We start from the raw sequence: 144179 nt of genomic DNA on the forward strand, positions 1-144179 counted from the left end.
ATTTTATCGGAAGACGGTCAGGATCAATGGCCGATATCGGGCGGTACTTTTATCCACGCCAGAAAACAAAAGAGAGCATTCGGTTTGGGGAACAATTGAGTACGTTCTGAATTTTGACGGATCCTCAACGCCTCCGTGGATCGCAATCACTCAATTGCCATTCCCCTAGTTTTCAACGAAAATCTAGGGAACACGCTAGTTAAAAACCCTAGATGCGACTGCTGTACTATAAATTGTCACTAATGATTCCCTGACTTACCTACGGTGCTGCGGCTAGCGGCAGATAATCGAACTATGGTCTTTACCAAACTAATTGTTACGATCACGACGCCGGTCTCTGTACAACTCCCGATTCTCGTTTTTCACGCTTTCCACTCCGGCAGTTCCTATTTTCGTTTCTTCTTCTTCTACTTCGTCGTTAATCGTCTTCCTCTTTTTGCCCGGCAAACATGCATGTACACCATTAATAATATTGGCCAAGAACGCTAGGAAGCTGGCCTCTTCTCTCGAGGCACTGAAACACACGTGCGAAGCACATGTGTCCGCCATCGGTCCGGAGCTTCGGAGAGAGAAGAAGCTTCTTGCGCTTCGCGACGACGACGAGCTCGTTTTCCACAGGCCATCCGTGCCTTCTTCGCAGCATCCAACGATCCTATCTACGCGTTTCTCGATCCTCACAAACGCTCTCGCAACGTAGGTGGGTGAGTGTATATCAAAGGGCAGTCGGCCTCGGAAATGTCATCGTGTACGTCTGCGTCGACAGAGTGGCGCTTGAAACGAAACGAAACGAAACGAAACGAAACAAAACAAGAAGGCAAAAACTACGCGGGTGGAAAAATGTATGAGATGAAAAACGTCGAGGAGCGTAAAGCAATAACGAGCAGAACGCTCCCTGGTTAATCAACTCGATTCGCCTCATTCCCTCGACAACGTTGCGGCTTAATACACGAATTGTAAAACGAGTTGCTGCGAATTTTAGATCAAGTTTCCACCACGTTTCCAATTTAACAAGTCGCGTGGTTATTCGCAGTCTTAAACGATTTGCGGTTCTCCCGACGTCGTCAAAGTCAAACGCGACCCGAAGTTCGACATAGAATCGCAAATCAATGCGGGCACGATGGCAACCCTTGTCAAACGAAATTATTTTGAATCTCCTCGAGAGATTCGAAATCAAAAATAGTGATCAGCCACAGGCAGAAGAACGCTCTAAATTGTACAAATAATACGACAGGACGATGAGGAGAAAAATATGTCGAAACACCCGAAGGTGAAGAAATATCTGTGACTCGTCTCACATTGCGTGTAATGTACAATGAATAAGGACTCGTTAAATCCACACGAGATAATGAATTTGGTCTGACACGAAAAAAGAAAAGAAAAAAAAGAAACATCATTTGCCTCAAATATTTTTCAGTCAAATCAAACAATTAGCGCCTCGTTTCGTGGAAAACGAAAATTGTTGTTCAGACCCCTGTTTTTACTTTCAAGTGTATGTTTGTTTTATTTCTTTCTTTTCCCTTTCTTTTGGTAAACCGTGTTTTTTCCCAAGCAAGGAAACACCCGTTTCGTCATGTTTGATCAGTAACCGGGTAAACATCGGTTGTCTCAAAAAAAACTTCTTCGCTCTCCGTGCGCTTAGGCGTGGTTGCGCAGTATAGTATTGACGAAAAAAACAGTGCAGCGGACGGCCGATTGCATAAACCACCGATGAAAATGGAGACAATTGGCAATGGAAATACGTAGACCGAGATGTAGTGAAAAATAAAAAATATGAAAAAGATAGGAAAAAAGAAACTTCCGAAATGTGTTTTATAATTAATTTTCGGTTCGTTGAAACTGCGAAGCTCGCAATTATCCGTAAAACCTGCGTCCACGAATCGTGCAAACTCGCATAATCCTTAATCACCCTAAAACTATAAGATGCGTTATACAACAAGTGATCACCGACCAGCGATGAGCGCATACCGAGTAGAATTCCGACAGAGTCAGCATCGCTGGGCGCGTTGCATGTGTCGCAATATATATTAATAAATTATACACTCTACGTATGTTTTCCAAGCGTAATTCTCTAAGCTCTCTTCCAAGCGGATCGTGCGAGGTTTTAAAAAGCATGGTTCAGCGGCGCGATGACAGACGGACAGACAGGCGGGCGACAGCGGCAACGACTCTCGAGGTCACCAGGAAGCTGCTATCTAATGTAACTACAACTCGGATAGCGTATTCGCTCGCATTCGCTCGCTTTCGCGCATGTACGCGCAGAGAGACACGCGCACCTCGCGGCGAACAGCTGTTCTCCGGTCCCAAAGAGGGACGCGGGCCTTCGGCCCATCGGGCAGAGGGGAGGGGGAGGGTGGGAGGGGGGGGGGGGCGGAGTCGGGCCCAGAACGCGGCCTTGGTGGAGCCGTGCGCGAAGATTGACTAGAGTTTTGCATCGTGCCGTGTAATTTATATTATACGTGCATATGTATATATGTATATATGTGTGTGTGTGTGTGTGTATACGTATACCGTGTTAATATACATTTAACATTATACACGGAGATTGCAGCAAGTGTGCGGTGTATGCGTATTAAATATATGTGTATTATGGCTGCCTTATATGTGTATGTGCAATGTATCATTACCAATCCTCAAGACTGGTTGGAGATAAAATTTATCCCGCAAAGTGAATCGCTCTGCACGTGCAGCGCAGCCGACCCATGTGAAATTTAAAAGGCTGTAACTTATACGTTGTATTATGAATGCCCAAGTTTTTTAGATTTTTAACTATTACTTTCGATCGTTCTAGGATAATTTTTCGTCAAAATGATAATCAAATCAATACGTATAGCATAACGGCTACCATTGTGGTTTTTGTTGCTCTTTTGTGATTGTTATAAAGTATAGCTGAGATGTTGTTTTTTTTTTTTTTTTTTCAATGGGATATTTGTTGATTCGTTCTATTTAATGCTCCATGCAATGGTTTATTTTGTTGAGAAGATTGTGCGATTTGTACTTTTTTTTCTTTTACAATTTCAAAGAAACCGATTTTTATCAAATGGTCAAACCGATACTACTGTTTCTTGATCAAAGTTGTTATTGATCAGTGCAATCTTGAACAATTTCATATTTGACAATGATTTAGGGTTCTTTCCCTGGATTCCTATGGAAATTATCATACCTTACGAAGTACCAATTTTATCGATAAAACAGAATTTCAAAAAAACTGTAATTTTTCAGCAAACTTTTATGTTTGTCGAAGTATGCGACTAATTGTCAGAAATGGCGAGAAATAGGCAGTGAGATTAGTTGATTAACGGTTTCAAAGAGAATGTTGAAATTTCCATTTAAAAATAGATTTCATGCAAAATCTGTATACAAACGACGTACCTGTAGTAATATCCTCGATAAAAAGGTCTTCCAAGATGAGCGACTTAACATAACTAAACTAAAATTCATCATCAATTCATCAATTTCACACCGATTTTCAATCGCAGATAATTAGAATTATTCTCCGCGAGTGAAATTCAACGTACAACTTGTCAACCGCGTTTTAATTTTTGCATAAAGGCGACTGCGACGCGTGCATTTCCAACCAGGCACTAAAAAGAGACGCACTTTTTATTACCGCAGGCACGGTTCAAGTACAAGGCCAAGCAAGCAGGCAGCGCTATGTGCATGGCGATTACATTTCGCAACTCGGCGGCAAAGTCAGTAGCAACCGTTTGCGATTTCTCAAGGTGTGTGGAAATCGCCGTGAATTTTATACGTTCGCAAGGTAACTCTTGCGGTTTTCACACTGATTATATGTATAACGCATTTACCACCTGGCGGTAATGATTCACGGATTGAAAAAAAGAAATAAATGAACAAACTCGATAAATACACGTGATACATTCCCTGGACCAGCGAACCGAGTGCTGCTGATACGTATATCCGTTTTGCGAGACGCAGAATTTTGCGGTCGCGGTTAAAAGCGATGGGATTCTTAGACGAATTGATTGGCAAATAGTTTTACCGGACTTGCAAAAATTTTTGCAATCAATTATGCCGAAGACTGCAAATATCGACGATGAATTGCATTAACTCCAACTTACGTGTACGAGGAAATTTTGTCAGCAAGACGGTTAAACGATCTTGAAAACATTCTTTACTGAAAAAAAAGTCACTATAACACGTGATACTAGTCTTACGAGCCTGCAACTCTGGCAGATCCTTGCGATACCGAGCATTTCCTCATTGCCTGAATTGTCCAAATCCACGCGGATTTTTTACGTAACGATATCATAACGCTGACAGTGACATAACACGTGGATTCGGATGAACCGTCGACAAGGTTATGCGGAAATTCACTGGCAAGCATAAAGTTTCGGTATCAAATTCTCGAGAGGTTTTAAAAAGACCCTGTCAAAACCGAATGTGTCGAATTGAATCTCGCCGAGAAAAGCTGAAACATTTAATTCGGGAATTTGATAGGTGTCAAAAACCGCGTGTCGCTGTATTGCGTACAGCCTGATGAAACGAGGGACCGTCAATCCATTGAAATGAAAATATCGAATGGAAAGAGTTCCTCCTTTTTTGATCTCTCTATCTCTCTCTTGTGGTATCGTTTAAGCGGTTACTCGTCCGTCTGGCTCAAATATGGTCCCGCAAAAGTTCATGTTACAAGGAATAATATTTATTAACGAATGTTAGACTTTTACATTTCTTTACGTTTTCCGTCTTGTTACGAACTGACACCGGTTAATGGCTTTGGCCGTAGAACGTTGATTATTTTGAGAGGACGTCTCGTACACATAATAACGTGTCCAACTACTGAAATTACAAAATTGCAAATTCTAAATGAATTCCATGCTGCTTGCTTTAATCATTTCCTCAATAACGAAATCTGATTGAATTTTTCTGGGTAACATTAAGAATGTATATGTATAATATCCAAATAGCTTGTCGTTGCGCAAACATCAGTTGAACATTTTTTGAAACGTCTGTATTTGATGGTCCTCAGGAAGCTACGGCTCTAGGATGAAATAAAATTTCTTATCTATCTATCTATCTACCTTGAAATGAGCGTCTCATTATGTCGGCTATAGAAGATTCGTTGTGCAGAGAGGATGGGTTGGTACACACAAGTGTCTAACTTGTCGTACCTTGCTCTAACTACTTTGTAAAATCTCTCTCTCTCTCTCTCTTTCTCTTTTTCTTCGAGGTGCAAAGTGATATCGAGGCACGGTGAGGATTTCGACGACACGCATAGTGCACAGCGAAATGGAGGATCGTATATTGACACGTTTCGATACGGTTTCGGACACGCGGCGGACACGTTTCGTGGACAATGAAGGTTTTGTGACGGGGCCAAACGGCGATGAGGCGTCGCGGGAGAAATCACATCGCGGCATATTCATCTCCCAGCATTATCGAGGGTATCGCGCATCGGCGGGACAACGCGAGCCTTGTTTCTTTCCGAGCTTTTGCTTCTGGCCTTGGCGCTTTGGCCTCTCCTCTTCCTCCTCGGTTTCGTCGTCGCCGTGCAGGGGGCAAAGTCTCCCGGTGTTCCGGGAATCGTGACACTGGAAACCCTTGATTCCCCCGGCTCTACTCGAAAATAACGCTCTTTCACCTCGCGGCTTTAATACGCACACGTGCGTCGATCGTAAATTATTTTCATCGTAAAGAATCGGGACGATTTTCAACTACGCTATAGAACGCCTCTCGCCTCACACTTGAGAGTTGTTGTAACTTTTACTTTTACACCCGTTTCTGCACGGGCGACGAAAACGCATCCTTGATTCGTCATCGTCCAACCTCTTCGATTTCATGCCTCCGTATTTTATTCAACGGATGGGATCAAATCTACTAGGTTGATCGTGAAATTGTGAAAACGAAAAAGTTTGCTTGGGAAACGGAAGCTTATGATCGGAATCGATGCAGACTGAATGTCAACTTTTGATAAATTTAACCGGAAATAATTAGACCTGTATTGTTATCGGAGTGAGAGAGAAATTTCGATTCCAATGCGTAGTCGCGTTGCCTCGTATATACACTGTCCATTTTAAATGACTGATATTTCGTTTTGTCGGTATTTGATACTTTTATAAATCCAACACCGTTTGATCAAGATTATTAAACAAATACCTCACAATTTTATTCAGCCAGGATCCGAATCGATGCATGATACGTTTCATACCCGACGTAGTCAAAAAGTATCGTCGTAGAAAGAGCCACTAACTCCCAAGTAAAACAGCTAACCATTAGTCCCTTTATAGTTCGCTGACCTCATTAATAAGTCGAGGAAGTATAATATATCGATCAAAGTTCGTATAATGTGTGTTTATAAGTTTCACATGCGCGTTATTATGAAATAATAATACAATCATAAGCCAGCGGGGAAGTTTTCTTCGAATATAGCTTATCATTGCGATACAATAAGCGATAATTGAAAAAATTCAATTTCCGGGAAACGAAGCTTATATATCAACTGAGACGATAAAAATTGGTAGAACAATACAAAATCACATGTAAAACGTATCTATAATATTATAATGTATACGCGTACAAATGATACAAATTATGTACATCGAATACATGCCTCTGTAACATGCATATTAATATCTACGTACATGCAATCGTGCCGAGTGATTAGCACGGCTAACTGCGTATTTAAACGAAAGTTCGTTACTTGCTCGTGTGCATGCGAATAATAGATACACGCCATATGAGACTAGCGAAAATTATTATTATACGCGATAACCACTCTCGGCGTTAATTTGCATTACTGCGTCTACGTTTGTGCACGTATATACATGCATGCACGTACATTCGATACCGGGACGTTATATTTTGTAATAACAATACGGCCAGTGATACGATAAGATTTATTAGCGCGGCGCATTAAACAACCGTTTCACACTGTGCAGATGTTCTCTGCGCTTAATTTTCTCGTTTATTATCAATCCCGCGTAACTACACGCGGAGCTTTAAATGAGATTAGAAATTACGTCGACTTCGTCCTCGTCTTCAGCCGCAAAGAATCGATCGACCGATGTGTAAAGTGGGTACGTATAAAATAGCAACAATAATTGAACATGCGTGCGTGTGTGTGTGCGTGTGTGTGTGTGTACGGGTTGCACAACCTGCGGATGATCGTCGTTTGATTTTTTACCGCAAATTGCATATCGTCTTATTGATGAGCGCACGTGTGGATATTACCGTATTATCAATTAATCGTTGGATTGCGCAAATAAACGAAAGAAACACACGTCGTAATATAATAACTAGAAAACTAAACGAGCGATATTGTGTTATGAGTTACGTCGATGAACGGCTTGTCGTGTGTAGAATTTATTATTTCCAGGCATAACTTTTACGCATTTAATCTCGATTCGGTTTAAATTCAATCAGCTAAATCGCCCGGCGTGGCGCAATTTGTATAATCTGCTGCATCGTGCGTCTGCTACAAATACACGCAGAAGTAGCGAGGCCGCGACGATGCTAATTAAGCGAATATATCGTATGACGCAGTATCTGAATATGCTGCGTGCGGTCGAGAAGTGTGCGACACACTCCTACGTTCCGTATATCGCTTATCACTTATCGCAATTTCTTACCGTTTTTCATTTCGCATTATTCTTTTCTTCCCTCCTTCGCACGCCCGTAACACGCACACGTACGAACGTACAGCAATACAATCCCACCGTATCGCTAATTTTTATTTCGATTCTAAACGTGCGCGACGCACGCATCGCACTTCCAGACAGCTTGGCAACGCTCCAGCAATATTGTAACGTAACCCTGTAACGTTCAACGTCCGGTTGTAATATCGGGACAGCTGCGCTGCCGTTCGATGCGTTGTTGGAAAATTAATCATTCAATTGCGGTGCGTACAAAGCGTGGATAAAGTTGTCCGATTTCGGGCAAACGTGACCGAATTCTACTTATACGAGAGAGCGGCTTATACGCACTGTTGGGTATTTTTTAAATCGTTTCAACGATTGCGAATTATTTTATCGGTTATGAGCCTATGAGATAAACCCGTTATTGTGGTGCTCTTTGTCAAATTTTAATGAACGAACATGTATGTAAGGAACCCCCTCTGATGGGTCAAAAACAGGATCAGCTTATCGGACCCAAAAACCCTGGACTGTCAAACTATGCGGACTTAGGTATCACCAAAGTGGTACAAACTCGTGGTAAACAGAGTCGCCTGCCGATTTTCAGTCGTGGGTTACTGACCCTAAACACCGCCGATCCTCCTGACCAGGAATTACCTTGGCTGTCTGTCGGTTCCCCCATCTCAAGGTGAAACTTGGAGTTCGCGGAGATTGTTGGACAACGAGACGGACGAGTGTATATTTTTGACAGTAAATAGGCTGTAATAGTAATAGTTGAAATACAATTGGTATCGTTCGCAACTGACAAGTTGAGTTCATGAACTTAACTATAGAGAACTAGCAATAAAAAATGAAATAAGGAAACAATAATATTTGCCAGAATTAATAGGTTCTGCTCCTAAAACGGTCCCTACAGCTCAAATTTCTTAAATAGACGGCTCTATCCTATCTTTACGAATTCTTTTCAGAGGTCCTCTAAATTTATAATATCTTTCTAATTTCGAACTAAGCGCTTTGCTTGAAGTTCTACTCTAACTTTGGGAAGGTTAATTCGAGAATGTTCTCTAGACGAGGTACACTTCGCCTAAATAGTGACGCAGCTCGGCGCTTTGCCGGACAACTGGTAACAGCTCTTCGTGGTCCTCCAATTTATACTATCCTGGAGCTCTCGTCAGATTGCCTTGTCGACGTCCTTCCCCTATTTGTGTGTCCTGTTATGGGTCATCGTCCCGGTATGCGTCGATCAACGTCCGACGTCTTTGTTTATTATTTTGGATGTTATGGGCACTGCTGATGCCGATGGTGGTCTCGATCAGCTGTCCGTTAACCTTGTGTCGTGATTTGTGTATGTCACGGGCATTGTTGATGTTGATGACGATCTTGATCAGCTGTCCGTTGCGATTCTGGAGACCACCATCGGCATCAGCAGTGCCCATAACATCCAAAATACATGCATGAACTCATATTTTTATAACTGTTGGTCGAATTATCTATGTTACCTCTAGTTTTCGACTTCTAAATAGCAAATTTGTGACGCGAGTTTTAACCGGCTGATATTAACCACTTTCAAATTAATTGTTTCCGTTGTTGAACCTTGAATACTTGTTTAAGCGGTAATAAAAATCAGCGATTAATTTCTCAATTATGCAAAAACATCGCATCTCTATGCGATGTATTGTAGCTAGTAATTTTACTCCGCATTTGCATTCGACATATTCTTCCATGAATAATCGGAAACGACTAGTTCGTTATACGCAAGTTTCGGTATGATTTATAAAAACCTTAAGGTAAAACAATTTCGACAACGTTATCGTAATCTGATAAGACGAGGCGTATAAATCAACCCCTCGAAGATAGGTCGATTAATAACGTTAATAATGATTCTTAATTTCTGTTTTTTTTTAGAATCTTTAATTTTGAAAATTGCATGAAAAGCGGTCAATTTTGGATATGTTCTCGTACGAAAGTTCTATATTACACTGACGAAGTAGCCGGATCATCAAACGAATACTTTTGTAAATACAGTTTTTCAAAAGTCTAAATAACATAAGCTATGAATCATAAGAAAATTCTTGAAAAATTCACATGTATTCAGAAAAATCAAGAAATTTGTCATATACGATCGAAAAAAAATTTTACCAGAAATTTCTGCACCAATTTTTTGTTTAAACAATTTTTTGAATAGTTTTTCGGCATTGTTGTTATTGAAAATAAATATTATTTTCTTGCGATCCTGGAATCGACCAATATTATCACTGCCCCCCGATTAAAGGCAAAGTTTATTTCATCTCTCAAATCTATGTACGGCATACTCGTATCGATCGTTAAGAAAAGATCGTTTCATACGATTTGGATCGAATGAATAATTGCTTGACCTCGATACCAATCGCTTGATCGAATTGATGTACAAGTGTTTTGGATTAGCAAAAAACGATTGAAAACCATACTATCACTTAACATGGATGATCCGAAAACACTATTCGTGGTTATTTTTACCTGCACGAAATTTGAGTATCATCGAAAAAGAATAAGACAAATTTAATCACAGATACGACGCAAAATTCTAAAAATTGCGAATGAAATCATCGGCGAACGCGCGTCATAATCTGATCAGACCCGGCTAAATATCCCGTCGATAAAACGAGGCGATAAGATTCCCGGCCTTTTGATAAATCAACGCCTCGAAGATAGGTCGGTTAGTAACGAGGCGTCAGTGCCACGGGTGTTTTACAGTCCTGCACCGAGAGCGATACGTCGATATAATAAAACTGTATATTAACCAATTAAGTACTAATTGGATTGATTATAAAAATACATACTGCGAACAAATTAATACTCGTACCAAGTCAAAGGAGACATTAATTGAACAACGAAAGGTACGTAGATCGGAAGAAGAAAACAACTCCGATCATGGATCTGCTCCGCGGCATCGCTCACTCCCTCATCATGCCCCCACCCCCGCCCCCGCCGCCTCCCCACCACCACCACTTATGGGCCCCACCGCCCCCACCCCCGCCCTACGCGATGGGCCCACACGGATGGCCCGGGCCGCCGCCCCACCACGTCCACCACCCAGGATGGGTCCACGCTCCTCCGCCACAGCCGCAGCCGCAGCCGCAGCCCTGCGAGCCGATTTCGCAGCCCTACGGTCACAGGCCCAACGACCCACCCTCGGAACCCGGAAACAGCTACGGGGCCCCCTCGGCACCCCCAGCAAACGCGGTCCCCGCCCACATCATCAGGTACTGAGGCGATGAGAGTTGATCGAGGGAAGCGAAAACGCAGCAGTGGAATTATAGAAGGTGGAAATTTTTATGGATGAACTATGTTTAGTTTTAAATCCTGTATAATTAGTCGAATGTGAATCGCGGTCTCGTAAATTATTGTGAGAGAAAAACAGTTGCTACGTTAAATTTTGTCGATGTGGAATAAGTTGTACCGCTTTACAAGTGGTTAGAAAATTTCAGTAAAATTTGTATCTTTGTAATTACAGTTTCGAGAACCGTTTGAATGTTGTTGAAATTTTTCTTAGTCCCATATGTTATCGTCGGTATTATTATAAAAATATGAAAATATTTTATATGCGTTTAGTGACTTTATATTATACCGTATAAATATTAACTCTAAATTTTTTCTCGGTGTACAGAAAAATGATATTGTATTTGTATTGTTATAAATTTAACAAACTGATGAATAAAATTCAACATCCAACAACGTAGGTGTCTATACGTATAATTCTTTGAGAACTTATCGACTACCGTTTCTACATGTACTTTCCACATATATGTATAGGTGTATACTCGATTAGTTATGTCTTTGTTTATATTATTGCAACGTAGGTATCGTCATCCGCGCAGTACTGTCAACGTTTGACAGATAAGGATGGTGTGGATTTTTATTATTGTTATTGTAAGATACGTATATATATATATGTATATACGCTGTACTATGGAGATAATACGATCATGCATACCCGGTTGGCCTTTGTTCTTTATATTAAGACACTGAATCATTACAGTCGACCACATCGCAGGTAGATATATATTAATTGCGTCTTATAATGAGGTATACGCGTTATAGGTTTGTTTCGAAACTTGCGTACAACGAACGTGACGTTTCCGATTATTCATGGAAGAATATGTCGAATGCAAATACGGAGTAAAATTACTTTCTACAATACATCGCATCTCTATGCGATGTTCTTGCATAGTTGAGAAATTAATCGCTGATTTTTATTACCGCTTAAACAAATATTCAAGGTTCAACAACGGAAACAATTAATTTGAAATTGTTTAATATCAGCCGGTTAAAACTCGCGGCACAAATTTGCTGTTTAGAACTCGAAAACTAGAGGTAACATAGATAATTCGACCAACAGTTATAAAAATATGAGTTCATGCTTGTGATTTAGGTTTATAATCACGTCCCTTTATACCGGTGACTTTCGTTGTGTAACTAATGGCGAGGCTGATGAAAACTCCTGAAACCGCCCGCCGGTCAGACATCCGCGTAATATAACTTATACTCGAAGTATTTTCACAATTATCCAGTTTACTTTGGCATAACGACAAAATTGAGACATCGTGCACGCATGGGACAGTTTCTAAAGGTATACGTAACTTCGAACTTCGTCAAATGTCAAAGTAAATACTTACCCGGTATTTGTTTGCACATGTATACTCGTGTATCTGTGTACGTAGGAAGCGTCATATACAGGTGGAAAAAAAAAAAGTTCCTAATGTAAAAATAATTATTGTTCTCTAAGGTATAACAGTAATAATGTTGTACTTGTGTTACAAACCGCGGTACAAGGACCGCAATTTCTATTGAAAATTGTCTCACGTAACAATCGCGATCGACAACCGAGTGACCATCTTTTTTTCTCAAGACTGGATACGTCGCTTGTTTTCGATTCTTTCGCTCGTCCGTATTTGCCTGCTCTAAACCAAGGATCTTGGGACAGGATTGAAAGTCTTTTCGAAATACCGTACAACCTAGTGTCCTCCTTAACATTGTCTGCCTATCCTGTTATGCAAACATAGTGCGCAAACCTATAACTCGAAATCCTTGAATATTGAATTCCTATTTTTTTTCTTGCAAACGACAGAAGAAACGAGCGATTGGACATTCCAAGATCAATATTTTATCAACCCTGATAATATAACCGCTTTGGCGATAAGATTACCGTATTTTGGCTAGGCGCACCTAACTGTCCAAGCTTTTGCGAATGTGTCGTGTCGGTGTGGTAATCGATTGGAACATCTTCAAAGCCTCTTGACTATAGCAGAGCTAACACTTACGCTACATCGAGTATGCAAGTACAAATATCAACAACGAAACTAAACAAAAAACGGCAGTATATTTTCTTGTCAGCCGTCAGATAAAACGGCGAGGAGTGCACGGAATGTGATATTCTAAACGTATGACAGGTATGTTCACGGGCAAAACTTTAGGTCACACTCGCAATTCGTCCGTTGTACTCCGAGCGGAAATCGGATGTGCAAAAGGCCCGTTTTCATCGCCATCCCGGGCCTTCAGGTCCCGAATTCGGTGGGCCTCCTGGGCCTCCCGGTCCTTCCGGTCCTCCGTGTCCATTAGGCCCTGGAGGAGGCGGGCCAGCCGATTCCCTGCGAGGCGTGACAGCCGGCTCAGGATCACTGCAGCAGCCCGAAGAGCACAAGCCTCCCATTTCTGAAGGGTATAAGTAGGTACAATTGCAAAATTGTAGGTTATCGAACGGATGATAATTACAGTTAATGCGGTGAATGGTACCGGAATAGGAGCGGAACGATAATTAGTCGGCGTCGAATACGTATAGGGGGTGAGAAACGATCACTTGCCTGGATTTTGAGGAGAGCTAATTTTCACAGGGTAAAACTTTTCGGTAACGAGGATGACCGCGTTCTATTCTGAAACTTAAATGATGGGCGAGCAGAGGTCGGTCTTATAACATCCCACTTTGGACGCATCGATGAAACATTGGGCGGGGTCTTGTACCGAAAAATCTAATTCTGGCTAAAGATATCAGGGAAAATTCCTTCTAATCTTAAATTACTCATATTTATTACTCGGTCCTGTTGAATCGAAGGATGATTGCATGCATCGATTTAGAATTCGGCTGGTGGTGGAAGGCCAATCTTATCAGCGAGTTCTCGCGGGCGGAGATATCGATTCGGTATAAAACTGTTGACCGCTGACAGTTCGAGTAAACCAAAAATCAACTCTGCGACATTTCTACCCATCAACGACCCAAAAACGAGTGAGTAAAATTTACCTAATCGCGGATAAATTGTTAGCTGGCTTTTCGATACGCACAAGACTCGCAAGCTTTACACTGAGTCTACCCTTTTTCTTAGATAATACGAAAATGGTGCAACCAACTGGACCCCCACATGGTGGACCTGGTGGACCGCATGATGGTCCCGGTGGGCACGGAGGCTCAGGAGGGCACGGGGGCCCTGGAGGGCATGGAGGACCTGGAGGAGAGCACGGAGGCCCAGGAGGACCCCATGGTGGCCCAGGAGGACCTCACGGTGGCCCCGGAGGGCACGGAGGTCCTGGCGGACCCCCCCATTAAAGAGTTTAGAATTGAGAACTGAGCTCTTTCTTCTCAATAACGATAATATATATTAAAATTGTTCATTTTGAACCTTATTGTATAAATCTTGATAAAATAGACAAATAAATGTACTGTGTTTTACAAGTAAAAATTATGATACTCTTATCTCGTAATTTTTTTGCTGAATCCAAAACTCAAGCGTCTTATACATATATATATATATATATATATATATTATATATAAATATATATATATATATAAATACGGTTACGACTTCTTGTGGGTGTAACAGCTCGTCGAAATTTGACGCCGTGTCCTTGACCGGTTTAATAGTAGAGCGCAAATTGCTCACTCGTTTCCAAATTCAATAACTAAAAATAAACCCGAGTCGGGAGCGCGCTTTACGAATTGCGAAAAAACTCGTCTCCATTATCCATGGTCTGTTGGGAATCATGAGAATCTGGCAACTCCGCACGTCTATGTTTTCCAAAAATTCTCCACGTCTTATCAACCAATCAATCAAACGGTTGAAATTCATTCAACCTTCTTCCCGATATCTGTTTCTCATAATCCACGAAAGTTGACCAAAAGAGTGACATAAGCCATTCCATATTTGGTGTCATGAGGTGAATATCATCCATCGCGCGATAAAATATCGATTACAAGAGCCTAATCTAGTTTGAAATGATCCGACAGTTTCCTTATCTATCCGTGCTGTCGACGGCCGGTGAAACGAGGGAGGAGAAGGAAATGAAATACTTGGACAGCGAAATTAGCGTCAAACACAATGTTTTATTAAAAATCTCTAACATATGAAGGCCACCAGAAGAATCTCAGAAAAAAACTTGGATGATGCTCCAAGGCAGTAGCATTGGCGGCGGTCATAAGCAGAGTGAACATAGTATGTAGCTCGAACAATTTTCTCGGCACTAGTATAAATAAGGATGACGAAAAATACGTCAAGATTTCATGAGGTTTTCATAATCCTCAACGCCCTCCCGGACCTCCTCCAGGCCCCCCGCCTCCGGGACCACCTCCTCCAGGGCCACCTCCTCTGGGACCCCCTGGTCCTCCGAAGCCACCCGGTCCACCTCGACCGGGCCCACCTGGTCCACCTCGAGGTGGGCCCCAACTACCCGCTCCTCTAGGACCCGGACAACAGGGTCCGAAACAACAGCCAGGACAGACAGCTCCCATCTCGAGGGGTTCTGAAAAAGAAACGAATGAACCAAGTAACGATTACGAGCTTTTTCGAATAATCGCACAAAGATTTGGACCAAATGGTCTATCCGTGAAGTGAATATCCAGATGATTTCTTACCTGGACCTTTGAGGTTGATTGTGAATTGCCAACAGCACGCCAACGGACTGTCCGACACTGAGGTTATCCGTTCTATTCTGAAATCCGCAAAGCCAGTACCTAAAGATAGAAATTTATTTTTTTTTTTTGCTGCGTGTAATCGCTCCCCCCACCCGTGACTCCGGTCAAATAGTGCGCATAGTCATAACCCGAGTTCGAATTCTAAGCAGAGATATTGACCGAAATTCATCAGAACCTTGAGTGACTAATCAGTCGCCGCCGAATCGTTTCGGGCAGGGCGTGAACGTCGAAAACACGTACGGTCGGTAAAAAGCGGTTTGTGGTGGGAGGGTAATCTTATCAGGAGTATTCTCCGGCAGAGATATCGAGCTGGCATAAAGCTGTGGTCCGAACACCTCACTGGAATAACCCAAAACCAACGCCTTAACATTTCGCATCGTGCAGGAACCAATCCGTCGGTCAGTGAAAAATTCTGATAATCACGTAATACGAGTTGCACTTTCATACAGTAGAAGACAGCTACAAGGATTCTCTAAATCGGAGACCCACTAAACTCACTCAACAATTTTTCCTCAGGTAAAAACAACAATAATGGGACAACCAGCCGGACCACCCCATGGCGGACATCACGGAGGTCCTGGGGGACCTCACGGCGGTCCTCACGGCGGTCCCGGAGGACATGGAGGACCTCATGGCGGCCCCGGCGGTCCCGGCGGACCTCATGGAGGCTTTGGAGGGCCTGGAGGACCCCACGGTGGCCCTGGAGGACCGGGAGGACACCACGGTGGTCCTGGAGGACCGGGAGGACCCCACGGTGGACCTGGAGGACCCGGATTTCACCACGGAGGTCCTCCACCCCGCCACTAATCACCTATTGTTACGAAATATTCTATGTCTATCACTCTATAATCTTATATATCCATATTGGAGTTCTAACATAACGTATAATTGAACAACACTCTCACGGGTCTTATGTTTTTACTTGCTTATAATAAAAAATGATGCCCTCAACCACGGTGCGATGTTTACTCTTTTTACATACGTATAATATGAGATCAGATATCAGAGTCAGAAAGAGAATGAGTCAGAACACCATGTCTGCTTATCTGAGTATGTAAATAGTCATTTGAAATCTCAAGTGTGGCTATGATTCAACAATTATGCTGTTAGTAATCAGATGTAACCTCTATAATAATTACCACTAGAAATTATATATGATTCAGAGTTCGAGGAATGTTGAACGTAAATTGTGATAACCGAGCAGCTGCCGTATCTAGTATTCCGACATATTGAATTGAAAAACATCCTGTCTAGTCGATAGGCAATACCAAATCCGAGGTCTCGTTTCCCGAATTTCGTTGTTATAATTTTCTCGATCGCCAAGGCATGCTCTTGTGTGTAATAATAATACTCGTAACAATAGTGGAAAACAAATAAGAGCAGCAAATTGCAAGTATGAATTAATAAAATATCGGGTACAAAAACAATGCCAGAAATGGTTCTCACGTGTGTATTTTTATTCAGCGAACAAAATTAGAAGAGTAATGAGGTTGTGATTGACATAAATACGTTGCCTATACTGCTGCCTGATCTATAAATTAATTCATATACATCCGAATTGAATATTCCTTGCAATTTATTCGGCACTACTCGAACGTAGGTTTAATCAAGCCTTCGGAAGGCTTTCCTGGTATCGTCTTCTTCAACGTCCCCAACCTCCGGGTCCCGGTCCTCCCCAGCCTGGACCTCCTGGACCTCCGGGACCTCCTGGTCCTGGAGGATGCGTTCCCCATCCTCCGTGATGAGGGGGACCAGGGTCACAACAGCAAAGGCATCCCGGACCACAGCAGCCAGGACAGGGCTCTGTTATTGCGGTAGAACGTGAGTTAAGTTTGCGGGTAATAAGAATTAGTTAATTGTTTGAAAAGCTAACTGTTGTTAGTATAGTGATCTTAGTGATAGAATCGGAGGAATATCCAAAGTACTGAATATTCCAAATTGGAAAATTTCTCAAATTTCACATGTGGAAATGGAAAACTGAATACAAAGATTATGGTTTCGTATGGCATCAAATATTGTTGTAAATTGTAGAAGAGGGAAGGTGATGTAATAAAAATTTGATAACGAAAAAAAAAAACTAGAACAAACGCATTATGTATGAAGTTCGAGTCCAATTTTAAAATAATGTGAAAAATCGGTTGATATAATATTGTCGATAAATCGACTAAATTTCTTACCAGGTCCAGGACAACAAATTATCGTTGGGCAACACTGTCCCATTTTTGACTGAGCCGATGTGTAACAAAATTTGACGTAGAATTAATCCTGCCCCCAATCAAAGCCAGCCTCTGTGAAAAACTTGCACTGCGCAACTAAGACACGCGTTCAAATAATGTGGGTTAATATTATTGAGACGTCAATCAAGATGGTTTGACGAAACATGTAATAAACTTGACTCATTCGGTTACAGCTCGATCAGTGTAGGGCGTGGAAGTGAACTAGATATATGAATTCGGCGAGTGGTGGAAAGCTAATCTTATCAGCGATTATTAGCGGACGACGGGCGTCCAGATAACGGTTTGGTATAAAATACCGGGCCGGCTAACTGATAGGCAAACCCAACTAGTCAAGTTTTTTCACTTTTCTCGAGAAATCCGCAGAGTAAGTATCGAGTTCAACTTTCATCGCCATTTCTCAATAGCCTTTTTACTGTGCTTAACCTTAATACTGCAGAATTTATCCTCAATCAAGCTTTATTCATACGTTGCAATGTAGAGTGTAATTGAATCTAACAATTTTGTCACCTCACGTTGTGAACGCACTGTCATAATGCCGCTTACTAAAAACCACGTACAAAATTATCTACGGATTTTAAATTTTCCCATACAAGCCACTGAAACATTCATCCAAGTATATCATAGTTATATGGTTAATTTTATTCATGAACTGCTCAACAATACAGTTTTCAATCCTTTTGGGTTTTTTCTCGTAACCACATAAAATTACCTTTTTTTACATGTAAGAATTTGATGGATCAGTACATCTAAGGCTACAGAATTGGAACCTGGCTTCACCCTTTCCAAAAACAAGTCACAATCCTTCATTCGCAATGCATTTCAGGTAATAGAAAGAGAAATGGGAGCACCAGGTGGACCACCCGATGGACCCGATGGAAAGGGAGGACAGCAGGGTGGACCAAATGACGGTCCCGGAGGCCACGGAGGCCAGGGAGGCCATGGAGGTCAGGGAGGTCACGGAGGACCTAACGATGGTCCCGGAGGACAGGGAGGACACGGTGGCCCACACTAACGAGTCCGCGAAAGAAGAGCATATCGTCTCAATGCTTGAATAATAGTTGGCCGCATTTCTCATTGTTGGTGGCCGATATGGACATTTTTGATGAATAAACATTTTTGTATTGTACAGAACATAGTACAATAGTGTCACAATGAATCCTTCAACTAACTTTACTGCGACGTACTGTTAAGCCTACTCCTAACAACTCTCCTCTCGTACGGAGGATATGCTTTATGAATATCGATGATTTACAAGGTAGCTGATATGTTTAACGACTCATTTTTACATGTGCATTAATGAGTCATGCTCCGAGTTTCAGTAACTGTAATTAATCACGCAATTTTTCGGTATCTGAATACTCGGTATCAGTTTATATGGCCTGTAAATTGTAATATGTGATCCATTCGTTCATCCTTTATCCAGGAATGAAATGACTATCAATTTTCAATCAACGAAATTCCGTTATGCGCTACATTATTTTTACGTCAGTCAATTCTATTTCGCGGATCGTCAGGTTCTGAATTTGACCCAGAAATTTAATACGTAAGAACACCTGCACGTGTACGTTTGAGTTGAATTTTTTCAACCGCTTTTGACGGCTTGGCAGAGAGTGAATAATCACTGACTAGCGTGGTTTGAATTGATTGTAGAATCTGCAGTTAGCAACGAGACGTCCGATTGACGTAATAATCAGTATGATATACATATACATATATGCAGACATATACATGCATAGAAAGATTTTTCAAAACAGTGCGACAAACACATGAAATCAATCATCGGTTGAAGGGTTATAAAAATCTGCACACTTGGACCGCTTATCTTTCAGCCTGCACGGTTTTCTCGCTCTGCGGGGTCGCGAGAGCAAATCGCACAAGTATACATATTCATGGCAAACAGTCGTTCATCTAGCTGCGCTAATTATTCTGTAATTCGCAGAGCTTCCGGTCGTTAATCTCGACGATCTTAAAATTAAAAGCACGAACAGCAACTCGGTTGTTGAGAGTTTGGCATGTTTTTATTCTCGGACCATTCACGGTGACGTGTAAACATACGCTTGATTGTTTACTATTTACCATAGATATACTGGTATCGTTATTAACGTTATCTATACCTCCTTACATCAATCCTCCAGAGTGATGTCGGAGCAAACATACCGCGTGACATATCTATAATAAAATGATATACAGCCTTGATATTTACCTATACTGAACCTTTATTGTTACATGTTATAAGTGTTCACTCTTGTCTTTTTTTGATTTATAGTGCTCCATCAATCTAATCATGAGTTGCACAACCTTAGATAAGAAATATTATAGCTGTTCAAGTATTTGATCTTGCACGGTCAGATTCACAAGCTGCTTCTTCTTTTTCTCCACCTGTAGTCATCTAAAATCCTCCTCCTCCCCCACCGCCTCCGCCACCGCCTCCAAACCCTCCACCTCCACCCCCGAATCCACCGCCTCCCATGTCTCCACCAAATCCTCCGCCAGGACCTCCGAATCCACCACCCGGACCCCCGAATCCTCCACCCGGACCCCCGAATCCTCCACCTGGACCACCGAATCCTCCTCCAGGACCACCAAATCCACTGTGTCCCCCAAATCCTGGTCCACCGAATCCACCCGGACCACCGAATCCTACGAGAATTAGAAGTCCCTTCAACATGATACAAGTGCACTCAACCCTCGTACGACTAAGCCATCTAGTTTACAATTACTTCAAAGATTTGTGATCTACTCTAAGCATCTGCATTTTTTTGTTTTAAGATACATTGAATTGCCAACACGTCCCAAAACTACACAAAAACATTGTTTGTGAAATCCAGGTCATTCGATTGGTACGATGGCGTCAAACATATTTGATGGATTACCGGATCAGACCTCGGACCATCTGTCATTTCAGGGTCGAGCAAATTCGACTGCAAAGGAGTTGATTTACAGGGGTACTGGAAACCGGAAATTGATAATGTCATCAGTATTTACCTGGATGGCCAAAGTGAGGGCCCATGAAACCTGGACCCATCATCGGCGGGGGTGGTGGTGGTCCTGGACCACCGAAGCACCAACCTATTCCCATGCTATCCAATCTCCACCGGAAGTGAGTCTTGAGATATAACTAATTGCTCGAGTCGCGGCTCTGCAAAATGAATTCGCGACTACTGGGGCCGCTCACCGTAGCCAATTCATCGAAGCGTTTCGAGCCACCGACAGCCGAAAACTGATGACTCAACACTCGGGTATGGAATTATGATCTGCTATCAGCGTGATAACGGTCCTTATTCAGACGCGGAAAATAGAACGTCAACGTTCCCATATCGATTACTTGACGAATTCGCGACTTCCGCGCTTCCAGTCAGCGTTTCGTCGTATTGTTGAACGCCTGTCCAAAGATTGGCACTTCCGAGACCCACCTGGTTTTTGACTGACTCAGACCGCGTGACGCTGATTTGTTTGCCTCTTTTCATTCCGCCGAATCGCAGGGCGTCAACACTGTGAAGTGATAAAAAAACGCCAACGCCGAATTAACCACTGGTGAAAACGCATTAAATCCGCGGAGAAATGTCTAAGGATAAATAGCGCAAAACAATGAAGCGTAAACTTGAAAATGTGTAAGTATTAAAAATATGACTGATTGTAAGCAAATAATAAACAGTTAGTATTCGTTGCTATCCAGACTTGTGTAGACGGGAATGGCAAAATTGCTTCAGCAAAATGTCGATGCATGCAAAGTTGTTTTCGCGAATATTTAACAAGCTTGGGATTAGCCTGGTAATTGTTGTTACTTAAACCCGTTCATCGGCGAAAAATTGCACCGTGTTACGAAACAGTACCAGAGCAATTGCGCATCACGGGAAATGACTCATCGGACGAGTCGAAACATGTCCAGGGGGCTTCGACGCGCTGACGCATGCCCAGAAATAGACCGATAACTCAGGGGAATTTTCAAACGATTCGCGGAACCAACGATGAGTTTAGCCAATGAGGAGCGAGGCATAAACCACACTCTGAAACCGTGATTAGATATGCCGGGAGTATAAGAGCCGAGTGCTTCTCGGTGATGAGCAGTGCTACGTGAACCGTCATTCAGTCAACTGGCGAAGGTAAGTACAAGCGCTGAATTACAACTGTGATATTGCATTGCTCTGCCTTTTGCGAGATATTGTATCCAACTGTACCTGAAACAACGCACATCAGGGGTTGAGCGATTCCGCTGCAGAAAAACAGCTTCCTCATTTTCATCCATTTACTAAATTCACGGCAAGGGTGGCTATTTTCCAGCATGTATCCCCACCACCCACCGCACGGCCCACCACCCCCGGGTCCACCTCACCATGGGCCCCCGCATCACCCACATGGACCACCGCCACCACCACACCATGGTCCACCACCGCCTCACTACGGCCCACCGCCGCCTCACCATGGCCCTCCTCCGCCGCATCATGGTCCCCCACCACCACCTCATGGACCACCCCATCATCATCACCCACCCCATTTCTAGTCATACTAACTGGTAATTCTAACTCAGCTAACTTAAAACTGTCCGCTAACCCCCCTAACGAATTTGATCGCTAGTTAAACTCTTTTTCTTACTCTTTCTGTTTTGAGAATCTTCTAAACTGTATTTGTATTTCTAGAGTGAAGGCAAAGGCTCGTGTCCGTCTCAGATGGCCTAAGGTGTCGGGATACGATCTACTACTTATATCGATTAGGGGATCCGAAGAACTAGATTAGTGGCTCGATTTTCATTTTACCGATCTCTTTGCATCACATCTCATTGTTAATATTGTTACATTGTTATTACTACTGTTGTCACTATTATTGTTGTTATGAATATTGATTATTCTGAACACTGTAATTGTATAATATGATATGTCACAAAGTTTATAAAAATAAACTATTTATACTGTACACCATTCTATCTTCGGTCGTTACTTTTATACGGAATGTAGTAATTATTGTTTTATTATATGAAAATAATGAAAGACTTCGATCGACAATAGTGTTGAAAGGCAACGAGACGGCGGGAATCTTGTGTGATTCGGTCCTCCGAGCCTACGAGTAGAACAAGAAGCGAGGCGTGTAAGAGATTTTTTGTCCGTCCATATTTAACTCTCTGATCCGTTACGAAGTCGTGTTTTCACGTGCCGGTGATTTTATACGTTGCTTTCAGACACTCGCAAAGAAGAGTCGAATATAAATGAGCTGAAGGATGACTTTAAGTGTAATGGAGAGAAAAAGAGAAAAAACGTTCCGAATTGTTTTCAAAATTAATGTATATGCGTAAAAAAATCAGGATTTATTCATTACCCGCTTATAACTACATGCTGACAGTTCATTCGTTGTACGTTATCGAGACTTGTAAAGATAAGATTAACGAATCGACTTGTGTTATCCACAGCAGTTTCAATTCGTCGCTCGATCATGATAGCATTGTGTCGTTCTTTAACCTAACCTCGAATATAATCCAAGTTCAATATCCCGCTACAAAAGGCAAGCAACTCAATAAGCACCTAAATTACGCGTACGTGATGCAGGTGAAGAAGTGTCTTACATTCGTCTCATTACAGGCTTTGCTCAGTACTTTTTGGCATTCTTCAAGTGATATCACACGCTTCCCTCTCGCACGTGAACCACTGCAGAGTGATTATCGAGACATCACACTCGTTCCACGTCCCGTTCGACATCGTCGAGATGGTGATGGTCGTTGCACCGCGCATTGAGCAGCCTGCGCCGGAGGGCGTACCAGCTGAGAACTGGGCAAAGAAGTCGTACCACCAAGCAGATGAAGCCCAACAGCGAGAAGGCAATCAATCCGACTCTTTCTCTGGCTTTAACGTGACCTGTGACCGGTCTTTTCACGCCTCGAGACTTCCGGACGGGAACATTCCAAGTCTGGAAACTTCACCACACCCCCCAGATCCCGTAGAGTCTGCAGAAAATTGCGACGAACCTCTTCGTCAGGAACAACACGGGCCACACTCGGCATGGCGGCAGGAAGCTGCAGATGACGATGACGCTAGCTCGTCCTCGTGCTCGTCGTCGTCGTCGTTCTGTTATGACGAGGAGTACGCCGAGTGCAGAGAACTTCCTAGAGCACCGAGTGGCCATCCACCTCCGGAACATTTCCCTCCACCGGGACATCCACCTCCTCCACCTCATCACGGACATCCGCCACCTCCGCCGCCGGTTCATCACGGATTCCATGGACCTCCTCCCCCTCCTCATCACTACGGTCACTATGGACCATCTCTATCGTCTCATTACGGACACTTTGGACCACCCGGTCCGCCACCTCCACCTCCCGGTCACCACGGATTCTACGGGCCGCCCGCTCCACCTCCCCCACCGCATCACTACCATCGTCATGAACCACCTCCATCACCTCATCACAGACATTTTGGACCACCGGGTCATCCGCCACCTCCACCCTCGGGTCACCATGGGTTCCACGGACCCCCACCCCCACCTCCACCTCCTCCACCGCATTTCTACCATCATCATGGACCACATCATCATCCTCCACCTCCACCACCTCCTTTTCCACACTATGGGTACCATGGTTCAGGCCATCCTCCACCCCCACCTCCTCCTGGTCACCGTGATCATCATGGACCAGCTCATCCTCCTCCTCCTCCTCCTCCTCCTCCTCCCGGACATCATGATCACCATGGTCATCATGGGAAAGGCCATCATCCATTCCCACCTCCACCTAGTCATCATGATCACCATGGAGCAGCTCATCCTCCGCCTCCTCCCAGTCATCATGATCACCATGGTCATCATGGGAAAGGCCATCCTCCACCTCCACCTCCACCCAGTATTCATGATCACCACGGACCGGCTCATCCTCCACCTCCTCCCAGTCATCATGATCACCATGGCCATCATGAGAAAGGCTGTTCCCCACCCCCACCCCCACCTCCACCTAGTCAACATGATCACCATGGATCAGCTGGTCCTCCACCTTCTCCCGGTCATCATGATCACCACGATCACCATGGGAAAGGCCATCCTCCTCTTCCACCTTCCCCTTCTCGGCATCATGATCGTCATATTCACAATGGGCCAGCTCATCCTTTTCCTCCGCCTTCTTCCCCTCATCGCCGTGATCACCATGGAGTACGGCATCATCCACCACCACCAGCTCGTCGTCATCGCCGTCACAGTCATCATGGCCATCATGAAAACAGTGGCCATCAAGGTCACCATGGCCATCACGGACCACCAAGGCCAAGACATCGTCTTTCCCCAGGGCAGCATCCGCCATACGGTCGTCACGAGGATTCGAACGAACCACCACGCGATCGCAAAGGCGATAAGAACGGAGGTCATCACGGGCATCGCCGTAACCACGGTCATCAGAAGAATACCGAAGACTTCGGGGAATCAAGATACCGTACGGAATAGGAATCGTTCGGTTGTACCAAAGGCTAAGGGCCTTTCCAGCAATGGCTGGATATATTGTTACGTGATCGGAACTGCGAGCTATTGCATATACTACTCTTATATTCATAGATGTACTCGGTTAATCTGATGCTCAAGGAAGGAGGCATGTTTCCGTTTGGAGAATACAGCTGCTGTTATTAATATCGCGTCGAAGGATACCTCGGTGAATGATCACGTTGAAGTTAGCAACGTTACCGTAACGATTCATACCGAGAAAAAATCGTTATTTCGGATATTTTGGAACTGTTTGAAATTCAGTAAACCGTGACAAAACAAAACATACTCAGATTTTGCAATATTAGTTCGTTAAAAATTATTGTAACAAATAAAAAAATAACGTTATTAACTTCAACCTCTCGGTGAATGCAACTTCAGCATTAATGTATTATTTACATATTCAACTTGGCATACGATGTATACTCAATGTTTATTAATCCTGCTACTCGTACATCGAGCAGAGATAGCATATTATATTACACATACGTACATATATAATATACGTATATTTCTAACAATTATTACTATATGGGATATGGATCAATAAAGGTTAAATACAATCAAACAAATTTGAACTGTCAGCAATATTTATTATTACCTACACAATCCACCAAACACCTCTCAGTCATCCTATCTCAATTTTACATCTATTTAATACGTTCAGAATATTAAACTAAACTATATTACCACACAATAATGTGATTCAAAAAATATTAATTATATTACGACTCCATCCTCGGCTCTTTGTTTCCTAATCTGCTTTGAGAATCATTCAATCCGAAAGGTTGAAAATCAAAATAAAGTAAAGAAGCCAGGTGAATACTCGTACGTACACATGTGTATGCATAAGTTCAATCTTGCGCCGGGTTACCGACCGACCGAGCTGATCCGGTTGTTGGCCAGCAATCGTATCGTCGATATCTGTGGCGGGACTTTTAATTCACACAAAAGTGGTCATTGCACCTACAAGACCTGCGAGGCAAGAATCACACCCATGATATAAACGGCATAGCGTAAAATCAACTCTCGCGACGCGAGAGCGAGAACAAGATAGAACTAAAAAAATAAATGTAAAGTTTTTCGCCTCGTTGCTAGCTGTCGTTGGTGCAGCTCTGGTAAAATGATCGAATAGAAAAAGTGAATTTACGAAGACGTTGTAAATGCGGGCCCCACTCGGGTCTCTCGGAGGCTGCAGCAACAACAGTTTACGATCGCTTTACGCGGCGAATCGTATATACGCTGTTGCGGCGGCGGAGCCGCAGCATCGGGAGAGAGCGGGAACGGGAGGGAGAAAAATAGAGTGGGAGAATAACAAGCAATGAGAGCGAACACCGGAGAGAGCGAGAGTGCAGCGCGGCCGGAGGAAGGACGGAGAGGGGATAGGCCGAGGGGCAAGGGGGAGGGAGAAAGAGCAAGGTAATTACTCTGGCGACATTGACCCGGCGTCGACCCGCCACCCGCCGCCTGGAACGACGACGCCGGGAACCAACACGCGTCCGTACGTGCGCTCAAGTTTACCAACACGCGTCGGCGCGCCGCGCTTGTGAGAGAACGTAGCCTGGTGCACACCAAAGCGCACCGAGCCGTACAGACGCGGTACAGTCGGGATGGTTCATCCGAGTTCACCGTTCGAGCGCCGAACCCGGGGCGACCCGAGGCCCCCGCACGCAGCCGTCGGCCGGATTGCTCGGAGTCCGTCACACTCGCACTCCCCGACTCCTCTCCTCGCCGCTCTTCTCCACTCCTATGGAGGTGAACCCAGACGAGCGAGTTCGGGGCGAATTAAATCCGGCTAATTAAAGTTATTGTTCTAACAACTTGAACTAACGGAAATCACTTTTTGACGATGACGATGAGAGGGCGTCGGTCCCGCAAGGTCAGAAACACCGCGTCTTCTACTCGGTACTCGGTTCACTTGGTTGAATCCAACGCTCCACTTTAACTTTAGTACCCTTCTCACCGAGCGATCAACGGAGCGCTTCGCGTTTATTCAACCCAGTCATGATCTGAGAGGGTTCTAATCCACCTTCCAAATACAAATCTGTGTAATAACTTATAAGAATGTGGTATGACAGTGGTTATACTAATTCTTCAAAATACGGTCATCTTCCCAATGGAGTCCAATGCTGATCCAATCATCTTGCCACACAGTGAAAGTCAACCGAAATCAGAAAAACTTTAGATGATATTTTAACCATTTCCTGCACCACGTTGATCAGATATTGAATCGTTTAGTCATGTTTCGAGTTGTTGACCACACTAAAATCGTTTCGTAAACGCTGTAAGTCTCATCGGGCTACGACGCATCTCTGGAAGGATAATCCTGATTCAATCAACTGTTATATTGATCATAATCGGTCGATATAATCCTCCATCCGCGTTGTTGGCGTCGAGTTTACGATGACCAGACTCCACAAGAGTGGAGACCATTTCTTTAAAGAAGCGCGGGCGCGTGTCCACAGCTCTACTGTCTCATATTCCCCGGGAAACGACGCACCGGGTGTCTCGGCTAAATTGCCTGAAAACGAATCGACGACCATGGTACCGGACCATAAACCACGTGGTCCATTTCCCCCGACCGCCGTTTGGGAGAACATCGATCCATGGACGCTTTCAGCCGCAGTGCACCACACCAGACCTGGTCCTTGGCAGTGTGGCATCGTCGGGACACCCGGTAGATCGTACAACTCGAGCGAGCTGAGATTAAAGGGCTCGGTGGGATCGGGAAGGACTGGTCTTGGGTTCACGAGGCAACCAGGTACGGCTGGTTGTCATTATGTGTGTGTCATGCGTGTTGGCACAGAGCCGATGTGGAAGAGCGGATGGCAGCCTCCCGCGGTGTAGCCAACCTGTTTTCTCTCCGGCCCCGACGGGACGGGTTTATTTTGATTTATTGTGTCGTCGCTAAAGAGATTGTATTGTTGTGACGTTGTCCGGCCGGCTGCCCCCCCAGAGAAGGTCTCGGTCCTCATCCCCGGCGAAGGTACGCCGTATTCTCCGAGTCCTACTCCTCGGCCCTCCGCGAGTGAATCGGGATTGGTCCGATCCAACTCTGGACGAATGTATCTCTTCATTTTTCCGGACCCCAGACAAGCGGCCCCCTTTTCGTATCTGCATGACGCTTCACCGGTTATTATCGTGGCAGATGATTCAGGGATCGTCCAAATGTGCCTGCCCGTCATCAAAAACGACACTCACTCTACACGCCCCGTTACCTATACTGGTACCAACAACCTGCTGACGGTCTCGTGGTAGCCCTTCGCACTCAGCAATCGACGAAGGATATCAAAAAAAGACAACACCATTGCTTGTTGTTCAACATAAATGGAAGATCTGGAAGACAAGTCCTGAACTGCGATGTCTTCCGTGGTTTCATTACCCGCTTCACACAGTGAATAACTAAAATCGCTATTAAGGGATACATAAGCTCGCAATCTTGAGGATGATTTTTCGTTAAAAAATGATGTATAGTTCTAGATAAAACGCGTGACGAATTCTGAAGGAATTTTCAATTTAGTATAACTGGCGGCCTTGGAATGATGATGATGTTCGTAGCATCATTATCGTTTTGAGTTATCTTTATTTTTACATCACTGTATAAATGAAACATCGAGTAACGCAGAACGTAAGTCAGAACTAAACGGTATGTGCGTTTCAGTATTCTTTCCTCGCAAGTCAACGTTCCAGCTCTCGTATATTATGCAGAGCATCGAGTCGGCCTCGAAGAGCGACTGCCTCTTCCGTCACGTATCACCCATTGGGGCTGAAGATAATTTCCGAGATACGACGAGGTACCCCTGGCTACAGAAGACCCGGGGCGCCGGGGCGACGAAGTGGAAACGTTTGAATATTGACTTGCCCGTTAGAACTACCGGCTGTGAAGCCTCGGAAAGGACCCCTAGCGAGAGGAAGACGAAAGGACACGATAACAGATGGTCAATAACTGAAAGGTAGCCTCTTGATTAGAATGCAACGCAGAAGGTGAGTCTACGACTGAATTGTTTTACAATTATCGTATATACTTATTTCATTTTACACAGTAGGATGAGGTACAGAAAACTTGTGCCATCAAGTTAAGAGATGCAAATTTGAATTGATTTCAAGACAAACAGTTTCTGGCTTAAGAATCGTAGGAACAGCAAGGCTAACCCCGTTGAATTTTTTCAGTCGAAAATTTGCCGATTTTAAGTAATGATATGATTAGTGTCTTGGTACAAAAAATCGACGTAATTTAGCGTCAGGAATCGATTACGCATAGTTTGGAGTCGCTTTGAACAGCGGGTCAAAGTTACAGCCCAAAAACGAAAAATTTTCTTCGTATCTCCTCAGCAATTAGTCTCAAATTGGCCATTTGGATCGATTCTAAGAGGAAAAGTCCACGATCCAAAAAAAGAAGGGTGATCCCTTCGGATTTTTTCGGCCCAATTTTCACGATCTGTCACGCTGAACTATATTTCTTTCTTAGTACTCCATTTGAATTGGGCAATATATTGAATATCATCTTAAACAATCCAAGCCTAGCTTGAAATCGTAATTAAATCACCAATTTGGGTCATGTAGTTACAAAATGAGGGCTCAGAGTAATCAAAGTTAATAGTTCAGTTCATCTGCTTCCTGTTATTAAACATCTTATTGTTTATTTTTCGTAATTGCATCACAAAGTCAGTCACGATATGAGTATAACCCAATGTTGAAATATCCTTCCATTTTATTAATGGTAACATATAAGGTACAAGTTTGACACACATCCAAGTTCTTAATTATGATACCAATAGCCCTAAACTCTACATAAGCAAAGTTCCCGATCCATTGCACGGTCAAGTAATGTTTGAAAATGTTTTCTCCTGAGCTTCTGGTCTTGCGTATGAAATCACGAAAGGCCGGCACGTACAATAATGTTTCAGTCATCATCACAGCGTCTCTGCGGGTTACATAATGGCAGGTAGGATAATGGTTTCATTAATTTTCCGCGATAACTGTGCATCATCAGCTGATGTGCGAGCGGGTTAGGCGGCTGGCGGGTGCGGCGTAGATGTAGAGTGGTAACTGCAGTTTCTCAGGGAAGTGACCGCGTTTAGCGGTTCGTTCTTTATCCAGCAATTAGCTTTAGGTACGTAGATATACGTGTGTCGAGGCGGCCTGCTCCGCTTCGAGCGTCTAGCAGATTGAAGTTTCCATCATTTCGAGACCAGGCCCGAAGTTAACGGTACTAAACGCGCCGATTATTACACGCAGACGCAGAGGTCGCACGCGGAAGGCTCGGGGTTCCTACCAGGCGAGGCTGGTACCTCCGTCAGCGTGGGAAATCGGTCCCACCGAGTCCCAAGAGGCCCAACTTTTGAAGCCGGAAACCTGCAAGCAGAAGGAAAAATTCGTTTCCGAAAAATCCTATCGAGCATCAGAAATAACGATATAAGGAAGCCGGAGGAGTCGCAAAAATTGACAGTACGGACACTTGGAATTTTGTATTTGATGTTTTTGTTTATAACAAATATTTTAAAAAATACATTGCAGACACTTTTTTGGTCACGTCTTAAGCGTATATCCGATTTACAGTCCACTAAAATCAATGTCCCACCAAAACAACGACGAAATAATAAATTAACAAGTGAAACTAAAAATCATCCAGTTGAATTAGGTCAAAGAAGTGTCGTCAGTACATGCAGAATGAGACAATTCTAACAGATTTTGCACGCAAAAAGTTCAGTTATCAGCTACTTTTGAGACGTACCTAACACTATTCTGTCTTTTTTGTAAATGAAAAAACTGTACCGTATATTCGATTGCTATCGATCAAATATCATTTTGAATCCATATGGAATATCTCCAAATCGGCTGACACCATGTTCTTATTCAGGACTTTAATTATGTGAAAAAAATAATTCAGGTGAGCTCAATACAAGCCAGACGTAATGAACTGACGCTTCACTCCAAAATAGGTTTGTATTACAAACCTTCTGCCCTTTTGTCACAATTCAAAAATGCTATCGCGAAGTCAAGATGCGATGATTCGAGTTTTACAAGTTTTCTGTTCCTTCTTTACCCTTCGTACCGGCTGCTTTCCCTCATCAACAAGAAGCTTATTATTACAGAAATCCGAATTACCCACAGGCACGGTACCGAGTAGGCAGTACCAGGGCTACAAATCAGATACTAGATCGAGTAGTATCTACTTTGGCGTCGTTGGCCGGTGAGCACGAGATGATCGTTAGAAAAATCGGCTGACGATCTCGATCGGTGATCTGAACGAGGAACGCCGCGCCAGATCGGGACGTGGTCCGAATACGAGGACTCCAGCATATCCGATGGAAATCGCGGACGCCCGGGATTCCGCCCACTGGGGCCGACCGCAAAACTCCAGAACCCGACCCGAGGCACCCGAAGCGGAGTCCAGGACCCGAGGAACCGATCCTTGACGATAATCCCCCCCTCTTCCATTCTCGCCCAGGTAAATCCTTGTCCCGTTTCCCCTCACCCTCTGAGCCCTTCGCATCCTCATCGACGAACTATACCAAGTTATACGACCGTGTGACATCCCTGCCGTGTCTCCCCTAGATGCTGCAAGGACCAACGGACCAGATCTAAACGCGTGTTCGCTGTCCTCCTCTGATGAAAAGGTCTCATGCATTCAGTTTTACTACTGTGGCCCCTTCAGAGACTAGCGACGACGTTTGACTGCGTTTGAAAAGAATTATCGTTCGTGGATGAAACTGCAGGGTCGTGCTTTCGTCAATTGTTACTGTAACTTGACGCTCACTCCGTAAGACTTGGGTTTCGGTTATTAAGTAGAACCGAATTATACTCAACTGATTGGCAAGACGTTCAAAAAAGTCACTGAGATGAGTTCGCTGGAATGAATACGTTTATGCTAGTTCGCATGTTTAGATTCAAGTTCAAGTTCGGTGAACAAGAAATTCAAGGAACTCGCGTCCAGCGGTGATTTCAATTTACCCTTTTGACTCGGGAGTTCTCTTTCATTTCCCATCTCTTCTGATAGATATGCAGAAGCAGCGGAGCGATCGTGAGATTAGAAATGGTAGGCGAATAAGAGGACAAACGCGAAAGGAAGCTCTGGCTGAACGAAACGTGATCAGTGGGTAAAATGTGTATAAGAACCGTTGCACGTTTCCACGATAAATCGTAACGAATGTCGGGACATTCAAACTCCAAAGTCTACCTTGTGCACCGATGATACCCAGGCTGCCCACGCCAGAAGATATACAATGTTTATGCATACATATTTATACGAGTAGCTATATAAATTGTACACATGCGGTGTGACACATAGCTGGAAGTATATGATATCGCACTACGCGGTCCGTTGGTTACGATCACGAAGAGCTGCAGATGACCGATCGGAGGAATCGAAAGTCGAAACGCATGACCAATAAATATTGGATAATTTATTAGCAAGGCCACGGATACCGGCGTGGTCGGTCGACCGGCGAGTGTCTCTTTTCCTTTGCTCTCTCTCTCTCTCTCTTTCTCCTTGTCGTGTTCAACCGAGTCGCGGTATCAAAGCGATTCGGGTGTTGTCAGGGACCGGCAGAAAACCTCAAAGAAAACCGACCTGCTGGTGATGCCGATGCCGCCGGGACCGTTGTACCAAACTGCGCAGCCGCGTGGCACCTCGCCTCGCATCCTATACCTGGAAACCAAAGGGACGAACGCTGAGTTCACCTCCTACTGGTCCCGTCTAGATTCCAATCAACGAGTTTTTGCCAGATTCCGTACCCCAAAACCAGAGGCATCGTCGCCGGAGAAAATTTCTCGTCTCTTCGTCTACGCCTGTCCGTCGATCCTTACTACGAAACATGAGATCGTCTCCCCCTTTTAATCGTCCCAACGCACTAATCTACTCCTCAAAGCTCCTAATCGTCAATTAGTCGGCGATTAATTAACATAACAGCTGCCATACCTTTCAATTCCACCCGTCGCTTCCTTATCGCCTTCTCTCTCAGGCGGGAGTAGAGACCATCGGACACTTCTCTTCGTACCTTCAATAAACCATCCAATCATGTAACGACGCTGTAATAAATACCTCTACATATACAGGATATTAGTCAACAACTACGGATTTTATTTCTTTTCGCAGTTCTGCGTACTGCAGATAAATCATCGGCGCAAGTTTTGCGCTCTGCGTATTATTTTCGTTCAAAAGACTCTCGTTGACATATGGCGATCGAACTTCATTTCATTCTTTTCTCCTCCTCTCGTTCCTCCCTCTCTTCGACAGGTCTCGATGAGGTTCGAGGACACTGGCACTTGACCCGTGCTAAAAGATCACTTTTTGCCAATGCTTTTTTCTAACCCTACGAAATTTTGAATGTCAGTTGGCAAGCGAAAATGAGTACATACGCATAGTGACGAGGTGCAGGTAGGTACATTGTGGCTGTCTACGCAAGTTCAGTGAACGGTTATTAAAAGTTTGCGAAAAACACTGCGGAGTACAGAAGAAGAAAAAACGCCTGATCACTTAGTCAGATAATATGAATGCAGAATTAGCCTAAGCGGTAGACAACGTAATGTTTCCACGGCGCGACCGGTCGATTCGAAAATAACATTCGAGGCTGAAAATAGAAAACACGGTATTAGCCACCCCATATCTAATCGTGAACGATACCTAACTGCAGCAGCAACGTGTGTTTACCTGGAGATAAGCCTGCGGTGGAGGGAATTTTTCCTTCAGCTGATTGCGAGGCTGGGAGCTCGGGAAATGGCCGAGGAACCAACGGGACGCCAGGTACGTGGCCTGAGCGTCGTGTATAGGACGAAAAAACGCGGTTTAAAATAATTATAAACGCATTACTCGGGCGGCTGATCGTGAGTCGAGCCGAGTCGGTATGCGGCAGGCGGTCGGTCAGCCCGCGAGGTCCAGGAGCTAGTCGCTCAGATGAAGATGCTAATCTCGATGATTTGTTACGCCATTGTTGACGCCTAATGAGCCGGTTATGCCGGTCCTGGGTTTTGTCCCAAATCGATAGATGCAAGAAACTCATCCTTCCTTTCTCGGGCTCGCGTTTTATTATGCCAGCATTAAAAAACACCCGGCATACATTGCGTATCATGTACCGGCTACCGCAATCCGTGCTCATCATCCCCCCTTTTTGCGCTTCGCCTATTTACCCGCGTCTATTCCCTTCTCCCCGAGGAATCTGCTTGTGCGGAAAAAGCTGATGCATTGTTGCTTCGGGCGTGCGGAAAAATTCTGTTCATTATACCGAGATGACCTAAAGCTTGACCTGGCGAGCCTGAATGAAATTACGACAGAGCTTGCGCAACCGCAATCGAACGCTCAATCTGCCAATTTTTTCGCAGTACGGAATATGTTGCTGTTGTGCGTGTAATGAACCATAGATTGTCAGATGGACCGTTTGGTGAAGAGAACAGTTTTTCCAAGCTTGACAATTCCAAAGAAGGAAAAAAGCATGCGAACAATACCGACCCGTTAGGTCCAAAATGCCTTTGTAATATTGCAGGAGCAGTTCTTAACGTATAACCAGAGGCCATTAAGATTGTTATTATACACACACTGAACAACGCGACTGATAACGGTTTGCCAGTAAAAGAATAAACGAGACGCGTGGCGTTGTAAAATTTTTTAATGGTTTTTATGATCGTCGAAGAAGCCTTGAGCTCGTTACCCGATCCCTGCTTTTGCAGCGTCAGCATCGCACGGTAGTCGTTTGTGTTCGGACACATAAGAAGCGCTCTATTATTTCCATCGTAACCGATATACGACGATAGTCGAGAATCGTTTGGGTATAACTGTTTATTGATAACTCCGGAAATCGATATGAATAGCAGTATAAATGGAAGTGTGAGATCATCATTAGTTTCATTTCTTTCTGGTTTTGATCGAGTCATCGGTCATGGCTAGAGTTTTCAATTTAAGAAACTGTCAACAAGGTAATAATTGAGGAACAAATGAAGTGATAATCTGATCTTTCAACGATTGCGAGAGTGCAGCTACCCACCTGGCTGACCCCTTCGCGCGGTAGGAATGAAAAGAGAAAAAGAGAGAAAGACAGAGCGAGAGAGAAAGAAAGAGAGAGAAAGAGAGAGAGAGAGCGAGATGCGCGAACGTGAGAGACGCCCACGAAACGGCGCGGAATTCTTCGTTTCACTTTCCATTTCAATTTGCATTTTAATTTCAATCCGCATATTCCACCGCGGGCGCGCATACACGCCGTGAGATTCGCTTCGTCGAGAGTGTGCTATTAATTCATAGACTAATTGCCGTTTCTTCGTAGCGAAGCTCTTACATATCCCATTTCCCTGTGAATGTACGTGTAGAATTTTAATGCGCGCGTTCAGATTCTTGTGCAAAGTGATACTGATTTTTACACCGTGCAAAATTCCTGCACGAGTTGGTAAACTCGTAATTAAAAATCTGCCCAATGCGCGTTTTTAAGGGGTAATACGTAGTCAGGATTTTTCGAAAATCGATTTTGTTTGATTTCATTTTCGGAATGTACATATATTCAAGTATATGCACAAAAAATTTCATGTCGATCCGACAAATATTCTCGAAGTTATTCGCACATTTGCAAAGACGTCCCCCAAGTGGTTGAAAGTGCTTCTGAAACTTTGAACGCGTTTTTCTCGAAACTGCGTTTTCAAAGTCGGTGAGCAAGATTTATCGGAAACGGCTGAACCGATCAGTTTCAAATTTTTACACAAGCTTTGTGAATATGTTTCCCAGTCCTTGATCGAAGGTTTTTTTTCGCGGATAAATATTATATTTTCCATTTTATATACAAACTAAGGGGTAGATTTTTATGAGATATCATCGAGAAGATTAATTTCTTAAATACACCAAGTTAACTAAGGCTGCTCACCAGTCGCAGGTGCGCCAATTTCACCGTCGGAAGCCAGTAGCCAAGCCTGGGAAGGTGACGGTCCTCGGAGTATCCCAAGAGCCGCCTAGATCGCAGCCCCGGAAGTGGCTGATCTCCCGGAGCCGCAGGCATTAATAGTAAGATGGAACAGGCGCTCCGTTATTGGAGGCCAGGTCGACGCTGTCGTACCACTGAGTTATTTATACGTAAGAGTGTCTCTCTTCCTCGATGCCTGATTAGTAATCGCAAGAGTATAACATGCGCAAGAGAGCGTCGAAGCTGGAATCAGCGCTACGGGTCATGCCGCCAAAGATCTACATACTTGTGCGAGATAGATGCGCTGCGCTCAGGCGGAGGAGAGCGCATTCGATCTTGAAAACGTTTTCCTACACCGAGCCGATCATTATGCGAAAAGTCTTCCACCGCTGTTGCATAATGCCTTCAAAATAGAAAATCCGCTGAACTAAACTTCCCGAAAACATCCCATGCTCCTTGCCATTTTTCAAATAGATACGGAATCGTGACGAAAATGACCTACAAAGGTTGGCCAATGCCTCGTGCATCAGTGCACGCACACCGACAAACATCATCGTCTATAAAGTGAGACCATTGATACGAGCTGTTATGAGCAAGGGCGAGAGGAGACGTGGATTGCAGTAGACTGCAGAGATGCACTCGAGCTGGGCCAACGGCGTTAGACTCGTTCGCGGCCACACGGGTCACGGTGATCAAATCGGCGCCATGAACTTGTCCGTTTTATACCGACTTGACCCCCGGCTTGCTAACGTGCCAAGAGGTCAATCCGCTCCAATTACTCTTCGATTTATTCACAGCGAAGCGTCCGCGCTCTTCGCAAACGTTTAAACACAAACCTGTCATGCATTGGGACGACTGTTTGATTTAAAGACGAAATTTAAATGCGTTGTAACTAAGAGATAAACAAGTAGGTGCGATTAGTTGGACACGATCAGGTGTCATTAACAGAAAGCACGAAGAGAACGGTTGGCATCATGGTTATCACTTGTGCCGGCTGACGAGGTCAGAAGCACTTACAGGTACCCGTACAATCTTTGGTCCGAGAAGAAGACACGGCACTCATCGAGTGATTAGGTTGAGCTTTCAAACTACACGGTTCTTTCACAACGGTAGTATTTTTGAAAAAGGTGCCGAACTGACGATGGGTATAACGTACACGTGTAAAATATCACGGTAAATAAATACGTAAGCGCTTATTTCTGTTAAGAGGAATCCGCGGCGAGAGACTAGTTCTCGGTATAAAGTGGGTCACGCCGTCGAAGTCCGGACTTGGGCTCGCTCATGCAGGACGCCTTCTTGCATACAGGAGGGTGTCGCAAGCTGCAGCAGCGGCAGCAGCAGTGACTAAGAGCCTCCATTTTTCCACGCGAAACTAGTTGGCCCGCCATGCAATGCAATGCAATGCAATGCCATGGCATAGGTGAGATAGGTAAGACACGTGGCTGAGTGTATGGGTAGCGGAGGTTGAATTGTCTTTCGATTCTCAGCCAGCCACACGACCGGCTTACCGGTATATTGCAACGAGACACCCACACCTTGATTAGATACCACTCTCGGCGCAACGCATGGATGTTGCCACTATCATCCAAGCTCGCAATCGCTGCGTAGGTACTCGATAAGTAGTCCTCATAGTTGTCGAACACTCAAAGTCCTGGATTCAGTCTTTACTTCTCATATACAAAAAGGGTACCTAAATATACATGTGGAGCTCGATATTACTTCCAGCTTCGGACCGAAGGGATCAACAACAGCATCAGTTATGGAAATGAGAAACGACAGCGAAATTCGAACTGTTGACACACAATCTTCTGGCAAACTGACTTTGGAAAGTTCATGCAGCCTTTGAGAATCATCGAAATTGGTGTTTGAGCATGTCGATTCTTGGATAGTCTTCTCTTTGCTTCTTCTTTTCCTGTTTCTATCGATTTTTAAAATTTCAGGCATTGGACTATCGCTATTACCGCGACGTTTGTGAATTTCTGACTTTACTCTGAGGTGGAGAAAGTACTATTACTCACACCATTTACACGGTCAAGTTTTTACTCCTGTCCTTTACTTAGCGCCATATGATTGTTGATATATTGGTTGAAGATTCTTCAGACTTGTAATATTATTTGATACAGTATTAGTAATATAATTTTGTCCAATTTCGATTTTGAAAATACTCGTTCGAGCCTACGTGACCGTTCTGAAATTAGTGCCACCATCACTGATGAGCATTAGTAAATACAAACACAGCTTACAAACGTGATAAATCAGTAACTGAAATCTTTAATTTTTACGTACCTAATTATTTATTTTTACCTCACTATGAATCTGTCAATGTATCTTACCTTCACCCATCCGCTACAAGATTGTTTTAACGCTTATTTGTTTCCTTCATTATGGCCAAATATATGATACGTGTGTATAGCATGGGGTAAGAACAGAAGAAGAGAAACTAGGCAGCAAAAATGAATAACAAGAACATTAAGCAGAAGTACGAGTGGTACGTACCCAACTGGTGGACGAGGCGCGAGGAAATCTTTTAATTGCCCAATTTGAATTTCAAACGGAGTCGAGAGTGGTGCGCCGCATCGCAACGCGTCGCATCGCGTCGCATCGCATCGCGTCGTGCAGCCGCCACCGCCGCCGCACCGTCTCAGGGTCAATCGAATTCTTCAGTTTTACCACTTCCGATGATTCACCGTCGTGTCTTTTCTAAGATCTTAATGTCGACGACCCGATGCCCATGCCTTTACGCGTTTACCTCGTGATTCTCGACCAACTTTGTCCTCGGCTGACTGCAGTCGCATGCCGTTCGGATCGGATGGCGCCACGTTAATGAAGAGGTCATTAACGAGGCTAGGATGAAAACTGACCAGTTTACCAAAATTCGTCACAGTTTCATCACGCGAGAACACCGATACCGGTCTTGTTTTCTCGTTGAGTATCAAATGAGAGCTGCACGAAGATCCGAGGTGGAAAGATGGCGCTGGAATCGCAAGCTGAGCTGCGCAATCAGCCCGTTTCGCGCCATCTGCACATACTCGTTCATTTTTATACACCATAACCGATAACGTACAAGCTCCTGCACTTTCGCAAGGCGCGGTGCGTTTTGCGTTGCACAATGCACTCGCCGAGCTGAGAAGTGACCCACGTGGGTCCGGGTCGCGGAGACTGCAGTATAAACCCATATGCGAACGGAGGTACTGATTGTGACTCGGCGACGACGAAGACTTATAATGCGACATAGCTTATACCCGCTGTACCAATCGTGCATTCATCCCTGTATTTTTAGGCGAACGTCAAGCGCGCCAGATTTCGAGAGTAAAGGGAAAAGAAATAAGCCCCGTGCGATTCGTCATATTTTTTTTCAACCCGTCTGAGCGAAATGGGAATATATGAAGCCGGCAGAGTGTTTATTTCTTGCGAACTTTCAATGAAGTCTGCACGCAGAGGGCAACAGAGCTTTTCCGAGAATTTTTTCTTGCGAAGCTCTAGCTTGAAATTTTATTATGTGATGTCTGGGACTTGAAACTATGTGCAATTATATATGTATATATATATATATATATATATATATATATATTTGCAGTACGATTCAGTCACAAGGTCCTGAGTGAAAAGACGAACGGGCGAGTCGCCAAGGTGTTGATAGCGGAAAATACCTAGACAGGTGTAAGACAGGTTGAAAAGCCCCGGTATGACATCTAGATTTTACGAATCTCGTGTCAAATTCGTTTCCCGGGTAAGAATTCATGCATCTCTGACCGAGGCAGCAGCCCGCAAATGAACAAAATTTTTCACCATTCGGTATCAGTAAAAAGTAAATGAATCATCAGTCCCTGACTTTATACTTGGAAACAAACATGGAGTCACGGCGTCACTTTCCTGGATCCTTTTTCTTATGTACCCAGGTTCCGGAACGTTCTATCAAGAGTCTAACCAGCTATTGCAGCAGTTTATACTGTTATTTCTTCTTATTAACCACTAGTAGTGTCACCTTTGAATGACGTGGAAAATCGCAAGCCTGCACGGGAACTGCTAACTATTCTGCGAATTGCTTACCGATTTCAAGAGCGATTTCACTTTCCATTTCATCGGCATCCAAGTCATGGAATAATTTTAATCAAGTTCAAACACGAGATTCTTCACAACGTCACTGATCGACAAACCGACGCAATGCCGAAACGGCTCTAGATTGGTGGGAGCTTTCCAAAAACTTTCTGTTATAATTACGATTTTTCCATCACGTGTAAATATTATCAACACGCGTCATTTTGCAAAATTTGAACAGGAAAATACATTAGCCTTGATTCGTTTTGCAGGACAGTCGTTAAAAATTGCCGGAAAATAAAATTAAAACGAACATACCGAATAAAGAAAACGTCTTCAGGATGGAAGGTAGAGAGAGAAATAAAGAGGCAAATAAGATTCAGCCGTTGCACCAGCATCAGCACATGATACGAAAACGAATATACACGCTGCCTGTAAGTACATACGTATATGGTGTATGGTATATACATATAGCGTGGTATGTATATACCGAAAGTGAGAAAAGCAATCGTTCCCGTTATTTTTAGGGATCTAAGGACGTTCACTTTCGGGTTTTTGGCGCAACGACAAATTTCTCGCGGAGTGCGCTGCAGCGGGCTGCATCGGTCGGTATACATAGGTATACATACACGTTACACACGTGCAGTCTGCACATAGGAGCATGTGTGCGTTTCTATATAATACATGGTATAAGCGATCCTTTTTAAAAATATACGCGTGCCTGAGAGACGGGACAAGGTGATGGGCGAGAGAGATGCGCTTTGATGAATTATCCCGTGCACCCCGCCTCGCCATCGCATCGCCTGCACGTCACCTTCGTCAGACGCAAGCGCGGTTAATTCAAACTGACGCGAAATCCAAGTGATTTACGCTGCCGGGCCGCGGGCTGCTTTTCAACAAACGAACCTCTTCTGACTTTCTCCCCGGTAATTATAATAGCGTTACACGGATGAAGGAAAAGAGAATCGAAAATGGCGACATTGACGACAATAATAACAATCACATTTGTCATACGACGATGATAGTGAATTACAAATTTTCAAACCCTCTGCGTTATCCGCTGATCAGGTTCTTGTCAATGCTACTTTTTCCATATAATTCTGTACCGACAGTCGTGAATTTTTTCACAACACTGAACTGGAACTTTACAGATGTTCTTGCGTCAAATTGTGCAACGCGACCACATGTATGTCATATACGTCGTACAGTGAAATGTTTTCTAGTCGAACTAAACGCTTTACAATGTTGCCCAAGAAACTCGATCATTCGAGTAAGGCGAATGCGAGTTTTATCGCGAATGAAATTTAGCCTGCAAGCAAACATGGTGACAAGAAACGTGGATGTGAAACATCTTTCAAATTGAAATAGTAGGAATCCCATCCAGTGTGGCCAATTCCAACGTGCACATTTCTATTTTTAAATCATTCAATCTCTCAATCTTCTAGCATGTGTGAAACTTATAATCAGAGCCCCGACTAAGTTTGGTATCACAAGTTTGCGATAGTAGTTTTATCGTGCTAGTTAATTAGGCAACATAGGTTCGTTACTTGTTTCCGTCTGCAAAAAGATCGCAATGCTTCGTTCTGCAAATTTCAGTACCATTCGAGAAGTTTTAAGCCCCGGCTTAGGTATATGACGAAAATACGAGGTTAACTTACGTATATTAACTTATGATCGATTTTTATATCGATCGGTAAAATAAAATTCTCGTTTGAAATAAATAAATAATATAAAATAAAACAGTTGGTCCTCGAAACGTGTAAAAAAATTTCTAAACGAAAAGAAAAACATCGCATAAGAAACTCAGCGTGGTATTACGCGTTGATATATTTTACACGATCGGACGAACCAGTTTTGCGATAAGTATTATCGATCGTTGAGTCAAATCTGTTGCTATATGCGTACTATTATAACCGGTGCACGCGTATTTAGAACGACAAGAAAACGTCCCAGAGTGAAAACCGGTTTGCATTATATAGACGCAAGTACATACATCTTGCATGTGTGCGCATACAGCTGCAGCCTGCAGTTATGCACAAGTCGTAGCAAGAGCTGCTCCCCCGCATGATAGGTATACCTGGACAATGCGCGTATTGTAATATCGGGAAATAATCCTGATTGTATAAATTTCATCGAGTATGTGTAACGATCGCTGACTACGATGTCATTGGATACCAGTCGTACAGATACTAGAAGAAAAAGCCTCGATTTCTCGTTGTCGAAAGTTATGTTTCTTCGAAGTGCTGTACGAATATAACGAGGGATGATAAAAATGGTAAGGGAATAGAGAAAATTCGGCGGAAAATATAAACGGAATTGAAAGATGGGGAAGACGAGGATTGCTGATCGCAAGCCGCAAAAAAACGCTGCATCCGATGATAACGAGGAATATGAAAATATCGATCCGAGAGGCGGATAGGTCGTGGCGTCGGAAAGCGAGCCGAAGGAGAGAACGAATTAATTAAGGTACGCAAAAAGAATGGCAAAATTTGTGAAAATATGAGGTTGCGAATAAAAAATCTGAAACAAAATTGACGCGTATAGAGGAGGAAAAAAGTATCGGTTACACCCGTTAATTGCCCCTTCGGTACGTAAGAATCAACTCTTCTCGTAGCGGCGAGGAGAGCAGCTCTGCCGAGACATTAATTAAGCGAACCGTGACTGCATGCTAATCGCGAGGCAAGAGAGCGAGCGATGAAAACACTACAGAGCCGAGAGGCTGACGCGGCAAACGGGGCGCGGAGGACGGCACACTTGTATTTCGGGTCAATATTCTTTAATCGGTGTTTCCAACGCGACCCTCGGGCGAGTCGGGATCGAGCTGCGGCAGCGCCGCTTCATCTCCGACTTCGGTGCGATTTCTGCGCCGGCGAACGGCTTCTCGATCGGCCTGCCTTACCATCCGTCGGTAATGCAGGGCGACGGACTCCCCCTAACTTTTCGCGCTACCTGCGTACGGGACTGCGGATGATTCTAGAGCACCGATGGCCGGAAGTTACGCAGGTTTTATTGAATACCGAGAGGTAATGTAACGCTTGGTGGGTTGTCAGTGGGGAACGCTTGAACCTCTAACTTCCCGGTGTTGCGTTTCATTGCGCAAATAATGAGAGAGATCGAAAGTGTCATTTTTGTAAATCACTTGGAGAAGCAATCAGCGTTTAATCAATCGACAATTATGTACCAGTATATAAACATGCAGATAAAATGGATCAGCTGGGGCATCGGTTGTTCCCTCTCTCTCTCTCTCTCGATGACAAATTTTTAATATGTACACAGATTATTCGGGTCATATTCGATGCAGCAATAAAACGTGTAATCTGCACGCGCACGGTGATAAAAATTAATAAATGTCAAATATCATATTAGTAACTGTAAGTTGTAGATTTCGGTTGAGATTAAAGTTGCTATTTTTTTTTTTTTCTTCTGATGCAGCGTGTTAAATAAATTCATCTAAAGTTACTGAAAACTGTTTCTTTTCATTTCCTGCACTTCATAGTGCCTTCCATTTTCCCTAGACTTGAGATAATGGCATTTCCCACGACTTTACTGACCTGAACCGTCACATTTCGATAACTTTTATTGCTCGACATATTTTTGACCAGACTGTCCACGACCTCTGCATCCTTGACCGTGCGATTTTTTTTTCTTTTTTTTCACTGCTATGAACGATAATGCAAGCGTTGATTGAGTGCAGTTAAAAAGATAAAAAGTAAAAAAATACAACTTCCATGAAGGCGATAATATTATAAGAGACGAGAGATTAGAGGACGTAGAAGGAAAAAGATAGGGAGAGACGAGGAGAGTGAGCGAATTATCAGATCCCGTAATGGGAGCTGATAAGGCGAATTTCCCTAATGAAAAATATGTTTTGACTGAAGATTGCAGCAGCTGGAGAAGGAGTGATTCAGGTCGAAATGGATAGACGTCTGCCCCACAGGAATCATTGAGGCATTATCGCGCAGCCGATCTAATCGTTCCTGATAGTGTCGGGCGGTGTAAGCGATTTTTATTTATAACGACCGGATCGGAATCCGACATTTATTTTTCTACTCTTCGTTTTATTTCCAGTCAATTAAACTTTATTTACGTGTATGCATACAAGTATTTGTTCCGCGGCTCAATTGCCGCTGCAGCTTCGCCAAGTCGAAACTTCCACTCTCTTCTCTCCGATAACATTCATCCAAATATCTACCCTGAACTAGATCCTGCTGTACGATCGCGGCGCATAGATCAATCGACTATATTCACGTCGCACTTGCACACGTCCTTTTAATCTCTGAACCATGCAGCGAGAGCCAGCGCCACTGCACTTCTTTATTTCCGATCTATTATTACCGCTTCAGCCTTGTTAGCCCCTATCTAGAGCCTCGACTCCGCACTGAATCCATTATCTTGTCGCTAGTAAATTAATAAATTTCATTTAAGGTGCTGCGCATCTTGAACTGCCTCTTTGAACCCACGCAGCTTGGGCGATTCGGTGCAATCTCTACGACACATCGTCGTTTGCGTTTAATGCGTAACGTAGACGACCATCGAATCTATTTTTTGTTCGATCTAAGGAAAAAGCAAAAAAAAAAAAAAATCTGGAAATTAGTTTCATAACAATAGTCTCTTAGCGTTTCCATTAAAGTATACTGAAACATTCAGTCCCAGTAAAATCACCAACTAAATGGAAAAATTATTGAACACATTGAACTCGATATTCTAATTGATAAAAAAAAAATGAGATGCCATGTTTAAATTCTAAGATTGTATGAATTTGTCCGGTGAAAGAGAATGCATCGGAATTATAATACCTAAATACATTTTCATTTTTTATTTCTATTTCGATTCCTGTTAGGCGGGTATCCAGGACATGGATCACGAGCGTAGGCGAGAAAAACGAAAAATTTATCACGTACGTGTGAGTCGCAAGACCAAACAGCGGATGGAAAAAACGTGCGTATGAGATTATTAGTTAGAGAAATTAGTCAGTCATCGGCACGACGATTGCGCGGTAGCGCGATTATTATATATGTGTATAATAATCGTACGGTATGTATGTACATAATACATGTAACAAGTAGGGAGTGCAGCGTACGCCGCTAGAATAATCTTACGCAATTTTCGGCGACGCTAAAGAAGCCGTAAAGTTATAGAACTAAAGTTTACAGCGCGTTACGGCCGAGCGACGATAAATTATTACCGGTTTCCGCAGCTCGCTGCGTCACCTAAACGCTGCATGCCCATTCCTATAAGGCACACACACACACACACACACGCACGCACGCACACAGAGGGAAAGACAGACGTTATTTCTAGGTCCCAGATACGTGCGAATGTATGTGTAAGATAACCGACCGCCGGTCAACTTCTGGAAATCGAAACGATCCGACAGATCAAGGAGGAACGAAATTCGATCCTTCTTGTAAACGGTTTTGGTTTATACACAGGCCTTGTCGAATTTTTTATTTTTTTTATTTTTTTATTTTTCAAACTTTTTCGTCGTCTCTTCCGTAGTTATAACCGATTGTTAATTCGCGAAACTCTAAACTGCTGTCGTAACGAAAATATTTTGCAGTCTACCTACTTTTATGCACATCCCGAATTTATTTCAATTCATTGCTGTATCTCGATTGAATAAGCAGAAATCGGGACGGTTAAAAATATCTCAGGGTAACAATCCGGTCAAAACAATGTTCAAACTGATGTATTACGAAATGAAGACTGAACAAGTGCAGCCGAGGTTGATGAAGTTGAATTTGGTCAAAACAACGACTCGTCGGCATACAGGAACAAAAAATAAACCAACCGATTTGCATTGAAAACGTGCAGTTATCGACTAATTTTGAGAAGTCGTAGAATTCTATCTAGTTTTAATAAAAAGAAAACTGTATGCGAATATTGTATGCGAATACATGATCTACAATTCAGCTGAACCTAAATTATGAACACGCTCCTTAACTATAATAACTGAAATAACCTAATTTATTATTTCAGAACATATTCACGTGTAAAAGATCCACGTCAGTACAATTCATATACGATCAATTAGATGAGCTTATTATTCACTAAAATTGACCGATTCATGCGACTTTGACTGTTAAAAAGTTCAGATTACTAATTGCTGAACTAATTTTACCAAGATTCATGATTATCGATTTTCCTCCGTACGAAAAGGATAGTTTTTTGATAAAACTTAGCTCAGTAACCGAGTCTGAACCTCTATTTGCCAACTGTTGGTTTTGACACTTTTTGATCGAACTGTACACACTACACCCGATAGATCCTTAACTCTACGTCACGGGTGTCGAACTTTTCCGACTATAGACGATAAGTTGGTAAATTTCTTTAGCATCAGCCGAACGAAATATATAAGAACGAGAAGTAGACAAAAAGAGACAAAAAAAAAAGCAACGAACATGCCTGCAGACGAAGGCCAAAGAACCTTTCAGGGTGTGTAAGGCGTTTGACCGATAAGCCGATAACGAGAGAGAATCCCAATCTGCAGCCGGTTGCTCGGCTGCCCGAAAATTCGAGGCGCAAAAAAAAAAAGAAAAAAAAGAAAAAAAAAAAAGAAATGGTTGCGGGGAGAGTTTGCTTCTTCCTCCACTCTGAGACAACGATAACGCGTTTTCTGCGGCGTTATATGCCGCCTGTTGTACACAACTGACTGTGAATGAAACGGCTTTCCGAACTGAACTGTAACACACAAAGTGCAAAGTATCTGCACCGCCGATATTCTCGGGGTTATACTTAAATTCTACAGGGACAATTTATTTTTTTCACGAGTAAAACGATGTAATAGGTGCACATTAGACAGCCACCTGGGAAATTTCAGCTCCCACAGCGAGGCTCTCTGCGGTTTATCTCTTCTACGCCATTGCAGTATTATTATTATTATTGTTATTATTATATCGCATTCATGAAAGTTCAACCAACGAACCGTTGAGCTTGTCTCAAGATTCAAGATATAATAATAACGCTTATTTATATCAGACGCGCATCAAGATTCGTCGAGTTTTCTGAAACTTCTATTCCAGCACGTTGATTTTTTCGCTCTTTTTTGATACTCGGTGAACAACACAAAAATTAATTTTATGTTCTATAATATAAATCACGTAATGATATGACATTTTTTTTACTTTTCTTTATCTTACCCCGTTTCATCGTCCTTCTCCTGTTCCACATTTCCGTCGTATTCGATCGTTCCCCTCGTGTTCCACATTCCCGTCCTATTCCGACGTTACTCTCCTGTTCCACGTTCCTCTGCTATTCCATCGTTCCTACCTGTCCGCGAAGACTTGAACTGCAATATAATTACAGATACACACATACAGTATAAAGTATACGACAAGTCAGAGCAAGCTTAAGACAAAATTCACCAACACATCTGCCCGCAACTTACCGACCTCACTCTACGACGCGGGACCAGCAAAGTGAGGAATCGGTTCTCCGTCTCACTCTCTATCTCTCTCTCTCTCTCTCTCTCTCTCATTCTTTTTTTTACCAAGAACCACGACTAATACGGGTTGCAGAGGAACCGAGGACCCGGGATCTTAGACTAATGCAAGCCGAGGCAGTGCAGGTATACGTCGGGGCGAGGAATAAAAATGGCCGAAGTCCGATTCTCCGTTCGCACGGATCTGCCGATCGAGAAGCCACGGTTGCGCATCGAAAGCCTGGAAATCCGTCATCGTTCAAGGCCCTCCCCCCCGAAATAGGGGGGGAATTGATTCGGTCCGTTATCGCTGATCGATTCCGACTGAATTCGAAGGGCGGAAAACGCACGGCGATAAACAGCCCGAAAGTGGAGTTGCGACCCCGTGACTCTACGGTCAGGTAATATAATACCGACAGCCCCTGAGGCGCGCTGCAGGGATCGGTTCGGAAGGGGCAAGAGCGGTGGTCTCTGGGTCTCGTCGACCGTCTGGTGGGCGGCCGCCGAGCTGGGGAGATCGCTGCCCCCCGCCAAGGACACCCGCAGTTCCAGGGAACGAAGACGCGACGATGCGATGCGATGCGATGCGATGCTCCAGAAGTTTCCCGGTGCCTGCGGATCGATCCCCGAATGTTGATCCTAGCTTCAACCTGTACTCTAACCCAGACGATGCTTAGACTCGTTCAGAATCTTTTCAGACTCCGTGGTTTTTATCTCCCATTTTACATGGCGGAGTCAATTTTTTATTAGCAACCCCCGAGATGTGTAAAGACTTTTTTTGTGTGGTGAAAAAGCGTGTTGAAGTTGGTAATGTTATTAGAACGGTGATTGTTGAGGAAATAACCATGTTGAAATTACAGTTCCTTCGAAGTAATTATAAAGTAGATAAAATGTAAATTTTGTATCCCAATCTTTCGTTAGGGTAACGTTACTAATTTCTCTTCTGGCAAACCGCGAATCGAACCCCTTGACTACCAGTCAAACCGGCGAAACGAATTACAGCAGACAGTTTGGGAAACGGGGATAATTCGTTCGGTATTCGAATTTACACAATCAAGTTGCGAACGAGCCAAATACGTAACACCGCGTACTGTTTGACGTAAATTGATTTACCAAGTTTTCTCAAACCGTACACTCGTCGTTTCGCACGGAGAGGGTTAAGCTATTTTTAACCGATCCGATGATGGATGCCGGGATACGTTTAAAGCGATCTCGCGGGGGCGTTGCGACGCCAATGAGAAATCGTACAAGTGACTACGTAGCTACCTATAATAATGATCGCAAAGCTTATTTTGAAATGAAAATATTTACCGATATCGAGACTATTTTTCCAACCTCTTTCCTACCGGCTGTTTACAGCTGTTCGATGCGTCGAAGAGTTTCGCAAACCTCCAACGTTTCTCCGTCTCTCTTGCCAAGCTTGCACTTCTTGTACGTTTCTGGATACCATTTTTTCCTGCCATTTTTAATTTAATTCTTTCGTTTTTTGCCCCGAAGAAGAAGAGGGACGCGCCGCAGCGCGCCTGGCAGTGATTGAGTCTCGGTACGTGCGGCAAGGGGAAAATATTCTCGCAGATTGGAGTGCATCGTCGCAACGAGCGAGGCCGCGCTCGTGCAGCCTGGCTGGAAAAGTTCTTATATCGCGTATACGAAAATAGAGAGAGCCGCGGTACTGCACTCGGGGAGAATTTTGGCAACGGGATCGGGCCACACGCGCGGCCTTCAAAGCGGATTTTTCCCTCCTCGGCGAGGCTCGCGTTATGGCGACGGTGGCAACGAAACGCGGGGATCTTGGTGCGAATAAACGGTTCGAAGGAGTCGCTGATGAATTGATGGGGCAACGCAAGCCGCCAACTTCGTGCCGAGCTTGCGCTCCGGGCCCGGGCCCCTTGGAATCAAAGAAGAAGGCTGACGGCCGGAAGTTGCGGTATCGCCGAGTCCTACTCGCCTCGATTTCGTACGCAGCGTATGAACCACCGGTCGGCACACATCCATTTCACTCCTGGAAGGACATCGCCGCGTGACGCTGACGCACGGCTACATCACGTTCGATGCGAATGACTTCGTTTCTCGTAATCTTTATTAGCGGCTACGTTTCTGCCATATTATGACGACACTGCGCGCGGATGAGGTATTCGACGGGAAATAAGACACAGATAATGAAGTCCTGTAGTATTATTCATGCTACCGTACGCGAAAAACTATACATAAGGAAAATTTTGCTAGTTCTTCGAAACCGTGTATAACGATGATGAATAGATCATTGTAGAGTCGTTTTATTTTTCAGAACTTGTCATTTTTCCGTTGATTCTGTTTCACGGAAACATCGTCAACTGCTCAGACAACCAGGATTGAAATCCGCGCAACCTGAAACGAAGGTAGGTAATTTCGGACTCTGTTTTACCTCCTGTTTTACCCGGGTACGGTAAAACAGGTACTCTATAGATCGATTTTGCAAAATTCCATGAGATCTTCTGAATTTTCTTTGAATTTTGCCTTGCCAAATGCCTTGACTCGGTTAATATCTTATACTCATAATCAACGGTTCCATTAATGTTGAGGAGAAATTCGCGTATCCTGGAATAGCTGAATTAAGGAATTAATCAATTGCTACCTAATCAGCAATTCTGCGCGATTTTTGGGAATCCGATGCTCATGCGAAATCGCACACATCCATACGATAACAACTCTTCGTTTACATCAGGTTCGATATTTGTGTATAACGAAGAACCGATTCGGGGAGCAATCGACGGAAAGGCAAGCCCGCCTATTTCCTGTAATTAATTTCGCGGCCGTTGACCGATTCATGCGTGAAGTCATGCCACCACTCCGTCCTGTAATGTACAAAGGTGAGAGTAACCGCTCTGTCTTTCCGTAACTTATTACACGTGATCCGAGTTTCCCCTTTTATCTTTTTCTCTACTTCTTTCTCTATGGGCAACCAACCCACAAAATTTCACCCACACACGCAGACACTTGCAACCGAACTGCACCTTGCATGATATTTAACGAACTTGACTTATAAAAATTAGGTGATTCGACTTTGGCGAGGACCCGAATCAAAGTATCTTAAGAGTCAAATACAATACTCGAGTTCACAATATTCGATGCGTGATATCTCATACTCCGAAGTACAGAAAGCTCACGCTTCACCTCGATATAAATCACTGCACCACCGCAGTGTGTGATGCGTATAACGTGAATATGCACTCGTATAACACAACGCAAGGACTGGGGGGGGGGGATTTTAATTGCTAAATTATTACGTTCTGGAGGCATGATTCACGCGATTACACGTCCATGCTAAACTGATGCGTCCGATACGAAAGACTCCTCTGTGATGACGCTCAAGCTTGCAGGCTGAGATCCTGGTGCCGTACACTACGGACGAGTTGTTTAATGGTTATACCCAGAAGAGACCGTTCAGAATATCAGCCGCTGCTCGACCGATCCGACATCCTGCGAATCTTTTAACCACGGCTAACAACCTCGGACTCCAGATGCGTTTCTGATCACCTCCACTGATGCGTCCTTGAGAAAATGAAACGGGGGTCCTTAACTTCGTCCTTATATTCCATAGTTTCCGTGTTCTTTCTAATTCCAATCGAACAATTGACGACTAGATGATAACTGCAGAACATGCGGGTGCCAAAAATACTAGACAGAAGAAAAATGATCATCCGACTGTTTTCGTATTTCGTTATTTGATCCTGCACCTTACATCCTTTTCCAAAACCATGATTTATGAAACGAAATGTACAAAGGATGAAGAAACGTGCAGGAAACACTTCGCGCAAATATGATAATTCATTCCTCTCGGTGAATTGTTTATTTTCTATTTATTTATTTTACTTCTTCTTATTTGCCGAGAGAAGAGGAAATGGGGAGACTTTTGAAATTCTTCAAGTGTGCAGGTAACTGAATATGCGATAGAGGTCCGCATGTCTCGCCATGGTTGTATGTGTTACCTCCGGCCCGCTAATATCCTCGGTCGAAGGTGGAGAAGGTGTGTAGACTGCGGCATTGATGATGCAGCGCACTCGGAGCTAATGGACCGCATCAGACGAAACCTTCTCCGGATTTTTCACTAGGATGCATTCAACGCGGCAGACTGGCTTTCTTGACCATCACGGATCCGGGCAAAGGAGGAGTTTCAGCAGCTGGACGGATCGGCTTCTGTCTCTCTCTCTCTCTCTCTCTCTCTCTCTCTCTCTCTCTCTCTCTCTCTCTCTCTCTCTCTGTATCCATTCATCTTCGTCTTTCATTCTCTCTTCTCTGTGCCTATAATATAACCAAACCATACATAATGACTTGGGGAGATTGGTCAGTTGAAAATCAATATCTTTTCAAGTACGTATCGAATCGGTATATTTTTATTACAATGGAAGAAAAAAGAATACCTATACTCACAATCAAATTGTGAACAAGTGTTTGGATATCGATATATTATTACCAATCATTTAAAAAATGTTCAACATCTATTTTACATCACGTTCTGTTTCGCTAAAATGTCGTTTATTTAGTTCAGACAATTGTTTTTTTCTTTTTCGATATTGAATTCAATATTTCTATTAGCTGATCGAAATCTGTCCGCGTCGTCTAGGAAATTTAGATACCCAACGATTACAATTTGACAGGAAAAAAGTATCGTATCGTTATTCGAAATGTATAATAAAACCTATCTCCTGAACAAAGTGAGTGATTCTATTGCAAAGTAAAACGAAATGATTACATTGAGAAAAATTTCTAAACATAGTTACAGTACAAACTAGAAAAGTCCTGAACTATCTTCTGGGTACAAAATGATAATGGATTTCGTAGCGGTAACCGGAAAATCTAGTACACGTGTAATCCTATTATTTCAGATTATTGTCACTGGTCGTAACTATTGCAATAATTTAATGTTGCTGCAACGAGATTTTATTCAACTACAAAAATAGAATAGACTAAACAGCAAAATCTAATGTTGCAATAACCAGAAAATATGGCAATGGCAGGTATAAAATGACACTAATTGTAAATAATTACTTGTACAAAATGTTCGTTTACATATAACTTGAATAACATTCAAAATGTTATGATAACGATTCTCGTTTTACTGGAATTTTTCCAATAACTCTAACAAACGAGCAAACCTCTCCTGCAAGAGATAACAAATGAGCGATGGTCTCTCTCTCTCTCTCTCTCATTTTTACTTTCGATCAGTATTATTTCATACCGTTAATTATTCGCTTTGGTCTGTTATTTTGATCTAGCTTCCGTTATCCCTTTATTACTATTAGAATATAATTACTTTTAGGTTTATATTGGATTTTTTTGTAATTCGTGCCTGTGGTCCTTGGGGAGTTAGACTCCAAGATCAAATGAATATACTTTCTCTCTCTCCGTCTCTCTCTCTCTCTCTCTCGCACCTGGTGGCGAGAATCCAGCGTGGGTTTCCAGAGCGGCGCTTAAAATCTCGGAGGAAGAAGCGAGTCGGCGTCGCCGAGTTTGGCGGAGGCAAAAGCCGTTCGACTCGCCCGGGACGAAGCGGAGTCGCGGGAGGACGGCGATCGAGGGCAATGGTTAGTCCAAGGTCTTGGGTTCAAGTCTCGGTTCACGCCGCAACGCTTCCTCCCGCAAACAACAACCTCCCTTCCTAGAATAGTTCCGTAGCAGCCGATTCCGACTGCGGCTCCTCCGGGGAATTCGCGCCGCGAACCTCGGCAACGTAAACGTATGCGATAAAGAAAGGAGAGCCGATCATCGAGGATCATCCTTCGCCACCCATCTTCCGGTATCCTCCATTTTCACCCCTCGTGAAAATGTCGGACTGACGCGGAATCGGGTATACCTACGACATTTCTGTCAATCGGTGATACAAAATCGATCGTACTTTTCATTTCGTGATACGAGATAGTCGCACGTCGAATTGCACTGAGAGAAATTTTTGGTTTCCGTTACAGCTCGGTTCTTAACTATTTTCATATTTTACCACAGTCGAAAAATATAGTTCTAGGTAGAAAATGAAAATTAGTTTTATCTAGTATCCGTCGCTATTCTTTCTCGCTACGATCACTGTTGCTACATTTTCTTGTAACTGTTGCGGAAAATTTAATGCTTGTGCAACGATAAATTGACGTCAAAGCCTTGTTTAACTAAAAAAGTAGAATAAACCGAACAAACTGATTTTATGTTGGAATAACCAAAAAAGGATCGACAATAGCGCAAAACGTTTACGCGTACCTCGTTTTTCCTAATTCCAACAATATTCGAACAGTTTTTTTTTCAACGATACCTGTTTTACTCAATTTTTCTAGTTACTGTAACAAATGAAATTTTTCTCAGTGTAACCCGTTCAATTAGAGAAGAAAATATGGACTCAAAATGCCGTTATTGAAGTAAAGAAACACTTTTTGGACGATATTGAGATGTTTTGGAGCTGTTTCAGAAATTTCCGTTTTTCTCGCGATGTGAGAATAATTCTGCAAAATGAATAGCGGCAATCGATTTGTCGGAAAATTTTACCCCTGTTTTAAATACTTGACAATTATTCAACATGCGGTATATGTCGAGAAAATTGTAAAAAAAACGAAAATCAAGATAAATTATATCATACGATATTTTCTAGAAAAATTATGTACAAGAATAAAAAATACTGAAATTCATGTTTTATTTTAAGTCACTGGGGAAAAATCTAAAAGATATCGTTGATTTTACACATTTTTTTTCACTCTGGAATATCTCATTTTATTCAAAATGATAATTTTCTACAACTTCTCTTCACCACCTTTTTAAAACGATATTCGTATCTGACTATGACATGTGAATAACAAAATGAGCCATCGCATAAAGTGAAACCAGACGAAAATTTACTAAATTTTTCGCCATTTCAAATTCACCCGAATGGAAACATCGATTTCAATAAGCTTTTGCTAATTATAATTTCCATACATTTTGTTCTCGCATGTTTTAAAAGTAACAAAAAAAAAGTATCGATTCCGGCTTAGAAATCTTTTCAAGTGTACATTAGCCTTAATTTTTTTCCTCCAAATTAGATTTTCGCCTATCACATGAATGTTTCTACCGTGTTGCTGTCTTACCTCATTACGAATGATTCACCAAACAAGAAATCGCGATTACAATCAATAATTCGAGTACAGAGACGTAAATTTAACTGTTTGTTCCTTTTCCAAAAGCAAATCATGAGTAAGCTGAACGGTATTTATTATCCGTTGGAAAAACACGTTCTTAAAAGTGCCCACATATAGATAGGTCTGAAAAAATGCAACAAAATTTTTATGTCCTCACGTATATCATACACGCGCATGTGCAGCCTTTTGATACGCAGTATTATTTCGAGTTATTTCACCGTATAACGTTTCGAGTTACGATCAAGGTCGATGAAACGAATGTCCACCGATACTTTCAACGCCGCTTACTCGTGAAATATCGACCGTAAGAATGACTTCAAAAGAAGTGTAACTTCTTTCCGGGATGGTTAATCGATGTATCATTTTTTCGAACCCTTCGGACGCCACAAAGTCGAGAAACATCGAGCAGAAGAAGATTAAACGCGATATCGCGCAGCCTCGATGAACGTGGAACACGATTGGCCGTTCGCCAGCTGATCGTGAGAGCCGTAAGTTGATTAGCCGACAGAGCCACGTGCGAACGAATATATTATAAAGTAGAGGAAGACCCGCGGGTCGGGAGGAGATGGATAGAAGAGGCGAGTTAGAAAGATAAATACAAAATAAGCCGATAAATAAACTCGGGCCGAACAGCAAAATAAGAAATCAACGGTGAAAAAATATTTCACAGTCCAAGACGATGCGTTTAGAATTTGACAAAGTAATCCTTCGTTTGTTTTTTCAACTTTATCTAGTCCGGTTCTGTGACTAAATACATCAACTTCCAACATTCAATTCGAATAAAAAATGTTTTCCAGGGTTATTTGGTCTCGATTTTGATCATGAATAGTTTCATAGATTCTCAGCTGAGGTTCGATTCTCCGGGTACTGCTTGACAAAAATGACGACAAATAATGGATTTTCGATTAAATCGATTATTTTTCAAACTCGATAAATCGCACGACTCGATTATTTTTCCTCGCGATCGGTTTTTGTTTCTTACTCCTACGTTCGACGCAATGCAATATCAATTTATGTGATTTATGTATCGATTATTTATCATTGTCTTACTTAATGAGTATACTTATTTGATATAACAAGTGAAAGATGAATGAATATTTTCACCTGAAATAGAAAAATATTTTGAACGAAACTATAAATTATCAAAAAACTTTTCCGCTATTAAAACTACAAACTGAAATTTACGAAATTTTTGTTTCGAATGCACCGTTTAAAAAAAAAAAAAACGACACGGTCGATTAATTATTACCGTTTCAATCGAGTCGTGTTCGATTATTTTTTTCGTACTCGATTGATCGATGCATCGATTATTTTTAGCCAATTAGCCATCGCCGCAGTGCTTGTCGACTAATTCCGGCGAGCGTAAAAATTAAAAACATACATCGCATGTACTCCGGCGTGTAATTCGCACGGATTTTGACGCACTGCGCGGGAAGAAGCCGGAATCCGAGCAACGCTGTTTCGCAAACCAAAACGCACCGAGTACACGCAGAAAAGTGTTTGTAACGTGCATAAATGGCAGAGAGACAGACGTTTATCTCTACCGTAGAGACAAGTTCCCGTAGCCGGAGAGTTTACGTACTCGGTGGTGACTCGGTTTGGGCGATCCAACCGGCGTGCAAGCACGTTATTATACGTGTATGTATAGGTGGAAGATAATTTTATTATATTGCGGTAGGTACGCGGAGCGCAGGCTAAGGCAAGGAAAACTGGTAGAGTCGAGAATTGGCGTAGGTGCATTTCGCGTCTGCAGTGTGGAGTATCGATATGCGGCAGATCGGTACTTGGCGTATCATGCGTGTGTCGTTACATTGTGTCCGTGTGCGCGCGTGGTGGTCGAAGAGCACGGAGAGATTTTATAATAAGAATTGCGCACAAATTGAAATGTTATTGAAACGCGTGTATACGACTGTCGTAAAACTGGAAATAGTTATCCCAGGCCAGACGACCAGCTCGAGTTGTTGAACGTAAAGTATTTTTGTTGGCGCAAAACGCAGGTTCAAGTACCCGGCCGTCCTCGCGGCTTTGAAAAAATGTATATCTTTAAGCAGTGATCGTTGCACCGCAGCTTCTCTCTCGTGCTTGAATTCTCATGCAAGCTGTTTCGAACTTCGTCGCGAATCGTGAACCTCGATTTTCAACACTCGAATAAAATGCTGCGACGTTTTGCCGGCGAACGTCACGGGGAATCTTCCGCGATAAATATTACTATTAATTTATCCGAAAACTTCCGGTTATTTGGGCTTTCCCACAAATTGCTGTGTATAACTACTTGACTGCGGCGATACTTGACCGTCGCGATTTATAAAAATATTACACAGAAATAGATTGGACGAAAATTTTACCGCCGAGAAACTTGACGTGGTGTAACTTCAACGGCAAGAATTTAGGAGGCGTAATTGGCACGATTCCACATAATTGATCTGAATTTATTGGGAGGAACAATTTTGCGCTGATTCGCATATTGACAATAATCACTAGCTGTTTGGAATACTGTAATAAGCTGTCTAGATATACTAGATCAGCACGGTTACAAGTTTTTTATCGCAAGTTCGGTAACGAATCCCCAACATATTTATAGAGTAATTAAATTATAAGCCGAGCTCTCGGTTCGTTTGAACTGCAACGATTCTAGGTATCGATGAATCGAACCTCCTGAATGGCTCTCCAATTTGATGAGAATATCTCAACCCTCGAAATGAAATTCCCTGATTGTTGCATTGATCAATCAATCTGTGAGACAAATTGAATATACATCGTTAAGGGGGGACTCTGGTGAAGTTTTTTTAATATCGGTGTTTTGGTTCTTGGAACGACTAAAAAAGATATGATCAAAAATTCCTTCCAAAAATATTTAAATTATGATGCCATATGTTCTGAAAAAAAAATTCAATCTTCTGCGATGAAAGTTTATGCAACAAGGAATTTTTGGCAACCGTGCGCTGGAAATTTCCTGCCAAAATTTCCTTGCGTTTACACCGTCATCGCAGAAGATTGAAATTTTTTTCACGACATGTACTGTGATGATCTAAAGTTTTGTAGAAGGTATTTCCGATCACATCCTTTTCAGTCATTTGAAAAACGGAAAACTCGATACTATCGAAATATTACCGAAATTCAATCAATTCAATTCCCTTGTAACCGGACGCATTTTACCGACTTAAAAACATCGCCCTGCAGCTCACGCGGTATTCTATAATTCACGAAGAAGGCAGCACCCTCTACACAGATATATAATACCTCGCAGATTGAGATGAGAAAAAAAGCACACACAAATAAATAAATTTTGCAGTTAGACCAATTGCAGTTAATTTTACCGCAATCAACGATGATTGTATGGACAGCGCTTGCAGTCTGCGGTTAGTAATACTCTGTTATTGTACGACCGCGCACAGGGATGCAATAAAATTCATTGATGCAGTGCAGGTTATACCGGCGACATTACAGCGCTACGATAAAATTTACTGCGCGTGTGTTTACCATGCAATGAAAAACGGGGATTATCGGGTTAAACTCCCGAAGTGTTCATTACAGACCTTCGGAAATTTAATAATTTCTCGACAATCACTATCCTTCTACCCGTAAACGAACGCAGTTGCGTACATACCGATAGGAAACGGCGAAACTTGGCAGGCTTTGAGTGCCAACCGACTGCGCATGCGCGAAACAATGGAACTCTATTGGTCAGCGAGTTCCTGCCGCGGCAACATTCTCGTCCGCAAGGCAGGGGAGCCAACTTAACGAACAAACGTTAGTTACGTCGAGTCGTGTTGCAGTCACCGGTCGTCGGTCAGTTGGCAATAAAACCTTGCCAATCGTCGTCGAATCACTGGATCATCGACTGTCCGATTGCGAGACGATCCGCTTGTACCGAAAAAAATTCTCATCACCTGCGTGACCACCTATAAGCCGAGTTCTTGAGTTGGCCAGCCTGCGCGCAAAGACGAGGAATCTCGCGCACGCGCGATAAATCTGTAAAGTTTCACAGTTTCCTCGCGTGTGTTACGATGGAAAATCTGCTCCCTCCATAGCCGTGCAATATACCTATAGTTTAGAGTCGTTACTCGGGCGAGGCAGCGTCCCCGGAGGGAGGCGATAGTTTTTCGTATTTACTTGAGTACCAATTTTGATTATCCCTGAGTGCCCTCGCAGCGGACCGACGGGTACCAATTTTAAATCGGGAAACAGAAGCCAACAACCCGAGAGCAAGGCGAGCTGGCGAACGCCTGGAGCTCGGAGAGTCGGGGCGTCCGGTTCTTCTTTCGACCTCCGTTCCAAGGGCAAGAGCGGGAGGCCGAGAGCCTTGCCTTGCCTCGCTCGGCTCTACAGCCAATAATTCTGCTCAAATTTACGGCTTGTTTGGAGGGTAAATTGCGCTGTGAGTATGAGCAGCGTAGGTATATACGCAGCGCGCCGAGCGCAGCGCGTGCTTGCTAATTCATCGAGGTGTGCGCTGCGCTCGGAAAGGTGCGCCTTCGTCTTTTCCCCTGCAGCAGGTAAACCACTCAGAGGCTCTCCGTTAAACGCACTCTGACGCAGGTGCCGCGACCTAGCCTTCGCTGAAAAAGGTGATACCTAACCGACGCGCTGTGACGATAAACGCAGGAATACCGCGTATGTGTAGGTATGTGTACAGAGGGTCCGGTGTAATTTTAATTACGGCTCATTACTCATCCCCTGTAATTACCGCGAACCGTGTAAACTTTTTTACCGGTCTAAGTACACGGCGCTACTTCTTCGCTCGGTTTTTCCGCTCAAACCGGGGCTCGGCATCGGGCTTTTTTCCATGGAAAAATCATGAACTCGACGGCTTTTTTTTATCGCCAGTGGTGTTTAATACTGACGGAAAGATCGTTCGAAATTTATGTCTTTGTACACGTTGGTAAAATCGGAGTTGCAGGTCTTGGTTGCATGTTCGAATGGTCGATCGGAGAACGAGTTGTAATTTATTTACTATGCTTTTAGATTCCCCCTCCGTATGGATCCAATTGCTAAATCGAGTATATTTGAAAGACTCTGAAATCGGGACGATGATCGAGTCGGTAATTGCGTATTATTATAATGTATTTTAACAACGATCAAAGCTACTGAGACGCTCGTTTAAACCAATTTGGAATTGCGATGATTGATTAACGAGTTGTTCGACTACCTTTACGCGTCCGTTGTAGCGGCGTCAGAAAATGCGTGCAGCCGAAAATTGACTACGGAAGTCGTGTGAGATCGCTTTGAAACGGGAATTTTGATGACCCGAATGTATAATCAGGAGATTAAAGTTAGGTTGGGTTAGGTTGGGTTATCATAAAGAAACGTTTTTAAAAACATCGCTGACTTGCAACTTTAGAATCGCTCCGAAGGAGTGTTCGGTTTGCAAAATACGATCGTGATTTTCCGTGCATCATAATCTCCAGACTTTCAACTACACGATGGGCATATTTAAAAACAAAAAAAAAAAAACTCCGTACATTTCCAGGTTTTCCAGGACCTCAAACCTAGTTTTCGCTGACATTATTCCAGTTCCAGTAAGTCAGTAAAACCTAAATCGTTCGGCTTGTTAATTCTATATCCGGTTCAATTTCAATTCAAATTGAAGAAAATTATAATGTACAAAAAAGTCAGGTCAAGCCAATTTGTTTTCTCGACGAAAGAAAGTAAATTCGTTACCTCAAAAAATCATTTCTAATTCCCACGATGAAAAACTGATATTTTCAGTTTTTTCCATTACCAAACTAAAAAATCCCCTGACAATTTCGAGTTTTCCAATTTTGTGGCTACCCAGAATTAATTCTGAAGTTGCGAAATAAAATTTTTCTCGAAAACATTCGACCTCCGATTCCCAACCACGCGAAGAACTCTGACTGTTCCGGTCTCCACGGAGTCTGAGATCTCGATACCGCGTTCAGCCGTTTGTTTGTTTTCCTTTCCCCCCCGTGTCGGAGGAAAAATCACCGGCCGGGTTTCAACGAGGTAAGAAATCGACGGCAAGACGCGTTGCAAGCGTCACGAGATCGACTTTAGGACGGCCGTCAGTCTATAAAAATAAAGTTGAAGGCCCAGAGCTGCGAGCGCGGAGGCATTAAATGCACGGAAAGAAACTTCCCGCGTCACCAGCGAGAGTCTCTCTCCCTCTCTCTCTCTCTCTCTTGGGAGAATCGCGCGCGGCGTAGCTGTGAGCGATGAAACTGACCTGCGCAACGCCTCGAATACCGGCGCTGCGCTAGATCCGTGGGTCCCGATAGCGCAGCGCGCAGCGCGCAGCGGAGGCATCAGCGTATCGCCGATTCGCAGGCCCGAAATGACGCGCATCTCCGCGCGCAGCAGCGGAGCAGCGCTGTCTGCGCTAACGCCGTTTGGGCCGCCCCTGACGGTGCGCGTCGCGCGTTAACGGCGCTAAAAACGTGGATCATGCCCCCTCGAGTCGCCTCCTAATCCCGACGGCAAACGAGATTTGATAAGGCGACCTTGGTCGCCCGGCTCCCGCTTCGCGAGACCGTAAACCTCGAGCCCGAGTCCGTCGACATCCGATTAACATCATCGCTCGAAGGGGGAAGAGGGGGGAGGGCAAAGCCTCCGGCTCGACTGATTTTTGCGTCGTTAAAAATGTTGGCTAGCACTTTTTCCAAGGTGGGGTTCGGAAGGTGGGTTCTCCGCAAAAGACGAGGGTCGAGATGTGAAGAACGTTTTTACAAAAGCTCAGATTTTAATGATAAAATTTGTAAATGTGGGGAGGCGAAGTTCGTGTGAAAATGTTAAAATACAGATACGCGATGTATGGGAAGACGTATCGTAGAAACGTCGGAAATCTAAAATATACTGAAACACGAATACAAAAGTGAAAATCTATAATGTGGTCAATGCATAAACAGTTGAAATGTAAGATTGATAGAATTCTTCTACATCTCAGTTTTCGACATTGCCACTTTTTCACATACCTTTATTTCGCGTCTTCTGATATTTTGAAATTCTGTTCAACAGATTTTCGGATATTAAAAAATTCTGTATTCCGACCATTGCATCGTCTGGCCATTCCACTTTTTGACCTCTGACCATTCGTTGCATACATAGAAGTTCATCGCGTTTCTTATATCTGTACCAATGTTTAATCTTGAGTTACAGATTCGATTAACGGTGCGCACTGAGACTTTAATCTGGACCGTTAAATCGAATTCGGACGCTCTAGCGCGCTGGCTGATTCCTCAATACGAATCTTGGTGGCAACCTAACGGCTTCCATAATCATCGCGATCTCTTGTCCGAATTCTTCACGTACGATCATTTATTCCTAGAATCAGCGTGCAGCACAGCCTCTCTGCTATTATCTTTCCAGAACAAATCGCAATACACGTAGACGTACGTCCTCTGACCCGCAATTAGGCTTCTCGATTATTAACGAGCGGTGTCATTGAATTTGACATTCATAAAGCAAAGTACGCTGCACTCGTCTTAATATCGAAACAGGTTTTCGGCATCGTTACGTGACGATACTTCAATATCATATTTATTTATTTTCTCTATTTTCTCTCTACGCAATACATCATACATTCGGCTAAATGGATTTTCTACCGAGTTATGCAAACGGATGCTGCAGATAATTACAATTAGCTTAAAGAATCAATCACGATTACCGAGCGATCGGCAGCCTCGTCTTGACCCCGTGAAATAAATTCAAAAGGGACGCGGATATCGTAAGACAAAAACCTCACAAGCATCGCGTCGAGCGCATTACGCTGCAGCGGAGTAAATTATCATCGGAGATAATTTTATCCGGTTATCTCTCCGCCCGCCATGCCGGTAGGTTTATCATCGCACAGAGACGGAGCTCGAGTGAGTAAATTATGCGTTTGGCCGGCTGTTTTTAGCGTTCCTTATATTAGTCAATGCCCGCCGCGTCGAGTCAACATCGTCACGGAATCGCAGACGAGGGACAGACGGTTGGTCCACAGAGCGCGAAAGAGGTTATTAACAAGTCAAGTTTTGTGTGCTCGCGCGAGATTGACGCAGAGTTTTTAATTAATGCGAGCGATTAAACGCAACCTGTATTTTGCTCGTGAAAAACAAAATTCGCACGGAGATGAGATAATTTCGATGCGAAATTTAACCGATGATATAACAAACCCGACGATCGTACGATCCTGCGGTTTGAATCACCGCCGCATTTCGCAGCTCAGTCATCGAGATCGAGTTCGATCGATAAGCCGATCGGTAAAGATCATCCGTAAAATACCATTAACAATGATTTACTACCGTTCGTTTCCTGATTGGCCAGTCTCGCCATAAGCCGATCTTTGGTCTCGTACTTGACCCTGGAGACGATTGCTTTCCTGCAACGCTCCACGAAGCTGCGGACATTACGCCGAGTATGCAACGTAGGGATATCACGTATGCATGTAAATAGAATCGACTTGACAATCCGAAAAAACATCGTCGAGGGGAAAAATAACGGTATGCGGTTCGAAAAACCGTAAACCGTCGGTGTATTTGACGAGGCAGAAATAATCTCCTCTGCAATTCGAATGAGGCATCTTGACTCGAGAAGAGTCGGCTCTTTGACAGTGACTCTTGAAATCGTGAAAGCGTGTATGATGTTGAACAGAGAATCTGCCGATGAGAGCGAGGCTTGATTTTCTGCAACTCTGTTTTCTGTTCGATCATTTTTCACTAAAATTCGCAGCCGCGTTTCGCTTGCGTCTCGTTTTAATAACTGTTGAAATCGTTTCAGCAGCTGCGGCAAGCGAACAAAAAAAAAAAAACTCCTCAGGGCATGTCTTGCGTACGTTGCCTCTTTACTGAGCTACAAAATTCCGGAACGGCTGAAATTATTTTCGTGTGTTAATTTGATTGGGAAAATGGAAAATTGCGTTCAGGAATAACTAAATACGGACACTGAGTGCTCAAGTTATAACAGGCGTTGGATTTCTTCTTCCTACAACTATCAAGCATGTGACTTTGATAAGATATTGCAAAAGCACGATAGAAACTCCGCATCAAAATTACAGGATCGGCCAATTCGACATGGAAAAAAACTGCGTGTAAATACAATCTTGATAATTTTGTTTTCTCGTTCTTTATATCAGATTCAATAATTAGGAGGTGTATACGGATTATCCGCGTATCGCAGGTATGTGGCGGCTTTCGTCCGTGATAACTGATAAAAGAAAACCGTTCTCTTCCACCTCTGATTTCCTAAAATTCATCAGTACGTGCGAGTGCGAGATGTTTTACGTTATATTATACCCTACGTATATTATACGTATCATGTGTACCGACTTCTTCTCGGAAGAAGCTGAAAAATTAAGAGGTACGAGGAACTCCGCGTGCCGTTCGACACGCACGTTCATTACACTGCTCGAAACGTGTATTTCATAATCCACGATTCTTCGGATCGTCGATCGACGCACGGAAGCTGCAATATGCGGCATTATTCTATACAATCTGCAATAATCTCTCTGTACGTATCGTACGTACCGGCGATCGTAACGAAACTGTACGTTACACATCTCGGAAAATTAATAGAACGAACCTTACACGCAAGGCTGTATCAATTTTTGTATCAACTAACGATAAGTGTGATGAAAATAAACATTCGTGCACGGTTTGCTCGTTTAACGACGATTCTTCAATTTTATTACGTACACGGGTTACATTGCAATAATATATGATCGCGGAATAACTTGTCTAAATTATTTTGAAAAAAAAAAGAGACACGTATGTACATAAGTATTACACGTAGGTATGTAATGTATGATCGATAAGCGATACGGAGACGTGTACGTACATAGAAATTGTACAAAGACGTAAACAAAAAATACCATTAAAATCGTAAACGAGATGATGATAAAAACTATGAAAAAAAAATATATACCTTATTCTTTTCGAATGCAAAGGAAAAGGAAGAAAAACCATTCCGACAAAACTCCGTGACGCGCAATCGATATTCTCCTCCTCGGTCACCCGAGTTAACCGTAAAAGATCGAACAACGACGAAAAGAGTGAGAAAGAGAGAAAGAAGAAGGAGATCACGTTGCTGTATCGTCGACGCGCGATGGCCATGCGGGGGTGGGAGGGCGGTAAGAAACAGAGAAAAAGAGAGTGAGTGAGAGAGAGGGAGAGAGAGAGCCGGTCCTATAAAAAGCTATCACGCCCTGACCTCCCGCAACTTTGCTTCGCTGTCAAGATTGGGTTGTATTGGTATACGTATACGTATAATACGTAAGCGCGTATGCACGCCGACGGGCGACGTGTGCCTGATGCTCGAGATACGCGCGTCTCTCCTCTGATTCCTCCCCCCCCACTTTCACCAAAATCCGCCTTCCTTCTCTGCCCGCGGCTGCCGCGTTCTCACATCTCTTCCCGAGAGTTTTCTATAACATGCGGGTGTATCTAATAAATCGACGATTTTCTACTTTTTTTTTTTCAAACCAAATACAAGTCGAAAATATTGTTTGAAATGACGAGAGAAGAATACTGTTCAAGTTTGACCGCTTGATATCAATATTTATATGCGGATCATCGCGATTTTTTATCTCGCATTTAAATAACGCGGGGATATTGTTTTCGTTTTTTTTTTTTTTTTTTTTTTTTTTTTCTTCCTCAACGTTGGAACTTTACAACTCGTCAACGCATCAGCGTTACTGATAAGGCCGCAGCGTATTTTTGTAGGAAATTGAACGCTCTGTGAAAACGATTTTTGTTTTTTTTTTTATCATTTCGTGATAAATCTGTTCTTTTATTGACGTTTGACCTTAAATAAATTTTCGAAATACTGGATTTGGCATAAAATAATTGGAGATCTTTTTTTGCAGAGCGTTCAATTTCCCACAAAAATACGTCCTGGTCTTGGTTGACGAGTTATAAAATTCGAAAGTTAACAAGAAGGAAAATTTTCTCATGTTATTTAAACGGGAAATAGAAAATCGCCATAACGCACCTCTAGATGTTAATATTACGAGGTCAAACTTCGATAGCATCCTTTTTTCATCATTTGGAACAATATCTTCGTATTGATTTTGACAAAAAAAAAAAAAAAAACAGTCGATTTTGTCGATACAGTCTAACATACATATATATATATATATCGTATAAACTTATAACGCTTGAGACAAACATGACGCAGCAAACGGTCGACATCTGGCGTTTCGGAGAGTTGTATTGGTATTTGTGTATGGAATGAACGTATCCGTGTAATAACGCGCGAGAATCGCTGCATGGGAGAGACGCCTAGACGTTGCAAATTTATGCTGCCGAAAATTTCCACCTCTTCTATAAGACGCCGCCGCACCGCAAACGTTCCGCGCGGTGTCCCGTCAAAGAAAGAAGAGAGTGAGTGGAGAGAAGGCGAGACTCGTCGTGCGCGTGGCACGTAGGATAGAGTCGGAACCTGAGGGCAACCGGGAAGAAGAGAGAGAGAGAGAGGGAGAGAAAAGCGTTTATTAAAGAGAGGGAGAGAGAGAGAGAGGGAGAGTGGCTGAGTTGGTTTGCTGGTTAGTTGTTAGAAGTTTGCGGGGATCGCGTTAGCAGATACAGAACTGTTGCAAAAAATAAGAAGGAAGGAAAAAAGTTGAGAAGGAAAACGATTGAAAAAAATTCTTCGAGAATAAAAAACATTGTAGGTAATAGTATGAATATAATAATGATACAGATATGCAAAAAATTGTACAAGGAGTAAAAAAACACAACCGTACATGCGCGTTGTAATACGTATGTGTATTATATGTACCTATGTGCGTATGTGTGTATTGTTTTGTCGGAACCTAGTTATTTTTATACGTGATGGGAAGAAAAAAAAGTAGAAGATAATCAATTGGATAATAGAATTTTTACCAATGTATTTGAATAATTAGTAAAACACAGAGATGAGTTTGATTCGTACGAACTTGACGAATGGCAGAATGAAAAATTTTCTTGTTATTATAAGTACATACATGTCGGGTGATTGGTACGATACAGCAGAGATGTTAATAATTATTATACGTATATATACACATATTCTTTCTTCTTCTTCTTTTTTTTTTCTCTTTTCCTTTTCCTTCGATTTTAAACTGAACACAATTGAATAAATTTACATAATAAAGTTTGTGTGGAGCGTATGAAAATCTGGAATGTTTAAAAAACACGCTTAATGTGTGAAACATCTTGTATGACAATCGAATAAACGGTTATTTGCTGTCTTCGTCGATGGAAATAAAACACGTTATTTATCACCTACACGTTGAAGGCATAAATTGATTGATAAAGAAACGGACGTTGATGGAAAATTTTGAGGAAAAGTATAAAATTACGAACACTTTAGCGATATGCGACGTTATGCATAATCTATCGTATGGATCGAATTATGCGCACTGTAATCACGTTAGTAAAGAATACCGGATTATTTTATTTCTGGCTCGCGCGTATTGCACACATACATTTATATTATAGACGCGTGACTCGGTATTACATCAGACCAGTGATATCATTACGTTAGGCACTGTGTGCGTGTGTATCTGTATAAATATATGAGTTTCCATGTGGTAATTTAGCCTGGCATAAACGGAACGCGGAACCCGGATCGAAATCCCGAATTTCTTTAACATAAATACCGTGGGATTTTCTTCAAACAAGTATTAAGTTAGTTAGAAATAAAAAAAATACTCTCCAAAGTTCATACGAGTGTGTAAATTCTTGCAAAATGGGTAGGAAAAAGGAGAAACATCGGAATCCGTTGCAGGCGAGCAACGCTGGACAAAGTTCAGTCGCTAATTTTCTCCGTAATGACCGGCGTGTTCGCATCGAGAATATTAGAGTGCCGACACTGGAATGAATTTTAAATCTCGGTAGTTGTTTCCTGAGTTTTCGGACAGCGTAACATGCGAATATGCGTTATGTAACTAAATATCACGCATCCAGCGCGTTAACTCTATTCATACAGGTGAGTGAACCGTTGAGAAAATATACAAGTACGCGTAGACACGTAGAGGCGATATTCGCAAGTCTCGAATGCTCGGTTCTCATGCATTCGTCGAAGGTGAAATAATGGCCGAGCAATTCTTGCCGCAATTTTGTCGGTCGTGAAGCGAAGCCCGATAATTGGTAAACACCGCGAACGATAGTAGAGCCGAAATAAAACGTCAAGCGGTATCCGAGCGTGACGGTCAACGGCCGCCATATTAATTAACTTATAGCGTCCGAATCTGCAGCCTGTCAAACATTGTGCAAATATTTTCGCAGCAAATTTTTGCCGCCAGTTTGCACCTGACCTACGATATTTCGCGATGCGGTCGAATCTCGATCCGTGATAAAAGTCTCGGCGCGAATCGATTCCAATTTTGCGGAACTCGTTAGATTTCGGCAATGCGGCTTTAACCGCTGAATCTAATGGCACGTAATAAAGACTAGAAACACCTTTCAACGCTATAAAATATAGCGTAACGCAGCCGTGAGGATCGGCCTTGAACAGCCTCTCGCACACACGTATGCTCCGTGTTTGTCCGTGTTCGACGTTTTCGCGGATCCGCGCTCGCTAGCTCGCGACCGGGCCTCGGTGGAAGGACAACTCGGCGCAAATAATTAAGCGTGTATGAACCAGCAACAACAAGTTCCTCGGTCGAGTCCTCGGCATAATATTAACTCACGCCCCGATCGCTCGCAATCGGTGATGAGGTAAGCCGAACGAATTAAGAGCGACGGTCGAGTTACAGCGATTCGTTGTATACATTTTCCGGCAAACGTTAATAAATCCCCGTTCCAATTCAACTCTGTTGTAGGTTAGGAATGTGGAACAGGAGCGGAACGATAGAATTATTTTAGGAATGTGGAACGGTAGAGGAACGATGGACGGAATAGGAACGTGAAAGATAAGAGGAACGATGGAATATGTCAGATAAGGGGTTACAAGTGGTCAGGATTTTTCAAATTCGATTTTATTGAAATTTCACTTTCGTAATGTACATATATTTACGTATATATACAGAAAATTTCACGTCGATCCGACAAATATTCTCCAAGTTGCGCGCGCATTTGGAAAGACGCCCCGGAGCGTTTGAAAATACTTGTGAAACTTTGAACGCGTTTTTCTCAAAACCATGCTTTCAAAGCCGGTGAGCAAGATTTCTGGAAAACGAGCGAAACGATTAGTCTCAAATATTTACACAAGCTTTATGAATATATTTTTGAGTCCTTGATCGAAGGTTTTTCTATCGCCAGTAAATATTTTCCATTTTATAAACAAACTAAGGGATCAATTGTTGTGAAAAATCGAATTTTTTTTTTTTTTTTTTTTTGAGAAGCCGCCGTTTTGTTGAAAATTAATAGTTTGCTTATTCTTTCGATTAAAGACCAGACAACACCTTGTATTAGCTAAATCTTTTTTGTTTTTTCAATCGGATGATCCAGTCCAGAGATATCTTGCTCACCGCAAGACGCCTTTATTTAGAGGTGCTTCCGGAGATCGGCTATATCAGCTTTAAAAAGATCATTATTTTCAAAGATAAATAATATCGGAATAAAGTTCAATGCTACCCCGATATGTAAATGAATTTTTATATCAACAAATCGAAGCGTCTCTTCGCGAATAATCCTTGAAAAATCGCTTTTTTCGTCCTCCTGACCAGGTATAACCCCTGAAAAAAGGCGGGGCGAGGACGCGACGTTCACATTTACAGCATCGCGTGGCTCATTAAACTTGTTGATATTAATTAGCGACTCGATCGCTGCATCTCCCCGGCTGGACGAGTCCTTGATGTTTGATTTTTTGAACCCGTCAGTTCCTGTGTTAAAAATGAAACTCGAAAGAAGATCGCGTCGCGACATTTTTCAGCCTCTCCACCTCTTCAACCGTAATCTTCCGCTATCTTCAACGAATAATTCCAACCGTATAATTTTCCCCATTTGTCAGCGTCGGCTGTGACGACCTCCGTTAAATAGCGGCTCGTTCCTGGCTGTCGACGCGGCGTAAATACCCGCCTAGATACATCATCCACAGGCCGCAGAGCTCTACGGTCGCGTATCCGCGATGATCCTCCAGCGATCCGAACCTCGGTCCCGGGTCTCAGGATATACGGAGGCCTTCGCTCTGTTGCCGCTGGAAAATATGCGACCTCGGTACTCGCGCCGCGGACCGAAAGAACGGCTTTGAACCTCGTCGGGCCCACGATAAACAGAACCTTCGTCAATCCTCGTTTCCGGTTACACGACGGGACGAAATTCCCGCAGCTGCTCCTTCATTCGGGGCGCCGAGAATGCGAACGTGACGATAACAATGTTGAGTGATGTTTGTTCAAATTTGCATTAATTAAAATTTCACAAGAAAACTGGCAATTGCAATTATTGAACCATCTATGATCCATAACTCGTTTGGCTTGATGGGTTTTTTTACAGTTAAACATGACCTTTTACAGCGGTTTATAATTGTTTATATGGTAACAAGAACGAGTAACCGATATCCAAAAGTAACGAGTAAAATAATGTTAGATTTCCCGGTCACAGGTGCAGAGTTAATTTTTATATCGTACCCAAAAGCGTGGTTTTTTTTCTTCTATCAAGATAAAAAAAAATAAATAAATAAATATTCTTACCAACAACGCAGATCAACCGCAACTAGAAAAATTTTCTAGAGTCTGGATGCAAGCGAGCACTAACAATCGGTACGCGGAGTGCCTCCCTCTCTCCCTGCCTCTCAAGGAACGTTCACTCCTCGGGTTTTGAATCTAGTGAACTCTTTGCGGTCGAGTCACGACCGGCCGAGACGAGTCACGGCAAGTCACGCGTACGTATTACGTTATTCCTCTATAGCGGTCTCGGAGTGATTCGCGGACCGAGCAAAGCGAGTCGGTCGAGCTCGAGCGAGTATATGAGAAGGGAAGAGAAACACCAGCGAAAGAACCAACACAGATTTAAAGGGGGGAAAAAAAAACACCGTCTTGCTCGAACCTGGCAATGAATTTATATTTATTTTAATCTTTTTTTTTACACTGGTGATCCTTTTTTCTTCTTTCTTACCTCGCAATGCTCGTGTATACATACATATATACATGTATATATATTGTAATGTATTATTGTTATATTCGTATATTTTACTCGACGGCACAATTCTTTTTGTTCATTTGTTCTTTTCACTGTGCATTTCGATACCTATGTCGTGTGCAGAGGGTTTCGTTGCAATGTATTAATGGTTGAATTCGTAACGATTTCTTACATCGCGATTAGTTAGAATATAAATATGGAACGCGTGAATCACGCAGCTGTGTATAAGGCAGTTACAAGATGTATAAGATTGCGGTAAAGTGAAACAAGGAAATGATAAGGAATAAATTACGAGTATGTGTATTCCTTTTCGTATATGTTAACGGCACTGGGGCTTCAATAATCGTTCGGTACTTACGTGTACAGGAAATACAAATTTAATCACATCTTCTGATATATCCGGTGAAACCGGCTTTAACTTATATATACTCGTATTTCGCCGTTACGAATCATCTGGTGTACAGTCACGGAATAATTCTGGAAGATACTTGTCGATACGTATGAAAAAATTTCATCATTCTTCCAAGTTTAACCGGGCTTTTAAACGTGCCTTAACGAAATTAACGTACTAGAATCTATTTCGTTTTTTTTTCTTCTTATTTTTATTCTTTCTATTTCGCAATCCAATGTTGAAAATTATTTACAATCGAATGCAAGTTATAGAATTATCCCAGATGCATGACATTGCTCTATACTGATCTCGGTGAATAACATTAACCGCTGTCAATAAAGCAAATAATTCACACCTCTTGCGTTATTATTATAATTATATACATGTGCTTACGTATCTACAACACATACATATTACAGACTCCGCACAAAGTTGTAACAACCGGCAATTGTTACATCGTGAATTTCGTCAGCGAGAAAAAACGAGCAGTAAAATATCGAGTCATTAACCTCGATCAATAATCGAGTAAAATTTGTGCTGGAACAGTGTTGGAATCTAGGATTTTTTTACCCGCACGTATCAAGTGCCATAATTTCGGGGATAGACGCGATGAATTAAGGTTGAGGACGCGCGTAATAACGCGCGATGAGAAAATCCGTGTAAACCGAGCAAGCGTGGAGGACCTGCGACTTTTCCATTATACCTTACGCCCGGAGCCAGGTGAGCGTATATATCAAGGACTCTTCACGGTTGAGATACTGACGCGGCCTAGGTTATCCGACCGATGTTCAACGTTAAAAGGTGTGTGCTAAGGTGATTCTTTCGCCAGGCTGCTCATTTAGCCGCGTGGCCAATAGCGCGTTGCATGCACAACTCGGCACGTGCTTCAGAAATAATCATTAGACACGGTTCGATATTCCCATGTTTCAGATTCGAAGCGAAACTGTGTCGCATCGAGCGATCGAAATGCAACAGAGGCGACGGTGAAACTCGGCAAGCCGAGGATAAGCGACCGACTGCGCATGTGCGAAACAATTGAGCTCTATTGGTCGGCGAGATCGCGTCGCGGCAACATTTTCTTACGTTAGGCAGTGCAGCCAACTTGATAGAAATGGCGCGAATTTGAAAATAAGAAAACGGTTCTCGAATCAAATACCTACGCGGTAGCATATTTTTCACTCTTGTGGTGCGACAAGTTCGCAAAGATTCTTTTTTTTTTACTTTTGGCAGCCTGATACTCCAAAGAAATTCAGATCGCATCCTTGAGTATCAATTTGTCGGTTAGTCGGGAAAAATCTTTGGATATAATTCTCACAATCGGTACAACAAGACTTTTCTTACAATGTGCTACACACCGATAGATAAAATAATAACCCCTGCTCGTGTCCTCGGACGATGCTGTCTTTTGTGAAATCAGCATACACAACGATGTTTGCGTAGTCGAGGTTCTCCTTCGGAGTGAGTTGTATTGACTTAACGTTAATAAATAATTTTTTTTTTTTCCTACATCAAGCGATATTAGTTAGCGAGTATTTACACTCGCGATTGGCACTGAGTTTTTACATCATTCTACGTTAACTAGGAGTAATAGTTGTTCGGTCTAAGTATCTTGTCTTTTAGTGAAACAGTCACAGATTCGTATAATAAATACGTGTGTGCGCAATAAATTTGGAAAATTTACTGCCGACAGGTCAAGTATTTTTCCTTGGATTAAATAAGCGGTTTATATCCATACAGATATTTTCGTCCTGGGATGCTGCGTATATTATAGATATACATGTTGCAAGGTGAAATACGTATAATATATTACACACGTTACTAAACATTTTCTGCAGTTAATAGATGTACGCATAAACTTGTATTCTAATTCAAATTCATACGTCTGTACATGTCCTAAACGAATAATCGGACAGCTACATGCAAGATATAATATATACAAATTTTTCACGTGTTTTATTACCGAGATCTGTAATTTCTTATCGCAGTGTAGGTGTATAATTTTATAGTCAAGATCAAGACTGGTACATATCAAACAGCGAGAATCTCAGCAACCCTTCGCCACTAAAAACTGTAAGACTTTTCAGCAGAATACACGCATATTTAAATTGTTTCTTTGAATTTGGTACTTTTATGCTTCAAGATATTAATGACAAGTTTAGCAAATCGTATCTTGCGCTTTCACCCCCTAACTGGATTAAATCATACAGTAGCGCACCACGTGAACTGAAGAAGATTAAGAATCGGTTGCAATTATATTTATAATACTTACAATGTTTTCGTCAATTTTCCGTTCCGTCCTCCGATCGGTACCAAAACACGTGTAATTGCAGACTCCTACGATTTCCAAAAGTTTGAAACTATCTCACAAGTGATGAAAGAAAAAAACTTGGATAATACGACATCGCCTTGATACGTTAAATTACAAAAACCTTCCCGCAAGTATTCCCGAAAGGGACTTCAGATAAGGTACCAATGACCGAGTCGCTATTAAATATAATCAAGTTTCAATGAACCACAGTTCAATTTCATAAACACGTTGCGTCATTACGTCATCTACATTTTACTCTTCTTCTAGTCGGAATCATTTTATCTTTGTTCCATTCCACCGTTCCTCTCACGTTCCGCGTCCCTACGATATTCCATCGTTCCTCTCCTGTTCCGCATTCCCACCCTATTCCATCGTTCCGCTCCAGTTCCGCATTTCTACCCTACTCCCCATTCCCAAAGACCCAGGAAAACGATATTCCATCGTTCCTCTCCTGTTCCGCATTCCCTCCCTATTCCATCGTTCCGTCTTATTTCCGCATTTCTACCCTACTCCCCATTCCCAAAGACCCAGGAAAACTCGAGTTTTAATAAGCGAAACTGGTCTTTGGCGATGCGATGCAGCAGCAGGTGGAGTACTTAATTGAAATTCGCAATTGCACTCGACGGTGGTCTCGTCGATGACTGTGAAAGGGAGGTCGGGTTGGCGGAGAGGGTTCGAAGAAGAAGAAGAAGAAGAAGAAGAAGGGAATCGGGAAGCGTCGCGTTGCGGCGACACTAAGAATCGCGGATTATACCGATGATGCAGAGAGGCGGGGCATCGGTGGCTAGTATGCGGCTTGCATATTACGCCGTGTGTACCTACGCGATGTAAACAGTGCGGTTGTTGGCAGCCCTCGTGCTCTCGGGAGCAACGCCACGACAGACCTTGAGCGATTATTTTACTGCAACGACCGCCGGCTGCCTGCCTGACTGACTCTGCAGGCAATGCATTCGCGTTGCACTCTGTGCGCAGGATGATAATATCGGTTGCCCGCCTGCCTCACTCTGCCTCTGAACGCATATTATTTGCGACCGTCCTCGGCTCTCTCGTACGCATAAACACACACGCGCGCGTCCAAAGGCCCAGCTGCAGAAGTGAACTGCTGCTGCTGCCCAGTGCGCAGCGCTAGTTTTAATGCGAAATCTCTGTTATGCACACGCGCTATGCATATTGCGACTGTGATCCGACTACTCTGCGTCTCTTCGTCCGACCGCCACGCGCGGTTACCGCGATTGCTTTCAATGTACACAGAGCTTTTCTTATCTCTCCCGCACGAATGCCGTGAGCATGCGATTTGTGTAATTAGTAATTGCCGTACACTCTGGTCGTTTATTGGGGCCCGATCTGCGTTCATAACATAGATCCGCGGGTGTCGGAACTCGCGAAAATTTTGTTGAAAGAAAATGAATTCCCCAGATTACAGAGTTTGGTAACAAAAGTTTCTGGTATTGCATCGTTGATCTGTCGGCTTGGTTAACCACGTTCCCCTGTAGAACGAAAAGAAAACTGCGAGTGATTATAAAACAAGAATAAGATCGCTACGGACCAAATTTACCGATTAAAGATACAAAACCGAATTTCGATTTACGATTAAAGTCATATTTTTCGGTTATGGGTAAAAATAAAAAACAGTCGAGTACCGCGTCTGTTTACACTAACTATAGCCGGAAAAAATTTCTGGGTAGAAAGCATGAAAATATGTTTAGTTGTGTAAACAAAAACTGAATTGCGAAATACGTTGAGAAATATCGTCGTTCTAGAATTCGAAGGACCGTTAGGTATCACCGTTTATTTTTATCTTGTATCAATCACGTTATTCTCGGCTTTATGCGACAGCAAATTAAAAGATTTAAGACCAAGGTATTTCTCAGAGGAGGAAAAAAATATTTCCCTACCCTAACCGTATACATACCCGGAAGATAAATTCCAGCTGTGAAATGACTTCGGACCGATCTAAACCAAGCCTGTAAATTGAGAATCGGTAAAGCATTGTAAAAATGTCTGGCACATTTATTAAGCTCGATGAAAAAGCGTTGATTTTACGTAGTTCCTTTAAATGAATTTCCATCAGACTATACATATAAATTAACCTACGCAGTAAGGAATGTTCATGGAATTTTACCGTCATTAATTTTCGGTCCAGTCTCCAACGTTTTTCCGTGGTCGACTAAATCGGCGCGGAATGCGAAATAGCGATTTTTCCGACACCGTTCGTTCCCGCAGCAGCATCAGCAGCGTTAACACCCGGAGAGCTGGAGAGAAACAAATTCAGCAGTAATAACATACCAGCATCGGCGTGGGTCAGAATCTTTGCCAAAACGGAACAACGCTTGGAATTCAGGGAGCGTATTTTCCGCACCCTCTCGACCCCGGGATCCCCGCAATGCTGCGTTTTATCTCGCGCGTGGATGAAAGAAAAGCCCCGAATTTACGTGCCTGTAACGTGTCCGAAGCCTTGGCTAGGTATCAAATTAGATCGCCGCCCGCGAGTTATTTCCCTTGCAGTTTACTAATTTACTAAATAAACGTACCGTTTTCTCCGCTATTAGCCGATATCATCGTCCTCGTGTTCTCGACGAATTTATACAAGACGTTTCGAACGTCATCTCGTCTGCAAATATTCATTACACCGGTTTACCCAAGAGCAGCGAAACGTTGCAACCGATTGACGTACCTCACTCGGTATGCAGATATTGTAACAACGTGTACAACAATGCGAATCATCTTGTACGAGATGTGCTACACGTGCCGCGGTGCATATTCCGCATAACTCTGCGACGAATTTCTCGCACGCGCCGCACGATTTCTGCGGTAAAACCGTGTTTCGTTAAACCGAAAACAAAACAGACACGTTGCATATTTTTAACGCGAGATTCAATTCGATGTACTCGTAATTTACAATTCTGTTATACGCGTACAGGCTCAGGGATACAGTTTCGAAATGCAAAAACAATGAATATCAACATTTTGATGATACTCGTTTTTTTTTAAATTACCACAGTACGGAATAGAGTAAACTGACGTTCGTAATAAATTGTCTTCGAATTTAACATTCGGTATTTCAAATAAATTTCGTGTTCGTGCAACTTGTGTTGCAATTTATGTTTAATCTTCTTAATTGCGTGACAAATAAATCGAAAACATTGTATTCATTTATATACAACGTGTCGCGATCGTGATCATCCAAGTTTACCGATCAACGCAGTTGGCCAAACGACCCTTTTTACTCGTGCTAGAGACGGAAAAAAATTTTACCGTACAAACGCTACCGAGATTGTAAAAAAAAGCTCAATTGTGACTTTGGTTTGCTGTCAGAGATCGCCGTCCTTGTTATTCACCGTACAATACGGTATAATAATGTAATAAAAATCAAGATTTTATATATATATATATATTCACCCTTCGAGATACGTTTAACATCACGTGTCACGTGACTAAATCGTATTGTCGAATAGAAAATTATTCAAAAATATGTTGTATAAAAACGGCAAATTTTACTCGTCCGTAACCTTGATTTGGCAACAAGATCACGATCCAATGATTAACGACTCCGTAAAAGCCATCAAACTGCATACAAAAGTTATCTATATATATATATATATATATATACTGTACATACGTATATGTGTATAAACTGGTATACACACCGAACTGTGCATGTATCTTATTATACCTAACACGAGGCTCGGGAGTAGCTACGCATGTATTGCTAAACGTTGGCAAATAGTACGAGCGGTAAACGTGTTCAGAGTAGGAGAGACCCAAGAGAGGGGAGGAAGAGAGAGAAAGAGAGAGAGAGAGAGAGAGAGAAGTGGAGAGAGCGGGGGCGGACGCGGTCTGTGTGTGTTGTTTCAATCATTGAAGAACGCAAAAAAATCTTGCTTGGAAAATATTTACCTTCAACGCGTCGCTAAACATAGAGCCACGTTATAATATTAAATGTATATCGGTGCACGTCTATACGTGTATATATGTATATATATAATACACCACTTGTGCGATACGGACACTCGACTGGCGTTTCACGTCCGTACTGACGTGGGTGCAGTTTCAAATGATCCGTAGAAATTACAGTAATGAAATAAAATAGCAGATAAAAAAATTGACGTATTTTAAACGTAATGTCAAAGTAAGCAGTTTTCGTGCAACGAATTGCGTGGAAATTAATTTTTTCCGATTCGGCTAAAATAATACGGGCGAAAAGTGATTTTATAATCATTCGCCTTTTACAACGAACCTCGAAATATCATGCTGGATCAAAACGACCGAGTATGAAATATTAAATTGGAATTGAAACGAGTTTGAAATAAATTTCACGTATGACTCGAAGTTGTCAAGTTTGTTTTTTTAAAAAACAGCGAACAATTCGTAAATAGTCACGTACACCTATACGAGCCTGTTATCAGCGGATGAAATATTAGCGCTTGCACGCGGTGTCGATAAAATTGATATTAATCGCCGAGCATTGTGTGCACTCTGCGCGGTCACATGTGTGCACTTAACTACGTGCACGCGTACAATGTATAACACGAGTGGAAAAACGAATGGCGGTCTGCCGCAGGGAGTGTTTTTTACGCAGTGAAAATCCATCGTGGCTTCATAGCCACACGACTATTATCCTGCAATTAACTGTAGGTGTTGACAAACAAGATCACCGCTGCATCGACGCACGCGTATGCATGCGAAATATAAGCGATGTACGTGTGTGTATATATACATATATATACACACAGACACATACGTATCACGTATATATATATATATATATATATATGCGCATGACAGCGCAACGAAGCCACGTGCGCGAAGCCAAGTCCACGTTTCGAGTTCATGAAGAGATTAAATCGCTGCAGACTTGATGTTGCGATCTTCTCCCGATTGTTTCTCCGCGCTGCATCAATGTCACGTACTTATAGTTTATTGTGCCAAATTTTATTTCGTTTTTTCTTTTTATTTTACATTTTTAACGTCTTCGATTGTTGTTTTTTTTTTTTCTCTCGCTTTTGCGCAGCTCGAAGAATCTAAACCTAAACACTCGCGGCCTCGGCACGTGGCCAATACACCCTATAACTAGATCCTCTCGTTACTATAATCTGCGGCGCTAGGCTAGACTGGACCAACATGCACTTGGACATTGTACAGAAGCAACGCACATCGTTTCATGCAGGTACACGTATATTGCAATGTACTTACGTACGTAGGATAATTAAGAGGAAACTCCGAGCATATCGCGACGCGGCATTTTTCCCGGTTTAATTCGTAGTTGGCGCGATGGACAAAAATCGTTTCGAAATTCACGCGCAATTAATCTTCCCTCCGCACATGTACTCCATATATGTACGCATGTAGATTATGCATATACACATATTTGATTTTGAAATTTATCGATAGCAGGTAATTTACAAATGTGACAAAATTTGAGGGTTGTTTTTAATTATTTGAAGTTCATTTGGGGGGTGGGGGGGGGGGGGGGTGGTCCGACCGAAATTAGTCACCACCATAAATTATTCGAGTAGAAGGGTTACGTGTAATTTTTTTCTAACGCTAATTCTAATTAATTCTAACGCCGATGGATCAAAGGTCAACTAACATTGTGCTTACACGTATAAAATGTACCACGCAGCCAGATCCGAAGCGACACTTCGGTGGATTGTAATAATCTCTTAATTACACATGCACGCGTGCGTTGCGAGCCTCGAGGCCGGATACCTGTTCCAGCAGGAACGAGTGAGTTAATTTATTCGTAATACACCTCGCTATTTCTAATTTCTAATCTATTCGCATACATCTGAATGTATATTACAGATAAGCGAGGCATTTGTCGGCTAAACAGGAGAATCGCACATGTATGAATATATATAGACTTACACACATGCGACCGGTCGGAAATAAATTACTCGTCCGGTGAATCATTTTTTGATTTCCGCCTATCACCGGCTTTTTGATTATTTATCGTTATTATTCTTTCTGCCCTGACTGTTTTTTTCATCGCTGCACGTACGTACGTGTATGTGTATGGTAACTTTTTTTAACTACGCTGCATTATGCAATGAACCATGTATCATATCGTACGGTAAACGACTCGCAGACGTCTCCGTAAGTGGGATATTCCCCGGCTATTGTGTCTGCCCGCATTCGTATACGTAATAAACTCGAGGCGATAATTAATTAATTGCGCGGAACGCGATGAAACGAGGAAGATAAATAACGTTCGAGATTGAAGTAAAAACGTTTTTGCGAGTATGAGGAATTGGCAAAATAATATCGACGATAATTAATTTACAAATTCGCATACGCGGAAGAAGAGCTAATAGGATAATAATATTTGAGGAAGTTATTAGGCATATATTTAATTATGAAAGATCGTTATTAACAAGTATTAAAAAATCGCGACACTGCCGCCATTATATGCAAATTTGAAGTCGGAAGAATAAAAAAAAAAGAAATCACTCAATATACGTATTAATAACTACAGAATCACGCTGGCGATTTTCAATAAGTTAATTTAAACATTATTCATTGACAAATAATTGCCCTTTTTTTCGTCGTAAATTCAACATTTTCCTTTAAATACTCGGCAATTGCACGTAAATTAGTACTTTTAAAATTCTCTAGCTATAGACATGTAGATCAAGCTGTATCTTTTAACCTTTTTCTTTTTTGTTTCCAGATTGAAATTTGCATCAGTTACACTGCGTGCTGCAAAATTCAACATGTCTCGATGGAATATCTCCAGTGCCGCTATTTTTCAATATTTGCTGACAACAATTTTTTGTATTATACTTAATTATACGCCTAATAACTTCCTTAAATATCATTATCTCATTACCTTTTCTTCCATCGAAAAAAACCTGGTCATCCCTAAATTATTTCGTACAAAACGCCATCGACACGTATCGTTCGGATTAGAATTATACATTTTTTTCTCATGTTTTCGAACGTTACAGTCACGGTACGGAAACATCTTTCGTGACGATTGTTTTAGCCCCGATACAATCCAATCGATCTAGACTAAAATTTCGATCCATCTGTACACCAGCGTTTATTATATCTGTGCAGTGACGAATACATGTATATAGGTATAACGTACGTAAAAAATAAAAAATATACAAAATAACGATATCTCGATGACTGCAGTTCCAATTTGTTTGTTATCTTGCTTATACGGTAAGCGCTTCGGAAACGAGGCTGCATGTGTCCGATTTAACCTTTGCTACTGATCGGCGTTGCACTCGAGCAGCGATGTGTCCGTACATTCATGCGCCATTTATACACATACTGTACGACGTACCTGACACGTGGGGAAATAGATGAATATTATACACACATGAAAGTTCAAACCGCGCGACGATAATTTGACCAATCAAATGCTTTTTCAGCACTTTTTTTCTCGCCTGCAACAATACCATTTTTTTATTTATTTTTTTAACAGTATTCCTTTATTTCTTACACCGAACGTGAAAAAAATTGATCAAAAATCAAGGAAATCAAGACACATTTCCGCGTTTCGAAAGGATGAAAAAAAAAAAAAAGACAAAACTGATCTCATACCGGTGTCCAGAATTGTAACACGCGCGATACGTACGGCTAATAAATACAGCGTCGAACAGAGACCTGATTAGCCGTAATCGTTTTAGGCAAATTATCCGAATACGTATAAAGCCGCGGGAACGGAACTTCGTGCCAGGTACTGATCTCCTGTTTCGCAACGTCGAGTCTAATATCCAGCGAAGAAAGAGGCGGGACGGAGGGGATGAAGGCAGGGGAAAAAATTACTTTTACAATTAAATATCGAGCCGGCTGAAATAATTGCCCATTTACAGGGCCGACATACGGTGTCTTCCGAAATGATGGATTGCTGCTGCACCGAACGCCGAATGTTCCTGTTTAAAACGCAAGGTTTCGCTCGTGACGCAGGTATATCGAACACCTATAACTCTTGTCGCATAAACGTGTACGTATGTATGTAAATACATGCACGGTATACGCGATTTGAATGATGTGTGTACGTAACGGACGACGGTCAAGATATAACGCGTGATAATCTTTCTGTTTATTCATTTAGATACGGCCCTAACCTAGCCTAACCTAACAAATTACAGGTGTCGCATGTTTTCGGGGCTGAATGTGGGTGTGTGTGCACAGCTACGCACACACGTACCTGTGTATCGAGAGAAAACTTGCAGTGCAATCGGCAATTATCGCGTACGATATCCGACGTGTGCGATTAACGATGCGAAGCGTCGCTGCAACGGCATCATCATCGTCGTCGTCGTCGTCGGCCGGTGGTGGTAAATCCGTGATGTGGAACACAGACAAGAGTCACACATGTGTCACCGATCACCTTCCTACGCCTTAATAGGCGCACTCGTTAATCGGCTACCGTCTGCGGATTGTTTGGCTAGCAATTTCGCAGCTCGGTTGCGTGTCGTGCATGCCCTCGTATCGCGTCCTCTCGACGACTTATTATTCATGTTTTTTTTTTTTGTTTTACTCCTCTCGTCGTCGTCTTTTTATTAACGCTGCGCGATTTATTGCACCTGCGATTAATCGGTTTGCGTTCGTGCAAATTTGTCAAAGTCAAACCTTACGCCCGAAAATTTTCCGTCCGACGACGTAACGAGTGTCCTACTTTTCATTCTTGTAATCATTATCGTAATCAAAATCAGATAGGATTTTCGATCGTCAATTTTGGTATCTTACGGATTTGTAAGCGGAACAACGGGAGTTTTATTGAAACTTGAAACTTGTCGGAACGACAAATCAACGGTAAACACGCGGCGTGACGTACGACGTCTGCGGGCTGCTCGGCTCAGCTTTTCGATAGCTCGTTTCGACCTTTTCACGGATTAATACGGACATTTTTTTTAACGACGCGTCGAGCTGGCGACGGATAGAAACAATTGGTAGCCTCAATCTTCCTCTCAACGAGTCACGGATACCAGTTTGGATGGTGAATGAAGGCGCGGAACCCTTCGTTCGACCAATATGGCGTCTTCTCTAACCTCAACGTCTGAAACTCAAACGAAACTGTTCCAAACGTTCGTTCAGTTTTCACATCTCCCTGTACCAGAGTCGTCGAACTCTGATTTCATCCGAGGCGTGCCCGAGAACCAGGTCTCAATATCTCCTCCTTGCCAGCTCGAAAACCGTTGGCTGGTGATTTCGTAGAACAATTTCAACATCCGATCCGTTGCCACAAGCTTATATTATACCTACATGCGTCGCTATCTGTGTACCTATAATAACACGTAGCCGCTCCGCAAGGCCTGCAGGATAATTTTCGGCTCTCTACCAAGCGGAGTAAAGAAATAGACGGTGTGATAAAATTGATGAAGAACGAAGTGAAATAAGAATAATGAGAAACATAACTATTCCGTACACACTTACCCAGGTCGAGACGCTCTCGAATCAACTGTTGCGGTATCGACACAAGAATATATGTATTTCAACACAGCTGCCTATTAAGTTATATATATATATAAATATTATTGAATATAGTCTGGGACAAGGTATAGAAGGAGTTAAATAAATTCCCCGAACAACTGAATTGTCAGGATAACGGTTTTTGGTCTGTGGTGATTTTTTTTTTTTTCAAATATTTTTTAATAATTTTGATAAAAAATGATATAAATCGGGTACTTAATAACAAGATAATAAGTATTATAAACAAGGGGGGGGGGACTAAATACAAAATGTACATTTTTTTTCTGTTTTAAAGTTAGTCAGTATAACTTCATTTCGCAGTAATAATAATAACATTATATTATTATTACGATTACTATTATTATTATTATTATTATTCATGTATTTATGTATATGTATAGTCTGTAAACTTAAGAGAACTAGAATAGATAACTAGCGGTGTTGTAATAATAGGTTAAAAGTGTCGGTAAATTGTTATACTGTATTGTTTTTCGCCCCTCTCGTTTAAGAGGTTTCGAAAATTTATACGCGGTACAAGTGCGGTTGTAAAACTTTTCCGTTTACGCAGCAAAATCTATTCGATCATGCGTGTGTAAATATATATTGCGTTGGTTGGAAAAAAAAATCCGTGTATGTTGCCGCATTGTTCAAATAGAAATTTCGTTCCTCTTTTTTCCCCGCGATCCCCCGATATAAAAAACTTCTTCCCTTCGTCTCTTGCACCTTTGTATCCTTTCGTTTTAACTTTACCCATGAAAAAACAACGAACGCTAAGAATCAAAGGCAAGATCGGAATCAAGATAACATGGCGAAACAAGTGAGGGAATACAAATCGAAGAATAATAACGAAATTAAATAATGATTAAAAATTTCAATTACACCAATAATCATAAAAATAATAATACGACATAGAGACAAGCATAGGTATATATACTCGCGAAACAAAAATAACTCTAATAATAGGGATCAATTCATTTTGCATTGATCGATCGGTTTACACGGTAGATAAATTATAATAGTAATAGCCGTAGCATACAATTAATTGAGTGAAATGATAGGCGTTATTACGTTAATGAACTTGACTTCTTGTAAAAATATTGCTACATTTTTATCATATTTTCTTAATCGTTATTATTATGATTATTATTATTATTATTCAGCATTATTATTATTACTGTTATTATTAGTATTAATATTAATTACTTCATTTTTTTTTTTTTTTTTCTTTGAGAGGTTTTTCACGTTTTTCACCATTTTTTTTTCTTTTTCTTTTTGTTGTAAATTACTGTTTTCATTTTTTTCCCTCTCCTCTTAAACGTTATCAACTCTGTTTGCAAAAAATAGATTATTTTTTTTTTTTTATTTATCGTTTTACTTTTAATTTCCATTTCGGCCGAAATTGGTGCGCTTTTTATTACCACTTTCTTCTCCAGTTTTTATTCCCCATCGCTTTCCACAAACTCTTTCCATCGGTAAGGGATTATCTCATTCAAAGCGGTTTGGCCTTTCATGATTCTAATATTACAGGGTATAACAATATATTTGTAAGTAAAATGATACCGTTATAATATAAATAAATATTCAACACAACGTTTTCTCAAATCAAACCTCGGCGTGCATCGTTCCAAGTCTTTTCGTCTTTTCGGTTTGCAGTGAATCAATTGCAATGTTGATTTCTATGAATAATTTCACGAAATTGTTTAATTCGATTCTTGTTCGTACTATTTTGTAGGTATATTTTTTTTTTTGTTTTTTTTTTTTTTTTTTTTTTGCCCCCCTCGTATTTCTTTTCCCTGACAAGACGCGAATCAAATGATAATTAATCGTTAAACGATGTAACGCCAGAGGGAAACGAAAGATTTCCAACGAAATAAAGAAACTCGGGTAAAACAGAGAGAGAGAGAGAGAGAAAAAGAGAGAGAGAACATAAAAGAAATGAGAAGAATATATTAGCCGTGGAACGGAACTGAATTAAGATGAAAGTAATAAGGTTTGTAATAAAATAGAGGGAAAAAAAAAGCCGAATAAAGGAGAAAAAAACAAAAAAAACTTCGTCAAATAACGGCATATAAAAAGTTAAGATTTCTGTATTTACTTTTTTGTTTTCATAATTTGTTTGTTCGGTTTTGTTTTTTACTCCTCGCTATACCTCTCATTTCAATTGGACATATATACACGCTAAAAATTTGTTAAAAACTACTACACACCTATCTGCTTTATCGTATATATATATATAATATTCATGTATATAATATATGTTATATAATATCAATCTTACGGTTTAAAAATTGGAAAATCCTAATTTTAACACACGATTGTTGCGTGTAAAATTTCCACATGGTTTAAAGAAAACATTGCTTACTCACAGCGTTACCCATTCGGTTTCCCTGCCTTGTTGCTTTCATTTTCTTTTCATCGGCGTTATCATTATTATTGTTATCGTTATTGTTACAATTATTATTACTGTTTACGTCATTATTATACGTACCGTTACTCTTATTATTATCGTTATTACTACTATCGTTATTGTTACGTCATTACCATAAACTATCATCGTTAATATTATTAATTTTACAGACGTTGTCGTTGAGCATTGATTTGTATGTGATTTTTTGTTTGTTTGTTTGTTTGTTTTTTTTTGTTTTCTTGTTTTTTTTTTTTTTTATCATTATTATTCATCTGAAAACTACCCTAATTTAGTTTTAAAAAAATTCTTTGTCTCTCTCTTTTCTGTACTCATATAATACACCCACAGCAAGCCTATAGATGCACGAAACATTGTATATATTTTTTTCATATGTCTAATAAATATATTTACGCGTTATCGTTATTTGACTGAGGTTTGAGGCGTGTGTCCTTGTCTCTGATTCACCAAGTCGAAATTTTACCAGCAACAGCCATAATAATGGAAAATATACAACGCAAGAGGCATATCGTAAAAATGATAGATCGAAACTGTAATTTTTGGGAACTCCTTAATTTTTAACCAATCATCTGTTCGTTCAATTTGTTTTCATATTCTGTCTTCTACAACTGACATCGGATCAAAGCGATTTTCCACTAAAAATTGATCGTTTCACGCAACATCTGCGATTTCGATCACGCAATATTTTCGAAATGCCCTGAGCGTTGATATATCATCAATTTGTTAATAGTGTCTAATATAATTTGTAACATTTATTTTTTAAGACAAAAACTATCATTACTTTATTTTTGTTCATTTTATAAATTCAATTTTTCTTTTTTTTTTTTTTTTGTTTTTTTTTTTTTGTTACTTTTTTATCAAATGCTTGTCGATTCACTCGTCATGTATAATTTTTGCCGAATTTGTTTGTTTATTCTCTCTCTTTTCGTTTGATTTTTTTTCCTGTGTCATGCCTCTTAAAAAGTGTTGTTTTCCTTCACTGTTACCATATGTACGAATATACATATATTTTTATATATTTAATTCAATGTGTGTGTGTGTGTGTGTGTGTGTGTGTGTGTGTACGAGCTATATATCGATTTATAATATAACTTATTATTCTCCAATCACAATTTGCGCAAATATATAATATATAATACAAACCACTTTCACATAGACGATTATTAAGCCACGAAAATTAATAATATGCATATTATACGCGAGGAAAATATGTGTATGCACTTTTTTTTTTTTTTTTTTATGTATATATATTTTTGTCGTTTGTGTACTTTTTTTTCTTTTTCTTTATTTCTTCTCTTCCTTCCTTCCTTCTTTCTTTCTTTCATCTTACATATCAATCTGCTTATGACTCTAAGTTTTCCAATTATCCCAAATCGAATTCAATTTTCATGTTTTTCCATTTCAGGACAAATTTGGATCGGGTCGCACGATCAATCGTATTATTTCACGATAGCATTGACCCGTGTATAATGCGTCGAAGATGAAACGTGTTGCATTTTCATTATTTGCTCCAAATTTGCCGCTTTGCCAATAGTCGTCATATCGATCAACAACTTTTATCGCTGTCCTACCTTTCACCACATTCGAGTAAAGTGAAATAAAGAAAAATAAAAAAATATATATAAAAACGAATATCAAGAGAACGAAGAAAATTTCTAAAAAAAAAAAAAAAAAAAAAAAAACTTTTCACTCATCATTAATACGTGTCAAATTTTTATTAAAAATTTGTAATCTCGATACCGTGATCAAAACTTTCGCCTTAGCGAAAGGCAGAAAAATCATAGATGGAGAAAAACGAAACATTTGAAGAATTTTATTTTTTTTTTTTCACCCCCCAAACGAATCGCGCAAAAACTGTACAATCTATGAAGGTGCTGAAGAAGAAAAATTGATCCGACATTTGAAAAAATGAAAACGAAATATCTTATCGTGACGAAAGTTGCCAATTATTTATCAACGTTTTTATATTTGAAAAATTACATTTTATTTCAGAGCCTGCACAGTTCAAAATACAAGACGCGCGTTGAGAAAAAGCTAATACAATACTGGCCCATCACCCAATTATTTTACTGCATTTTAGACAACTTTATTCCAAAAGGGAAATTACAGTAATCTAATTTTTTCATCTTCTTTGCTCACACGTATTTTTTATGTTTATTGTTTTTTTTTTTCGTTTTTCTTCATTTTCACGTTACACATCATGCGAGCGTAATATTATCACGAGACAACAGTGAGGAGAAGCTAGATCAATTGCGGATAACAAGTAAAGTCAGTGGAAAAAATCGAAAAGTTCGGCTCGAAGCAAGCGCGCGATTTTACAATATTACGAACGTCAGATCTGTAGTTTATTTTATTTATTTTATTTTTTTATTTTTTTTTTTTACGTGAAACGAAATTGATATGTGTCCGCCCTATTTTTCATATTAATCAACGACTTGAACAAAATCCAGTTACGTACACGGTACGCACATAATAATATTATAACGTTATTACATATCTCCTATTACATGTCTCGTCTTTTTACATATACAGTATAGTATAATATTTATATATATATAATATAAGTAATGCACTTCCGCTAATATAATATTATACACAATACTTGTTAATATTACAAAATTGGCAGTTTTCGTTGAGTTGATTTCGTTCCCAAAATAATTTTTTTTTTTTTCTATTTTTTCTCTCCTTTCTTTACCTTTTTCAAATTTTACTTCTCCATCTTTCTAATCGACAAAATATTATTATTGTTATTTATTATTATTTTCCTTATTTCTTCTTTCATTCGACAATCACGCTTTTCATTTTTCTCGTGTTTAATTTGTGCCTTCTTTTTTTTTTCTTTTTCTTTTGTGTTTTTTTTTTTTTTTTTTTTTGTTACAAAGGTGGGGCAGCACAACGCACGCTACACACACGTTGAAAATCTGCACGCAATTTTATCGATGATTACGTCTTTCGACGAAACAATAATTGTATTAACGTTCTGTAATTTTTCAATATTTATTCAAGTTTCGTCTTTATTAAACAAAATTTTGTCATACTGTCTTTCCATCCTTTCAACTCGCTCTCTCTCTCTCTTTGTCTTTCTGTCTCGCTCTTTTCACCGCCAATAGCTTCAATTTATTTTTGTTCAATTTTTTCATGATACTTTACTTTGTTTTTTTTTCTTGTTTTTTTTTTTGTTTGTTTGTTTTTTTTTTTTTTCATTTAATCATTATTCTGATTCCAGAGATGTTCACAGCCTGCATATGTTATATAGTGTGAGGTTTCCTAGTTAATTGTTTACAAATTGACCACTTTTCCATTGATTCCTTCAATTTCCCTAGTTTGCGTTATTGTTTGTCTTTCTCCCTTTCTCTATCTCTCTCTCTTTTCCTTTCGCGTCGTCTCCTATATCTGTGGCTTTCATCTTTCTATTTTCATTTTGTATATGTATATACGTATATATAACTTGGGTTATTCACAATGATAGTAATAATGATAGTAATAACGAATGTGTCTTTTGCACGCCTGTTTCAGCAACAATTTATCACCTCGATTTCCGTTTCCATCGCTTGTATGCATGTTTTTTTGTTTGTTTTTGTATTTTTCCAACTTACATATATATATATATATATCTTTTTGTTTTCGATCCTATCGTTTGTCTCTGTTATACCCATTGCTTCTCATTGTGTCTCCTTTGTGTCACTATATTTCACACGTTGTGCGAATACATTATGTAACATATATTGGTATACATATAGATGTTATATAAGAGACGATTGTTTAATAATAACGAATTGCGTCGGTATATTATTGATGATTACATATATATATATTACATATTGATTCGGTGTTCCAAAAGTTTGTACGCGCGTGTAAATATTCATTATAGTATAATCTAAACAATAATCATCTATCTAAATGATTTATTTCATTTCGTATTATTATTTTTGTATCACCACGCGTTTCTCCATTTTTTCCCTCAGCTATATCTTTTTCCTGAATAAAAGTTATTTTCGCGTCATGCCTCGTTTTTAGTATTACTGTTATTATTATTTCTTTTTTTTTGTTTTTTGTTCTCTCTTCACATTTTGGCCCTGCATGTTTCATCAAATTTTGTACAAAGTTACCAGTATTATTGTTTGCTTGTTTGTTTCGTTAAAATAAAAAAAAAAAAAAATAAAAAATCTATTAAAATCCCATCTTTTCGCTTTTGTCAAATTTAATCGTAATATACGTAATATTTCTTATTCCTTCCCGTATTTTCTCCGTTTGTGCAGAAATAGGCACTATTTCACGGTATGATTGAACAAATATTGGAGTTTGAGAAAAAAAAAAAACAAAGATGGAAAATAAAAAATTGCAATCGCACATCCCTGAACAATTGCATGTATTAGAAGATATAAATACATACATATAATATATAAATATATTGTCGATCGATCGTAAAACTTTATTTTATATTTCTTTATTTGTGTGTGTGTGTGTGTGTGTGTGTGTGTGTGTGTGTGTGTGTGTGTGTATATATTTTTTTTTTTTTTTGCTGTTGTTTTACGAATTAAGTTTGGTTTTCTTTTTTTCCTTGTTTTCCCCCCTTTAGTTCGGTTCCTTTTTATCCGCCGCTACGTATATGATAAGGACAATATGCAGACCGTGTATACGTGTATGATATATATATATGTATATATATATAATATAAGTGTATACCTGTATTACATAGGGGATATTAAATATACATCGTAGTAATTGATTAATCGCTACGTAAATATTTAACACGTCATCGCCATTTGAAATCAAAGTTTTTCTCTCAACAACGCTGCCACCGAACCCCGGCCATCCAAATCCGAAATTTCCTTCCTCCGCGTTGTGCAAATTTTATTAAAATATAAAATATACGTACTACGATAACTTGCCATTTTCCTGTCCCTCACTCTCTCTCTCTCTCTCTTTTTCTGCCTCTCACACACACGAATAAAATACTTACGTCCATTCCGTTTTGTTTTATGTGCTTTATGTATAACATCGCACACACACACTCAAATATGTGTACATATAAATACGCTCAATTGGTGACGAGTCATAAGGTATATGATACATCATTTATATTAAACTGGGCCAAAAAAAAACGAAAAATTTTTTTTTTTCAACGGTACTGTAAAAACATTGTTCACGACGACAAATAAAAATTATCCTCAAAGTTTGAGCCCTTAATATTAATATTAAGAGGCGTATCGTTACATCTATTGATTTTTCAACAGTTACCGCATTTTTTTTACCCAAAATCCGTCAATTATCAATCTGAAAAATTTCATCAATCCATATTTTTGAAGGAAATTAAATTTCCTACAAAAAAGCTCTCCAACTAAATTGACGTAGATCGAGCCGTTTCCTTCTAGTTCTTCGGTTTTTTTTTGTCCCAGTCTAATTTACACAGTGACCGCCTATGCAATGGTGCAGAGTGTGCGTGTATTATTTTATACACATGTACATTTTAATATATCGTATAATACGCATGCCTACACATTATATACGTACATATTCGTAGGAATTGCTAGTTTTTTTGTTTTTTTTTTTTCCAGGTGCGTATGTTTGCGTGTGCGTGTGTGTGTGTGTATGCTAGCGATTAGCGTTGCCGAGAAAAGTTATTCTTAATAAAATCCGAACGATAATAATAAAAATAATAATGATAACAATAACGGTAATGATATTAATAATAATAATAATAATAGTAAAATAACGCGAAATAAACAAGCTACAAAGCACAAGTGATGAGATCAAGATTTGATAATTGTATAATACTACACTCCTACAATTCTTTGTGTTTTTTTTTATTTTGTCACTTTTTTACTATATATATATATATATAATAATAATAATAATAATCGGGCAAACCCGCTTCTAATTTCAATCAATCGCTCGCCGTGCGAACTTTTGTCTACGTATATATATGCTGTAACGCGTTGTTTACCGATCGATATGACGTTGTATGTATATTTTTTTTCTGACCCCGTTATATGTACTTATACTGCACCTACCTAAGAAATAATAATAATGATAATAATAATAGTTTGAAAAACTACCAAGAATTATAGAAAGTAAAAAAATAAGGAGAAATCAAAGACAGATGAAAGAAAACACTGTGTAAAAAATATGAAAGAATTTTTTTTTCTTTACTCTCCCCATACTCGCGCACCTCTCTCTACCTCTCACATCAATTTTTATAAAACTGAAACAATATTTTATCAACAAGTACCGCTATGTATAAACTTATACGCCTACATCTTTACATGTATTACATGATGATACTTCATCAATAATAATTATTAACAATAATGATAATAATAATAATAATAAGAAGAAGAATTGTTACAATAATAATAGTAGTAGTAGTAGTAATAGTGGTAGTAATAATAATAATAATAATAATAATAATAATGATGATAGTAATAATCATAACGAATGAGAAAGTAACGTATCTACGTATGTAAAAAATATTTATACATATTAGGTTGGTGTGTGTTTGCGTTTGCGCGTGTAGGCGAGTACCTTCCGCCGTGGGAACATGCCGGTGGACGTTTTTTTTTTTTTTTTTTTCTTTTTTCAACCCTTCGTTACACGAACCGCGCTTCCGTACACGTTGCGTACTACTATATTCATTGTATAAATATGCATTTTAAAACTGCATACCGTCTCCGTGTTCGTATAGTATTTGGGGCGCCGCGGCGTTGCGCGGGATAATTAATTTCGTTCCATTTTTTTTTTTTTTTTTCCTCCCTCGTCGTTTCCGAAACTACGCGAGCACATCAACAGCAGCAGCAGCAGCAGCAACAATAACAACAACAATAATAACAATAATAATAATAATAATAATAATAATAAAATCAATATGTTCGATTCGCTTGGACGTATAACGGGGAACGCGTGAGTAAGGAAGGGTTTCGAAAACACGACAGTGTGTATGTGTATTTATGCGCGTGTGTGTTTAAAACATTACATGGTTACTCTCATATGCCTTACTCCCTGCCTTCTTTTTTTTTTTTTTTTTTTTTTTTGTTTCTTGTTTTTTACGTAATATTATTTTCGACACTACAATCACATTGTATGAAAGAAAAATAAAATATATATATACATATATATACATATTCTGTTGGCAGATTTCGAGAACCGATAGACCAAAATTGCCATTCTTAATAGATCATAGGTGTGATTCGTTGGTAGATAATTTCAATAAGCAAGATAATCGTTGAGGCTCTCCCAATGGGCATTGATCGAAAAGACCGAATCAAGTAATCAATATGCTTTTTTTTTCTTTCTATTTTCTTTCCTTCCGCTTTATTGCTATCGTATTCCTTTTTCCTTATTCTTCTTCTCCGTTTATTCGCCAATATGTATACATTATATGACGGGCACTGGGTGTGTTACGCTCGGCAAGGCGATCGCGAGCAAGGTGGCGGAATGACGCCACATAACGCCTTTCGTAACGGAGGTAAGAAACAATAATAAAGAAAACAAAAAAAAAAAAAGGTCTATTTTGCTGTACACAGTACAATTACGAAAGTGAAGTACGAATTTTCGGGTAGAAAAAATGAAAAAAGAAGAATAATATCTAGTCATTTTTTCGAAACTTTTTCTCTTACGATCCAGCTATTACACACATGTTATACTTTATCGTGTGTGTGTTTGTGTCTATTTCTGCGTTTATGTATTTATTCATGTATTTACGAATTAATTCGTGCATGTTTGCGTGTGTGTATGTCTATATATTATATGTATATTACAAAAAAAAAAGAAAAAAAACATGTATTAACAACGCGGCGATTCAAATGTAGAGATAAATAAAGAAGGGAAAACATTCAGAACGGAAGGGGGGGGGGGGGGGAGGGGGGGGGGAAGAACACCAAACGGTTCGAAAGAAGATTGACGACAAAAAAGATCCATCTTCCGAATTTTACAGAACTAAACGAAATTACGAAGGTTGTGTATTGTTTTCTCGTTTCCCTTTCAGTCCTCCTTTAGTTTGATTTTTTTTCTTATTTCTTTTAGGCGGAGCAGGGGGGGGGGGGGGGGGGTCGATTTAGTAAATTTTCATCACCACCTACCCGCGTTCACGTATACAAAAAGAGGGAAAAAAAATGGGACACAAGAAATGGGTTAAAATCGTTCGGGAGGGAAATGTGAAAAGAAGGAATCTGTACTATGTGTATATATACATATAATAAAGTGTGGGAAATCTCCCCCCCCCCCCCCCACTCAAAAAACGTAATGGAAAAAAAAAACTCCCTAGACTCTCGGAAACGTAGACCGTATAATAAACAACTTCGAGGGGTTGTTTGGTTGGTATTTAAAATTGATGCAGGAATTCAAGGAATCAGCTGGATGCATCAGCTGTTGGTGTATAAAAAAAGGCAAGGCAAGGCAAGGCAAGGGGGCGTTTAGATCAACTGGTACAGCTTGAAAGAACCGGCCGAAACGTCGGCGACAAAATAACCTTATAAAGTGTGCGTATAATTCGGCGAAAGAACACCGAAGCGCGCTGCCTGAACCCTGAATATGAGCGAGGATCCAACGGTGTGTGAACAGGAAACAGCTGTAGTTTGGGCCCGCTTCCGGTCCGCGACACCGCCACCCAGACAAACCTCTCTCTCTCTCTCTCTCTCTCTATTTCTCTATTTCTCTCTCCTAGCCTTGCCTTGCCTTTCCATTCCTGTGTATCTACGATGTTAATATACACGCGTCTCTGCGTCATTTATACAACGCGGTATTATTTTATACAGGACTAGTATATTACGTGTACAAACTTTGCCGCGGCATTTCAAAGTTTTCGACAAATTGCCAAGGTTTCGGATTTTCTTCTCAATTGTTTGGTGAATTTTCAAGAAATTTCAACGGTTTTCTCATCGCCTCGTCTCGGGTGTTCGTTTTCTTTTACTTTTTTTAGACTGAAGGTAGGTGAAAATTGTTTTAACATAATGCAATAATTATCGTACGTACGTGTACGCGATTTTTCGATCGCATCAAGCTTGATCGAAAATTGTTGTGGCAAGATACGGAAGATTGAATGATAAACTCATGGAAGGTACTCTAAACGTTGAACTTAAATTTTAATTACCGATCGTTGACGGACCGCGGAACAGAAAAAGATTTTAATAAAAACTAGATATTCCCGTCAAGCTTGATGGACAAAAATTACAGTACACGCGACAAACGGTTTCAAAAATTTACAATTTCACCCGACTCGCGAGAACTTTGGAAAAACTTTACCTTCCGGTACCCACGGCACGAAACGATTATACATCGAAACTACCGCATCATGGCTCAAGTTTAAAATCTGCACAGCGACGAAATTTTTCCACCAATCCAAAACGTGAGTTATCGGAGCTTGTTACATTTTTGTTCAAAGCGATGGCTAAGGTTGGCGGAGGTTCCTAACAAGAGAACAAAAAGCCTCGGCTTTCTCACTCACTTTCCCCTCTATATTTCTTTCCTTCTTTCTTTCCCTCTACCGATATCGAAGCAAAGAGATCAAACGGCAGCTTCTTAACATTGACTTGTACACAATATACATACCTTAATACGATAATAATATTAATAATAATAATAATAATGATAATAATAATAATAATAATAATCTACACAACTTAAAACTCGACGCGCGTCTTTCTTATCCATCCTATATATAGTTCACCGTAACTGAACTTCAACTTATATCATACAATCTATACCAATATATATAATATTTTTGTTACTTGACTTATCGAGGTTTGTTATGTTTATGTATATACGTATGTATAATATATATACTGTGTATAAAAGGAAAAAAAAAAAAAAAAGAAAGAAAAAGAAACATATATCGCAAGAAGATGAAGAACCATCCCCGATCAGTACGAGACCCACTCATTGTCGACACCGATGTCGGAAAGCATGTCCGTAACGTCGGGTGTACATGAGAATTCGAAATGTGACCCGCTGCTTGAGCTGTCGGTTTCAAACGAGTCGAGATCGGTGGCTATGGTGTCGATGTCGAGATCGAGCTTGAAGTCACAGGGTTGAATTTGGAAGAGATCGGTGAGACAGTCGAGGTCGGCAAGGGGGTTCGTGCTCTCCTCCATTTTAACAACCGGTGTCGAAGCCGAGCATCCGGTCGTCGTTGATCCGGTGCTGGTGGCCGTAGCCGCAGCCTCGAGTGGTTCCTCCTTGACGGGGAAACCCTTGCAGGACGTCGAGGACGAGGCGGAGACGGAGGTGGTGGTGGAGGACGAGGACGAGCAGGAACTCGAGGATAGCACGGAGTTCCTCGGGTAGTTCCTTATCTCCGAAAATGGCCTTATCGGGCTCGACGCCACGATGGTGTCGGCGCCGCAGGTGAACTCTGGAAGCTCGACGACCTCCTGCTTGATATCACCCTCCCGCTTCACCTTCGACGGCGTCGCGATCGAAGTACAATCGGCGTAAGCGTCCTCGTAAAAGCTCGCCGACTCCGGCGAGTCGGGGAACCGGGTGTCGCAAGATGGGCTGTTCGGCACCTTGGCAGTTATTGTCGGTGGTGTCGGTGTGTAAACGGAGCCCCGCTTGTCCAGGGCCAGTCTGGCCTTTAGCCTAGACAGAGGACTCGTTGTCGGTACCGACTGGAGCCTCTTTACGGGTGTCTGAAGGCTGCTGTTGTTGTTGGAGTCGTTCTTGTGCTGGATCTTCGTCACCCCGGACGTCGCGGACTGTTGTTGCTGCTGTTGTTGCTGCTTCTTCGAGGTCTTCTTAGGCGCGTCTTTGGCCTTCGGGGACGGCGCTGGTTTCGTTGTCTTTTTTCGCGGCCTGTACTTGTAGTCCGGATACTCCGTCATATGGTATTGACGAAGGGTCTCAGCCTCCACTATGAAAGGTTTCCTCTCGGCCTCGTCCAACGTCTTCCAACGTCTACCCAACCTCTTGCTTATCTCCGCGTTGTGCATGTCCGGCTGTGCCTCGCAGATTTTTCTACGCTCGATCTGCGACCACACCATGAACGCGTTCATCGGACGTTTTACGTGGTTTGGGTTGTTCTTTTTAGTCTGTAACATAAAAGGGAGAACGATCTTGTTTAGTACACGCATATGATTGCCCCACTCTTAACGTTGCAACGTATAACATATCGATATTCGTCGTAGTGTTCACGAAGATGAAAAAACAAAAAAGCCATCCAAAAGTTGCACCCGGTTTTACAAGCTGGTCATCACCCAACGGGTAAACCAAGCCCTTTGGGAGTGGCGCGGAACAGCTGTGTAACTAGAGTTTCCCAAACGACGCGAGGTGGTCCTTTGAACATGTACCGCGCGATTGAAATAAACGCTTCACGGCGCATCCAGATTGGAATAAGTTGTTATCGTCATGACGGGAAACGACACGGTGACAGTTATAGTTTTCGACAAAAGGTACAATACGCAATTAAACGACGACGGTATAACAATTTGGTTTACGACGATATTACATCTTCACATTTGTTTTACCTTCATACGGTAGGTACGTGAGCATTTACAGGATACCTTACGAAGGTGTGCCTATAACGTCAAACTGAATAATACAAGTGTGGTGATGATGATTCGCTATATGAGAATTGCAGAAAGAGAGGTTGGAAGACAGAGAGTAATAGAGTGAGAGAGAGAGAGAGAGAGAGAGAGAGAAAATGGTCCTTCGCGGTAGGGCGGGCACCTGGGTTAAATCGCGTCTCGTGGGTGTTCGTTACATACATTGACAACTTAACCCATTACGGTTGATGGTTGTGAGAGTGGGTATAACGGTGGGCGAAGCGAGGAGTGGTTAAAGTATCCATGGCATAGACGGTGCGATATAATGTACCGCAGGCATCTTTGCGTGCGTAGATAACAATCGCGAGAATGATATCAAAAAGGCCATCCTGCAGAACGGAAGTCGGGGCCAACGAGAGTATAATTGCTCAGGCACACCACCGCGGCACCTTGCGCATTGCAAGTTCGCGTATTCGTGCCTCGTGTACACCTGTACACACCAGCATTCATCCATCCATCCATCCATCCATCCATCCATTCATCAGGGTATCTGAGGCACATTACACGCATGCGGTGCAAGTTGCGGTTCCGACGTTCGTTCAGCGATCGCTTCTCACCTTGACACAATTCTTTCTCTGCAGTTGTTGCAACTCCCAGAGAGTGCACCGAGAGTGCGGATACTCTCTGCTCTTGTACCCTGCTCCATTTACATCGCGGAGAGAGAAATACTCTCTACTCCGTGCGAATCCACTTTTCTGCGTGTCTTTTTGCGATGTTCAAGTTTTGAGAGTATAACGTATTATTACCGGAGGAATCGGTAAACCATAGTAAAGTAAAACGCACATATACAACAATCGTTTCTTTTGCAAACTGCATTCGCTTCAAAGTCGATACTCAAATTTTACAAAATCGACACTCTTATCTTTCCACCTTTGAATTCGTTACACACAGTTTTCTTCTTTCTCTTCACAGTCATGATCCAATGGCTTGAAACGATGCCAATCTCTACAGTTCCCGTAAGATTGCTACGACTTCAACTGACACTACTCGGCAAACAATTACCACTGGCATAATCGATCTACAACATTCGGAATGCTGTTCCGGCCATAACCACGACTATTTCGGTTTAACGTTAACAAACAATAGTTATCGGCTCGAAATAATCCAAGTATTCTACGATTCGAAATACTTTCGTTACAGTAAAATTCAATTGATCCCAATCACTCGTTAAACAAATGTAGTTGTCGCAACGCATGGTTCTCGGCGAAAAAATCGTTGCGTAAAATGGCGACTACTGTGTACAGAGGGTATAATTTCCACAACATAAAAACGTGAATACGCGGTGAGCATAAAGTCCGAACGAGTTCCCGCGGGTACGTAACTATACGTAGGTAGCACCAGAGACCACATAGGTAACGTGCCGCTCTGTAAGTCAATGTAAGAACGTAAGCCGGCGGCGTACATGGTTTGTTAAACGTATATCCAAGTCCGTATACATGTATAATGTAAAACATACCAATACGCGTTATACTATATTTACTATTAAGCCTGCAGCTGACGGAAGTGAGCCGTAAGGTCACGCCGTAGCCAGGCTTGCATCTCAACGCGGTGTCTACGCTTAGCTGGCCTTCGAGTCCTGCCACCAACCACCACCTCCAACGACCGTTCCAACGTTCCTCCGAGTTTCTTCCATCGATTACGAAGCTAGGCTAGGTTTTGTTAGATCGGTAGTTTCGCGGATATCGAACTATAGCTTCGCTCTCCGTGTTCTCGTCGTTCTGCGTTTCTAAAGAGTGAGAGAAGACCCTGAGGATTGAAATCTGACCGACGACTTTGACGCGGAAGAGATTTTTACAACGGATCGCTTATTCTTCCTCCTCCTAAACGAGATCTTTTCATCGTTTTGCGGTCAAACGAATCTTAAACTACCGATGATCGATGAACAAAAACGAATTTCAAATCGCGCTCAATCTCGCCTTGGAACACGGATCACTTCCGTTTTCTTACGCTACACTTGTTCGCCTGGCTGATATCGATGGATCAAAGATTGATTTTCATCAAAGGTTCGCGTAATCGCAAGCCTCGCGGACGTTTCGTATAATGTATAAGTAAAACGTTACGCGGTCCAATTAACCGGAGAAGATGAATAAAAGAAGATCCGCATTAGCACAATCGTTGCTTTAAACGGACAGCGTGGCTGACGATTGCGCGCTTATGACGAATGCCAGTCGCGTAATCTTGTCACGACGACGAGTGACAGAATCGAACTTGGAAACACACTCGGTATAGTTGTGTCGGTGTTAATACGAAACTGGATGGTCATGCGGGGCCCGGCAGCCTCGCGATAGGAAATGATCTTGAAACGATCACAGTCGGTATATGGTGAACGTCATTGAAGTCAGGCAGGCAGGCGGACGTTGTTTAGCTAGCTCCAGCCGTATTGAACATTAGTCTGCCAGCTGTAAGATAGTTGACGTGATATGATAGTATAACTAAACGAAACTTTCCGCGACGACAAACAACCAAACAAACAAACATGCAGTCTAAATCAAACGCTTTTTATACACTTTCCGCATTCCGTTTTTAGCCGTGAAACGATTCCGGTATTAGAGGCTCGTGTCTTGTTCCTCAAATCCTAAAAACCAACTCAAGGATCTTCCCAATGGATTCAAGAATCGATTCCGACACATTTTCAACCTAAAAAATCCCATTTTCACGTTTCTCCGCTAACGGTTTCGCAAATGGTATCAGAAAGCGGTAAAACTTGACGGTTTTTTCTTTTTTTTTTATTTCTTTTTGCACCGACCGTTTCCAACCCATCACTGTCGTTCGCATCTCTCCACTTTAGGCGGAAATGACATCGGAGTAGAAGAGTAAGGGAATTAAATTCGAACGGTAGTTGTCCACGATGTGGACTCATGGTGTTCGGTGAAAATTCCCAATAACAAATACCAGGACATTCCAAGGTTATTCAAGGCAATTGAAAATAGAATATTTCCAGAACACAAGAAAAATTCAAGGACATATCCAGGACCACTGGCCACCATGATGGTCTAAATTTGTCCCTTCTGTTTCAGGAGAAGGATCCAATCGAATAGGTACCTAAACGTCAGTTCAGACGAATCGACACAGTGTTACGTGAATAAGCAGAAGCAGAAGAAGAATAAAAAGAAGGAGCATGAAGTGAGTTTAACGTACTATAATGTGCTCACGGAGACGGTCGAATAATTTTGTCGCCCGCAGCGTTCGCCCCGGTCGGTCGTTGGCATTGAACGAGTGTGTATACCTACATGAGTAGGTACTACTTGCATCAGCATCGGCATCACCACCACAATCACAGATAGAGACACAGTCTGTTTATGCCCGGCGGTTAAACGTTTGTTACACATGTGTGTATGTATACGTACATGTACCGTGTAAGAGGCGAGTGACGAACGTACGTCAAAAACGATGCCAAGTTCTCCTCAGTCCAGGGAAAAGACCAACAACGATCCAAGAAACACACAAAGTATGTTGTACCTACATCGATACTCACTTACTCGCTCGCTCTGTTGGGTCGTAACTTCATTATACCGTAAAAGATGTGCGGATACATAGAGACTGCCAAAGCAGCGCGTAATCTCTTCGCTGTGTCTTGACGTACGACGGTAACACAACAAAATGAACGCCCATCTACTTACACATCTCGGTTAAGCGGACAGGTGTAGTAGGTATGCAAGTGTAATCATCGTATAAATACTCTTCAGCACTGCATAGTCTGAAGTTACGTGTGACCCGTGAGAAAGAATTTATCAAAGAAACTGTAAGACCGCGAAGTTAGTGAATCACTTCACCGACATCCGTCCTCGTCTTGGCGAACGATCATTTCCTGGTGCTGTGCTTTCTTGGTTTCATTACGTTCATTTTCCCTCCACTTTCGTTGGTTCTTTTGCTCAACGGAGTTCATTTCTCGTACCACCGTTTACTCTCCTTCTTCTTCTTCACCTAACGACATGACCGTTAACCCGTAAACATCGCGACAGTGCAAATTTGGAACAACTAAGATTTCTTTTCTCGCCATTCCGATTTTGACGTATTTCCAGTAAATTAATGTCATTTTTCACATCGAGACTATTGTCATTGGATTATTGGGAGATTTTTATCCCACCAAATATTGGTTGTCGAATACCTTTCGACTATTTACACGAGAGTTATAGTACTTTGGAAATGCAAAATCCGAAATCGCACTAGTGTGGTTTGTATACCGGGAGAATCTCTTGAAACTTGAAAATCAACCGCGCATGCGCGAGTTTTATTCGCTGTTCGCGCAGGCTGGCCAACCCGAGTTTCAGCTGTCAAACTCTTTCCGCCGGCGATGCGGTTCGTACGAATTTTCGAGGTTAGAATCTCGAATAATCGAGACGGCGACTCGGAATGGTTTTGGAAGCATTTGTTATCGGGTCGGAAAGTTGACTCTTCAAAGAACGGTGGGAATTCAATGCTTACGCTCTTTGAAAATTCAAACGTACACATTTTCCGTACGTTGGCCCGCCTGCACCGCGGACAAAAGTATCGCTGCGGCAAGATTTCGCCGACCAATGAGATTTAACTATTTGGCGCATGCGCGGTTGATTCTCAAGTTTCGAGAGATTGCCCCGGTATATCCTCAATCGAGGTACGATTACTGCGGGTTACTAACGAACTCGGTAAGTACACTGACGATAATCCGAATGAATCCAACACGATTCGTGTCAAATTCGCCAAGGTACATGAAAAATGATCTATTAACACGACACGCTATTTCTCAAAATGGCACTTCGACCTCAAGCATACGAGCGATACAGAAATAGAATACTAATATAAAAATTATCGCGTATACCCAACACGAATCGATTATAAATTACTTGAAAACCTGATCGAGGAGACGTTTTACCAACATTTCTCTACCGATATTATACACGTATAACATATGGATAGATTAACTATCTATACCGACATAAATTTCACATCTATATATTTCAAACAAGCAAGCAAATACATGTACATGTACAGATATATACATGAAGTGCGACACATGTGGTGCAGATATTAGGTGAGATAAAAAAAAAAAAAAAATGTAGAGAAAGAGAGATACGGAAAAATGTACAACGGGGAGCGGCTACTGTATAATTATAATCCTCGGATGACGTGATTAAACTAGATGATACATTAAAATCGTCTATACACAAGATTTAAACGAAGATAACCCGTGAGTAAGTATGTACCCAAGTTATTATACATGTATAACGCATATTAAATATTATTTTGCCAGTAGTTTTGACTTATATATAGAGTATATTATACCGTATAACCGCACATTTCCCACATCATCATTTATACCTGCGTATGTTATACGTGTATTATAACCGGGCGTTACCAATCGCCCGCATTTAATAGTCTCGCATAAATCGATGCGTGTGTAATATAATACGTACATGGATGTATAACGGGTATAAGGTACGTTATTACACATGTCGCGTAGTATGTGTATAATACAATCACTAGGAATTACACACGCGATTGACCTTCGCTAATATTTTATGCCTCCATATTTCTCCTCTCCCTCTCTTCCCATCCATCTATCTATCCATCCATCCATCCATACATCTGTCCGTATGTTTATCTACACTTTCCGTACGACGAAGTCAATCGAGTAACTGCGATATAATATATTGCAATAAACATCCGCGGAGTGATAATTGAAAAGAAAAATAAACATATCCGCAAATTTTTTTTCTATACTACTTTGTCACGCAATTGTCATATAAATCGAAAAAAAAAAAAAAAAAGAAAAAGAAAGCAAACTTTTCCGTAACTTTTAATTTCCGCATCAGCGAAGAATATTAACGCGTCGTATTTAGTGACAATCGCATAATTAAATGACTATCGAGTTGGTAGTCTCACGTGTGTTATATTATTTTTATTTTCTTTTCTTTTCGCAGATCAGGGTGAAAACGGGTTCGCCTATCCAGCTTCCCATCTCTGATAAACTCGCATGCGTAAAATATAAACATCTTACACCGAGTAATGACGCTATTAGGTAGGGTCGGTTGTGTCGCGAGTGTTTGTAAGTTACAGTATACAAGGAGGTACGTCGTACGTATTCCGATCAGCGGTATAATAATTTGCGTAGAGCTTGGGTATCGGAAGGCGGCTACGTACTTACGTACTTATCGTACGTACATGCATCCATGCATACGCAGATACGTACGTGTACGATTTTAATACGCGCCGCTAATACCTTATAAGAGAGACACGCGAGATTATAATTTATAATCCACATGGATATTACACCACCACCATCGCCAAGTCGTGATGGACACGCCGCGCACGCCGAGTATAGGATCAGATATCACGACCGACTATCAAACTTGTGGCCTATAATACAATACGTGTGTAGAGGTGTACGAAGAACAGAGAGAAAGATGGAAAGAGAGGAACCGACTCCTCATCCTGCTGCTGCTGCTACTCGCGATGAGATGCTGATTTATTTATACCATCGGATTATAGACTACAGCTGCAGCTACTCTTCTATATATTCTCTGTATGGTCTATAATAATGTTATAAATGACCAGAGACGCGATTCGAATTATTATTATTATCGTTGTACGTTATACATCAATGTGCACAAGGGTACAGGATACGTAGATATAAATATTGGCACGATGTACGAAAACTTTTTGATCAACCAATCGAAACTACTTGTAACAGTGTATATATATTCTGAAAGATGTTTGAAAATTTTTCGTTATTCTTTTAATCTCTCGAATGCAGCATTAAAAATACAGAATAATGAATCAAGTCGTGACGGTTGTGTAAGACGGTAACTAATTTGTGTGTATATATATATATATATATATATGTAACTTCGAAGCCTAACTTTGAGATAAAATTCTCCGAGTAGTCTGGAAACTTGTTTACTTTTGCATTATAATCTATAACGGTAAAAATCGTAAGTCGAACTTGAGCATTAAATATTGAAAATCTTTCGACTTTGCGATAATATAAAAGTAATAATAAATGATGATAACGACATTCGAAAAATGCACAACATACGTAGTGATATATATATATATATTTATCTGATTCGCGATGCTTACGTAGTTGGATACGTATAATACGGGATGTTATATATACATACATACATATATATATATACATATATGTACATATTATAAGCGGAGTAGCAGAATGTACGTAAGTTCGCAGAGAGATCGTGGGAACCGATCGTTCCTCCTCCTTAAGCCGATTCCACCGTCTTACTCACTCGCTCACCCAACAATATGTATAAGTAACTTGTTAGTATAGACGAGACCGAGATTTAACACGCGTAGAAATTTTATTTTCAAACGCGTGTCGATTATCAGCGGTTGGATAAATTGTCGGGAATTATTGTAAAATTGTTGAAAATGCGCTATTGTGCCGGATTAAAAATTTGTTCACATTACATGACATATTTATTTATGGAGCTTTGAAAAGCTGATATATTACCGTTACATCAAATGTTGTATTCTTTTATATTGTAAACGATTTCATATTTTACAACGATTTAAAATAGAAAAACAAACGAACGAATCCGTTTCTTCGTGTGTGAGATAAAATCGTTGTACCGTACGATATAATGTGAAAAACTTGACATGGATGAGATTTTTTCGATTTTTATAACAACCAGCCACAGCCAACTGGTCATCGTCATCACTGTGTTTTGTTAAAATTTTCTTCACTCGCCAACAAGGGTTTCACTTATTTATTACTTCAACTACTCTGAACTAGTCGATAATCATTTCGAAGGAGCTGCAGACGATAAATGATTTTCCAAGACCCAGAGTAAAATTTTCAAACGACGTTTCTTTCCTCCTTATTTTTTTAAAATATATATTAAACAGCAGATGTGTAATATACGAATCGTATAACGTGTGCTCGTTTCAGCACGGAAACAGCCGGCTGCTGGTCAGCTGACTCGACGACATCCTGACCGAATCCGATAGCGAGAAGCGAATATGTGGGGCAGCATCAGCATCAATATCGCCGGAGTGAGAATTACACGTTATAAAATATGCGTAGTTGGTGTTGTTATAACTCGTCAAACGTGCCAAGTCTCTCTGTCTGTCTGTATTATTATATACATTGTACGAGATTATATGGAAAAGATTATACGCGTAACACGAGATACCGAAAGAAGGAGCCATATCAAGCTGGAACCGCCACATTCGAAAATCGAAAAATTTCCTATGGAATAATTAAAGGCTAATTAGATGCTAATTAAATGCTCTATTTTCGAATTAAATGCTCCGCGTTTTTTAAAAGAAACCTGTGGCGGTGCCAGCTTGACATAAACCTGGAACCGCCACACCGAAAAAAAACGGAAAACAGCTGAAATTTCGGAAAAGCGTTAGGGTCATAATTAAAGGCTAATTAAAGGCTCTTGGAATTGCTCATCTTTAAATTAATTGCTCGGTGTTTTTTAAAAAAAACCTGTGGCGGTGCCAGCTCGATATAAACCAGACTTGAAAAAAAACGGGAACGAGGTCAAATTTCGAAAAAGTGTAAGGGTCATAATTAAAGGCTAATTAGAGGCTCCCGGAAAACCACCCGCTCGAATTAAGTGCTCCACCCCCGAGGGGTGGAAACTACCCAAAAACTAGAAAAATCCGTGTAACTCTTGGACGGAACAACTTACAGAGTTCGTTCGAGTGTTGAAATTACTCCAGAATTAGAGGCTCCCGGAAAACCACCCGCTCGAATTAAGTGCTCCACCCCCGAGGGGTGGAAACCACCCAAAAACTAGAAAAATCCGTGTAACTCTTGAGCGGAACAACTTACAGAGTTCGTTCGAGTGTTAAAATTACTCCAGAATTAGAGGCTCCCGGAAAACCACCCGCTCGAATTAAGTGCTCCACCCCCGAAGGGTGGAAACCACCCAAAAACTAGAAAAATCCGTGTAACTCTTGGACGGAACAACTTACAGAGTTCGTTCGAGTGTTAAAATTAGTCCAGAATTAAAGGCTCTTGGAATTGCTCATCTTTAAATTAAATGCTCCGCGTTTTTTAAAAAAAACCTGTGGCGGTGCCAGCTCGATATAAACCAGACTTGAAAAAAAACGGGAACGAGGTCAAATTTCGAAAAAGTGTAAGGGTCATAATTAAAGGCTAATTAGAGGCTCCCGAAAAACCACCCGCTTGAATTAAGTGCTCCACCCCCGAGGGGTGGAAACCACCCAAAAACTAGAAAAATCCGTGTAACTCTTGGACGGAACAACTTACAGAGTTCGTTCGAGTGTTGAAATTACTCCAGAATTAGAGGCTCCCGGAAAACCACCCGCTCGAATTAAGTGCTCCACCCCCGAGGGGTGGAAACCACCCAAAAACTAGAAAAATCCGTGTAACTCTTGGACGGAACAACTTACAGAGTTCGTTCGAGTGTTAAAATTACTCCAGAATTAGAGGCTCCCGGAAAACCACCCGCTCGAATTAAGTGCTCCACCCCCGAGGGGTGGAAACCACCAAAAAACTCAAAAAATCGGTGTAACACTCAGACGGAACAAGTTAGAGGGTTCTTAGAGGCGTTACATTGATTTCCTATTCATAGGCTCTCCGCTGGACAGTTCAAAAGCCTGTGTCACAGAAAATCCATTCAAGTCGAAGTAATCCATTCCAATTACCAGATTTCGGTCACTTCAAAACAGTGAATTATTGAATTGTCTCTGATAACAGAATAATTTCCAACAACACAAGCCCTGTAAAAATCAGCAGAGAAATTTGAGTGAATTTCAGGGTACGCAAAATTTTCAAGTGTTCAGTTGATTTCATGTTTTGTCAACGATCAAACCGATTATTCTGCTCTCTCAGTAGTACAAAATAATTCAAGTTTCACGGGACTGTTTCCCAGTATAGTTCACTACTTCGTCGCTATCAGGAATCACGATACCCCTTTTCAATCCATGATTCCCGAGACTATTTTAAATAGAGTAATTTCTGGTTTTGTCCGTAACTTCGTGCTGGTGCATAAAAATGCAGTGCTATTGGATAAGGTGTCAACATTGCTGAAAATTTTTCATCGCTCACAAATTTGTTGCGATAATGTATTCTGCCCGTATAAGCCAGTCACAGTCATCCAATTCATATTTCACCCTACGTTGACTCGGTTCATTTCTGACGATATCGCCCCTGATCCATTGAATTGAATCCACCCATTAATCAGAATCGTAAATCAGTGATAATTAATAATAAAAATAATAATAATAAAATATGACTTTATCATGATCACAAAAATGCAGGCGAATAGAGGGTATTTCGACAATTAGCAAAAAAAGCTTGTCAATGCGCAAGCGCTTCGAGTAAATTCATTTAATTGACCTGTGTTAAATTCCATTATGTATCAAAAACTCATCAATTTTATTCGCCGGTAATTGGTTATAAGTACACATTGTTAATATTAAATCTCATCGGTAGGCAAAAATCATTTTTACTCAACAAAATAGCTATTGGTACTCACAGCATGTATGATTTCAGTAGAATGTGGATTGTGTGTAGGCGACCGTGATGTTAGCCATCATGGCATCGCACATCTCGGGAAATATTTCAATTGCAAGAGTTTTTGAAATAATCAAAACTGCCATTTTTAACTTTTCTTCTGTGTTGGGAACATCAATCGACAATATATCGACATATTTGCATTCACATCATGTGCTGTAAAGCTATGTAAGCCCTCATCCTGAAACCATACTCCGTTTTTTCGTACCTCACCAAAGGTAAACATGAGCCGTTTGCATTCGCGGCACATTAAACCACTTAAAACTTTATAATACCCAAAATACTAAAAAAATATCTTCTTGTTTCTTGAGGTCTTAACTATAAGTCACATTCATAATAATATCGAATAATCAATTTTACAACTATTTTGAATGTACAGCTAGATAGTATGAAAAAAGTAATTTTTTTTACTTCCAAACAAGTTGAGAACTTCCATTTCAGCATGAAAATACGTCTTTCAAAATTTTAGCTCTCAATCTTAACATTAAGAGGTTGCGCATTGCACTTTTCCATTTTTCATAAGGATTACATGGGAGAAAATTGTTTGTGGCTCATTCTGATTTTCATCACTAGCTAACGATGCGCCGTACAGAAAATTCATAGACATATTTTTGTAGAGAATGGAACATAAGAAACTTAGAAAAATATCATCTTCCGCCTGGATTCCACGACACGCTTGTCGTCCACCCGCATAAGTGGTGGAATTTTGCGAATTTTACCAGTATATTTGAGTCTCGATTCTTACGGTAAAAGATCTATTACAACTATCCGCCAGAGTTTGAATTTATTCACTGAGTAAACGTATAACATGGAAAAAACAGCTTCACGATGGTCTTCCAATCATTCAGAACACCAACGATCGTCTTTAAGGCAGGTAGAGATGCAGCGTTCTAACCTCGTCGCTCATGTGCCGCATGCCCAACGCAGTTTCACAGTCCTGGACGACCGTCGTTGTATCTTATAGGTGAAAAACTATTCTTTTCGCGTTTGTTATTATAAAAAAAAGCATCGCAATTAATTTCATCCTTGATAATACAAATTTTTTTAGATTTTTTTACGCCTGCTTATACGGGTGAAAGACGAGTTCAGTCGTGAAATTCAGGCGGAAAACGATATTTTGTGAAATTCTTATGTTCCAATCAATGTGTAAGAACACTTTCGCTTATGCGTCTATGAATTTTTTTTGTTGATTTTTAATCGTCAATAAAGCTCTCCCGTAAGCCCTCGTCACGGTGGTGCGTTGGAGAATGTTCATATTACTATTATACGTTACACGGATGATTCATTAAATAAATTGATGTTGCCAAAATGACCCGGCTATCGTTGACTCCCAGGCCATAAAAAAAATTGGCAGCTTCTGAAGATTTGAAATTTGGAGTAGGAGTTTTCTTTATATAACGCACTCACTTTCTCAAGCCTGTAGCACAATTTAGACCATTGTGTCTATCTTTCTAGATAGCGTCTGAAAAGAGAAGAAAGGGCTAAGTTCCTGCGATGGTGACGTCGGTGGTGGTGACGAGTAATGTTTATAGTGTGAAGAAAGGTACATAGAAAATAATCTCCATCACTCACCTGCAATCCACACAAGTGAAATCAATAACTGCAAAAACAACGCTTCATTTGCGCTGGGATGACGTTCGTTGGTGACGATGCTGAAATCAAAGTACAAGACACAAAAATTGTAACGAATTCACGCGACACGAGCATTTTTTCGCATTGAAAATCCTGGTTCCTGTTTCATCCACCTGCTACGTTGATTCGTAAAGTTCGTGTCTCAATCACACTCGTGTGGGTGGACTGTGAAGCATTTGATTTGTAGGGGCAGTGTATCGAGAGTCGTTGACTGAAGAGTGATTTTGACGCCTCTAGAAACCCTGTAACTTGTTCCGTCCAAGAGTTACACGGATTTTTCTAGTTTTTGGGTGGTTTCCATCCTTCGGGGGTGGAGCACTTAATTCGAGCGGGTGGTTTTCCGGGAGCCTCTAATTCTGGAGTAATTTTAACACTCGAACGAACTCTGTAAGTTGTTCCGCTCAAGAGTTACACGGATTTTTCTAGTTTTTGGGTGGTTTCCACCCCTCGGGGGTGGAGCACTTAATTCGAGCGGGTGGTTTTCCGGGAGCCTCTAATTCTGGAGTAATTTCAACACTCGAACGAACTCTGTAAGTTGTTCCGTCCAAGAGTTACACGGATTTTTCTAGTTTTTGGGTGGTTTCCACCCCTCGGGGGTGGAGCACTTAATTCGAGCGGGTGGTTTTCCGGGAGCCTCTAATTCTGGAGTAATTTCAACACTCGAACGAACTCTGTAAGTTGTTCCGTCCAAGAGTTACACGGATTTTTCTAGTTTTTGGGTGGTTTCCACCCCTCGGGGGTAGAGCACTTAATTCGAGCGGGTGGTTTTCCGGGAGCCTCTAATTCTGGAGTAATTTCAACACTCGAACGAACTCTGTAAGTTGTTCCGTCCAAGAGTTACACGGATTTTTCTAGTTTTTGGGTGGTTTCCACCCCTCGGGGGTGGAGCACTTAATTCGAGCGGGTGGTTTTCCGGGAGCCTCTAATTCTGGAGTAATTTCAACACTCGAACGAACTCTGTAAGTTGTTCCGTCCAAGAGTTACACGGATTTTTCTAGTTTTTGGGTGGTTTCCACCCCTCGGGGGTGGAGCACTTAATTCGAGCGGGTGGTTTTCCGGGAGCCTCTAATTCTGGAGTAATTTTAACACTCGAACGAACTCTGTAAGTTGTTCCGCTCAAGAGTTACACGGATTTTTCTAGTTTTTGGGTGGTTTCCACCCCTCGGGGGTGGAGCACTTAATTCGAGCGGGTAGTTTTCCGGGAGCCTCTAATTCTGGAGTAATTTCAACACTCGAACGAACTCTGTAAGTTGTTCCGTCCAAGAGTTACACGGATTTTTCTAGTTTTTGGGTGGTTTCCACCCCTCGGGGGTGGAGCACTTAATTCGAGCGGGTGGTTTTCCGGGAGCCTCTAATTCTGGAGTAATTTCAACACTCGAACGAACTCTGTAAGTTGTTCCGTCCAAGAGTTACACGGATTTTTCTAGTTTTTGGGTGGTTTCCACCCCTCGGGGGTGGAGCACTTAATTCGAGCGGGTGGTTTTTCGGGAGCCTCTAATTAGCCTTTAATTATGACCCTTACACTTTTTCGAAATTTGACCTCGTTCCCGTTTTTTTTCAAGTCTGGTTTATATCGAGCTGGCACCGCCACAGGTTTTTTTTAAAAAACGCGGAGCATTTAATTTAAAGATGAGCAATTCCAAGAGCCTTTAATTCTGGACTAATTTTAACACTCGAACGAACTCTGTAAGTTGTTCCGTCCAAGAGTTACACGGATTTTTCTAGTTTTTGGGTGGTTTCCACCCCTCGGGGGTGGAGCACTCAATTCGAGCGGGTGGTTTTCCGGGAGCCTCTAATTCTGGAGTAATTTTAACACTCGAACGAACTCTGTAAGTTGTTCCGCTCAAGAGTTACACGGATTTTTCTAGTTTTTGGGTGGTTTCCACCCCTCGGGGGTGGAGCACTTAATTCGAGCGGGTGTTTTTCCGGGAGCCTCTAATTAGCCTTTAATTATGACCCTTACACTTTTTCGAAATTTGACCTCGTTCCCGTTTTTTTTCAAGTCTGGTTTATATCGAGCTGGCACCGCCACAGGTTTTTTTTAAAAAACACCGAGCAATTAATTTAAAGATGAGCAATTCCAAGAGCCTTTAATTAGCCTTTAATTATGACCCTAACGCTTTTCCGAAATTTCAGCTGTTTTCCGTTTTTTTTCGGTGTGGCGGTTCCAGGTTTATGTCAAGCTGGCACCGCCACAGGTTTCTTTTAAAAAACGCGGAGCATTTAATTCGAAAATAGAGCATTTAATTAGCATCTAATTAGCCTTTAATTATTCCATAGGAAATTTTTCGATTTTCGAATGTGGCGGTTCCAGCTTGATATGGCTGAAAGAAGGAGATAAATAAAAACCACAAAATAAAAAAAAAAATAAAATAAAAAAAAAATGTATACGATTCTCTAATTTAAAACGAAAGGAAGAAGACGAAGAGGCTGAGATGAATAAAAATAAAAATGACTAAACCCACGGAGCGTAGTCATAATTTTATCTGCGTGTACGTGCGTTTGATGGGATTCAGAAGATATTACAAAAAATAATGAATCACCGATGTGGACTTTGATTTTCCTTTTTTTTTCTTGATGATAAAGTTGAAACGTCGGATCGAAAATTACATAAAGAAAAGAAAAAAAAATTGTCAAACGACGATTCACTTTTTTTCAATAATTCGTCCAATAATTTTATCACACATTTACATTCACGCGACTTCTTACGAAAATTTCAGAATCGCAGAAGCTAAAAGTATGGCGTACATTTGTGGGTACACATTGCCGTTTTAACTGTATCGTATTTATATGCTTAAAAAAAAAAAAAAAAAAAAAACTTATAGTATAAGCTAAATGGTAATTTTTTCGAGAATATTCTGAACGTTGAAACATAATGTTTTGTTACTTCAAAATGTTTAAAGTATCATTCGATAAAAATCGAAAGTAAATAGTTTCATCACGGACTGACGTCAGAATGATCGAGGATTGATGAATAAGATTTTTGAGAATTCTTGGAAAATTTGAATCGACCAAAAAAAAATTCCAATTATTTTCATACAGATTTGAATAATCGTAGATAGAAAGAAAAGTCAAAGAATTCACGAGTATTTTTTTGGGACCAGAGAATCGTATAAAAATATTCCTCAAGGCAATTTAAATTTAAAAAAAAAAAAAAAAAAAAATGGCTAGGGAAAAATCATTGTTCGTTATACATATATGGGGGATTCCACGTCAAATCGACCAATGATTTTCTCTTAATATATACATACTATAAATGTAAAATTGTTATTTCTCAACGTCCGGCACGTAAAACGCTGCGCGACACTTGCATTGACAGGCAAATTTGTCGCTTTGAATATTAATATTATAAACAAATCGACGCGATAGAGCCGTTTTCGCCGCTGCACATACATACTTATGCACACCAGGCGTATCTGCATCTCCCGGAAATCGCGTAATCGTGAAACGAGCAAGAGTCGCAGATCGCTCGCTCGCTCGCTCGCTCGGTTGGCTGGTCGGTTGCGCCGACGACGACGTGATAGAAAACAGAAGGCGAGGTGAAGAAAAAAAAAAGAAAGAGAGAAAAAAAAAAGAGAAAAACAACAAGCATGTTGAAGAGAAAAATGAAACGGAAAGAGGGAGAGCAACGTGGACCAGGAATATAAGATAAGAAATGAGATAAGTAGCGTATTTATCTACTTCGATAAGATAATAAAAAACAAAAAATTAAAACCAAAATCTCCGCTGCCGAGAGTTTAGAGTATGTTACAAGTGACGTACCTTATATATATATATATAATTATTATAGAGTAAAGAAACTGGTTGTTTTCAGTTTAAATACATGTTGTGCGTGTGTGTATGATGATGGTCGATGATGGTGATGGAGGTGATCACACATGCGAGTGATGAGGAACGAGAAGCGAAAAAAAGCTCGCTGTTCGTGCTCTTGCGATGATAGTGCCGTTAAATAAAACGGGAGTAGTCGGAAAGAAGAGGAAGAGGAGGAAGAAGAGGAAGAAAAGAGAGAGAGAGAGAGAGAGAGAGGGTTAGTAGAAGTGGGGGGATAAGGAGCGGCTTTACTCTGCACAGCTGATCGCCCCCTGTCAACGGTACAAGTCGTACACTCTCCAAGCCTCCTGCTCTTATGCTTATGCGTATACATATATGTTGTACGTCTGCATGTCACGTATTAGCAACTTGGACGTTGTTATTGTTGAAATATCATGCGGCGAAAACGGGGAAACCGTCGTATCGTTATTTGTAATACATATATTATATATATATATATACTGAAAACGTGATACACGCGACGCGGAAACGAGACATTGGTAATTTATAATTTTTATTGTAATCTCCTCTTTTCGTCTCTTTTTATCAGTTGATGTTATTGTAAAGATGTGAAAGAATTCGAGAGCATATTTTTCGGTGAGGCGAGGCGAGGTGAGTCGACTTTTTTGAGAATAGAACCTTTTACGGAACTCATAATTCTAGACGGCTGGGAGAAATTGTCATTTAGATTATCCGGGATTTCGGGAAATACCGTAAGTACGAAATTTTTCGAAATTCCCTTTCCACTCTAGAAATCCCGGTATTATTGGAGAAGCGAAAACAACCGTGACGAGAATTTTCAAAAACTCCTCAATATTCGATGAACTCGGGATTTTCCGGTGCCGGAACAGAATGTAACAGATTTTATCCGACCCGATCCGAGCCAAAGTGCTTCAGTACGCGCACACCCTCAATAAGGAATATACATACATATAATATTACATCACGTTGTACGTAATACAACTAGTAAAGAAATACACAGTCCAAGGGTTAATTTAACACACACGTGTGTGTGTACATGTACGAGTAATAATACCGAGACAATCTCTCGAAACATGAAAATCAACCGCGCATGCGCCGAATAATTGAATCTCATTGGTCGGCGAAATCTTGCCGCAGCGATACTTTTGTCCGCGATGCAGGCGGGCCAACGTACGGAAAATGTGTAGGTTTGAATTTTCAAAGAGCGTAAGCATTGAATTCCCACCGTTCTTTGAAGAGTCAACTTTCCGACCCGATAACAAATGCTTCCAAAACCATTCCGAGTCGCCGTCTCGATTATTCGAGATTCTAACCTCGAAAATTCGTACGGACCGCATCGCCGGCGGAAAGAGTTTGACAGCTGAAACTCGGGTTGGCCAGCCTGCGCGAACAGCGGATAAAACTCGCGCATGCGCGGCTGATTTTCAAGTTTCAAGAGATTCTCCCGGTATACAGCACAATCGTATAAGACCACTTTGATTTAAAGTTCCATTGTAACCGAATGGCGATTATTCAGAAGGGTGTAAGAAAAAAGAAAAGAGAGATTCGGAGAGGAGGATATGCATATCGTTTAAGTTACAACCGCATCGAATAATATGTATATAACATATGGAAATAATAATATTTCGTCGTCTCCGTGTCTGCAGCTCTTGTCATTCGTCGTTCGTCCGGTACGAAAGATACGACGATAAAACCGATAACGAAACGAAAAAACGAGTCCAGCCTAGCGCCTCTTTCTGTCCCTGCTGCCTGTCTGCCTGCCTCAATCTCACGCGTATACGTACATCCATGCATTCGTTCGCATTAAATGCGTACACATGTGTAACACAGGACATAAAACGCAGATTACAGAGAGGGGAGGAAAAAAGGCCAGACAGCGATAGTCTGACCGAATTTCACACTTTGGCTTTTTTTGTTTCACTTCTTCTTTTTTCCTTTTTATCTTTCGCATTCGTAGAAGCATTCGTAGATTACGAAAATCGTCGCGTCCGCTTCGATATAATTACATACACGCATGTAACGTGTAATATTGAATTATTATAAACAATAATACCGAGCGAATCGTGTCGATTGTTATCTTTCCAGATTGTCAAAAGGTTGTAGCTGTAACTTGACGAAGACAGCTCGTTGCACGCTGGCTCGAAACAATCCAAGTTGGTACGCGTATTGCGTTGTATGCACGCGTGATACGTACATTGTTGCACGATAATATCGACCAGCAGTGCGGTGCATCGATCGCGTGTTCGTAATATTTTTATATCATACATGTACGTATGCAATCGAATATACAGCATCTACGATATCTCAACAACGATAAATCAGGAAAGAGGAGGCGAAGGAGAAGGAAAAGAGAGAAAAAGTAAGGAGAGAAAAAACGTTGGGAGAAAAAAAGCCGGATCTAATCTCTGTGACATTGCCGTATCTTTTCAATGTTGTCAGCGAGCGTCGCTTGTATGTCATATATAGGTATATGTTATATGTCATATGTTTATGTACGCGTATGCATTATGTGTAAACTGTACGTAATATTGACGCCCGAAAAACTCTTAACACACACACACACAAATAGACACAGAACATCGAATCTAATTTTGTTTACTTTTTTCTTTCTTTTTTTGTTTCGTTTACCCCAGCCAAGATTTTTATTACCGAGCAAAAAATTCAATTTATCGTCCGTTATCGAATATTGTTCCCGTTTTTTCAACCTCTGATTCAATCTTATCTTTTCCGTCACTTTATGTAAACTATCATTGTCGTTCGTTTAGTTTCGTCTCGTTTTCTTTCTCACTTCGTTCGTCTGTATTTGTAAAACTCAAAGTTAGAAACCACACGTTGTTGTCGCTCTGCACATAATTTGTCATGTACTATACATGTGTGTGTGTGTGTGTGCGAATCTATGTAACCTAAGGAATGGGACGCGACTTTGATCGGCGATGTACGTATTTTAATGCAAACCCTCCGTTATTATCATCGTATTGACGTTATCGTAACGATCAATGCCGGTGAACAACTGTTATTTCACGATTTTAGAATTGTTTGAAATTCAGTAAACCGTAATAAAACGAAACAATTAATAATATTTCGAAATATTGCTTCCTCAAAAATCATTGTAAAGTAAAGAAAATAACGATCCCCCCCCCCCACCAATGTTTCGTTACGATAAAGTTACTATCTTAAACCTCGTCCGTTATCGGATGCGATTCGACGAGGCTTCTTCGTCATATTCTTGTTCTTCGTCCGACAATCGTGATCCGTGATTATCAGAATACAATGTAGCGAATAATACTACAGTTTGCAGTGTTGCAATTTTAATTTTTCTCTCTTTTTTTTTCTACTTCGATACATCTTCTTTTAGCGATTAACCAGAGATAAGAAGATTTCCATCAGATATTAAGATGGTAAAAAAAACGCAATTATCGTATCAGCCGTACTACCGTATAACACTCAACGATGATAATCAATTATACAAATGTTAAGATAAATAAAATAATAACAGGATGGTGATCGAAAAACAATCTATGCATGTGTGCGTAAGTTCCGTGTAGCGAATAAATAATATTACGCTGTAATTAAACAGAGAATAAATATATTGAAAATAATGAAAGCATGTCCTGCATCATTGATGCAAGGTGAATAGAAACAATGACGTTACATTTTTCCTCAATTTGAAAAAGTCTCCTTGAAGTAGGTATCATTTAAAAGAAGATAATTGAACGAAATCATGGCGGTGGGGAATAAAAATATATCACGACGCGTGGAAAGAAACTACGAATGATACTTCACAAACGAAGTTGATGAATTGTGGGTGAATACGGATTTTTCTTGTTTTTCTTTTTCAACCACCTTTATTGTGAATTTAATTTTCTGTTTATTGTATGCATATGTGTGTAATAAGTTTGTCTGCACGATGAAGATTTTGAGAAAGTACAGGACTTCACACACGTGTGTATATACATATATGCAATAGGTGAATTATATATAATCGTTACCGATTTGTTAATAGCCGGGTTGAAACACCGTCGAGATAATGAAATTCGAGTGCAATTGCACCAAGAATCTTGTGCAATTTATAGAATTGCGAAAACGTGCATAGGTACGGTACATAGGACACACACGTATATTCATGCATTATCCCCGGATATTAGCCAATTTATTTATTTATATAAAACATTGTTCGGTAATATTTTCCGCACACCTACGGCGATCGAATTTCGAACGATAAAATTTCGTTCTCGATCGATCTGTTATTATCGGAAGGAAATCGCTTTGAAAAAAAAAAAAAAAAAAAAAAAAAAAAGGAAGAGAGAGAAAAAAAAACTGTGCCGACGCATTGAAAGCGAGAGATTGATTTTTAATATACATCGTAATGCATTCACGAGATATAATATGCGCGTACATACGTCACGTTAACACCATAAGCATTCAAGTGTAAAATTAACACTCGACAATACACATCGAATATACTCAAGATAAAGTTACATAGCCCCTGTGTGTGTATGTATATATAAATAAATATATTTGTCAGAGATCCGGCGAGTTATTTCTTGCACCGATTGCGTTTTGCGGTAAACCGTAGAATATAAATATATCTAACATTGTGTGTAAAATACGACGTTGCATGGCTGAGTAAAATAAAATAATCTGCATTATCCTGCGAGGAAAAAAGAAACGATGTGTACAAAATGAAAAAAAAAAAAAAAAAAACGAACACCGTACAGACAATTTACAATTGTTATCTATTAACAAACTTCCCTCCGTGCGGCGAGTACAGAGCTGATTTTTCTTACTCGTAGTGAGAAATAAAACTTAAAAAAATGAAAAGAAATAACAAGTTCGTTAAACGATAATTATTACTAGGATTTTCGTTCATTCGAAGCATTCTCAACTCAAGCACGTGTCCCATTTTTTTTTTTTTGTCGTGTTATTTGTATTTTCATTAACGATATTATCACTGTTGTTATTTTATAAACGAAAGGCAAAAGCAAAGCATCGATTTTCGTTTTATCCAACGATTAAATTCTCTTCGCCCGGCGACGTCTTCCGTCGTCCCTTTTTTTTTATAATCCTTAATAGAAGTTATTTACATTAAACTTGTAACGAAATTGTCGAACTCGAATGAATAATAAACGAACGAGAAATGAAACGAAAATTAGTCAAGAATCGAGGTTCGCCGAATGAATTCAGTTCTACGGTGGCGGTGGTTTGCAAATGCTTAAGAGGAGGGAAGAAGAGATATTCGTAATTCGTTTCGTCGTCCGTTTGACTCGGTGAAACTCCAATCGCGAACGAATATATATATATATAATATATATAATATATAATATATAATATATATTTATCGTTATATATATTATTCCATCAGTATATATAAAACTACCAAGGATAATTTTACACATGGTTGAGAGGCGGGGTTTTACCCGATAGAATATTAATAAAGAGATTTTCACGATAATCCGTGTCGGATTTTTATATTATTCACGTACGTTTGCACATATGTATATGTAACTGTTGCGTGTAGGTGAATAAATAATAATCCAACAAAGAAGCGGAAAGAAAAAAAAATGACGAATCCGTATTGTAAATTGATACAGTCTTCAGTTTTATTTTAATTTTCCTTCGTTTTCTCCATCAATTATGGATTTGAAAATGTGAGAGACGAAGATGAAGGTAAAAGGAAAAAAAATTGTTTTTAAACAACGGCAATGAATAAAAATTAACTAGCCGCAAAATTTCCTCACTTTAATGCCGTTATCATTATTGCGAAACGTATAATAATAATTGTAACAAAAATACATCAAACAGCAACAGCAGCATATATTATAAAAAGATGAGGGACGAGGAGATAATTCACATACAGTGTGTGTTTCTATTAGACGTAGGGTCGACGCGTAGAAGGGTAAAAAGCAGAAACATGAGGAAACAAAAAAAGAAAAAGAAAAAAAAAGGAATAAGGAATAAGGATAGAGAAGGAGCCAAAGTCTAGAATTAGTCGGGATTCGAAAGGGCCATTAAAAAAGATCCTTAGAAGGGTGTAGATAATTGGCCGGGAACCGCGTCGCGACGCTAAGGGACGACGGACGAAGAGGCGCGTCGCTGACTGACTCACTGACTCACTGACTTACTGACGGACCGACTTAATGACTGACCCGACGACTGCGGGCTCGAACGAAGCGACTTACGATGAAAAAAAGGCTGGGATTTTTTCTTTTCTTTTTATTTTCCAATCCATCTAAGAAGACGGAAGAAAGAAAAAGAGAGGACAAATCGTACAGGTTTGTGCGGACGTGAGTATGATGTGTAAGGATTAGAAAACAAAAGGATCCGAATCGTAGATTTCTCTTTTTGATTTTATTCTTTACACAGACAGGAAGAAGAATCGGAAGATAATCGAAAATTTTAACCCTTCTGTTTTCCAATCCTTCCAACATTCTCATTGTATGATTATATTCAAAATTTAGAATAAGAATGGCGGTTGTATTATACTCTACTTTTCCGCACTTTGCGCGATTCTACATTTTCACTTTTCCATACTTCGATGTAAGTATTCTAAAATTTGAAAGTTTCTATAAGAGTTGCCTGTTCGCGTTTCTGAAAATTCTACGTTCTGATCATTGCAATCCATCCGTCTTCCGACCTCACCGCATCTTTACCCCCATCATCCATGACCTGGTTTCACTTCTCCAGTTCTTCCTCCTCCTCCTCCTCCTCATCTTCTTCTTCTACTACTTTCGTATAATTACAGACTACAAAACGACGACGCGAATAAGGGGGGAAGAAAATAGTCGGATTTTTCTCTTTCAAAGCCTCTCGACTGACCTGATCGATGAGAATGCACGAGTGAGAAGAAGGAAGAAAGAAAGATAGAGAAAAGGACCCGAAAGTCGGATCAGAGAGTATAATACCTTGGTACACTTTTTTTCGACTTTTTTTTCCGTCATTTATTTTCAATTTTCTTGTTCGACCGTTGTTTTCGTATTTCTTTCTTTCTTCCATTCCATCCTTCTTGTCTTTTTCTTTTTATTTTATTATTGTTATTTTTTCTGTTTTTTTTTTTTCACCTACTTATCTTTTTCGTCCTACGAGTTTCTTCTCCTCGGTTTTACCTACACAATCCTTGTTTCGCCGTCAGTTTCTATTATATCACAGTGCGTTACGGTCTTTGGCCCTCGGTATATTAATTATTTCGAATCGGTCACGGTGCATCGATTATCTCTATTCTATATATATATATATATATATATATATATGTATATATACCGTCCCTCTTTTCCGACTCTGTATGCATCGCCTCGTCTCGTCTTCTCCGTTAACCGCGGCTTTCCTTCACTTCTTTCGCTTATTAAAGAGAACTTAAAGAGCGATATGAGATTCGAACGAACGAGAAGACACACCGTACCGTATTTTGTAATAATAGAAGGAGAACTCCCGAGATGCGAGATTGTCTACAACCGTATTCATAACTCGCAAAAATTAAAGTCTACGTATTCTTCATCCTCTTTGTTTTACACAGCTGTTGCAATTACTCCGTAATTTATTACATCGATCTTGGTGTTTTTCAATTTTTGATTTTTTTTGTTTTTTTTTTTTCCTTTTCATCTTCTACACTTATTTCCTTTCACCCGCGCAGTTGAAAAATTACTACTTCGCAATCATTATTACCATTATTGTTATCGTAATAACTCGATACACCCACGAAATATCTCGATTAAAGCAAAGTAAAAGAAAACAGACGGTAGAACTTTACTCTGCGCGCTTAAACCGTAGGTGCAGGAGACTTTACAATTTATAGTTTTGTTGCACGGATGATGAAAAAAAAGTTTTAAAAAATTAAATAACCGCATGTGTGTGTATGGTATGTACAAAATTGACGCGCATTTTACGAAATACTTTCCTCTACTTTATCTTCTTTACTCAAACACATCCTAGATACTAAAATATTTTTTCATCATCTGTGTCGAGTGTTTCGTTTCCCCATTTTTTTTTTTTTTGTGTGTTACGTTTCATTGTTTTTCACCACGATTTACTTCTTTGTTTCTACAATCCGCGTAGAGTCATCGTCGAGATATGAACGATGAAATTGTGGCCAAAACACGAAGAGAGCGGCATATAATACGTGAAATAGATGATATACAAGAGTCGCGATAAATGTGTGTAAAAACTGGAAAAAAAAAAAAAAAAAACAAACAACAAATTATAACAAACAGCATGAGATTCGGAGAGTGTCTAAAGGTTTGTTTGCAAACATAAAATATTATACCACCTTCTTCATCCTTTCGTTCATTTCCCTTTCTCTCTTTCTCCTCGGGCATGGTATGAAAAAAAAATAAAAAAAAAAAAGTAAAAGGATGAAGAGAGAAGACACAACTTGCGCACAACTTCATTCACGTACGTTTGTGCACGTATTTTAATGCGTAGAGAACCTGGCTTAATTCCACAGCTGATTTCCCAGCAACAGCCGTCGGACGGTAAACTCGAGGCTTTCGTCTTTAAGCAATTCGCCCACGCTTTTTCATTCTTTCATTCTTTCATTCTTTCATTCTTCTTCTTCTTCTTCTCTTTCTCTCTCGATTTTTTCGTTTATTCGCAATCATGACTAGGCAAGATAGGTCGTGGTAGAATATAATACACGCAAAAAAACAAAAAAAAAAAAAACGATGCGCTGTTTAAACGGCGAAGAACATTGCAACACGCAAAATATGGCAGCGGATGACTTTTTATTTCTAACTATAAAACAAGGATACATCTACCAATTCGTTATCTTCATATTTTGACGCGTCGCGTCTTTTCTTTTACGTTGACGGGATTAATAACCGAAGAAGTTGTATTGACAAAGTATGTGATTGTTGATTGATGCTTTATTAACGGTTTACCAAATTCCAGATAATCCCTGTTGTAAAATAATAACTTTTTCTAAAGGTTCATTGTTACAAGAACGTTACAAACTTTAGCCTGATTCTCTTTTTACCTACACACCTACCCTATATCTTTTCATTTTTCAAGAGAGATTCATCGTTCACTGCGCCCACGTGTCGTTATTGTTGTATTTATTCACGATCTTACATTGTTCTACATAGCTTTGAGAAATTATTTATTTTGCGCAACTTGACAGGTATTCTTTGCCTCAAGTGTTCAGTTACGATCCGAAATTACGTATACTGTCAAAGGAGAAATACACTGTTCAAAAACCAACGTGGGGGAATTTGAAATTGGCGCTTTCTTTTTTTATCATAACGAAGTTAGTAACATTACCGCAACGATTCGTTGCGAGGAAAAACCGTTATTTCGCGATTTTCGAATCGTCTGAAATTCGAGTAAACCGTAATAAGACAAAACCTCAATTATGGTAATGTTTCAAAATCATCGTAACATTAAAGAAACAATGATTTTTTCCCAATGTCTCGTTACGATAACGCGACTAACTTCAACCTCGTGCTTTTCTCGCGACCGATATTTCGTTCCGCTTCGGAATCGAATTCGACAGATTTAAAAATCGACGATCTTTTGTTTTTATCTTCGAGAACTTTCGACCGCTTGGAAAACCCGGCAAATATCCCTACGAAGAATAAACACGCGAAGGGGGTAAAATGAGAAGGATGAGAAAACGAGCGAGGTGGCGAAAAACTTTAACAGATTAAAAACATAAACAAGTATTTACCTGAGTAGCGTCCGAGTAAGGTGTCGGCGAATTTTTATCCACAAGCTGCGATCCGAAAAGGGGAATCCCCGAGCTTGAAGGGCTGTCCTGCTGTTGCGGCACCATTTTAACTTATTTATTACGCGTTCTGATTCGAATTTTATGTATTCTTCGTAATCAACAAGAAATAACGAGACCTCCGATTACGGCGACTCTATTTATCTCTCTCTATTCAACTTTACTTTTCACTTCACTTTTACTTTTAAATTGTAATTACATTACGCAGTATCGACACACGCAAGGATGCAGTTATTTCATAATTCGAAGCACAGAAAAAAAGTACACTCCTTTCGCTCTTCTTTTTTTCTCTCTTTTACGCGTCGAATGCCAGCTTCTTGTTGTAACGTATTTTATTCATCGTATATGTATTTTTATATACATACATTCACTGTTTCTCGTAGTTTTTTTTTTTTTTTTTTTGTTTTGTTTTTCTTATTGTTTAAGCGTTACACGATGATTTTTGAGGTGGGATTTTGAGCAAAGTATTTTTCACCCGTCCGTTGATTACACGTGGTTAATTTTCACCGCGTTTCTTTGGGGGAAATTTCAACGTTCTCGATTCTTAAGCAAAGCGTTCGTAACAATCGAAAAGAACTTGAAACGTAAAAACAGCAACTCCTGTGCGCTGCGCGTGATGATTTATAAACAACAACAACAATGTACAATAATAATATATCGGATCGCCGAGATCTGTCCCGCGAGAATAAAACTGAGCGGATAACAGATTATTCAAAAATCCGCGCGCGGCAATTGTTCGATCGTATAATCGACGATTTGATCTTGTCTTCTTTTGTTTCTGTTTTGTTTATCTTCTCCTCGTACGTTGCAGAGGACGGATGTTGAAAACACGACGTTGAGCATTCCCCTTTTCTCTCTCCCTTTCGAAGAAATCTCTCCGGTCACGCAACAACGCTGAGTCCAAGAAAAAAAAAAGAAATTCCGTCGGCAGATGATCGATCGGGAGCAGAAGTCGATTTTCCTTCTTTTTTTTTTTTTTTTTGTTTTGTTTTCCTCACTTTCCCTCCTCTCCTTTATCGACGAGGCAGTAATTTTCGTCTGCCGCGAATCAAGCGAAAGAAAAAGTGAAAAATCAAAGCCGGTCGGTGGATGAACAAAGTTGGTGCGCGTGTGTGAGAAGCGAAGTAAAAAAAAAATTAAAAAAAAAAAAACCAAAGAAAAAAAAAAACAAAACAAACAAAAGTAAAACAAACTTCTCTCGAACAAACCGAAACGTTAACTCGTAACAACGATCGCGAGTCGCGTTCTACGATATTCTTCTTCTCACTGTAACGATCTGTTGTCGTATTCTAATACAGTAACTGACATGTGGTGACATTATTACCGCCGCCTCTAAAACGCAACGAAAACGACCCTCGCATCACGAGCGCACATAAGCTACTGACTTCCCTGCCGTCACGAACGGCCCTCTCTATAACTCGCGGAGGGAGCTGCATCAGCTGTGCGCCGCTTCGCCCTCCCCTCCATCCCCTCCTCCTGCTCCTCTCGCCCCCCCTGCGCCGACGTCGGCGCGCATTCGAATCACCCTTGCACCGCGCTTCCCCCACCACCGATCGCCACCCTCCCCTCCAACGCTTCGCGAGAGCGCAGCGCAGCCAGCCGGCGACCAATCCGCGCATTCGCTCCCCGAGCGCTCAAGTCGTCGGTTGCGGACGACGTTTGTTTGCCGCGTCTCGTCGTCTTGCTAGAACGGCAAGCACGGTGATCAATGATTGTGAGATAGAAGAGCATTTTGTTTTCTCGTATCGGCGAGAAATTTCGGGGTGGGTTTAGAGTATCGATCGTTTTCCGTTGCTTTGTTTTTTTTTTTTTTTTTTTTTCTTCTTATTTATTTTACTTTTTTTTTTTTCTTCGCACACGACGTTTTGAGGCTTGTCGAAAGTTCGTTCGGTAGTTCCTGGGTTTTTTTTTTCTTTTACTTTGTCAGCTTCTCCTACACCCAAAATATACTGGCGATATTACAATTTTTCCTCGCAATGTGTTTTCGTGGGAAGTTTTTTCGTTTTCCGATTCTGTCGTTTATTTCATCTAATTCGGCTGTTTCTTTTTCTTTTTCTTTTTTTTTATTTTTTTTTTTTTCCTATTATTTTGTTTCTCATCAACGCGATGCGAGTGGAATCTGCGCAGGCTTCTCGGAAGTTAATAATTATCCACGCGTACGTATTGCATGTGTACCTACGTACAGTTAGTCGTTTGAATCCGAATTCTGGCCACTTGTCAAAGTAAACTTATTACACGTGTATCCGTTCGCCGACCCGTAATTGCCGCGTTTTTATTAAAACACACAAAAAAAAAAGAAATTTTTTTTTCACTCTTCTTCACCTTATTCACCAAACACATCTTTCGAAAACGAATCGTATTTCCCGTAACTGACAAGGGACGTACCGAGAAAATCATACAAATAGAAAAGCTTTGAAATATTTACGCTGAATTATCTTTTTTCCGCAAATATGTGAAAAATATTGTTATAGTTGTTATTGTTATTATTATTTAATTATCCCGTTGCTTTAGTCCAGTGCTTCGTATCTCGTTTATTAAAAAACGTGCCTCTTTTTTTTTTTTTTTTTTTTCACCCGAGTCGCAACTTTTTACGGTCCTCGAATAACTTCAAAGAGATCTTTCTTTTGCGACTTGGCCGTACTTTTATATTACATACGCGATGTTTATACGAGTGTGTACAAGATTATACACATATATTGTCTTTCGTTTCCTCTACACACAAAAGGTATACGCATAGGTATACGACATGTATGCGACCGTAAACTTGCAAAAAAATTTTAGAATACGTGCGTTACACATGTCGTATGTTGTCCTGTGTTTTTTTCCTTATTACAATCCCCGCCGAAAATTTCCAAGAGTTCGACCGAATGAAAAATTGTATATATATATATATATACACATATGTATGTATGTATGTATGAATACGCATAGCCACCCTTGCAGGGCTACGGTGAGTTGTTGTCGCGTCTGTCAAACGCAGCACGCGGGCTTCCGTTTCACCAACGTGTGTGCGAAAGTGTTTCCTTTTTTTCTTTCACTCACTTTTTTTTTTTTTTTTCATTCATTTAGCCCTGGTCTCGACCGCGGCGCAGTTTTGGATTTAAAGGGATGCGCGGTGGTTTTTTCTTTTCTTTTTTCTAGCCCTCCCCCCTCCCCATCACTCTGCAAAACTTGTCGCAATAAATTAACGGTTTTTTTTTTTTTTTTTTTATTTATTTTACTTCTTCATACATTTCCTCACACCGACAATCGGGCTACGAAAGAAAAGTAATGCGGGAGGGCGAAAGTTGAAAAAAATTGTATTCACCGTGGGTGGCGATCGAATTATTACAATAAAGTTAGACAAAAACACACGCTGCATGATTGATTTTGCCAATCGATAACTCGGGCAGATTGAAGATTGTTTACTCACGTCGAGGGCAAATTCTTCGCTGTTGCAAAAAGTTTCTTTCACTCAACGTTTAATGATACAGTGCATACGCGAACAAGCAATCGTTGGTTTTCTGAATTTTATTTGACGTTACGATACGTTATTTCCTATAATTCTTCCTAGCGAATAGCAGTATAAAATCGGATCGAAGTGCCGAAACGGAGGAGAAAATTCTTCATATACCGGTGACGGATAAAAACAACATATTGCGTGTACATGCACATGTTATTTGTCGGGAACGATTCTGCGATATGTGTACAGATTATTTGTACACCCAACGTGAGATTATTGATGGGAAAAAATTTATTCGCCACATTTTTGGAAGCGACGGTCAGTCTTGAATAAAAAAAAAGATGACTGAAAAATAAAAAAAAAAAATAAAAAAAATAATAATAAAATACGAGTTCAGACGGAAAAAAAAGATACGGACGTTTCTGCAGTTTTCTCAATTTACATGCATACCTTTAATGCAATATGTATACACGCCTCCAAACATAGGGACTGTACAAATAGCAATCAATGGCGCGTAACGAGTTGGCAAGGAAAAAACTCGGAATACAGTTATACATACGTGTCATCATCATCCTCATCATATACGTATTATATATGTAGGCATACGTGTAAATTTCAATCACTGTTGCGTGTATGAAAACGAAAAAAAAAAAAAATTTCTGTGCACATATTTACGTATTTGAAAGTAGAAAATAAAAGCCTGAGCGAAAAACAATTGTACAGGAATAATTGTCCTGACATTCGCAAAAATATGTTTCAAGATCTCGATTCAAGAGGCATGTTACAAAAATTTCCGACGATACAACCTAATTTTTCACTGTACAATGTAAGCGAATCGTGTATTATTATTTATTTTGAGAATCCCTACGCTTGTCAATAACTCTCCACTCGCTTACTCGGCGAGAAAAAAATCTCGCTCGTATAATTTTACCTCGTTCGTTTAATTGCGAATCGTGAAGAAAAATAATTGAATTAAAAAACAAAAATTGCACACAAATTTCCTGCAATTAAAATCTGTTCGGTATTCTGAGAAATCTGATCGATACACTGTTTCAGACATAATTGTATAATGACCCTGCCGCATTCGAGTGTCGACGAATACCGATCAAGAGAGAGGAAAAAGAGGAAGAAGACGACGAAAAAAAATATAGAAAAAAAAAAATTACGGGAAACAACAAGATAAATGTTGTAGAAAAAATGGCACGAAAAAAAAAAGAATAGAAATCAAAGAAAAAGCAAGTTCGCGAGTGTGTGCGTGCGTGTGTGTGTGTGTGTTGCACATCGCACACTCGACGATGACTGTCTCTTCCGTCGACGACGGGATCTCCCCGGTCGTTTACCCGCCACTTAAACTCTTCAAGGCTCTCTATCTCTGTTATATTCACATTACACGCATTATTCGATGTGCCCACACGCACGTGTACTACGATATATGTACGCATATACATATATATACACACGACGTATACATATTTACGTCAGATTACAACAATTTACGCAACACGATCGTTCGTTAACGTTGATTCGTTGGTTCTTTTACATTATCTTATTATATATATTATATTGTGGACATTTTTACACGTATGCAGTTCCCGTTGCACGTTGATCTTGAGTTTGTTATGCGAATATTGAATATGTTATACGTTATATGCGCGTAGGCTGATGTTGGGTGAGGTCGGGTTTACGCTGCTTCTGACACATTCGACTGTCGTGCAATTAAAAAGACAGGAAAAGAAGAAAAAAGAATCATCGATGTACGTCGGTATAATGTATGAAATATAGATCTGTATAGTTACGCGCAACGTTCGCGAATCGGGATAAAAATTTGTCGAAAAAAAGAAACGGGACGAAATTAGAAGCGATGAAAATTTAGAAGAAAAGAGAACGCGTCTGTTTCGTTATTTCAATACAGTTCGTATTTTTACACATTTTTTTTTATCAATAATTTTCAAAAACTGACACGGTTGAAGTGGTTTCTAAAATAAATATCGCCGGTTTTTTACCTGCAGAGACGCACACGCGAATGTGTGTACGGTAGAACCTTGATTATACGAATTAAATCTTTGAAGTAAAATAAAATTCGAAATGCAATTTTTATCTTAAGGTGTAATAATATGTACAGTACAAATTTATATCGACGCACAGTCCGTGTTAATCTACATCTAACTACATATCGAACCTATTTCAAACAACGAACGATTATTTTATTACTTTGATTTTACACAGACGTCTATTGTCAATTGACTAACGGCTGTTCCGCATTTTTCAGCGAGCAGCAATGTACATTTTACATTATTAAAAATTAATTTCTTCTATGAAGCAACCTTCGGATAATCGAGGTTCTACTGGATTTGCAACAGTTTCTTCATCGGATGAATATTATTTTGACGATGTTTATTTTCCACAGTTAAGCCGAGCCTGTGGAAATCGAATATTTCGTAATATCGGTGCAGAATGGATGCAACGGCCTCGCTGATTCTCGGCTTTAACATCGCTTACGAATATCCGTTAAAATAAAACGCGAATGGATACGACGTTGTACCTGCTTGCTAAAAATAATCTCGTTTACAATGAAAATAAGTTAACGAAACAAGAACGTGCCAAAAATTTTCTCCACGTATGAGAATTACACAAATGTAAATATAAATACGAATATTTAATATATAATTATAAATGTATTGCAACTGCATTGTAAAAACCTCGCGGATGTGAAACGAGTATCTCGAAATTGCACGCCGTCGTGTTGATTGCGTTATTCGGCAACTATGCTAATCGCGCTCGATATTGTTCTTATTTTTGTTGGTGGAAAAAGACGGCGATTCACGAATACGCGTTAAATCCTTTAAATTTAAATTAAATTCTTACTACATATTTTACATGAATTTTTTTTACACCTAGATGACTTTTCGACATGTTTCATTGCGGTTTTTTACCGTTTCTGATGGTATACCGATAGGTTTTCGACACTCGAGAGTAATTACCGAGATACAACGTAAATTGTTATTGTCAGAAACGAATGAATTGTAAAACAAATCGTGAAAATTTAATATGCATGCTTTATATGAAATATAAGTTTTTGGGACCGCTGATTACGAATCTGAAATGGGATTTGAAAAATGTCGGATTCGATATGGCGGACGAAAATTCAGAATTCGACAGAATCAGGTGGAAAAACTCTGTCCAGGTTTTTTTGAGGTCGTGAAGATTTTGAAATTTGATTTCAGATTCGTAATCAACGATCCCGGAAACCACAGAATATTACGTTGTTGCAAACGTTGATTCAGCACAAAAATGACTGACTCAAAGCGTTAAAATTACTATTTCCATTTTTATTGTGTACTTATTATACAATTTTTGTTATCCGAGTTGCTGGAGGGGCGAAAGAAAAAAAAAAGTAAAATTACGATTCTGAAAATCGATCGACATTTCGAAGTCAACGGTTTTTTTCTCGTTCTCACATCACGTCCCGCGAATCGTATTTCATGTAAAATTAATCAGAAACAGGCAGAGAAAAAAACGCAGAGTTCCAAATAATTTAATCGTTGCGATATAGAAATGATGAAATTCGTGAATAATATTCGTTGAGCACGATTATACCGAATAGAAATTTTTTCAGGAAGAATATGAGATTATAATAATGTTCCGAGAATGAAACAAAGTTCTACAATTCCAAGACTCGATGCGAGATATATTTATGAGTAAGAAAAAGAAATTAACTTTCTTAATTCTTAATCTTTGATCGATGTCGTATTTTTTGTTTTCTTTCCTCGTTTTTTTTTTCCTTTGTTTCCGCCTGTCGGAAAAATGACAAACAGTTATAAAAAAACAAATCTCCCAGCAGTTTTATATTCAACATTATTTTGAAAATTAATGTGTATTTGTGTGTCGTGTGAAATATAACAACTGAACTCGAATTTACCGTATCACACGATTTCTCCGCGTCTTGTTTCGTTCGTCACTTTGTTTTTTGACGTAAAAAAATTCACGCGATACAAACTCTCACGCCGTATGATTTTTGCGGTAGAGATTATGTACATATTATTAATTGTCTTTATCTATAATTTTTCTCGACAATGTCGTTGATCTTAGAGTATATCGATTGTTTAACAATCCTTTAATAATTTTTATTATTATTACGATATAAGATACTTATCTAATATACATATTCTGTATTCACATGTGTGTAATTCTTTTGCAAAAAAAGAAGTAAAAAAAAAAAAAGAAAAATAGTGCATGTGTAATAAAACAAATTGAGAAATTTAAAAAAAAATTATCTATTCAGTTCGATATATAAAAATGAAAAAAGTGTACTTTCAATTTCATTTGCCGTTTAGCAGTAGTTCGAGTTTAAACCACGTTCTCCTCGAGTTGTTAAAAATAATTGGGACTGGGTCGAGTTCGTATAATTATTACCTTATCTCACGCGTAGCGTTATAATTTTTCCGCGAAAAGATCGATAAACCAATTATCCTGGGAATGATGCCCTGTATCTGTATAAGCAATTGACCATGTAATATGGTTGAAAATATTTTCCAGGGATTGCGTATTTTTTTTTTTTTTTTAAAAGCTTTCGTGTATACATATATATTGTAGAATATAGTATGTAGAAATTCGAAAATTTCGCAGTAAGAGAATGAGGAATAGTTTTATCTGTAACCCGGATTCTCGTTATATTCTATCTGCATTGAATGCACGCATGCGTAAAGAAACTTGTGCGTGTGTAAATGTGAAATACTCGGCCATTGACGCATGCTAATTTTAATCTCGACCCCTGCAGCGGACGGATTTCGCAGTCGAGATAAGAATGAAAGGTTTTCCGGAAATTTAGTAACCGTGAAAAATATAACGATTAAATATATTCCAACGATCTTACGATCGAGTGACGAAAATCCGTTGACGCAATTTCGACAAGTCGATTGGAAATTGGGTATCGCTAACTAAAAATAAAATGTCGGGATAAAATACAAGCGTTATTCGTATTTTGTTCCTCCCTAATTACGAAATCCGAACTTAATTTCCAATCACAATGAGATCGATTAAAAACCGCGATCGGATTATGCCCGATACTTGTGTCGAATAGGCAACAGGCAAGTCTGTCTGTACTATTGTTTGAGAAATTTAAGACGATGAATAACGCACCGCGTTTACTCTGAACAGCGATAAGAAATTGGAAATGAGATCAACGCGCAGTAGCTTAGGTTTAAATTACAACGCAGCGAGAGTGTTATTAAGTAGGTGAAATATAGGTGTGAGAATGTCGGACAGCCGGACGGGCTGAAAATTTTCCAATCAATATCAATCGGTGTTTAGGTTGAACGGTGAGCTCGACGTTTGTACGGATAATAATAATAATTGAAGGGGGGTAATTAAAAAAGGATGGAAAGGAAGGTAAAAAAAAGAAAAAAAATGCCAAGGTCAATTTTTTCTGCGAAATTATTTTTTGTTGTTTGTTTGTTTTTTTTTTTTTTTTTAATTTGCTTGAGCAAAAAAATTAAAAAAAAAAAAATAAAAAAAATATTTTATCATACAAACGTTGAATACGTGATATGTATGGAAGATATTCGGATGAATGCCGATAGAATAAGAGAACGACAAATGAACACAAGACCGTTTTGCAGGAGATAAATAATTATTTGTATTCTAAACCCGAAAGAGACATTAAATCGAGGTTATCAATCGCATGATGCGGTGCCGCACGTTCCCAACGTAAGCTCGACCGACGTTTAACCCTGACAATCCTTCTATTTGATCAATTTCTTTCTCGTATTTTTATTCCTTGAAACGCGTTCTTCGATGCAGAAATTTTTTATTCGTATGTTTCTTTTTTTTTTCCGTTCGCCAAGGAGGAATAAAAAAAAAAAAAAAAAAAGCAACGAAACGAAATGAAACCGGCGTTTGATTAGTGTCGTCGTCCTGTTTTATTCTGCGCTGAAGAATCTAGTTCTAAATCGTCCGAAACTATTGTCGACTATTGCATCATGAACCTTTCAATATAATGACAAATTTTTCATGCATTTATTTTTTTCTTCATTCGCTGTCAATATTATTATTATTATTATTATTATTATATTATTGTTGTTGTTGACGTTTTTTTCACAAATCTCTGTACAGTTTATCCTCTCGGAACAATTTAGTAAAGCAGATATTGTTAACAACATTTGGAAGTGAATGTAACGCGTGATTATACAAGTATGTATGTATATACGTTTCGTAAAAATTTTGATAATTTAACGTAACTCTGTACCTATTTATATATATATATATATACTACGAAACGTTTACAGATCACAGTTATTTCTGACAATTAATGGATCGGACAGACAGTCCGGTGTGAAGTTTGCGTCTATTAGAGTTGCATATCGAATGACCGATACGCGGATGACGCGCCATCTGTCGACCCGCGAAGTTTGAAACTTCTCTCACGGTAGATTTGATAATACGTTTGGGTATAATGTAAAATTGTTCAAGTATACGATTACGTGCTTACGCATCTTGTTAATTTTTACCTTACCGCTAACGTTAATTTTACAATTAAGCCCGAAAGATTTCGTACGAATCGAATTTTGCAACGAGTGTTGGAATTAATCGTATTTTCACAAGCACGTTCTCACATGAATTCTGTAAATATGTGTAATCCTCGCTGATTCCGCATCAGGATTTAATTTGAAGAAACGAGATTTGTGCGAAATTTTTCTCATTTCTTCGCACAATAATCGTAGCTGCAACGATACAACATACAATATACGTATATCAAATTTACATGGTAGTTATTAAATGTAATTAGGTGTCGATAAGAGGAAATCGCATAATAGGCGGTGCACGTGTGGAATGACTGTAAATATTACACCCGCGCACACACGCGCATTTACTTTATATACCCACCCAAGTAGTCGACTCCTTGCGTCAAAAGCCCCGCGCGTGGTTGTGCTAATTGGTAGAGTTAAATTTTACGATTACGTACTGTGCAGTGAACACGTTACGCAGATTAACGACCCATTTTGTGCACGCACATACACACGGGTATAATTAAACGTTAATCATTTGTCAGTAATCATCCTCCGCAACGGACGAGAATGAACTTTTTTCCCGATACATCAATTCCGAACCCTATAAATTCAATATTCCGCCCTGCTGGTTAATACTAACTTATTCGTTCATTTGTTACTTTTAGTTGTAACGCCTTACATATGTATACATCCAAAAATATTTAATTCCTTCAATAAAAATAAATATATAAGTTTCGAATAAAATATATATATATATATAGACAAATAATTGGATCCAATAGAATATTTATTTCAATAGTCCTTGATAAATTTTATTCAAAACGTAATTATTTTTATTAAAAGAATCAAATATCTTTGAATTCGTTCGAGGATTGTTGGAACAAATAATATCTAGGATTCAACTGTTTGTTTGTTTTTCTTTTTTTTTCTCCTATGTATGGATACTCTAATAGACTCGGTACGCTGTGGTTGAAAAATGCGGATAGCAAAATGTGAGCAGAAATTTTTGTACACGTCGGGTATAAAATTGACAGCGAAAATATGATGCAGAAAGATAGTTGTTCGCCTGTTTCGGAAAATGTAAATATTTTTTCCGATCGCGATCGATTCGATTATCGAAAATCGAGGATCGTCGAGTCGACTGGTTCACGAACTTCTACTCAAAATATGAGAATTTGAAATTCGGGATTCAAAATTGCAACAAGTTAACTTAATTTGCATGGAACTCGAAGGTATCCGGGATATTTTGAAAACTCCGATTAAGGACCTGAGTTCGAAATTAGAAGACTTCAAATAATATCGGATCGAAAGAGTGAGTGAACCGGTCTGATTGAAAGAGAAAAAAAGAAGGCACGAAAATGCAGCACAAACGTTTTGCAATCCCGAATCATCTATGATTCCATTTACGAGCGGTAGAGAAAAACAATTCACGTGTCTCGTTTCCGGCTTCGTTGCAGGTATTACGATTTTCGGTTTCCCCTCTCGCGTCGTCCCTTTAAACGTTTAAATGCCCATGCACGCTTCTCTAATCCTGATCCCGATCCCGATCCTGATTGAGGATTCTGATCCCGGGGCTTCTGGGCTTCTGTGAGCGAGGCAGACGGCAGGCTGGCATTTGTTGATGGGCGATAGGGGGGGAGGAATGAAGGGAAGGGAACGGAAGGAGAGATGGGGAGGATTGTACCTCGTGTCCTAGGCTCGCCGAAACACCCGGACGTCGACGCGTCCTACCGGAAGTTAGCCTTGCAGCGGTTGCAGCCGCAGGAAATGAAGGGAAATGTTTGTTGGGTTAGATTAGCAGCCGCGGATGCCGGAGGTTTTGAAAATGGCGCTGCTGCGATGTTTGATTTCGTCCGATATCTCGCGTGGAGAAGGTTGTTATTTACATTGAACAGAAAAATAACGTAACAAAGTAATAAAAGTAATAATAACAACGTTATGCAGTCGAACAGACTGGACGGTCGGAGCTGATTGAGATCTGGTGAAAATGTTACGTTTTATTGTCAGGTTAATTGGAATAACTTCCTTTCCTTCGGAAAAAGAGTAGAGCCAAGTGAAAGATGGGAAGTAATTGACGAACAAACGGATTTACGATTGGAGTGTCAGTGAGTTGGACCTCGAACTTTCCGCTCTCATACTTCCGGTTTCAAGTTTGTAGAGAAAAGAAGGAATAATATTGGTCTCGAATTTCGAACTACAGATTCGGGTACGTGATAAACGATTTTAAAGCCCTTGGATATCATATTACATGGAAATACGACGATTTTTTTTATTTTGAACCACTGCGATGGATCCGGTATTACGAATTTTGGAATCCTGACCTTGGCTTCGTTATCGATGACCGAAAAAACTACCGCCCAACAATTTCTAACAAAATCTTTTTTTTGCAATCTGACTTCAGATTCATGATCATCAAATTCCCAAATGTTTTTAGTTCTTTTTCAGCTTATCGAATATGCCAGATTTAAAGTTTACAAATCTGACCTTAGATTCGCGATTACAGACACAAAAAACCTCACGGTGCCGATTGTCGTTCAAATCCATTCATACATTCTCAAGATATCGTAATTTTTATTTGATTTCTTGAAATTTTCTCATTCAAGTAATTGAAAAAGTAAGCAACTGATCAAAGCCAAAATCTAATCAGTTCCAAGTTTAGAGAAGCCGCGTCGATCGAGATGAAAAATCGTCAAAATCCGATGACTCATGAGGCGTTATTTCTCACACGCGCCGTGTCGTAAAATAACGAACCATTTCTCCACGAGTGTGGAAAAACCGTATTTTCTCAATTTCCATCAGGCGATTCAAAATCGTCCAGTCTTACGTTTCGACTGTGAAAAATTGTTCACCGATCTCAGTTTCGAGGCGATGCGACAAAATTACCTCCGCGAAAATCGGCAATCCGCGACACGGACTCGCGTTCGCTTCCCTGAACTCGTTGCCACGAAGCCATTGGTGTAGGTGTGTTACGAAGAAACGGTCGGGGTTTCGAAATACGAAGCAAACACACGACGCTCGCGTTTTCTAACGAAAGATGACGTAAGGGAATGTCATTGTCGAGATACACGAGGAGCCGGCAGCAGCAGATTCCCTCCGAGCATGTGTGCCTCGGCTTTTGCCTACTACGTTTTGATGATTCACGTGAAACGCAACGATCCGTCCGATCGCATGCCCGCCGTTTATTATCGCTCCTCGTGACCGCGTTCCGCGTTCTGCTTCGAGATAAGAAAATATCACGGGCGAATTCTGCGTGCAGGTAGATCCGCGAAACACGTGCCTGGCCTCGAATCATTGCAATTTTAACTCCCCGTCCCTTCGGATTACTTACTTGCAACATTAGTCACGGATGCTCCTTGTTCGGCAATCGTTTGCTCAGCTGTTTTCAATATCAATGAAAAGTTACGTAGATACTTTAAACGAGAAGAGAGACGGTGAACGTTGAAAAAAAAAAAAAAGCGCCAATTCTTTGGCAAGTAACATTGAAACCGGATTGAAATACCTCAGAGTTTTTAATCGTTAATCACTGATAACGCTGTTGTAGATTTTTTAAACAGTTTTTTGGATTGTTTTATTTTAGTTTTTACGTTGCTCAAAGAAAAGAAATAAACTTTCGTATGCAGTTCGTGGCAAGTTGTTTATTTCGTTTAAAATAAATTTTTACTCTTCATACGCCAAATGAATCATCCGATACCTTTATATTTAAATAAAATCATTCCTGTCCCGTGCGGATTGCGGAGAATTTTTTTATGCGAGTGTAGAGTACGAAGTAGATAAGTACAGGGTGTACAAGAAATTAAAGATAATAGAAAAACGTTACAGATATGCAGAGATTATGATACAACTACTCGCAGAAGCGGAGAGATATAATTATCGTGGCATTAAATAATCTATTGTTTCATTTACGGAAATATACCGACCTTTGTTTATAATATATGCGTGCACCGACGTAATTACCTTTCGGTTTAATCGCGTATAGATATAACTTATATATGGAGGCACAAGGCTTCGCACGGCGTGCAAACTGAACGTATACACGCATGATTGTACGCAAACTGACTAATCCAAAGCCGCTCTTCTACATATATTTACGTACAATATTCAGGTTTAGAAAATTAATGACGAAATATAACCGCAATCGTATAGAAAACGCCAACTTTCAAGGCTTCTTTTAATTCTTCTTTTTCCCGACTCGGCGTTCCGTTTCTTCCATTTAAACACAAACGACACGGCAATGATTAAAACGCTCCTCCCTCATATTGGCGACAAATTTTCTAAATTTTTCACGCGTCAATTTAAGTATTCGAGAACTCGAAAATAACTTGGAAACTGTCTGTCAAATATTGTAAATATTAACGAGGAATTTATTTTTCCACGATCAGAGCCGAACAAAAATCAGTGTACAAAAATTTGTAAAAATTTCAACGGTGGATTAATCAGCTGTACAAATTGCTAAATATCCATTTCGAATTCCGTTCGAATTCCGACGCGGTTCGCAGTGAGTTGATAATTTCTTTTTGCAATGCAATTTTAGTCTACAAGCTATTCTTTCAAACCCACAACAATAATGGATAAAAAATTCTTCAGAAGCAGTCTCCCTTTTTACGACCATTTTTATCGAATTTCAACAACAACCAACTTCACCAAAATTCTTGATAAATTTTCTAAAAACAGAAAAACAATGAGAAAATTTTTGGATTTCGATGAGAGGCTTAACGCCGTTTGGCTACCAACTCCAGCCTCGTTTCTATCCATCGCTACTCGGTCACGACACCCAAGAGTTCACAGACAGACTTCTGAGAATGACCTCGCGTCACTCTACGAATTATAGCTTGTATCCTCGTGCCGAGTTGTGTTTTAATGCCGCCATGCGGCTCCTTTGTGAAAAGGAAAAAAAATAAATTATAAGAATAAAAATAAATGAAATAAAAAAAAAAAAAAGACAACCGAACGCCTGCTCGGTGCAACCACGGTCGCCCAGAAAGTGCACAAGCGTTACAAACAACCGTAATTATAATTATCCGTGAACAAAATCGTCGAGGCGAAACGCGGCCTGAAACAGATGAATCAAATTCGAATGAATGAAACAACGATTTTGCGTGCGAATTTTCCTGTATTTTCCCTTCACAAGATATATACCTGCGCGTTTTTCCTCGAAGTTTCATCACTCGTGGTGGTTGTTTTTTTTTTTTTTTTTTTACTTTTTTTTCTTTTGTTTTTTTTTACTGTGTAAATCCTCACTTTTTGTTCCCTCCTACGATTTCCAATGATTCATATTCGATGTTTCTCCGTCGTTCGTCGGAATTATTACTAATATTACAAGGAAAGTTTTGAATTGATTGAATTCTTTGTGAGAAAAAAAAAAACACAAAAACAGGTTCGATTTTCTTTATCTTTCGATCTAATTTAAATCGAGTTAATTGACGGAAAAGAAAAAATGTTAGGAAATATGAAGAGAGAAACAGTTACATACAATTGCTGAGGTAAATTTTGATGTATCTTACAACAAGGTACAAACAATATAGATGTATGCATACATTTATAATGTACATAGGTGAATAGTAACCAATATTTTGTGCCAAATATGCAAATATTTGCATAGGGCACTTGTTATACATGCACAAGAGGTGCGGGCAATATATCGTACATGCAGTGTATGATGAAATGTAAAAAAAAAGAAAAAAAAATTGCAAACACAGCGTACATATATGTATATTATGAGAAATACGACGACTGGGGACAAAACTGACAAGATCTAAGAATCACCGTTTGCTCGGTAAACTCCGGAAGCAGATCCATATGGCTGTCTCGGTTTGGATTAGATTTCAAAAACAGTCGCATGCGTGCACAGGACGCGTAGCGCGGCGTCACGATGCCTCTTTTAGTCACGCCGAGGTTTAAAACTCGAGAGGAACATTTTATTCGAAAGGATATTCCTAACCTAACCTGACCTAACCCAGGAGGAAAAACTCGAGGGTGAAATATTAATTGAAACGATATTCGTAAGCTAAGCTAACCTAATCTAACCTAACCTGACCTAACCTAGGAGGAAAAAGTCGAAGGTGAAATTTTATTTGAAACGATATTCGTAACCTAACTTAATCTAACGTGACTTAACCTAACCTAGGAAGATAAAGTCGAAGGTGAAATTTTATTTGAAACGATATTCGTAACCTAACTTAATCTAACGTGACTTAACCTAACCTAGGAAGAAAAACTCGAAGGTGAAATTTTATTTGAAACGATATTCGTAACCTAACTTAATCTAACGTGACTTAACCTAACCTAGGAAGAAAAACTCGAAGGTGAAATTTTATTTGAAACGATATTTGTAACCTAACTTAATCTAACGTGACTTAACCTAACCTAGGAAGAAAAACTCGAAGGTGAAATTTTATTTGAAACGATATTCGTAACCTAACTTAATCTAACGTGACTTGACCTAACCTAGGAAGAAAAACTCGAGGGTAAAATTTTAATTGAAACGATATTCGTAGCCTAAGCTAATCTAACCTGACTAAACCTAACCTAGGAGGAAAAACTCATGAGGAAAATGTTATTCGAAACGATATTTCTAACCCGTCCTGAACCAACCTATCTTAATCTAATTTTACCTTTAACCTAACCTAAACCAAGCGAGCGTATAAATCAGATATCGGGAGATCCTGGAGATGGGCGTGCTTAAGGACACGATGGCGTCGGTTCGGGCAATCAGCTGATCGTGTTAGGTATATTTGACAAATATCAGGACACTGAGGTCAGCGTGCAAGCCGTCGGATATCCGCTTCGTCACGTTGATATGATCTAGGATAAAATAAGCGGTACAAAAACAATCTGATACGTAAATACGAGCCTGGCTGCGGTGTTTTTGTTGCCAGAATATTTCGACTTCCGAAGTCAACGATCCTGCAATTCGACGTTGATCGACAAAAATGAAACAAGTTATCGCGCATCCAACACGTTACCTTCAATGCAAATCGCGTGTAAGCAAAAAAATGTAGATCCATTTATTCCAAGCGTAATTGACTCGATCTATGATTGAAAACTTTGTTTCGTTTCGGCGCAGAAAAAAATTTACCGACGCAAGTATGTTTCAGGTGATTGAACCGCGTATAATGCAACAAAAGTTGTTCATCTTTCCATTGCGTAGGTACTGCAATGCATGTACAATAAAGCACAAAGTGTTGAATTCAGTTTTTGTTCCGTTGTTCGACTTCTTCTGTACGGATTGATCAATATTCGCTCGCAATTCTCGCGTTCTGTTTTTCGATTAACGTATTACGCACGCTCACCTCGGTCCTCGACATTCAAACTGGACAATAGAAATCACTTCGATATTTGAAATCTGTATTCCCGAATGTTTCGTCTTATAATTATTTCCCTGAATTCCTTTCACCCATCCATTGCAAACATTCTGTATACACACTCGTTTGATAATTAATTACAAGAATAATTTTACAAATACATGTATATATATATATACATATGTACTAGGGTACCTAGATACCAATATAATTCACATTTCTCTTACAATCTCTTCGTCATTATAATTTATCTGTAAAAATTCCCAGATAAATGTCCACGTATGTGCAATACAACTCACGGTTAATTCCGCCACCGAGATGCAAAATTTCTTCGAAACGAAAGAAAGAAATGAACGTTATTTCCAATTCCTAGAATCTACTTATTTTCATCCTCATGATTATTATTATTATTATTGTTATTATTATTGTTGTTATTATTATTATTATTATTGCCGTAGCCGTGATCACGATCGTTATTAACGTAGTTCCGAATCGATCCAAGGTTCTCCTTACTCTTAATTCCCGCATGATCTACGACATCAGATACACAATACACAACTCACCCACCTATCTACGTTAATTACATCATCGTTAGTCTGTAGGACAGGTTTGTTGTAAATTCGCGTTACGGGCTTGTACGATATGAAAATAATTCACGAAAAGCTAGTTCAAATAACGCAGAGATATATAAATTTATAATACATGTACGGTATGCGCATATTCGTCTCGGTGAGTCGACAATTCGACGGTGTCTTCCTTTGCCTCGGAAGAGCAGAGTGGAGGAATCGGGATTAATTTATACCCAAAGATTCCCCGGAACGACGCGCATTGGCACACACGATTCTGCTTTGGTTTTTACACAAACGTGCGCGTACATGCATATTTATGCCCAATGATAATGCGTGTACGTAATACGAGTATAAATACGATGTATAACAAGTATGCAAAAGTAAAGTCGTCTATTACGGCGAAGATGAGAAATAAGATGATAAGGTATATATGTATATGTGTACATACATGGGAATACGATGAGTAGACGAGAATGGAATGCCGCGTATTTGTATCAAATTTATTTTCGCCGCGATGATGTATATCCGACAGACATCCCTCTCTCTCTATCACTCTTCCTAAAAATTTTCGTAACGCGCGCGTCATTTTTCTTCACCTTTCGGCTTCTCTTCCCTCCCTCCCTCCCCCGCCCCGCCATATTATCCGTGGCTTATATTCTCGTCTGAAAGTTAACGCGTGTATACATCTAGAATGTAACGTATGTATATAGATATGTATCGAAAAGACTAGGTACAATAAATATACGCACACGCGCATACGCATCCACGTAAGATTCGAGCATTCCATCTCGCGCGCACCGTGAAATATAATAAAACCCCGTGAATGCATAGCCGAGGGTCGGACTGACTGTCAAGCTGATTGATTCGGGAAAATGTGTTATTAAAATGAAGTAATGACTTTTACCGGGAAGCGAGACCGGCTGCGATATACGCGCAGGGTTTCTTGTAAAAAATCGCATGTGGATGTAACGTGTGGACGAAGCGGAGAATGCAGGGGGAGAGAAGAAGTGTTTCTACATCGGTTCCAAGCTTATCGGATCGTGAACGGAAAGAGAGAGAGAGAGAGAGAGAAATAGAAATAAACAAAAAAAGAAAAAAAAACGACAGCAAGATTAATAATAAACTATAGACGTAACCGTTAGTAGATATTGGATTTACGAAAATTCAAATCGAACACCGTGAAGTACGGTGGAGAATTTTGAATTGTGGCAATATCAAAATTTTACACGAAGTAAAGAAATGAAAAACGGGCAAATTGATTCAATAGACTCGCGAAACGGGGAGAAAAGTTAAAATTTTTTTTCGTACAGTCGGTTTGGATACATATTTATGTATAAAATAAATCGCTGTTGCTGTGGAAAGAAAAAAAAAGAGCATAAAAAAAAAAAAAAAAAAAAAAAAAAGAAAAAAACAGTTAAAATTATAATTGGCAGCTAAATTAATTAAAATTTAATACCTTGTCCGCACCTTGTGTTTTATTTTTATTATTACTATCATTCATCTTCGTATTAAGGCATGTACGCGAATGTTTGTAATTCTGGGAAGGTTGAAATGTAAAAAAATTAAAAAAAAAAAAAAACAAAAAACCGTTTATAAAGAAGAGGCAAACACACGGAAATGCACGAGCAACGCAGCAGCGGCTCGTCGCGGTTTGTATAACCCGAGTTGAATCATATTACGCGGATATCCAATTACCGATACGTACGTGTATTATATAGGTACAATTAGTTATTCAGCTGGGAAAATATGAAATTTTACTGCATCGCGTTCGTTTGTATACACAGGTGACTCTGTGTTTATTATTATTTATCGGCATCAAAGTTCCCGGAAATTTTAGAGCGCGGCAAGGTTTTGAAATTCCGAACTTGAAAAGTTTCGAAAGCGTCAAATTCCGAAGTATTTGGTGGCGGGACTTTGAGTAAAGAAATCAAACTTTGGCGACGCGTCAAAGTTTCGAAAGGTCCGAAACCTGACGTTCGGAATTCCGAAAGGACGAAATCCCGACAAGGCGAAATTTTGAAAGCGTGAAAATGAGAAGATTTAAAAATCAGGAACATCGAAATTTCGAATGATCGGAAATTTTCAGTTCCGTGAATTTTTGGCACGGGGAAATTTCGCTCCTTTAACCTTTCTTTGTTTTGGATTTTTCATGTTTTTACTTTCGGAATTCTGGTCATTCGGATTTCTTACAACCGCTCGTTGAGTAAACCACGCAAGTATATTTTATTTATCCGAACTTTGCTCCATCGTAACTTGAATTTTCGGAATCTTGCATTTCGTAACTTTGAGCCATCGGTTTTCCGACCGTTCGAAACTCTGTTGCTTCTTCAAAGTTTGATTTCTTTGAATTAGGCGCTTTCGGAACTTTTCAAAATTCGGAACTTTAACCCCGCCCCGAAATTTTTGTAATTAAATTTACACAGCGACACGTATCGCGTTTCCATGCAATTAGAGATTTGTAGTAACGACACTTGCGTTCCTGCATCAACAGCTGTTCACGGTTTATTCTACCGCGTTTGTATTTAATAATAACGAATACTGGATCGAAACGTCGCGTTGTCAGCTAGTATAATTTAAGACATGTTATCATAGTATAAACGTTACTTCTTTACGAACGATATTGCGGAATATGATTACATATTGCGAAATCAATTTGCGTCTATTCATCGAAGAAACAAATAAATAAAAGAACGAAAGAAACGGGACAAGAAGAAGATGAAAAAGAAAAAGATGAGGAATTAAACACTGACGACTTGGAATAGTTGTAAAAAAAAATAGAAACCGTGCCGCTGCATTCTCATAAATCTAAAAATCGTCTGATAATACTAAAAAATTCAAAGATCCATCCAGATGGAAAACGGACTTGAGACGAAGTGAAAACTAATGCAACTGTGAAAGAATAAATAATTCCGTTGTCTTTTTCCCTAAAAATATTGTGTGAATTTTCAATAATATTTTTTTCTTGCCTCTGGCTTATTTCAATTTAAAAAACTACGAAATTACGAACATCTGATGACTTAATTATACGATATATTTTTTCAATCCTAAATAAAATATATATAAATAAAATAAAAAATCGCGAGAAAGAGAAAGAAAATTGATAGACCCGAGGTTCGTAAATTTGCGACTCTAAAACAAAGGATATAAAAAATGAATACGACTCGCGATTTCCCGAGATACGATTTTTTCCGCGCACGTGATTATTGACAGGTGTACAGGTATACTATCGTGTGTGCGAAGCGTATCTTCGTGCATACGTGCAGGAAAAGCAACGCGCGGAGAATGAGCAACAATAATGGCAATGCTAATATTGCTTTTGAGATGGGTCGCGGTGCGAAACGAAATTTACATGCATAATAGCGTTCCGTGAATCCGCCTACCCGCGTTTTACGCTTGTTTTTGATAAAAGTAATTATAGGTTTGCCCATCCACCGCGTCTTTCGCATTACGTAGAAAAATTTTACGCCGTTTCCTCAGCTCGCGATCAGCTACGACGCGGACTGTCTGCGCCTAGGTAACGATAAAAACCGCGCATCATGCGGCCTTTGCTAAAACACCGTATTTTTAACGATATCGAAGTTTTTACTCGCGCACGATTATAGCGAGAAATGTGTAAGCGAAAGTGATAAACCGCATAAAAACTCGGAAACGACATCGAACGATCTGTAATTTTGGTAATTATAGAGGTTCGAAGGGATCTTACGACACTTCGTTGGCTTGACCAAGTCTAGAGCTAGAAAACTAATTGTCATTTTCTACCTGGAACTATATTTTTCGATTGCGTTAAAAAAAAAAAAAAATGAAAACAGTCTAGGACCGAGCGGTAACCGGAAACTAAAAATTTCTCTCGGCGTATCCGTCAAAGATGCCAGTTTCCAAGTTGACAAAATCAATCGGACTTTGCGAATGAATCGGAAGAAATTCGCAGCTCCGCGTTTATTGTCAGAAATTGCGATACGCCTAATAAGTAACAT

General features: G+C 40.4%; 3 protein-coding genes and 4 long non-coding RNA genes across 12 annotated transcripts; 2 read left to right on the top strand and 5 right to left on the bottom strand.

Moving 5' to 3' along the window:
• Positions 1-12926: 12926 nt before the first annotated feature.
• Positions 12927-13567, bottom strand: LOC138191197 (uncharacterized). Its single transcript, XR_011177536.1, has 2 exons — positions 13427-13567; positions 12927-13277 (listed from the first exon to the last, which is right to left on the bottom strand). It is a non-coding gene; the product is annotated as an uncharacterized lncRNA (long non-coding RNA).
• A 1351-nt stretch (positions 13568-14918) lies between these two features.
• LOC124215559 (uncharacterized) lies at positions 14919-15740 on the bottom strand. The gene is made up of 2 exons (XR_006882396.2): positions 15467-15740; positions 14919-15354 (listed from the first exon to the last, which is right to left on the bottom strand). It is a non-coding gene; the product is annotated as an uncharacterized lncRNA (long non-coding RNA).
• Positions 15720-18894, top strand: LOC124215555 (uncharacterized). Of its 2 annotated transcripts, none has more exons than XR_011176700.1 (4): positions 15720-15949; positions 16043-17347; positions 17937-18127; positions 18587-18894. It is a non-coding gene; the product is annotated as an uncharacterized lncRNA (long non-coding RNA). The 2 variants fall into 2 exon arrangements; XR_006882393.2 differs by having other exon boundaries at positions 15721-15924.
• A 1065-nt stretch (positions 18895-19959) lies between these two features.
• Positions 19960-21059, bottom strand: LOC124215542 (keratin, type II cytoskeletal 2 epidermal-like). The gene is made up of 2 exons (XM_046619059.2): positions 20749-21059; positions 19960-20403 (listed from the first exon to the last, which is right to left on the bottom strand). The coding sequence occupies exons 1-2, from the start codon at positions 20840-20842 to the stop codon at positions 20153-20155; spliced, it is 345 nt and encodes a 114-aa protein (XP_046475015.1). The 5' UTR covers positions 20843-21059; the 3' UTR covers positions 19960-20152.
• Positions 21060-21116: 57 nt separating this feature from the next.
• LOC124215530 (uncharacterized) lies at positions 21117-25783 on the top strand. 5 transcript variants are annotated; one of them, XR_006882385.2, is made up of 3 exons: positions 21117-21374; positions 21440-21866; positions 22029-22226. XR_006882385.2 is itself a non-coding variant. In XM_046619037.2 (3 exons), exon 3 carries the CDS (start codon positions 23458-23460, stop codon positions 25171-25173), a length of 1716 nt encoding a protein of 571 aa, XP_046474993.1. In that variant the 5' UTR covers positions 21196-21374; positions 21440-21866; positions 23334-23457; the 3' UTR covers positions 25174-25783. The 5 variants fall into 5 exon arrangements, 3 of the variants coding, with proteins under 3 accessions (XP_046474983.1, XP_046474993.1, XP_068990621.1); XM_046619037.2 differs by lacking the exon at positions 22029-22226 and adding an exon at positions 23334-25783 and having other exon boundaries at positions 21196-21374; XR_006882384.2 differs by having other exon boundaries at positions 21360-21374; positions 22045-22226.
• Positions 25784-29969: 4186 nt separating this feature from the next.
• On the bottom strand, positions 29970-70480 carry LOC124224963 (uncharacterized). The gene is made up of 3 exons (XR_006884962.2): positions 70225-70480; positions 47264-47412; positions 29970-30561 (listed from the first exon to the last, which is right to left on the bottom strand). It is a non-coding gene; the product is annotated as an uncharacterized lncRNA (long non-coding RNA).
• Positions 70481-84108: 13628 nt separating this feature from the next.
• LOC124224893 (transcription factor SOX-4) lies at positions 84109-123771 on the bottom strand. The gene is made up of 2 exons (XM_046637167.2): positions 122331-123771; positions 84109-96246 (listed from the first exon to the last, which is right to left on the bottom strand). The coding sequence occupies exons 1-2, from the start codon at positions 122433-122435 to the stop codon at positions 95080-95082; spliced, it is 1272 nt and encodes a 423-aa protein (XP_046493123.1). The 5' UTR covers positions 122436-123771; the 3' UTR covers positions 84109-95079.
• Between the last annotated feature and the right edge of the window lie 20408 nt (positions 123772-144179).

Source organism: Neodiprion pinetum, chromosome 1 (assembly GCF_021155775.2).
Source record: "Neodiprion pinetum isolate iyNeoPine1 chromosome 1, iyNeoPine1.2, whole genome shotgun sequence".
In the NCBI taxonomy this organism is placed as follows: Eukaryota; Metazoa; Arthropoda; class Insecta; order Hymenoptera; family Diprionidae; genus Neodiprion; species Neodiprion pinetum.

What these genes read in the sequence shown, in the direction of transcription:
- LOC124215530 (XM_046619027.2), top strand. Translation starts at nt 21,352, where the DNA reads ATGAAGCGTAAACTTGAAAATGT. An exon ending in AAGCGTAAACTTGAAAATGT is followed by an intron (nt 21,375 to 23,333) that starts GTAAGTATTAAA and finishes GTCTCATTACAG; the next exon opens with GCTTTGCTCAGTACTTTTTG.
- LOC124224893 (XM_046637167.2), bottom strand. Translation starts at nt 122,435, where the DNA reads ATGGTGCCGCAACAGCAGGACAGCCCTTCAAGCTCGGGGATTCCCCTT. An exon ending in CTTACTCGGACGCTACTCAG is followed by an intron (nt 96,247 to 122,330) that starts GTAAATACTTGT and finishes TTTATGTTACAG; the next exon opens with ACTAAAAAGAACAACCCAAA.
- LOC124215542 (XM_046619059.2), bottom strand. Translation starts at nt 20,842, where the DNA reads ATGGGAATAGGTTGGTGCTTCGGTGGTCCAGGACCACCACCACCCCCG. An exon ending in CCCTCACTTTGGCCATCCAG is followed by an intron (nt 20,404 to 20,748) that starts GTAAATACTGAT and finishes TAATTCTCGTAG; the next exon opens with GATTCGGTGGTCCGGGTGGA.